This window comes from Ceratotherium simum, chromosome 33, assembly GCF_057802395.1.
Source record: "Ceratotherium simum simum isolate JZ-2026a chromosome 33, ASM5780239v1, whole genome shotgun sequence".
Lineage (NCBI taxonomy): Eukaryota > Metazoa > Chordata > Mammalia > Perissodactyla > Rhinocerotidae > Ceratotherium > Ceratotherium simum.
In genome coordinates, this window is record NC_141932.1 from 13,693,375 (window position 1) to 13,835,664 (window position 142,290).

Sequence of the window (142,290 nt, forward strand, 5' to 3'; positions counted from 1 at the left end):
GAGTGTCACCCACAGCAGATCCTGAATCTGGGGAAGGGGACACTCCTCACTATTCAACAGCCTGACTGTTGGCCATGTGCCGTGCACTGCTCTAGATTCTGGTGACAGAGCAGTGAACAAAAGAGGCAAAACTGCCTACCCTCTCCTGTGGCCCAGCGCAGAATAAACAAATAAAACATGAAGTACGGCAGATGAGTTGTCACTAGAACTAGTCTGAATGCAATGGTTTACATGAACACATCTTGTGCACCATCATTTAACATCAGCTGATATCCCACAGGTTTCTTTAAAACAAATTTGTAGACCCCAATTTTTCACTCAAACCCACTTCCATGGAGGAATTTAGATGAACGTGAGCTAGTAGACAACGTTTTCATTTACGCTAGTACAAATATACACGTTTTTAGGAAGACTAGCTTGACAGCAACAGTTTCATTAAAACCTGAGAAGTGAAGCAGGGAAAGGGGATAGCAAATGCCAGGGGTGGGGTGGGGATGCCACTTGAAGAGGGTGACCTGGGAGGGCTCACTGAAAGATGACATGGGAGCAGAGACCTGAAAGGTGGAAGGGGAGGAGGAGGCGAGGGAATCCTCATTTTTTCAAACGCCTCTCAAGACTGACAACCAGCATGACCACGCATCTACAGCTGCCTCCTGTTTGAGGCCCCAAAATAATGAACACATTTGTTGTGCAACTGCTCTGAATCCAGCACCATCTCTCGGAATCCCCGCAACAGGAAAGGTGGCATTTCACAGAAGGAGAAACTGAGGCTCAGGGCAGGGTGTCCCTGGGCCAAGTCACAAAGCCAGGAAGTGGCAGAGCTGGGAACCAAACCCACAGCTGCCAACTCCTGGGGTGGGGTTCGGGGTGCCCTCCTCTTCCTCCAGGACCTCAGGCTCCTCAGGGTGTATCTTCAGTTGAGATGGATCCAACCCTCGACAGTCTGGGGGGCCTTCAGCACCCACTTCTCCATCTCCCGCCTTCATAGGGAGGGGTCTGTCCCTGATCCGGTCACTGGGATCCGGATGCTGAGGTGACGGTGGGGTGGGGCTGCTGTTGGTCAGCTCCAGGCTGTGAGGAGGCAGAGGGGGCTGAGAGAGAGAGAAGGGGGGCCTCAGGCAACAGGGAGGGCTTTCTCCATGCTGCTGGTGTCTCCTCCCAGGTCTCATTTGCCCTGGGGGCCCAGGGAGGCCATCTCTCTCCAAAACCCTCCTCAGGGAGATGGCAGATATTCCCACGGCCTCAACCACCAACTGTACATGTCTCTTCATCCTCACAGCCTTGAACCCAGCTCATGCGTGTCCTCACCCAGCCTCCTTCCTGGCCTCTTTGCCTCCGGTCTCCCCTCTTCAGTTCATCCCCCACGTGGCCCTCGAGGAGTCTTTCTATCCTCCAGAGCTGCTCCTGCCTCTTCCCTGCTCACAATCCTCCCATGGCTCCCCAGCACCCCCAGTAGAAAAATGAGCTCCTCAGCCTGGTGTTCAAGGCCCTTCACAATATGGCTTCTTAAACCTAACCCTTGCCTTCCTCGTGTGACCTCCCTCTCCCCAGCTAGCTCAACCACGCTCACAGTACCAAAGACTGACAGCACGGGGACCTCCCTCCTGAGCCCCTTGGATGACCTGCAGGCCCCTCACACTCATGACATCCATGCTGACCTCAGAGTGTTCCTCCAAAGCCATTCCTCCTCCTGGGATCCCCATCTGTGGATAGCCTCCTTGTCCATCTAGTCACTCAGCCAGATCCCCCGGGAGGCTACGCCCCTCCCTTCTCCTCATTACCCCTTCCCCACCTGTCAGCCCCCAAGCCCCATCCCTCCTGCATTTTCTTTCTCCTTGTATCCTCACCTCTGTCCTCATGGCCCATGTCCCTGCTCAGGGCTCCTCCTCTCCCCCCGGATCATCACTCCAGACTCCTCTCTAGCCTCCCCGCCCCCAGTCTCCCCAGTCCAGTCCATCCCCCACACAGCCCCAGAGGGGTCTTTCTTTACCCAGAGCTGATCTTGCCCCTCTCCTGCTCACAGCCCTCCCATGGCTCCCCAGCACCCTGGGACAAGCATCAGGCCCCTCAGCCTGGCAGTTGATATGCCCCCTGCATACTCTCCAGCATCACTCTCACTGTATTTGCCTGTGGACCTCACATGCCAAAGGCAGCCCCTCCTGCTGCAAGTGGGTACCTAACTCTTCCAGCAAGACGCATTAGTACCTGTTGTTCCCCCACATCTGATACGCCCTCTCAGAGCTTCTGTCAGACTCCAACTCCTGCTTCAAGGCACAATTCACACCTGTTACCCACGCACACACTCACCCTGCCCCTCCCCATTCATACATGCAGAGGCCACCTCCAAGCACTGCCGGAACCCCCATACAAACAATGGTCTCTCCCAACCAATTCCATCCCCCTCACTCGGACACACAATGAACTCGCGCACCTCAACCTCCCACCTCCCCACCCAATGAACTCGCCCATCCAGAGGCTCCGCCTTCTTTTCCTTGCAAAGGTCTTCCAAGCCTCGCCCCACCCTTCAAAGAAGGGTCTCCTGAAGCCCTCTCCTCTTCCAACTGTTTGGACCCCTTTACTCCCCGCTACATTTCCCCCCGACCTCCGCGACAATGGTCTCGCCCGCTGAATGGTCCCTGCCGCACCAGGCCCACTACTGCTGCCCCTCTGCTGGAGACTTGGTATGTCCTGGAGGGGCAGAAGAGAACGGGAGTCGGGCGAGACCATTACCCGAGAGGGGGGTGAGGCATGAACAGAGTCCCTGTTCAACTGGGAACGGACCGAACCGCTGGCTCCCCCGGTGCCTTTTAGATTCGACCGGTGTCTCCCCAGACTTCGCCGCCTCCCTATCGCTCCCCCCACCCCACTTAGTGCCGTGCTCTGTACCTCCCTGTCCAGGTATACCTTGGGTTCACGGGAGTCTCGGTCCACGCTAGGACTCGGGCGCGCAGCGTATCCGGCCCCCCTGAATGCGCATGCGTAGTGAATTTCTGGACCAGTGCCCAGTATTTATCAGGGGGTTGACTTGGGGAGGTACTCCCCGTTCAGCGCCACCAAATTCCCTTCGAACATCAACCCACAGCTTCAGTCTCTCAAAAGAAAAGGGGAGGGCTGATATATAAGAACAACCAATTACTGATATGCTTGGCATGTACGAGACAGTATGAGCACATTATTTTCAATTCTCAAAACAGCCTTGGTGAGTTAATATTATCCCCATTTTCCACATGAAGAAACTGAGGCTCCGAGAGAATAAGCCTCAATAAGTGCATGACAGAGCCCTACTGGGAGCCGGTTAGTTGAGTGTGACTCTATGCAGGCTTTCTTTCTGCTAAAATGAGAGCCATTGAAAGTGCAGGGGTGGAGGTTGTGGGGGACCGACTCTCCTCTAATGTGTGTGTCCTTAGGCAAGTCACTGAACCTCTCTGATTTAATTTCCCCAGATGGAAAACGGGCACAATGCCCACCTCCTGGGTGTCTGGGGATCCCATAAGTGAAACCCCTGGCACGATGTAGTTCAGGGCTAATTAAATGTCAGCATGGGGTCAGGCATGGGCCTTTGATGAGAGAAGAGGGCTAGGTGGGGGCCTGTGAAGAGGGTTTTCTACCATCTACACAAAGAGTTACTGCTACCCATCTCCTGCCAACTGTTGCTACAAAGAACACAGGTCCAGGTGTTGCTAGAGAGTCTGAGGTGGCCTGCCTCAGCAGAGTGGATTTCAAACCATTTTTTGGAACCCCAGGATTCTTCCCAGGTGCAGTGAGGCCAAGTTGGGGAACTGGCTAAGGCAAGGAGGCAGGGCCCTGTGTACCCCAACTCCTGCTTTAACTTCAGTAATAATTTTGATGATGACAGGCAGTCTGCTAAACACATTCTATGTGTCACCTCAGTTAATTCTCAAACTTATGAAATGGATACTGTTATTATTCCCACTTTACAGATGAGGAAACTGAGGCACTGGGAGTTAATAATCCTGCAAATAACAACGAATTCCATAGAACATCCCAAGTCCTCCTCTCCCACCTCCTCATCTGTTTTCTAATGTCCTCCTTACCCCTGTGTCCCAATCCCTCCTTTATCACCCGAATTCCTGGTATCAATTCCTATGTACCCCCCAATAACACCCAATCTCCCCTGTAATATCACTGCTCTTGAATTCTGAATAGGTTCTATTCACTTAACATAATTTATGGAGTGTCTCTGTGCCAGGCATAATTCTAGGCACTGGAATGTTCCATGATGAACAGGATGAGATCTCCCCCTAGTGGGGAAGATGAACAATTAAAAGATAAATGATAAATGAACAAGATAATTTTAGATACTGATAAGTTTTCTGAAAGCAATAATACAGGAGGATATGATGGTTGCTGGCACTGGGAAGGGGGTGGTGGCTACTTGAAATAAGGTTGTCATGGGAATCTTCTCCCAAGAGGTGACATTTAAGCCTGAAGTGCAAAGAGCTGGATGGGTATTCCAGGCAGAGGGAACGGCAGGGGTTAAAATTGGATCAAGCTGGTCCTGTTTGGGGAACAGGGTGCAGCCTGCTGTAGGTGAGGCAGGAGGGCAGGTGATAAGAGATAAGGCTGGACAGTTAGGAACCGGGAAACTCCACACTCACTGTAACATCCCATTTCATCCTAAACATCAGCGCTGGCTGATAGAACTTTCTGCAATGATGGAAATGTTCTAAGACTTCACCATACAATACAATGGGGCCATTAAGTATTTGAAATGTGATGTGACTAAGGAACTGAATTTTTAATTGTATTAAATTATAATTAATTTAATTTAGCCACATGTGGCTACCTGCTACAGTACTGGACAACACAGCTATACAAATACCATTACACCTCAAAATACCACACTCTTCCTATAACTCCCTCACTCTCCCCAAACATCCCAGTGCCTCCTGCAAGCCTCCATTCACCCTTATAAGAACTCTCTAACAACTGCACATGCTTGAGCAGCCTGCTTCTCTCTCCTTTTACACCCTACCACCTTCTTGTTGCTTCCACAAGGTCCGCACACCCCCAACTCCCCGCCCCGCCCCCCCCCCCCGCAACACTTCCCAAAGAGGAGTTACGTGTTACATGGCAGACTCTGAGGCCAGACTGCCTGGTTCCAAATCCTGGTTCTGCCACTTCCGATGTGTGATTTTGGTCAAGTTATTTAACCTCTCTGTGCCTCAGTTTCCTCATCTGTAAAATGGTGGGATGATAGTAATGCTACCTCATAGGATTGTTGTGAGGCTTCAATATGGTGCTCATTTGAAGCAGAGATGGTGCAAGTAGCCTCATTACATCATCTGTTCTACTATTGTATAGGGTTGAAATTTCCTATGGTAAAGAGCTTTTCAAAACAAAAGCACTTAGCATAACCCCAGCCACACAGTAATGTTGGCTTCAACACTCCTCCTTTCCCTGACTATCCCCAGCTCCTCTTCCTACAACCCCATTACTCTGTAATGCTCCACATCCCCCAAAATAATACATTCTTCCCAAACACCTCAATTCCCTAAAATTAGGGTTGCCAGATAAAAATACACACTGCCTAATTAAATTTTACTTTCAGATAAACAACAAATAACTAAAATACTATGTGTTGTGAAATTTGAATTTAACTGGGCAGTGCTTTTCCCCCAAATCTGGCAACCCTATCCATAACACTAACTTTGCTCACTAAGGAATCCCCAGGGCTTCCCAGAGGCTGGTACTTAGTTGGTCTTCTAAAATAGTGCCAGAATTAATTTACATAATATCCCAATTCCAACTTTTTCTTATAGTCTAGGTCTTCCCAATTGCCTGTTTCTCCCATGGGGGACAACATCCTCCTTTTCCTGTAACTAACTCCTCCATAAAACTCCAAACCCCTCTATAGTCACGCACGTCCTGCTCACCACTGTATTCCCAAAATCTAGCCTGCCTGGCACACAATAGGAGCTCTACAGGTAATTTCTGAATGATTAGTGAGTTTAACATCCTAATTTTCCCTACTGCATTTCCACTTCCCCAAAAGCATCCCAGTTACCTATTAGCATACCGATTTCCCCAATGACCTCCCCAAATCCCCTTATTACATACGAATTCACCAAGACACTCCCACCTTTCAAAACACCCAATTCCCCTGGTATCACCCCAACTCCTCTTTTTTCAAACCAATTCCTCCATCACACTCTCCATTCCGCCAGGAGCACCCCAGTTCCCCAGCTGTTACTCTAACTCCTCCCATGGCATCCCTAAACCCCTTCCTCTCATCCCCGCCCCCTTCTGCTCCGGGGTTACCATGGCAACGCCCACCTTTGGAATCCCCTTCATCCCTCCCACTGCAATACCCTCCGCTTGCAGAGCCTGGCCCGTCACCATGGAAACTGGAGCGATCCCTTCCACCCTCCTCACGCCGAAATGGTGGTCCAGGGACCCAGATGCCTCGGACCGCGAGAGTGGGGAGAGACGAGGGCTCCACAATGCTCAGCGAGCACAGCGACCTACTCATTCCTCCGCCTCCCGCGACTAGGCGCCCTGCTGCCCGCACAAGCTCAGAGGGAGCGCCAGGACCGCCGATTCTACTGCGCAGGCGCTCACGCTTAGCTGGACAGCGCTGGTGGCCCTCAGCCTCCTGGGAGTTGTAGTTTTCTGGCTGCTACAGCCGGAGACACAGGTGAGCTGAACAGGAACAAGGTTACTGAAGCTGGGAATCTGTGGCCAGGCTCCATTGTCACCACAGCAATGATGAGGCATGATGAAGCACTAGCCTTACTAGCCAGTCTGCTGTTTTTATTCTTTCATCTTGCTTAGTGCTTACTTTGCACCAGGCGCGGTTCTAGGCATTGGAGATACAATGGGAAACAAAATAGAGCTTATATTTTGGTGGGGAGAGATTGACTGTTAATAACAACACGGCGAAAACAGATCACTAGAGAAAACAGTATGTTAATAGGTAATTGATAATGTTAACCTAAAATTAAAACAGTTATTTACCAGCAAAATGGGTTTATTCGAGAATAGCAGAGGAATTGCAATTCTGGACAAGCAAGCTATAGCAGAAGCCATAGGCAAGTCCAAACAGCAAAGGAGAGGAATTTATCTTATAGAGAAAAAGGAGGAAGTTGGGAAGGGTTGTTTTGAACAAAAGTCCATTGTTGGAAATCCAGAGTTCAGGGTGGTGACGGTTTCTCATTGGCTGCGTTGCTGGGGTAGTGGATTTCTTGTTGGGATGCAATGTACATCTCTTCCTGTTGGGGTCTGTTATTGACCATTCTTTCCTGTAACTGACACCGACGGGTTAGGGCGCCCCCTTCTGGCCTCCCATCTCCATTTTTTAAATGAGGTTTCTCCTTATTAATTTTCGCAAGATGCTTTGGGGGAAGTGGAAAAGCCGGCAATGTGAGAACATGCGTCACACGCTAATTCATCTATCTTCACAAAACCCTGTGAGGGCTGTTATTATCCCCAAACTGTAACCTAGCGAGATTAAGCAACACAAAGGCACATAGCAAGTACATAGTGGAGCTGGGATCTGAACAAAGAGAATCTGGCTTCATACTCCGTAAGCTTAACCACAGCGCTAAACTGAGCTATTGTGGCATAATTTCAGGTAAGGATAAGTGTTGTGAAGAATAAAGCAGAGAAAGGGGATGGAGCAACTCTTTAAACAGACTGTTCAGACTGGCCTTTAGGAGGAGGTGACATCTAAGCAGAGGCCTGAAGGGATTACGCTGGGCATGTGGGGCATAGAGGTTCAAGGGTCATGACCTTTGGGTTTTCTCTCACCTTCCTGAAGGGCAAAATACCCTGACACCTGCTGTTCCCTCTGCCAAGAATGCTCTTTCCCATTTTCTCTTCCTGGCAAACACATCATTCAAGACCCAGTTCTGTGAAGAACCTTTTGATCTGTCCTGTCTTGCTAACCATAAATCTCTTTGTCCTCTGGACTTGCATCCAATCCATTTGTCACAATAAAGCTGCCAGGGGTGGTTTTATTTTTGTACATCCAATCAAGCTATGTCCCTGCTTTAAAATTTTTGAATGGCTTCCCATTGCTCCCAGGATACAGACTCACCTCTTCCTGTACCTATAATGCCCTGCTGAGGTCACTATCCATCTCTCTGTCTCTCTTACACCGTGACCCACCTCCACTGGCCCTTCTTCAATTTATATTGTAGCCTGAGTTCTTTCCCTCCCCAGGACCCGCATCCAAGAATCTAATGATAGAAGAGTCAAGTGGAGAGGTTTTGGACATTAGTCTGAGCTGGACTGCTTTGGGTTTGCCTGGCCAGGATTCCTCCTGCCTCCTTTCTATAATGACCCTCCCTCCCCACTCTCTGCAATCCTGTACATTCTATCTGCCCTGTCAGCCTGCTACAGGAATGGGCATATGTCCAGGCTGCCTAAAAGAGCAATGATTCTCCAAGTGTGGTCTTTGAACCAGAAGCATCAGCATCATTTGGGAATTTACTAGACATGCAAATCCTCAGGCCCTGCCTTACACCTGCTCAATCAGAAACTCAGGGGATGGACACTCCCAATCTGTGTTTTAACAAGATCTCTAGGTAATCAATTTCCTGAGGTCCATTCAAGTTTGAACACATAATAAAAGACACATAAACAATAAATGCTTATTGCTAAATACCTTTGAATTGTTATGGTTGTTACACAGCATTCACTTAGTAAAGCCAATCAGCTTCTTCCTTGAGATTTGATATATGGATGCTGGTGGAGAGGTCTTTTTTTTTTTTTTTTTTGTGAGGAAGATCAGCCCTGAGCTAACATCCATGCTAATCCTCCTCTTTTTGCTGAGGAAGACTGGCTCTGAGCTAATTTCTATTGCCAATCCTCCTCCTTTTTTTCCCCAAAGCCCCAGTAGATAGTTGTATGTCATAGTTGCACATCCTTCTAGTTGCTGTATGTGGGGCGCGGCCTCAGCATGGCCGGAGAAGCAGTGCGTCAGTGCGCGCCCGGGATATGAACCCGGGCCGCCAGTAGCAGAGCGCGCGCACTTAACCGCTAAGCCACGGGGCTGGCCCTAGAGAGGTCTTTTTGTATCAAGATTTGAGGATATAAGATTGGAGCTTGAAGTGGCTATCTTTCTCAGCTAAAGAAGAAGGCCTTCTTTTGAAGGAGGCCATGATGCAAACAGCACACCCACAAGGTAGAGTTTGAGCTTCTGGACTCAGCTGTACCTGAAGCCTTTAATTTCCCAGTGACTTAAATCGCTGAACTACCTTTTACGTTAAGCTCCTTTGTTGCTACTCAAAGTGTGTTCCACATAGCAACTGCATCATCGGAGAGCTTTCTAGAATTTTAGGCCCCACTGCAGACTTGCTGATCCAACTCTGTTTTAACAAGGTGCTCAGGTGATTTGTATTCACATTAAAGTTTGAAAACCGCTGAGCTACTTTGACCTGGATTTCTGTCACCTGCAATAGATTTCAGCCCCCCTCATCAGTTGGGATAAGACCCCAACTCAAACTCCCTTAAGTCATTATAGTGTCTTTTTTTTTTTTTTTTGCTGAGGAAGATTGGCCCTGAGCTAACATCCATGCCCATCTTCCTCTATTTTGTATATGGGATGTTGCCACAGCATGGCTTGATGAGCGGAGTAGGTCCGCACCCACAATCCAAACCCGTGAACCCCAGGCTGCTGAAGCAGAGTGTGCAAACTTAACCACTATGCCACCGGGCTGGCCCCTATAATAGCTTTTATCTGACTTAGGAAGCCCCGCAGTAGGGCAGAGTCCACTAGGTTAAGCAAGGATGCAGATTTTCTCATCTCTTAGGTCTCATCCTCAGCGCTGGCTTCCTTCTCACACTCTATTAAGATGCTCGCAAGTAGGTCTAGTCCTGGCCATTTCATTCTGGGGCTTCTTCTTAGGCTTGAGAGCACCTTTATCAGAAGCCTCCTGCCCTGAGCAGACCCACTGACCAGGATTGGGTCACACACCCTTTCTTCAACCAATCTCTGACACACTGACCAAGATGGGCATGGACTAGTCACTTGAGGGTAGAATCCACGCGTGTTGGCAAGTTGCCACCATTGCATCCTGGTCCAAGTGAAGGACGACGAGGCCCGAGCTGCCAAGGAGATGGATTCATTCCTGTCCCCACCATTCCATCTAGCCCCAGCAGGCCTTGTTGAGAGAAAAAAATGGAGGAATGCTGGACCATCTCAATTTCCCTCTGGGTCTGGGCCTCCCATCCTCCCCCAGAAGCCAAGAACTCAGCACAGAAACCAAAATAATACTGTTTTATTCCAATCTTGAAGCACAGTAGTCCAGACGGTTCCCTCCCCTCGTGGAGAGCCTCCAGCCCATCCCACCAGACTCCCCAGCGCCCCCTTATTCTCCCCCCGTTATTCTGTCCTCCAGAAAGGACTAGAAGGCGAAGGGGATCTAAGCCTCCAGGCCTTAGAGAAATACCAAATCACCCCCTCTCCTTCCTTCTCTGCCCATCTCCCACACCTCTCCTTTGCTGTGTCTCCTTCCTTTCTTCCCTCTCCTCCACCAACTCCTCCTCCCCTTCCCATCACCTTCTCCTCTCCTGCCTCCCCCTGCTCGTCATCTCTCTTCTCCATTTCTGCCTCTTCTCTTGTCCTCTCTCCTCCAGTCTCCCCTGCTGTCTTCTCTCCCTCCCTCTCCTTCATTCGCCTCCTCACTTTCTCCCGTGCTTTATTCCCTTCCCCCCTTGCACTCTCGGGACTGACCAGCCTACTCCTGCCAGGCTGTCCCCATAGCCTGGTGTCCTCCCCTCCCCCAGCTTTGTCCCTTTCTTCCTTTCGCCCCAGCCTGACCCTGTCTACACCTCTCATCACACATTCCCTTTCCAGAGGAAAGCCCTCAGAATCCAGCCTGGTCACCACCGTCTTCCACAGCTGTGGCTCCAGGACCTCAGAGACCACACCGTCAGCTTCCCCTTGGACCCAGAGAGGCCAACTGCCAAGATGAGGTCCCTGGATGACCCAGGAGGTGGCTGGAGGGACTTGGGTGGCCTCCTTGGCCTCAGCCCTGTTATCTTTGGGATCGAAGAATGCCCTCCCGGCCTCACGGTGGAGGGTGGCGGGCAGGGGCCGGAAGGGTCAGGGCTCTGGGGCTCTCCCCCAGCAATCCCTGAGCAGGTCCATGTGGAATAAGGCTGCACCGGTGAGGAGGCGCGCGGCGAAGAGGTGGCGGCAGGGCAAACGTCGGGCGGCGTGGATGGAGCAGCTGCAGCGCGTCAGGGCCCCGTCCAGGAAGAAGTCCGAGGTGCCATCCTTAAGGGCAAAGCCAGCTCCTGTCCAATGGAAACCCCGGGTCCCGTGCTGCCTGGCGAAGGCCAGCTCCTCGGCCACCAAGTCCGCCAGCTCTGGCCCGCAAGCTGCTCGGAACTTGGCCAGGGGCTCCCAGTCCACCTCCTCCTCTCCGGAGGGGCAGCAAGGCCTCTTTGGTTCCCTTGGGCCTTCTCCTTCACCTCCTTCCTGCAGGCTCTCCCCCGCGGCCAGGTACACGCTCCTTGTCACTGCCCACTCTGGGTCACCCTCAAACACAGTCTCCACAGTGGTGCCGCACACAACTCCATTCCCCAGCCCTAGACACCTCCCTCCTGCGTCCCCACACTCCACTCCTTGCCCTCCTCTGCTCCTGGGGCGGCCAGACCGGGCTCCCCCTCCATCCCCATTCTCCAGGCCTGTCACCCTTGTGTCCCCCAGCTGGACTAGAACTACATCCTCGAGGTCCCTTCTTCTTTTCACCCCCAACTTCACTCCTCTCTCCTCTCTCATTTCCGGCCCTCTCTGCCTCTCATCTCTCCACTGGGACCCCCTTTGATCTCCATTCTCAGGGATCAATTCTAGGGGCTTCTCCCAATGGACTCCCCTCCAGTTTTGGAACTCCAGCCCCCTTTCCTTCTCTGCTTCCAACTGAGGCCCCTTCCAGTCTCTGGTTCTCAGTCCACTTGCCCTTTCCTCATGCAACTGGCCCCCCCTCCAGGTGCGCCCTTCAAGACCTCTGGCTTTCTCATAATCCAACAGGGTCCCCCTCCGGTCTGTGGTCTCCAGCACCCTAATCCTTCGATCCTCCAACTTGGCCATCCTCCAGGTATACCCTTCCAAACCTCTCAGCCCCTGGTCTTCCAACTGGGTCCCCCTCCAGACGTAACCTTCCAGTCCCCAGTCTTTGTCATCCTCCAATGGGGCCCCCCTCCAGTCTCTGATCTTTGGCCCGCTCAAGTGCTCCTTCTCCAACTGGGACCCTCTCGAGGCACTCCCTTCTAGCCCCCTCACCTTCTGGGTCTCCAACTGGACCCCTCTCCAATCTCGGATTTGCAATCCTCTCCCCTTCTCGCTTTCTAACCAAGCCCCTCCCCGGTCTCTGGTCTCCAGTTCTCTGACCCACTGCTTCTCCAAATGTGCTCCTCTCCAAATATTTCCTTCTTTCGGGGCCCCTCCCCAGTCGCCGCTCTCCATGCCCTTCACTCTCTCGTTCTCCACCTGGGCTCCTCTCCCCAGCTCGCCCTCCAGCCAAAGGCCCCCACCATCCGGGCCGTCGGGCGCCGCCTCCCCGACCGCGTCGGCCCACTGCATGGCCACCAGGTCGCGAAGGCACTGCGCCACGCTGCGCGAGGGGCTGAGGCGGCGCAGCAGGCGCCGGCGGTGGCCACGCACGAGGGCGCACGCGTCCAGGTCGCGGGCCGCCTCGAAGGCGCGGAAGCGCACCCACATGTCGCGGCGCGGCGCCCAGTTGCGCTCGAAGTAGTCGACAAAGGCGGCCGGGCCGTGGGCGCGCAGCTCGGCCAGCGCCTCGGCGTAGGCGGCGGGCGACGACGCACCGGCCAGGCGGCACAGGCGCGGCCACAGGCCCGGGTCCTCGCGGCCGGCGCCGCCCAGCTCCTGCGCCTTGCTGAAGAGCGTCTCGAGGCCCTGAGCGCGGCAGATCTGCACGCGCGCGCCCGGCAGGAGCTGGCGCACGGCGGGCAGCTGCGCCGCCACCTCGGGCCCGGCGGTGAGGCAGCGCACGCGGCCCTTGACGTCGGGCGCGCTCTGCAGCAGCGACGCCAGCGCGAAGCGCAGCAGGCTCGGCGTGCCCGGGCGCGCCACGCAGCAGGCGGCCTGGCGCGCGCGGCCCGCGCCGTCCACGCACAGCACCGCCAGCAGGTCCAGCGCGCCCTGCAGCCCGGGCAGCCGGTCCACCAGGAGCATGCGCGGGAAGCGCCGCAGCAGCGCCCGCGTGCGGGACGTCAGGAAGAACACGGTCTCCACCACCGCCTGGTCCTCCACGAACACCAGCTTCACCTGCAGGCGGGGGAGGGCGGCGGGGAAAGAGGTCAGAGGACGCCGAGGTCGCCCGCCTAGCTCCCGGACCTCGGTTTCCCTCTCTGGAGAAAGGAGAATCCATTCATGCATGCCTGCACGCATTGATTCTTTTGACCGGCAGGAGGCAGTGCAGGGGAATGGTTAAAAACGCGGACTCTGGAGGCGGATTGCCTGGGTTTGAGATCCCGGCACCGCCATCTAATAACTGTGTGAGTTTTGCACACCATACAGCCTCTCTGAGCCTCAGGTTACCTACTGGGAACTGGGTATTGATTCCTTCATGCGCTGAGAGTCTAGGACAAGGGTTCTCAAAGTGTGGGCCCTGGACCACCAGCATCAGCAATACCTGCTGAGACCTTGACAGAAATGTATATTCTCAGGCCCACCCCGGACCTGCTGAGTCAGAAACTCTGGAGGCGGGGCCCAGCAATCTGTTCTGACAAGCCCTCCAGGGGATTCCAACTCAGGCTCAAGTCTGAGAGCCACTGGTCTGGTAGTAAAGCACACGGATTGTGGAACCAGATTGCCCGGGGTTTGAGTCCAGGCCCCACCACGTCCTAACCTTGTGACTTAACCTCTCTGTGCCTCAGTTTCTTCCTTAACCTCCTTGTGCCCCAATTTCCCCTTCTGGGAACTGAATATTCCTTCATGCACGGAGAGTCAGGTCCGGCATAGCATCTGGAGCCAGACGGCCTGGGCTGAGACCCTGGAGTCCCCACTTCCTGGCTGTGTGGCTTCCAGCAACTTCCCTGATCTCCATCTCCTTTGTAAAATGATGATGTTGAGAGTATCTCTGTGACTGGATGGATGAAATGAATTAAAGCATTTAGAACATTGCCTGGCACAAATAATGTTACTATTATTCCACAATACTCATTCAACAAATAGTGAGTGCTCTCGAAGTGTTCATTATACTATAATTATCATCCCAGCTCAAACACCACGTCCTCATAAAGGGCTTCTCCAGCCATTCCATCTAAGCAGAGACCTCAGCTCTCTCTAGCTGCTTTGGGCCATGGCACTTACCCCCTGAAGCATGTCACATCTCTATTTGCTGATTTCCTTATTGCCTGTTTGTCCTCCCTAAGATGTAAGCCTCGCAAGGTCAGAGATATTTTTCTGCATCCCTGATTCTTTGAATGGCACCTGGCCCAGAGCAACAGCTCAATACATCCTGAATGAGTGACCGAACCAAGGTGTGAGTATGCAGTGATATCCACTAGTCACATCCCTGGAGTGGAGATCCAGGAAGGAGTCTAGTTTTGAATCCTGGCTTTGCCTCTGACTAGCTGTGGGACCCTGGGCAAGTCACTTCCCCTCACTGAGCCTCACTTTCTCTGTCTGCAAAATGGGGGTAGTAATGTCTATTTAACAGGGTCTTGGTGAGGCTAAAATGAGATCATTTGTATCCAAAGCTTGGAAGGACGACTGGTACATATCAAATCCTCGCTATTATTACTGTCTTACTTGAGCTCTCTGCAGCATTCCGTACATCGGCCCTGCCCCCTTGCTGGAACACGAGTCTCTCTTGGCTTCTCTCACCCTGAAAACTCCTGGCTTTCCTCCTTCCTCCCAGGCATCTCGTCTGCAGTCTCCTTTGCCTGCCTCTCCTCCTCTGCTCCGTGCTAAATGTTGCTGAGCTCCAGAGCCCGACCAGGCGCTCTCCTCTCCTCTTTCCTACCTCTAGGCTCTGCCAAGGTGATCTCATCCAGTCACATGGCCTTCATCATCCCGAAGCTCATAACTCCCAGTTCTGTATCTCCAGGCTCTAGACCCACCTACTTAGCTGCCTCTGCAGCAACAGGACCCCTTGGACGGCTCATGTATCCTTTGACACTAGCCCCCGGAGCCACACTTGATTCTCACTCCCCCCGACCTGCCCCTCCTCGGTCCCATCTACATCAGTGGCTCCACCATCCATTCCATAGCTCAGTTCCCAACACTCAGGGCTGAGCCTTGGCTTCTCTCTTTCTTCATTCTCCACATGCAATCCATCCCCGAGTCCTAGAAGCGACCTTCAAAATGAGTCCAGAATCTGACCACTTCTCCGCACTCCCATGGCCACCGTCCTGCTCAGAGCCACCACCGTCTCTCCCCTGGATTATTGTAACCACCTTCTCACTGGGCTCCCTGTCTCCACCTCGGCCCCCTGGTCTGTCCCCCGCACGCCTCCAGAGGGGCATTTTCAAAACTCTGATCAAATCACCCCCTCCTCTGCTTGAAAACCTTTCCCAGGACTTTCCCCCACACTTCAAGTAAAACCAAGAGTTCACACCTCGCCTTGGGCTGGGTGGTCAGGCTCTTGGACTTCATCTTCTATCCCTCTCGTCCACCTTGGCCTCAGCCACTCTGGCCTCATTATTACTGCACAAAAGCCACTTTAATAGGGCAGGGGGATGAGCAGCTATGAGCTAGGGCCCCCTCTGCCTGGCAGGCGGTCAGGGCTCCTTCCGCCAGTCCCCGTCAGAGCCGACCCGCAGCCACAGCACCGGGATTCAAATACACCGATCTCACCACAAACCGTTCTGCCATGATTCGACCTCATCCTACAAGACCAGTTAAAAAGCAATGCATAGTTCTCTCCTTTCAAGGAAAAAAAGAAAAAGGTCTAGAAGATTCCAAAGAAAACAAGGAAGTTGCTTTCCTACCCCTGAAATTATACATTCAGCATCTTATATGGTATTGGAATTCAATAAATTTAATGAAACAGCCTAGGAAGCTTACCGCTGAATTAGTTACTACACCACTGTAATTTTTTTCAACCATCATTAATTTTTACATTTATTATTACTTTATGATTTAATTTGTCTCAGCAGATGTTTCCATCTAGAACCGCTCTGTGCAATACGGTAGCCACTAGCCAGACGTAGCTATTTACATTTAAACTAAGATTTTAAAATATATAAAAGTTCAGTTCCTCGGTCACACTAGTCATAGTTCAAGTGCTCCGTAGCCACAGGAGGCTAGCAGCATAGATATACGGCATTTCCATCATCACAGAAAGTTCTATTTGACAGCGCTGGTCTAGAAACTAACATAAGGATAAAAGTTATAATAGGTATAATGGGTTAAAAAAAATTACATGTTTCGATAGTATTAGGCAAGTTCTTATCTTTCTCTCCTTGGGAGTCAAGAATAAGAGAAAAGCAAATACAGCAAAATGTATTTGCCTTAAGACTTTTCCAGAGCTGGCAAGTCCATACTTGACTAATAGGAAGCTGACTTCCGTTTTTAAAGGGACAACTCAGATTTCTGATCTTGATTCTTATCTTTTTTTGTGTGGAAATTAATACAGGAAACCTTAACTAAACTGGAGTCAGGAAGGCCTGTAGGGGGAGCTCTCATGCCCTATCACACATCGTCAGTTACACCAACAAGGAAGAGACAGCTGTTTGCATCTTGGACAGAAAGTAAAACTACTTTACTACTGAAGGAAGATTTCTGTCCCCACCTGGCAACAGCCCAGCCAATGAGAAACACTGCAGCTCAGCCAATGAGAAACGCCACAGCTCAGCCAATGAGAAATGCCCCAGCTCAGCCAATGAGAAATGCCGCAGGTCAGCCAATGAGAAATGCCCCAGCTCAGCCAGTGAGAAATGCCACAGCTCAGGCAATGAGAAATGCCCCAGCTCAGCCAGTGAGAAATGCCACAGCTCAGCCAATGAGAAACACTGTAGCTCAGCCAATGAGATGCTATTGCTGCCCTGAACTGTTACTTTCCCCCAGTGGACTTTCCTTTAGAACAGCCCCTCCCTATCCCCTCTTTTTCTCTATAATAGCAGTTCCCTTCCTTTGTTTTCTAGATTTGCCTATGGTTTGCCATAGCATGGACATCCTGAATTGCCATTTTTTTGGCAATTCTCAAATACTCATTTTGAGGCTTTTTAAGTCAATAGAGGGCACATCAGCTTGTCTTGCACAGCCGTTTGTTCATTAAATAGCACTTACTGAGCACTTTTTGTTTGCTGGGCACTGTGCTAGGCCTTGAGGAGAGAGCAGGGAGTGAGGCAGGCCCAAGTCCTGCCCTGCTGGACTGGCTGAGTCTCCATGAGCAATGGCACAACTAGTGTTGCTTTCAGCTGAGAGGCCCAATGACTGGACAGTCAAGAGTTCCTGGACCCTGGGGCCAGACTGTGGGGATCCAAACACAGGTTCTTCTACTTACTAGCTGTGTGAATTTACACACCAGCTGTGTGACGTAGGGAAAGTGTCTGAACTTCTCTGTGCCTCAGCTGTTCCCATCTGCAAAGGTGGGGAGCATAATTGCATCAACCTCGTAAAGTCACTATGAGGACTAAATGGGTTACTCTGCATGAAGCTTGTAGGACAGTGCCTGGCACGGGGTCAGTGTTTACTGAGTTTCAGCTGTTGTTATTATTATTATTACCTGAGCGTGGAGGGCATGCTAAAGAGAAAGGCTAATGGGACTGAGGTTGGTGTGGCCCTCTGATTGAGCGAGGGCCATGGCTGAGAGGGGGTTGAGATTATTTTCCTTATAATACAGATATGCAAACTGAGGCTGAAAGATTCCAGCTGTGCTGATGAAAATAATAAGAAGTTTTCACGTATTGAGGTATACGGGGAAGCCATATTTGGCCTAAAACTTGTTTTTTCGAGAGCAGCCTGACTTATGGCCCACCAAATATGCATTATAACTCTGCTTCAAACATTTTCCCAAAGCAAAGAATGCACTCTTTAAAGATAGGGATGAATGTCTCCCCGATCTCTGACACCAACACCAGTACTTCTTTGAAAATAAGCTTTTCTTCCCAGAAAACCAAGGTCAAGTTGACCTGCTATGTATGTGCTAAAGTGCGGCAAAACATCTCCTTGTGACTTTGAGAAAAAAAATTGTATTCCTGTCATGCTTGATATATGTTGTTTGTTCTGCAACAATATATAACCATGCTGTAAACCACGCTTCTCTGGAGTGCTTTCTTCCCTTGTGGAGATTGCACTTCTGTGCTAGTCCTCAGCTTGGCTCAATAAACATCACCTTATCTTCCTAATCTATAAATTGCTTATTTGCATCGACAGCATTAAAGGATTAACTCAGCAGGTCTGGGTTGTCCAAACCCTGCACACTCCAAAGAAAGGACTGGCTCTTGCCTGGCTCCTGGGAGACAGCCTCTAAGCCCTTGGCACGTCCTGCCTGATAAGAGTGTCTTAGCTGGAGGCCTCGGGCCATGCCAGATAGTCTATGCTAACAACATGATTTATAGTGGGGGTCTTGGGGCACTCATTGTCAGCTTGACCTCCAGAAGGGCTGGAGACTCAGGTCAGCTACTTAGGCAGTCAGTCATGTCTACGTGACCAAACTCTAATAAAAACCCAGATACCAAGGCTCAAGTGAGCTTCCCTGGTGGACAATACTCCATGCTTGTTGTCACAACTCGTTGCTGGGAGAATTAAGCGCTGTCTATATGACTCCACTGGGAGAGACAATTGGAAGCTCACACCTGGTCTCTCTGGACTCTGCCCCATGCACCTCTTCCCTGTGCTGATTTTAATCTGTATCCTTCCCCTGTAATAAACTGTAGCTATGAGTATAACAAATTTTCTGAGTTCTGTGAGTCCTCATTGAACCTGAGGGTGGTCTTATGGACCCTGACTATACCAGAGGAGTGACTTGCCCAAGGCTATGGTGCTAACAAGTAGCAGGGCTAGGATCCAAGTCTAGGTGATTAAGAATGGTTGGAAAAAAAGAAAAAAACAAAGAGTGAGGGAAGATGTATGGGTGACACTTAAGGGGTGCGGTGACATTTGATGAAGGTGGGGGATACGTAAATGAATGAATTTATCTACCAAATAGCCAGCTCTGGTGGTGTAGTGGTTAAGATTCGGTGCTCTCATAGCCACAGCCAGGCTTCGTCTCCCCATCAGGGAACCACACCACCCATCTGTCAGAGGGTTGTCAGACTGTGGCGGCTGCGTGTTACTATGATGCTGAAAGCCATGCCACTGGTATTTCAAACACCAGCAGGGTCAGCCATGGTGGACAGGCTTCAGCAGAGCTTCCAGACTAGACGGACTAGGAAGAAGGACCTGGCCACTCATGTCTGAAAAAATTGACCATGAAAACCCTGTGAATAGCAGCGGAGCGCTGTCTGATAGAGCACCAGAAGATGAGAGGACGGCACAAAAAGACTGCGCAGAGTTCCTTTCTACTCTACACAGAGTTGCTGGGAGTCAGAATCCCCTCAACAGGACTGACAAAAATCTACCAAATATTTACTGAGCAAATCTGATGTGCGACGTGCTGGTTCAGGCACTGAGGAGGGCCAGTAAGACACACCTAAGAGTGGGAAGAGACAGCTGGCAAACTGAAGATGAATAAATACACACCAGATGATTTCAGGTGTGTAAAGTGCTGAGGAGAAGTAACACCACTCATGAAGCAGTTCCTCTGTGCCAGGCACAGTTCCAAGGCAATGACTCTTTTAATCCTCACAACAGTCCTGTACAACAGGTACTATTATCATCATCCCCATTTTTCAGATGGGAAAACCGAGGCAAAGAGAGGTTCAGTGGCTTGCCCAGGGTCACACAGATAGTAAGCGGCAGAGCTGGAAATTTGAACCCGGGGAACTTGTCCCAGGGTCCGAGCCCCATGCCCCATGGCCTTTATAAAAGTCATGGCACAGGCCTGACTCAGAGGCTCCTGGCTTGCACAGGAGACGGAGCAGCCCAGAGAGGAGCAGATCTGAGGACCAGTGGGTGCGGGTGTCGTCTGAGACACATAAATCAGGGGCACCAGGATGCATCAAGCACAGATGGCAGATTACAGGGTATGGGCATCAGAAACCACGCCACTTAACACTGCCCATCCACGTCCCTTCCTATCTGTGAGTACACAGCCTCCTTCACGTGATCAGAACAATACTATTATCCAGCCTGCCTCAAAGAAAAAACTGAGGAAATAAAAACAACAGCTAAGTAGCTCAAACATCTAAGGCTTCCTACTTTCTGGGCACTGTTCTTTACACACACACACATCTGACCCTCACCCAGCAACCCTATGAATTAGTATCTATTATTATCTTCATTCTACAGACAAACAAATTAAGGCTCAGAGAAGATAAGTAACTTGTTGACAACAAGAATATACACAAAGCTTTTAGTGGATAGTAACATAAATAAAATCAAATTTCTAGCAGTTACTCTATCACCTGGAAAATGGCTAGTCTGAAATAAAAATAGGCTTTGTGGCATAGAGAAGATTCCCTTTAGGAGTGATGAAAGGATAGAAAGGCTGAGAGGCCTTCTCACCCCAAACAAGATGACTATGAGGCCCCAGACAATCGGTTTTTGGCAATGAACAACGGGATTCAAAGCTGACTGCTAACGGCCTACGGAGGAGATGCTCAGGCGAGGCATCCACTGGTCCCTTTGAATTCACTGTTCCTCTTGTTGTGACAGAGGGCCAGGGAAAAGTTCTGGAGTCTTTAAAACTCCCAGAAAGGACAGAGAGAAGTCAAGATGGTGGTGTAAGCAGACTCTGAACTCACCTCCTCCCCTGGACACAGCCAATTGACAACTACTCGTGGAAAAATTACCCCTGAGATAGAACTGAAAACTGGATAAGAGGAACTCCTGCAACAAAGGACAACCCTAATTGAGGTGGAAGAGGCAGAAACTCCCTTCTGGAGAGGAAAAACGCCACCTTCACAAGCTGCCAGCTTCACAGCCGCCCGGGAGCAGCCCACAGGTACGCAGCCTCCCTGGAGGCGCGGGGCGCTGAGCCTGGGAGCGCCACTGCTGGGGGCATTTTGTGGACCAGCACAATCAAGACGAGTGGCATAATACCTGACTTTGGCTGCTACTAAAACATTGGGGGGAACCCCCAGAAAAGCTGGTTCACAAAGAAATTAAAACCAGCTCTTAAAGGGTCCACGTGCAAACTCACCCGTTTCAGAAAGCAACCTAAAATCACCAGAAAGAAAGGTGCACAGTGCTTTGGTGAAAAGAGACTCACCTGATAGGCCCTGAGTGCATCTCGGTGAGAGGTGAGACCTCTCCAGGGACTGGGACATTGGCAGCAGCCATTTTTGTGGCCTGGTGTGGGTGTGCTGACACAGATGCCATTGGAGTTGTCCCTGGGGCCTGCTAGCCCAGGTCTGCCCCACCCACTAGAGCACTGATTTAATCCAGCTCAGCCAGGGCAGGCAGCCCACCCTAGAGACTGGCCCACCCAACAACAAGCCCTCAGGCAACTTGTGGGCCTGCATAGATTGGTGACTGGATTCTCTGCAGCCTGGCAACTGAGCCCACTTCAGAGGGGCAGGGCGTGCACAAGGAGTGGGTGGAGAGTGTGGGGCAGTGGTGGAGTGTGTGGGGCTCCTGCCGTGGAGAGACTGGGTCCACTTCAGGAGGTAGGGGCGCTCACACGGGGCAGGACTGTGTTGACTGTGTGTGGACCTGTGGGTGGCAGGGCTTGTCAGCTGCAGAAGACTTGTGCGTCTCAAAGACCCACATGGGGGTTTGCCCCACCTTCCAAAGCCTGAAACAATTGGGTGCTCCTGTGCCTGAGGCCAGCCCCACCCAGCTTCAATCCTCAGAGAGCTGACAAGAGACCTAAAGGCTGGAGGCTTATAGCAATTGTAAGCCCCTGAGCCTAACAACCTGCCACACTGGGGGCCTACTCACTTAAAAGAAATACTGCAACACAAAGGTGGTATTAGAACTTGCAGCCAACTGTGCTGGGGCTCCCCACACCTGATAAAGAGACTGAAGGGCCCACAACAACTATAAGCAGCTGAGCATTACAACAGCTGGCCAGGAGCATAACTCAGCCTCCCTGGGCGCCTACAGGGAGAGCAAATAGGCCACAACAGAAGGGCACACATAGCCCACGTAGGAGTCGCCCCTAGAACATTGAGAACTGAGGGAAGCACACGGCAGGCCTCCTAAGCCATCACTTGTATACGGTAACCTATCCAAGAGCAGGAGACGTAGCTGACCTACCTAATATGTAGTCACAAGCACAGGGAAAGAGGCAAAATGAGGAGGCAAAGGAATACATTCCAAGTAAGGAAACAGGACAAAACCCCAGAAAAGGAACTAAGTGAAACAGAAATGAGCAACCTACCCAACAGAGAGTTCAAACAAAGAGTGTTAAGGATGCTCACTGATCTGGGGAGAAGAATAGATGAACTCAGTGAGAATGTCAACAAAGAAATGGAAGATATAAAAAAGAACCAATCAAATGAAGAATACAATACCAGAAATGAAAAATTGACTAGAGGGACTTAAAAGCAGAGTAGAGGATACAGAAGAACGGATCTGTGAGCTGGACGAAAGACTAGAAGAAATTACCCAAGCTGAAAAGGTAAAAAAGAAAAGAATTTAAAAGAGTGAGGACAGTCTAAGGGACCTCTGGGACAACATCAAGCACACTAACATCCGTGTTATAGGTGTCCCGGAAGGAGAAGAGTAAGACAAAGGGGCAGAGAATCTATTTCAAGAAATAATAGATGAAAACTTTCCTAACCTAAGGAAGGAAACAGACATCCAGGTACAGGAAGTACAGAGAGCCCCAAACAAGATAAATCCAAAGAGGCCCACACCAAGACACATCATAATCAAAATGTCCAGAATTAAAGATAAAGAGAGAATCCTAAGCCGCAAGAGAAAGACAAGTTACATACAAAGGAAACTCCATAAGGCTATCAGCTGACCTCTCAGCAGAAACCTTACAGGCTAGAAGAGATTGGCACAATATATTTAAAGTGCTAAAAGGAAAAAACTTACAGCCAAGAATACTCTACCCAGCAAGGTTATCATTCAAAATGGAAGGAGAGAGCAAAAATTTCCCAGACAAGCAAAAATTAAAGGAGTTTGTTACGAAGAAACCAGTGCTACAAGAAATGTTAAAGGGACTTATTTAAGGGGAAAAGGGAAGACCACAAATAGGAAAAATTATCTATTTCCATGATAAGAGGGTAATAGATACAAATGCACAAAAAAGAGGTTAGATATGATATGAAAAACATAAAATGAGAGACGAGGGGAGTTAAAGAGTAGAGCTTTCAGACAGAGGTCAAACTAAAGAGACCATTAATTCTGTATAGAAGGAGAAAGGAACAGAGAAGGACTACTAAAACACTGAGAAAAAAAAAAGTTAAAAAATGGCAGTAAGTACATACTTATCAATAGCTACTTTAAACGTCAATGGACTAAATGCTCCAATTAAAAGGCATTGAGTGGCTGATTGGATAAAACAACAAGACCCATATATATGCTGCATACAAGAGAGACACTTGAGACTAAAGACACTCACAAAATGAAAGTGAAGGGATGGAAAAAGATACTCTATGCAAATGACAATGAAAAGAAAGCTGGGGTAGCAGTACTCATATGAGACAAAATAGACTTTAAAATAAAAACGGTAAAAAGAGACAAGGGCATTACATAATGATCAAGGGAACAAACCAACAAGAGGATATAACACTTGTAAATATCTACGCACCCAATGTAGGTGCACCTAAATATATAAAGCAATTATTAACAGACATAAAAAGAGAAATAGACAGTAACACAATAATAGTAGGGGACTTTAACACTCCACTTACACCAACGGATAGATCATCCAAACAGAAGATCAATAAGGAAACATTGGCCTTAAACGACACACTAGAACAGATGGACCTAGTAAATATATACAGAGCATTCCATCCAAAAACCGAAGAATACACGTGCTTTTCAAATGAACATGGAACATTCTCCAGGACTGATCACATGTTAGGCCACAAAACAAGTCTCCATAAATTTAAGAAGATTGAAATAATACCAAGCATCTTTTCTGACACAACAGTGTGAAACTAGGTATCAACTATAGGAAGAAAATCAGAAAAGCCACAAATACGTGGAGATTAAACAAAATGCTACCGAACAACGACTGGGTCAACGAAGAAATCAAAGAAGAAATCAAAAAATACCTGGAGACAAATGAAAATGAAAATACGACATGCCAGAATTTATGGGATACAGCAAAAGCGGTTCTAAGAGGGAAGTTTATAGCAATACAGGCCTATCTCAACAAACAAGAAATATCTCAATCTAACAATGCACCTAAAGGAAATGGAAAAAGAAGAACAAACAAAGCCCAAAATCAGTAGAAGAAGGGAAATAATAAAAATCAGAGCACAAATAAATGAAATAGAGACTAAAAAAACACTAGAAAAAATTAATAAAACCAAGAGCTGGTTCTTTGAGAAGATCAACAAAATTGACAAACCTTTAGCTAGACTCACCAAGAAAAAAAGAGAGAAGGCACAAACAAGTAAAATCAGAAATGAAAGAGGAGAAATTATGATGGACACCTCAGAAATACAAAAGATTATAAGAGAATACTATGAAAAGCTATATGCCAACCAATTCGACAATCTGGAAGAAATGGATAAATTCTTAGAATCATACAACCTTCCAAAACTGGATCAAGAAGAAGTAGAGAATTTGAATAGACCAATCACCAGTAAGGAGATCGAAACAGTAATCACAAACCTCCAGGACCAGATGGCTTCCCTGGTGAATTCTACCAAACATTCAAAGAAGACTTAATACCTATCCTTTTCAAACTCTTCCAAAAAATTGAGGAAGGGGAGGAAGCTCCCTAACTCATTCTATGAAGCCGACATTACCCTGATACCAAAACCAGACAAGGACAACACAAAAAAAGAAAATTATAGGCCAATATCACTGATGAACGTCGATGAAAAAATCCTCAACAAAATACTAGCAAATCGCATACAACAATACATTAAAAAGATTATACACCATGATCAAGTGGGATTTATTCCAGGTATGCAGGGATGGTTCAACATTCGCAAATCAATCAACGTAATGCACCACATTAATAAAATGAAGAATAAAAATCACATGATCATCTCAATAGATGCAGAGAAAGCATCTGACAAGATACAGCATTCATTTATGATAAAAACTCTGAATAAAATGAGGATAAAAGGAAAGTACCTCAACATAATAAAGGCCATATATGACAAACCCACAGCTAATATCATCCTCAATGGGGAAAACTGAAAGCTATCCCTCTAAGAACAGGAACCAGACAAGGATGCCCACTGTCACCACTCCTATTTAACATAGTACTGGAAGTCCTAGCCAGAGCAATCAGGCAAGAAAAAGAAATAAAAGGGATCCAAATTGGAAAGGAAGAAGTGAAACTGTCACTATTTGCAGATGACATGATTTTATATATAGAAAACTCTAAAGAATCCACCAGAAAACTTTTAGATGTAATAAACGAATATGGTAAAGTTGCAGGATACAAAATCAACATAAAAAAATCAGTTGCATTTCTATACACTAACAACGAAGTAGCAGAAAGAGAAATTAAGAATACCATTCCATTTACAATTGCAACAAAAAGAATATAATACCTAGGAATAAACTTAACCAAAGAGGTGAAAGATCTGTACACCAAAAAATATAAAACATTGCTGAAAGAAATTGAAGAAGACACAAAGAAATGGAAAGATATTCCGTGCTCTTGGATTGGAAGAATTAACATAGTTAAGATGTCCATACTTCCTAAAGCAATCTATAGATTCAATGCAATCCCGATCAAAGTTCCAACAACATTTTTCACAGAAATAGAACAAAGAATCCTAAAATTTATATGGAACAAGAAAAGACCACGAATTGCTAAAGGAATCCTGAGAAAAAAGAACAAAGCTGGAGGTATCACACTCCCTGATTTCAAAATATACTACAAAGCTATAGTAACCAAAACAGCATGGTACTGGCACAAAAACAGACACACAGATCAATGGAATAGAATCGAAAGCCCTGAAATAAACCCACACATCTATGGACAGCTAATCTTCGACAAAGGAGCCAAGAACATACAATGGGGAAAAGAAAGTCTCTTCAACAAATGGTGTTGGGAAAACTGGACAGCCATATGCAAAAAAATGAAAGTAGACCCTTACCTTACACCATATACAAAAATTAACTCCAAATGGATTAAACACTTGAATGTAAGACCTGAAACTTCTAGAAGAAAACATAGGCTGTACACTCTTTGACATTGGTCTTAGCAACATATTTTCAAGCAACATGTCTGACCGAGCAAGAGAAATAACAGAAAAAATAAACAAATGGGACTACATCAAACTAAAAAGCTTCTGCACAGTAAAGGAAACCATCAACAAAACGAAAAGACAACCTAACAATTGGGAGAAGATATTTGAAAACCACACATCTGATAAGGGCTTAATCTCCAAAATATATAAAGAACTCATGCATCTCAACAACAAAAAACTACCAACCAAATTAAAAAATGGGCAAAAGACCTGAACAGACATTTCTCCAAAGAAGATATACAGATGGCTAACAGACACATGAAAAGATGTTCAAAATCATTAACTATCAGGGAAATGCAAATCAAAACTACAATGAGATATCACCTCATGCCCGTCAGAATGGCTATAATTAACAAGACAGGAAACAACAAGTGTTGGAGAGGATGTGGAGAGAAGGGAACTCTCATACACTGCTGGTGGGAGTGCAAACTGGTGCAGCCACTATGGAAAACAGTATGGAGATTCCTCAAAAAATCAAGGATAGAACTACCATATGATCCAGCTATTCCACTGCTGGGTATTTATCCAAAGAACTTGAAAACACCAATTTGTAAAGATACATGCACCCCTGTGTTCCTTGCAGCGTTATTCACAATAGCCAAGTCTTGGAAGCAACCTAAGTGCCCATCAAGGGACGAATGGATAAAGAAGATGTGGTATATATACACAATGGAATACTACTCAGCCATAAGAAACGATGAAATCCAGCCATTTGTGACAACATGGATGGACACTTCGGGTATTATGCAAAGTCAGAGGGAGAAGGTCAAATACCGTAAGATTTCCTTCATTAAGTAGTAGATAATAACAACAATAAACAAACACATAGAGACAGAGATTGGATTGGTGGTTACCAGAGGGGAAGGGGGAAGGGTCGAGGGCGACAGGGATAGTTCGGCACATGTGTGTGGTGATGGGTTGTAATTAGTATTTTGGTGGTGAACATGATGTAATCTATGCAGAAATAGAAGTATAATGATGTACACCTGAAATTTATGCAATGTTATAAACCAATGTTACTGCAACAAACAAAAAATTAAAAAAAAAAAAAAAGCCTGAGACTGAGCTGTGAGAGGCCTGTGTGAGCTCAGAGCAGGAGACACAGGGGAAACAGGAGCCCAGGATTCGGGCCGGGTGTGGGGAGACGCTTGGGGAAACAGCCCTCTCTAAGCCTGTGGTCCTCTTCTGCTGTGTGCCAGGTAATCGCGGCTCCCCTGTCCCGGGCACGTGGCAGGACTGCACCTCTCTGCCCCCTGCAGTTACGCAGGCTCATGTGACTCGCTTTGTCCGATGACATGTGACTGCAAGTGACCTAACCTGGTGTGTCACTCGTGGGCAGAAGCCTTAACAGTCCTTCCTGACAGGTAGGGCCATGATGTCTGGCTGCATCCCCCACGTTCTTGGGTCCCTGAGTGACACAGATGAGCGGTACTTCCTCCAACAACTCGTGGTGGGCGTGACGCTCGAGCACCACGTCAACTGCCATGAGGTTAGTCACTGTGATTCGAGGGCTGGTTGTCACTGCAGCAAATCCCAAGCCATCCTGACTGACACAGTCTTAAGACACTCTCTCACTCACCGCCTAATGTTTCTTTTCTAGAGACAAACAGATCAGTGTAGCACATTGGGACTACTGTCTGTTTTCATCTTTTCTGTTTTTAAAATTTTTTTTGTTGAGGAAGATTGGCCCTGAGCTAACATCCATGCCCATCTTCCTCTATTTTGTATGTGGGACACTGCCACAGCATGGCTGGTGAGTGGTGTAGGTCCACGCCTGAGATCTGAACCTGCGAACCCGGGCCACTGAAGCAGAGCACATGGAACTCTAACCACTTGGCCACAGTGCCAGTCCTCATCTTCTCTCTCTCTCTCTTTTTTTTTTTGTGAGGAAGATCAGCCCTGAGCTAACATCCATGCTAATCCTCCTCTTTTTGCTGAGGAAGACCGGCCCTGAGCTAACATCTATTGCCAATCCTCCTCCTTTTGTTTTTTTTCCCCCAAAGCCCCAGTAGATAGCTGTATGTCATAGTTGCACGTCCTTCTAGTTGCTGTATGTGGGACGCGGCCTCAGCATGGCCGGAGAAGCCGTGCGTTGGTGCGCGCCCAGGATCCAAACCCAGGCTGCCAGCAGAGGAGCGCGCGCGCACTTAACTGCTAAGCCACAGGGCTGGCCCCTCATCTTCTCTTTTACAATGAATTATTTGAATGTGCAAAAATCCACAGCATCCAAAAGTCAAATAACATGAAGCTACACAGCACAATGTTTTCTTCCCACCTCTATATTCTACCCGCTCCATTCCATTAGCTATTCCTATGTTCATCCACTTTTCTTGGTATTCTAGAGTTTCTTGATGTGAATACAAGGAATTACACCTATAGAGTCTTTTCTCCATTTTATACATAAAACAGCACATTATGTACACTGTTTTGCATCTCGCTTTTTTTTTTTTAACTTAAAAATATATGTGGGGGCCAGCCTTGTGGTGTAGCAGTTAAGTTCATGCACTTTGCTTCGGCGACCCAGTTTTGGCAGGTTCAGATCCCAAGGGCAGACCTACACACTGCTCATCAAGTCATGCTGTGGCGGTGTCCCATATACAAAGTAGAGCAAGACTGGCACAGATGTTAGCTCAGGACCAATTTTCCTCACCAAAAAAAAAAAAAAAAGATGAGAGATCTGTTCAGATCAGTTCCTAGAATTGTTCTCATTCTTGTTCAAAGCTGCATAGTATTCCACAGATAGATTCCACAAGTTATGCAACTGTTACCCACTGGTGGAATTTTGGTTGTTTCCAATCTTTTGCTTTCACGAGCCACAATGATTAACCCTGTGCATAAGTCGTTCCATTCCAACTACGTCTGCAGGATAAATTCGCAGCAGTGGGAGAGAGGGTCAAAGGGTGAGTGCTCTGGACATTTTGATAGATAATGCCAAATCGTACTCCGTTGAGATTGTGCCAGTTTGTCATTTAGTATTCTTACAAGTAGCACTCTCAGATCACTGTTCACCTTGCTCAGAAGGCAAAGCACACACATAAGAGAAGGCTGCAGCCTTTCCCGGCAAGGTCCATCTCTGCCCAGAGAGCCAGCTTGCTTACAGGATACCCTAGAGCCTGCCACAAATGAGGTAATGGAGACATGATGGGACACCTCAGCCCGTCATCACTGCCTCAGGGGAGATTATACAAGGTCTCAACACCTCCCTGGTTGAAGCAGTCACTCAGTCTTGCCCACAAACTGCGGCTGTGGCTTGCGGGTACACTCTTCTTGTCTGATTCCCTCCCAAGACCAAGTGAGCCACCTCGACTCAGGGGGTCCCAGGCATTCAGCTCTTCAAAATAATCCCTCCTTCAGGAACGTGCTGGAAGCACAGAGAATAACATCTGATTGTTGCTTAGCCTGGTCTTGGGACGAGAATAAAGAATTCTCCTATATATTAATAATACAGAACTCTTTCAATATATCTTCTAAGTGAAAAAAGACAAGTGAAACTTCCATGTAAAGGTGATAGACTGAACACATCCCCCTAATTTCAGTCTTTCCTGAGCCTCAAGTATGTCTACAGAAAAGGGATTTTTTTGTGTGTGTGTGTGAGGAGATCAGCCCTGTGCTAACATCTGCCAATCCTCTTTTTTTGCTGAGGAAGACTGGCCCTGTGCTAACATCCGTGCCCTTCTTCCTCCACTTTATGGACGCCGCCACATCATGGCTTGCCAAGTGGTGCGTCGGTGCGCGCCCAGGATCCAAACAGGCGAACCCTGGGCTGCCGCAGCGGAGCGCGTGCACTTAACTGCTTGCGCCACCAGGCTGGCCCCAGGATTTTTTGTTTTTAAATACAGAGGCAGGGCCGGCCTCATGGCTTGGTGGTTAAGTGCACGCGCTCTGATGCTGGTGGCCCGGGGTTCAGATCCCGGGCGCGCACCGAGGCACCACTTCTCCGTCCATCCTGAGGCCGAGTCCCACATACAGCAACTAGAAGGATGTGCAGCTATGACATACAACTATCTACTGGGGCTTTGGGGGGAGAAAATAAATAAATAAAATCTTTTAAAAAAAAATAAATAAATACAGAGGCAATAGGAAAGGAAAAACCAGGGCCCACGATTCCCAAGCCAGCAATTGGGAAATGCTGAGGACAACAGCAGAGTCCTTAAAATGAACCGGCAGCACTGGGCAGTGTGGGGAGGTTAAAACAAAGATAGCTGAGGGCTGTTTAAGAAGCAGTTAGGTATCTCAAGCTCATGTTTCCTGTCACCCTCAGGGGGCTGGGGGTTTATTCTGTGAAGAGGGTCAAACAGAAAGGTTTGCTGGCCCAGGGTACACTGGGCCCATGTGATGAGGGAAAGGGGGTCCAGTGCATCTTGCTGACCAAATGCCAGCTCCCCAGCCCTCCCCTGCATTGTGGCTCCCAGAATCTGGCAGCCTGGCCTTTACCCACCAGCCAGCCAGGAGGCTGGAGTTTTCTCAGGGGGATTTGGCCGGTCCCAGCAGAAGAACAAAAGATGCTCACACCTGGCACGCCCCAATATAGAAAGCAAGATGCAAAAAAGTGTGTAGAATAGGCTACCTTGCTGGGGGAGGGGGCAAGGGGAAATAAGGTTAAAAATAAAGACACGCTAATTTATCTGTGTACATATAGAGCTGTGCTGTTCAATATAGAAGCCACGTGGGACTGTTTAAATTTCAGTTAATTAAAATGAACTAAAAATTCAGTTCCCTCAGTCATAGCAGCCACATTTCAAGCGCTTGATAGCCACATGAGCCCAGGGGCTACCATACTGGACAGCGCAGACATAGATCATTTTTATCCCCGCAGGAAGTTCCACTGGGCAGTAATGGTCTGTAAACAGAACGATACATAAGTTGGATGGGCACCTGATACTCTGGCGGCCTGAGGAGGGGACCTGAGGGACAGGAGGTGACAAGGGGACTTTTTACTACACACCCTTTTGCATCTTTTGAATTTAGAACCATGTGAATGTGTTACATATTCAAAAGGTCAATATTTAAATTTTTTTTTAAAAGGAGTAACCCTCTCACTGGTCTGTCTCTTGGTTTTCAAGAACTTCTTCCTCGTTTCTTTTAAAAGTGTTAAGGTGGCCAAGGGCCAGCCAGTGGCACAGTGGTTAAGTTCTCGTGCTCCGCTTCGGCTGCCTGGGTTTGTGGGTTCGGATCCCGGGCACGGACCTACACACCACTCGGCAACCATGCTGTGGTGGCGACCCACAAAATAGAGGAAGATTGGCACAGATGTTAGCTTAGAGCGAATCTTCCCAAGCAAAAACAAAAAAGTATTACGGTGGCCAAAACACAGACCCGGGCGCTGGCCTTGGTTTAAGTTAGATTCCATGACAGCCTCCAAACCAGAGTTACAAGGACGCTCCCTTGACATCAAAGGTTTTCCTTTATGACAAACTGCTTCTCACAGAGGTGACCCTACACGGGGTGCTTCCACAAGGAGTAGCTCAGCGAAGATCACTGGGGTGTGGAGCGCATACGTGTGTACCCCCACTTTACAGAGTGGCACGCTGACTTGGGTGGGGTTCTCAACCCCCCAGAGCCTAGAACTGACGGGGGGGGGGCCCGAGCCTCATTTTCAAACTGGGGAACAGCAGAGCAGTGAAGATCGGGGTCCCGGATCCAGACTGTGTGAGTCTGGAGTCCAGCTCTGTCATTAAGTACCTGTGTGCCCTCAGGCCAGTTACTTCACCTTTCTGTGCTTCAGTTTTCTCGTTTGTAAAATGGAGATGAGAACGGGGGACGCCCTCCTCATCGTGATCTGGTGAGATTTAAACGAATCACAAGATCTAAAACACTTAGGCTAGCGCCTTGCCCAGAGTGAGGGCTTGATAAACGTTAGCTAAAATCATTATCAATGTTGTGTGCGGACAGAGGCCTGGGTTTGGGTTGGTGGCTTGAAAGAGGGCTGGTTACTGGGCATGAGATGGAGATGGGGAGAGTGCTGTGGGCCTGATTCTGGAGAGTGGGTTCACTCCTCATCTGCACCCTGAGTTGGCACCTTTTCCATGCACGAAAAAAAACCACAGAAACCAGTTTCTTTCCTCCCTCCCTCCCTCCCTTCCTTCCTTCTCCACCTGGGCCCTGAAGTTGGACCAGAGCAGCAGAAAGATTCCCTACAGAGGCAGCATTCTCACTGCTCCTCCAAACCACAGAGCTTGCTGCAGCCTCTGAGCCTTTGCATCGGCTGTTCCCTCTGCCTGATGGACCTCGCTTCCCTCTGAAGACAGAATGGGGGTCCCCTCCCTCCTTTCTGTCCCCTCTGGTTCACCATCATTTCCTCAGAGAGGCCTTCCCTGGCCACTCAAATGAAAACAGCACCCTTACTCGTGTCTCTCCCCCCGCCCCTCACCTATCCTCCTTTACCAGGCTGCTCGCTCCATCACATTACAGAGCACCCTCCCTTCTCATTCTTGATCTGGGGGATGGGTCCCGGCGTGTTTTCACTTCGTGAACACTCATCGAATGCTACACTTATCATTTGTGCATTTTCTACATGTGTAGCTCAGTTTTTAAAAATGTTCTGTTTCTTTCTTTTTTTTAAATAGCACCTCCACCACCTTGAATCCCCTCCTTCCCAGCCCCAACCCTACTGAGTTTATGTCCTATTTGGATGTGTCTGTCTACCGTCGGCTTCTCCCACCACAACTGCAAGGCGGCAGCAGCCCATAGCCACAAGCAGCTATTTAAATTTCAATTCGTTAAAATGAAATAAAATTTAAAAATCCCGTCGCTCGGTCCTACTGGCCACATTTCGAGCGCTCAGTAGCCACGTGTGGCTGGGGGCTACCACGGGGGCAGCGCAGAATCACAGAGCATTTCCTCCAGGACAGAAAGTTCTGGTGGTCAGGGCTGCACTAGAGGGCGAGGTCTCCGAGCGCAGGGACGTGCGTCTGGTTGGCTGCTCCCTCCCCAGTGCTCAGTAAGTACTTATGAATGGATGCACGGAGAATGAATGAAGGGGCGAACGGATGAGTGGGTGGGCGCATGAATGAATGAATGAATGACCCACAAGCAGTCTTGGGCCTGGCTCTCCCCCGCCCCCTGCTGCCCCTCCCGAGACCCGCCCCCACCTTGGCCTCGGGGTCGGTGCGGAAGAGCCCCTCCAGCACGTGCAGGGCGTCCAGCACGCCGTGGTCGCGGCCCTTGCAGTAGGAGAGCAGGCGGCGCACGTCGGCGGGGGCCACGAACTGCTTGGAGATCTTGTTGGTGGTGCGCACGGGCAGGCAGGCGTTGGCCAGCAGGTGCCCCGGCCGGAAGTAGTAGGCGAACTCCAGCGGGCAGGCCGGGTGCGAGTGGGTCAGCTGGCACTCGGTCACCACCAGGCGGTCCCGCAGCGGGCTCAGCTTGACGATGATGAAGGCCGGGCAGCCGGGCTGGGGGGGCCTGCGGGAGGAACGACCACGGCCGCCGTCACGACCCCCTGCCGCCCTCTTCCCCCTCCTCTCTCCTTTTCACTATTATTTTTTAAAATTAAGATTATTTGCAGCATAGAGAAGAGGAGAGGGCCTAAAGCATATGCCAGCTGTGTGACCTCGGGCAAGTCACTTACAGTCTCTGTGCCTCAGTTTCCTCCTACGTTAAAAGGGAGGTCATACTCATAACACGCTTCTCATAGGGTTGTTGTGAGGATTAAGAGAGTTGATATGTGGAAAGCACTTAAAAACGGCGTCCGGAACGTGGTGAGCGCTGTTTGCTGGAATTCTGTACACACCACCCCCAGCTCTATCAGTGAATGAATGTTTTATTATATTTACCCAAATTTAAGAAAATAAAACATTTCAGATACTCCTGTATCCACTTCTGATGGTGCAAGTTGAGGCCCTCTGGGAGCCCTGCCCCAACAAATTCCCCTCCTTCCCTCTGTCCCCAAAGGTAGCCACGACCCAAATTAGGTATTTAGCATTCCTGCACGTTTTTATGCACCCATAAACAATGGAAGGCAGGTTCCTATGTTTTTTTTTTTTTTATGAGGAAAATTAGCCCTGAGCTAACATCTGTTGCCAATTCTCCTCTTTTTGCTGAGAAAGATGGGCCCTGGGCTAACATCCGTGCCCATCTTCCTCTACTTTATATGGGACGCCACCACAGCACGGCTTGACGAGCAGTGAGTAGGTCCGCGCCCCGGATCCGAACCTGCGAACCCTCGGGCCGCCGAAGCGGAGTGCGTGAACTTAACCACTACACCACCGGGCCAGCCCCTAGGTTCCTACGTTTTAAAACTTTGCATACAAGAAAAGGTGCCCAAACTCATTAGTCATCAAGGGAATACAAATGAAAACCCCAAGGAAATGCCACTGCACCATGAGGATGACCAAAAAAAGAGACTGATAACATCAAGTGTTGATGACGACGTGGAGCAACCAGAACTCTCGTTCATCAATGATGGGAGTGTGGCATGGTACGATCACTTTTGGAAACTGCGTGGCCATACCTAGTAGAGCTCATCATGTGCCTCCCCTGAGAACGGCGATTCCACTCAAGATAAACCTGCCTATGGGCACCAGAAGACGTGTACTAGAATGTTCCTAGCAGCACCATTCACATTAGCCAAACACTTGAAACAACCCACATATCCTGCGATAGAGTAGGAGAATAAGTTGTGATATGTTCCTAAAATAAAATACTAATCAACAATAAGAATGAACCATTACTATCCACAGCAACATGGATCTTACAAACCTGCTGTATGAAGGAAGCCAAACAAAAGAGGCCACACCACATGATTCCCGTTTGTAGAAAGTTCAACAGCAGGAAAAGCTAACATCTGCTGTCAAGAGACTGGATAGTGGTTAGCCTTGAGTGGTTAATTCTACGGTGGGGGGCACGTGGGGACTTCTTGGCACTGTACACGTTCTGTCTCTTGTTCCCGGTGCTGGTTACACATGCGTTTTACTTTGGGAAAATTCACCAAGTTGCACACGTATGATGTGCGCACTTTTCTGAACGTGGTTACATTTTTTAAAAGTTTACTTAGGAAACTTTTGCTTTCTAGCATGTGGTAGGCAAACCAACATCCCCGCCTTCCCAAAGATGTTCACATCCTAGTTGCTAGAGGTGTGCAAATGTTACCATCCATGGCAAAAGGGACTTGGCAGATGTGATTAAATCAAGGATCTTGAGATGAGGAGATGATGCTTGATCATCTAGGTGGGCCCAATGCAATCTCAAGGGTCCTTACAAGGGGAAGAGGGGAATCAGAGAGAGAAACTGAAAGATGCTAGGCTGCTGGCTTTGAAGATGGAGGAAGAGGCTGCAAGCTAAGGAACGTGGGTGGCTTCTAGAAGCTGGAAAGGGCAAGGAGACAGTTTCTCCTCTAGAGCCTCCAGAAGGAACACAGCCCTGCAGACACCTTGATTTTAGCCCAGTGAGACCCATGTTGGACTTCTGACCTCAGAGCTGTAAGGTAACACACTTGTGTTGTTTTCAGCCACTATGTTAGCAGTAATTTGTTACAGCAGCAACAGGAAACTAATACAGTACAAGCATCACATTCTATATATCCTTTTGCCACTTGCTTTTTCACTCATCAGCTTTTCAAGAGTTTTCTGTTTCATTCCTTTTATCTGCTGCCTAATATTCCACTCCATGACTCTGCCAACTGTTATGTTGTCTCCAGTTCTCCCTCGCTACAAACAGTGCTTCAATGAACATTCTTATATCTCTCTCTGTGAGTAAGAGAGTGTCTACATCAGTGGTTCTCAAACTGTGGGGCATAGCCCATTACCTGAAATCAATTAAGCAAGTTACATCCAGCACTGTAAAAAATGAAAGAGAATACAGGGGGAGGAAATCAAAGTGTATTTCCGTGATAATATTTAAATTGACATCTGCTTTCTGAAAGGGAAAGGGGTGATATCAGCATTTTTTGTAGGAGGTTTTATGCTTATAGAGCAGGGATCAGCAAACATTTTCTGCACAGGGCAAGACAGTAGATATATTCTGTTGCTGTACTGTGAACACAGCCACAGACGATATGAAAACGAATGGACATGGCTGTGTTCCAATAAAACTTTATTTACAAACTGGGCTGCTGGTTGGATTTGGCCCAAGGGCCTCCCAGTTTGCTGACCCTTTTCTAAGAGACTGTCCAGCGGAGATCCTTGACACACCCTTTTCTCTGCCATGCAGGAGGTAAAGTAAAACCCAGGAGGCTGCTAGATTTTAAAAATCTATATAAAGAGTTTGAGACTTTTTGCCTTATTTAAAGTAACAAAAATAATGCAAATTTAGAAAAATTGTAAGTGTACAAATCATTATAAGTAAAATACAACCATATAGCCACCATGGTGGTATCAGGTGGAACTAAAAGAAATTTCCAACATGCAGCAATTTTTTTTTTTTTTTTTTGGTGAGGAAGATTAGCCCTGAGCTAACATCCGATGCCAATCCTCCTCTTTTTGCCGAGGAAGATTGGCCCTGGGCTAACATCTGTGCCCATCTTCCTCTACTTTATATGGGATGCTGCCACAGCATGGCCTGATAAGTGGCACGCAGGTCTGTGCCTGGGATCCGAACCTGCGAACCCCGGGCCTCCAAAGCAGAGTGTGCAAACTTAACTACGCCACCAGGCCAGCCCCTATGCAGCCATTTTTGATCTACCAACACGGCAAGTTCGCCAGGTTCTACCCGACACATTTCCCTAGAATAACTCACAGGCTTTTGTGAAACTCTCTGGTCTGGCTTCTTTTAACTTGAGTGTTTCAGCCCCTAGAACAAGCCTCCACTCGGGGGACGTCACCTCTTCTGTGAAGCCCTCCATCTTGCCAGAGAACAGCACGTCCCCACCGTGGGATCCCAGTGTCTCACATAACTGTCTATTGCCGCCTCAACACCCCATTTTTGCAACCTCTCTCCACCTAGCTGGGGGAAAATGCCACCCACCTGTAAGTGTCAACTCCAAGTGGCCAGGAATTTTTGCTGTTTTGCTTACTGGTGTATCCCCAGCACTTAGAACAGCCCCTGGCCCCTGGGAGGTGCTGGGTAAATATATGACGAGTGAATGGCTGAATCCCACTTGTACGTACCCCAGGAACTCCGCTCACCCCATCAAAACCACCCATCACCAAGTCCTGCCCACCATGCCTTCTAAACTCTCCAAAGCATCCACTCTTTTCCATTCCTACTGCCGCCATCCTACTATAAGTTCTTTCCTTCTTCATGAAACATCCTTCTCCCTTCTTTTCACCTAATTCACTCCTACTCATCCTTCACAACTCAGAGCCAGTGCCACTTCCTCCAGGAAGCCTTCCCTGATCATCTCCAGGCTAGAGCAGATCTCCTCACACATTGGGGTAGTAATTTGATTGATGCCCATCTGTAACATATGCTCCTCACCGAATGGGGCACTCCCCCATTGAAACCTCAGCATCTAAAACACATTTGCCCTGCACACAGAAGGTGCTCGCAACAAACCTCTTGGATGAAGGGACAAACAGCATGGCACCTAGAACCAAAAAAATCTTTAGGGTGCTGGCACATTCGACTCTCATATTAATAATCCACGATTGAAATAAAGATGAGAGGAAGGAGAGGAGAGAGAGAGGAGGAGGAGACAGGGTGGTAATTAAAAGGGGCTTTGTGATCAGGGCTTTGTGATCAACCTGTGTGGATCCAAATCCTGGTTCCCCCTCTTGGTAGCTGTGTTATCTCGGGAAAGTCCCTTAACCTCTCTGTGCCTCAGTTTTCTCATCTGGAAATTGGAGCTGATAATACTGACCTCACAGATTTGTTGAGAGGACGAAACAAGAGGATTAAATGATGTAAAGTGGTCAGAAAAGGGGCTGGTGCAGCGTAAACAGTTAATAAAAAGTTGCCGCTATTTCCAAAACATCTTTTTTCTTCCAAAAGTGCCATCGCTTTGACTTGTGTTGCATTCTACTCGCCCATTTCTTCTTGATCTTTTATATTCTCAAGATCTTTGTGTTTTCAAAGGCTGGTGGGTACTGGGAAAGGTTGAGCAATCCTGTTCTAGAAAGGGACGTGCTGAGAGAGAGGCTCAGGGGATGGAGTGGGAGAGAAAGCGGAGCTGGAGAGGCAAAGGTGCAGGGATGGTGACTAGGAGGAGGTCACTGTGCAACCTCAGGAAAGGGGGAAGGCATGGGCAGGAAGAAAGCCCGTATGTGTGTTCTCTGGACCCTCAGCTGCAGCCTCCTCCCTGGCCTCTTGTCCCTCTCCTCCAGTCCATCCCCCACGCAGCCCGAGGGATCTTCCTACATCCCGAGCTGACCCTGCTCACAGCCCTCCCAGGGCTCCCCAGTGCCCCCAGGATAAAGTCCCAGCCCCTGGACCAGCCCTGCAGGTCCAGACCTCGACGCCATGGCAGCCACATTTCCCACCTTTTCTCACACACTACACTCCAGCCTAGGACCTTGGCCATGGGCCGTGCCTGGGCTGTGACACTGGAGAGGCCCTGCCTGAGCAGCTGGGGGGACTGAGGGCTCAGAATGATGGGCCCCAAGTCATCATCCCTGAGCCAGCTCATCAGCCACCCCCCATTCCTGGGCTCCCCATCAAGCAACCATTTCACTGTTTCCCCAGTCACCAGGCCGGAGCCCAAGGGCATCATGCTCGTCCCCTCCACAGCCCGTCAATCCCCAGCCCCATCCCTCCTGTCCCCTGGCTCCCTGATATTTGTAGAGCACTTGGGACAGTGCCTGCACAAAGCTAGTGCCACGTGTTTAAGTCCAATACTGTACATACAAAAATATACAGACAAAATCCTTCAAGAATCTGCTCACTGGTCACCTAGTCCAGGAAGCCTTCCAGAACCACCCGGTAAGCTCTCAGGTGGAGCTGACCACTTTCTTCTCCTCCTCCATCTCCTTTCTTAACCTCTCTCTCACTACTGTGGGCCACTATTTCCATTTTTCTTTTTTTGTCTTTGTCTCCTCTGTCAGGTTCTGAGCAGCTCAATGGCAGAGAGGAGCTCTGGGTTTCAAACACCCAGTGAAGTGCATGCACACAGCAGGTGCTCAATAAGTGTTACCTTGACTTGGCTTCTGTTAACAAAGAGGGATTCCAGATTGGGCCTAAGCTTCCTGCAAGCTCTTCTGTTCTAGACTTCTCTGTGATGATGTATGTTTGACACTGTTCTGCTTCCAGATCTCCAAGTCTCTGTTTCTAGAACAAGCAGTGAGTAAATTACCAAGAACAGTAATCTCACCACAAATGTTTAAATAACTACAGGTGAGAGTCGCTGTAGCGAGCGCTCGCTCCGTGCTGGATGCTCTTCCGAACGACTTGCATGGATTAGTTCATTTAATCCTCACAAAACCTAAGAGATAGATACTACGACTTCTCCCATTTTCCAAGTGAGGACACTGAGGCCCAGAAAGGTGAAGCCACTTGCTCAACGTCACCGGATCATCAGCAGCAGAGCCGTGGTTTGCACCCAGGCTGCTGGCTCCCGAGTCTGTGCTCTTCACTCCTGTCACAGCTGTCATTTACCCAGCCACCCCGGGTTCCAGGCATCAGGTAAGCGCCTTCCTGTGCATGGTCTCACGGTAACCTCACAACAGCCCCACGAGGCAGGTACTGCGATAACCCCATTTCAGAGAAGAGAAAACCAAGGCTTGGAGATGTGAAGTCCGTTGCCCAAAGACACCCACCCAGGAAGCGGCAGAGCCTATCTCAAGTAGCCTGAGGGCAAAGCCTGTGTTCTTAAGTACTTTGCTCTCCCCTTTGTCTCAAACTTACGCACCTCAGGGGGCCAGGCAAAACAAGGAAGTAGCAGTACTAAGTATGAGGTGGCAGAGACTGGTGGGGTCTGGGGCACACCGGAGTGCCAAGGCCTGGTCTCAATGGGGTGGCTGTCTGCCACACAGGGAACGTGGCCTCAGCCTTGTTTATGTTCCCAGTTTAAAATTGGGGTCAGTTAAAACACCCCTGGTCACCTGGGTGTGTTTCTTAGCTCTCTTTTGGATGTCTCACTTATCCCCTCATTTTATCATTCGAGTTGGAGGGAACTATTTGTGAGCTTGTTCATATAACCTCAGTCTTCTGTCCAGTCTGAAAGTTCCAGAAAGGCAGGGAATTTGTCTGTCTTTCTCAAAGACACCCTCACACCCGGCCCCCAGTGAAATATCCCTAGCCCCCAGCATGGGACTTGGCCCTGCATTTACTGAATGGATCTTTTTCTCTTTGTTCTGTGGCCTTCTCTGCAGCTCAGTCTCTATCTCTGATCTCACCTGGTTTTCTGGCTCAGTCTGGTGTCTCTGGCTCCATGTCTCCACGTTTCTGGAATTTTCTTTTTTGGTCTCTCGGGGATGTGTGTCTCTCATCTCACTCTTTGCCTCTCTCTGAGTCTCTATTAAGTCTGTAAGGGGATCCCCTCCTGTCACTCACTGTGTATGCACCTCTGTCCCTCCAGCTCCCTGGCTCTGTCTCCCTCTCTCAGTAAGCTTCCCTCCTTGACTCTCACGGCCTCTCTGCAAGGTGTGTTTAGCTGCTTAGCGTGCATCTCGCCCTCCCAGTCTCTGGGGCTCTCTGCCGCCCCCTCCCCCGTGGTGTGCCCCCCACCCCCAGTACCCAGCAGGGCAGCGGCTCAGCTCACGCACCCCACGGCGGGCCGGCTGGGCGCGCGCACGTCCTTGCACACCAGCCGCACGTAGCTGTACTTGAGCACGTCGATGAGCGTGTAGAGCGGGGGCGCGCTGGCCCAGCGGCAACGCGCCAGGTGCATGGAGCTCTTGACGAAGAAGAGCGCCAGCCGTTGCTGGCACCACGCATCGAAGAAGCGACTGAACTCGGCCCACGAGAAGAAGGCCCGCTCCCGCAGCTCCTGCTCCTCCTGCCCCGCCGCCGTGCCGGGTGGGGGCTCCATCCTGGGGCGCCTGAGTGGAAGCAGTGGGGGACACGTGGATATCAGACCCAACCCCACCAGAGGTATCCCACTTCCTCCATTCTTGGCCTGCCTCTTTGGTGCTGGTGCCTTTATCCAAGTGGGGCCCGGGGTGGGATGCACCCGTTCATCTCTAGATAGGTGCTTCAACCCCATCTTTGGCCTCCTCCCACGCCCTGCATTATTCCTGGGACACTTGGAGCCTGATATCCTGATCCCTAATTCCAACTCTGGTCTCCTCCTCCACAGATGTGACCCTTAGGTACAGCTGGGGTCCCTCTCTCAAAATACGACCCTTAAGCTCAGTTGTGGACACTTCAAGTGTGTCCCCAACTTCCAGCTAAGGCTTCCTCCCCCCAGACGTGTCTCCTACAGTTGGCAGTAACCTCTAGTGCCCCCATTCATCTGGAACTTCTCCTTCCATGTGCCTACACTTGGCTGTAACCCACATCCAGCTGCGCCCCCCTCTAAAGATGTTCTATATCCAGGTGTGCTCCCCACATCCAGTCATGGACACCTCATCCCCAGTTATATTCTTCATGCACCTGTGGCTCCCTCCTACCCAGATGTGTCTCCGATATGCAGCTGTTACCCATCCCCCAGATGTGACCCCTATGGGTCGCCACATCCAGCTGTGGCCCCTTCTTCCCAGAGATGCTCCCCTACCCAGACGTCCTCCCCAAATCCAGTAGGGCCCCTTCACCTATAGGTGTGTGCCCCCTTCACTTGTGCCCAATTCTCAGAAGTGTCACCAATGTTCATCTGTGGCCCCCTCCTGCCCAGACGCGCCCCCCAGTCCAGCTGTGGCCCCCTCCTCCCGTCTACAGCGATCATCCTTCCCAGATGTACGTTCTCGTCCTAGACATGGCCCCTCGTCCTCAGATCGGCTTCCTCACCCCAGATGCTCCCCCACGTCCAGCTGCGCCTCCCCCCTCCTCCAGCCCCTCTCAGCCGGCTCCCGCCTCCCCAACCCCTCCCAACCCTGACCGCCGCGGCCCCTCCCATCCCCGCTGTCCCACCCAGCTGTGCCTCTCCCCTCCCCCAGATGTGCACCCTTCCCGCCCCTCCCCACTCACCTACCCGCCCCGGAGCGGCGTCCACCTCCCACAATGCCCCGCGCCGAGGCCCAGCCCGGCCCTTGCTCCCGGGATGCCCCGCGCGGTCTCCCGCCTCTCTTCCCGCCGTGCCTCGCGCAGCGGCTTCCACCGAATCTCCCTCTTTCCTTGCCAGTCGCTCTTCAGACCCGCAGCCACGCCCGCTCAACCAGAGCGAAGGAAGGCTCGGGACCGTTTCCCAGCGTGCTCTGCGGGAGGGCTCGCCCCACTTCACCCTCTTTCCAGGCAGCCTCCCGAGGGGGAGACTACAACTCCCAGCGTCCTCCGTGCGGCGGCGCCGGCGGCGCGGACGTCGCCCGGGCCCCGCCCTCGGCTCGGCCCCGGCCCCGCCCGCCGAAGTCTGCGCGCGAATTCCGTGGCGCGAATTTGGGGTTGCAGTCGAGCGCCGAGCAGTTCCGGGTGTGGCGCCCAGGACAGCGGCGCGCGGGGCCAGCGCGAGGCAAGTGGGGGCGCCTGCGCGGGGCTGGCGGGGCTGGGGGGCGGCGCGCGTGTCGTACGCTCGGGGCCCATTGCTTCGCCGGGGCGGTCGGCTGCAGAGAAACGGACGTGGGGAAAGCTGAGGCGGCCGAGAGCGCGGTGAGGAGGAGAGAGCGCCGGCAGCAGGCCGCTGGAGGGGGCGAGGGGCGTCCGCCGGAGGGAGAGGGCCAGGTAGAGCGTAGACGACGGCCGAAGCCGGTAGGAGCCGACAGGGTTTGAGGAGAGGCCTGGAGAGGCGGGGCCACCCTGGAGGGGGCGTGGCCATGGAGGGATGAGGGGCGGGGTCAGGGAAAGGCCGTGGGTGGGCGGGGCTATCCGGACATTGGATGGGCTGGGGGAGGCGGGACCACCTGGAAGGGGCACGGCCATAGAGGGGTGAGGGGCGGGGTCAGGGAAAGGCCGTGGGTGGGCGGGGCTATCCGGACATTGGATGGGCTGGGGGAGGCGGGGCCCCCTGGAAAGGGTGGGACCAGGGGAAAATTTAATAGTGGGCGGGACCAGGGAAAAGGTTGAAGGTGACGCTGGGTCAGCTTTAAGAGGTGGGCCAGGCTGAACTTAGTCGGGGCCAGGGAGAGGTCAATAGTAAGGTCCAGGTCTAGGCAAAATCTGGAATCTTTTGGATAAGGTGAAGTCTGGCCTTGTGTATGCCTGATGAGGGGGCGGAGCCAAGGAAAGGGATTAAGGGGCGGGTTGGACAGCAAGAAGGGGCCAAGGCCTGGGAAGGGATCGGGCCACAGAAGAGGTTTGAGGGGGTGGGGCCGAGGAGAGGGTAGTTGAAAGGTCTGGGTTTATTGTTGCCCAAGGAGGTGGAGGGAGGGCCAGAGGAGCTTGGGGAGAGAAGAGAGAAGATCTTGATGTCTTTAGGTGAGGGGGAAGTTTGAAGGGTAACGGGGAGGGCACTTGGGGGGAAGAAGAGAGGGGCATTTGAAAAGGGGAGCTGGCATCTGAAAGCTGAGAGGGATCGGCGAGGGGAGACAGCAGAAAACGGGATTAAGGACGCCACTCCGTGGCCTCCATCCCCATTTCAGCCCGTTTGAATCTCTGACTTATTAGGGGGCCTGAGAAGGAGGCACGAGGGAGAGGCAGGAAGGAGTCGTCTCAGACAGACCTCCTTAATTTCATCTTATGTTAGGATCCCCTGGGAGCTCGCTAGGCCTGTGATTTCCCTGTCCATTCCCTGAGATTCTGATTCAGTAGGTCTGGGAGTGGGCTGGGGATGTTTTAAACAGGAGTCCCAGGTGGTTCTCAGAACCGGCATGCTCTGTTTCTAGTACCCGTCGTTGACCAGCTGTGTGGCCCTGGGCAAGGCCCTGTCCCTGTCGTGTCTCAGCTTCCTCGGTTTGAGGGGTGCTGAGCTGTTTTAAGCCTCGGAGGATGAGGGAGAGTAGCATATTTAGGGGAAACGTGTAAGGTATTTCCCAGGGGTGAGGTGTGCCTAGGGGACCAGACAGGTCAGGAAATGTGAGTTTTTAGTAACTAGAAGAAATGCAGACTTGGGCCTTCTGGCCTCTTGTCCTCAAACTGTTCACCACTAAAGCCCCTTTACATCGTTCCTCGTCACCATGGCCTCCAGGTTTTGAAAGATCCAGCTTGTGAACCCTAAATTCTTTAGTCATGATGTTTTGTTACCCCAATTTTTAGTAATCAAAGGCGTCTGTATGGGCCAGCGCGTTCAGTACCAGGCACTGTTTTAGGTCTTGTGGCCATATTCCTGAACAAAATAGACAAAATCCCTATCTTTGTGGAACTTAACAGTTTAGCCCTGCACTGCTTAATACAATAGCCACTAGTCATGTGTAGGTATTGAAATTTAAATTAATTGTAAAGAAATGAAAAACTCAGCTCCTCAGTTGAATTAGCTGCATTTCAAATGCCCGGAAGCCATATGTGGCTAGAGCTGCATTTTTGGACAGTGCAGAGACAGATCATTTCTATCTTGCGGAAAGTTCTGTTAGAAGCACTGCTCGAGAGGGTGAGACAAATTCTAATTTGTAAGGTCAGGTTCTGCAAAATGCTGTGAAGAAAAAGAGTGAGGGGATAGTACAGCAGACCAAGGGTGTTGGTAGCCAGCCCCGAGCTCGCAGCACTGGGGTGGTGAGAGGTGGTTGACTGTAGGTTATCTTTTGGAGGGCGTGCCAATGGGATTTATTGGTAGATGAATTTGGGGAGTGAGAGAAAGAGATGAATCAGTGGTAACTCCAAGGTTTTTTCTTTATTATTATTTTAAAAAATGTTGCATAGAGTAAAATTTACTCTTTTGGGTGTATAGCTCTGTAAATTTTGAACCACGAGTAGAGTTATGTAACTACCACCACAATCAAAATACGGAAAAGTTCCATCACCCCTAAAAATGATTCTTGTGCTCCGTTGTTGTAGTCAGTCCTTCCCCCTGGCAACCGTTGATCCCTCTCCATCCCAGTACTGTATCAGTAGATCACTCCTTTTTATTGCTAAGTACAAACTTTAGTACATCCTACAATGGAATACTGTTCAGCGATGAAAAGCATTGTATGATGTACCACAGTTTGTTTATCCCTTCACCCGTGGAAGGACATGTGGGTTGTTTATAGTTTTTGGTGATTATGAACAGACCTGCTGCTATAAACGTTTGTTTACAGGTTGTTGTGTGGACACAGAATTTCACACATAGGGTAAATACCTAGGAGTGGGATTGCTGAGTCTTATGCTACATGTATGAGAACTCCCAGACTTTTCCAAAAGTGACGGTACCATTTTGCGTTCCCACCAGAAATGCGTGAGTTCCAGCTGCTCCACGTCCTCACCAGCACTTGGTATTGTCAGTTTTGTTTTTCAATAGTTAAATAGTAGGTACGTAGTGAACTCCAAAGTTTTTGACCTGAGCAATTGGGTAAAAAAAGCTACCAATGCTGAGATGGGGACTGTTAGAGGAGGAATAAAAATCTGTGTGTGTATGTGTGTGATCTAAGAGTTTGGTTTTGGTCCCGTTGAGTTTGAGATGTTGGTTAGACATCCAGATGGAGATATCAGCATAGACATTTTGGGGTCATCACAGAGTATGTTTAAGCCAAACTGGACGAGATCTCCAAGGGAGTGGGTGTAAATAGGACAGCGAGGAGGCCTAAGGATTGGGCCTTGGGCACTGTAACAGTTAAAAAGTGAGTTGCTATATTAGTTTTCTGTGGCTGCTGTAACAAATTACCACAAACTGAGGGACTTCAGGCAGCACAGATTTTATTCTCATAAAGTTCTGGAGGCCGGAAGTCTAAAATTGGTTTCACAGGGCTAAAATTAAGGTGTTGGCAGGGCTGCATACCTTCTGGCGGCTCTGGGGGAGAATCGTTTCCTTGCTTTTTCCAGCTTTTAGAGGCCACTCATATTCCTTGGCGCATAGCCCCTTCCTCCATCTTCAAAGCCAGCATCTTCAAATCTCTGGCTCGGACCTCCTCCTTCCACGTACAAGGATTCCTTATCATCACTTATAAGTGACTATGTTGCACCCACCTGAATAATCCAGGGTACTCTCCCCATCGCAAAATCCTTAACTTAATCACATCTGCAAAGTTTCCTTTTGTCGTGTAAAGTAACATAGTCACAGGTCCAGGATCAGGACGTGGACATCTTTGGGGGCCGTTATGCTGCTCACCACAGTTCCTGTGGACGAACCATCAAAGGAATCCAGGAAATAGCGGACACTGAGGTGGGAGGGAAACCGTGAGAGTGTGGTATGAAGAAAGAATTTCAAGGGATCAAGGACTCAGATGTTTCACATGCTACTGATGGGCCAGGTAAGATGAGGAACAAGAAATGACTTGGATTCAGCAACCGGGAGTTCCTCGATCACCTTGATGAGCGGGGTCAGCAGAGTGATATGGGAAAACTTGAACGGGAGGGTTCCAGAGGGGATGGGAGGAGAGAGACTGGAGACGGTGCCTTATGACAGTTCTTTCTATGACTTCTCTGAAGAGGGGAGCAGGGAAATGGGGCAGTAGCTGCAGGAGCATGTGGGGTCAAGAGAGGTTGTTTGTTTTCTTAAGATGGGAGAAATTACAGCAGATTTGTAAACGGATGGAAATGATCAAGTAGAGAAGTTGATGCAGGAGAGAAAGAGGCTTTGGGTTTGAGGAGGTGAGGGGGCATGAGATCTGGCGTGCAGGCAAGGGGGCCAGCCTTAAACGGGAGCACAAATGGGTGGGCCGCAGGAACCGGCGGTGGGAAGTCAGAGCACATGGGTGCAGGCGCAGTTGTGTAAGTAGATGCGGCGAGAGCTTGTCTTTCTCCTGACTGCTTCCATTTCCTCAGCTGAGAGCGAGGGTGGAGGCGATGTTGGTGGTTTGAGAAGCAGGTGTGAAATAAGGTCTGGGAGACCGGGAGAGTCGAATGGTCTAGAGAAATGGAGCAGCTTGTCTGGTAGCACGAGGGTCCTGTGGGGACCAGACACCCTCAGCCTGGGGGTGCAGGCACAGCGTAGGTGGAGAGTTGGGTTTAATCAGCACTGGGTTTTGCTGGGGGAGAGATGAAGTGGGGGAGGCAGGAACAAGAGGGAGATCCCAGATTATAATGGTGCACCAGAACCTAAACTGAGTGAAGGAAGGGAGGGAGGATGTGATGGGGACAGGGATAGTGAAAAGAGGGAGGACTTACCATTGGGCTTGTAGACCCAGGAAGGACTGAGGAACGTTTGGGGTTGGGTTCCTAGAGGAAGTCGGCTGGAAAAGTAGGGGTGGTGGTTGGAGAATGGGCTGTTTGAAATTGAGATATAAATGTAGGAATCATCAGCGCGTAAATGGGATTTAACGCCAGGGCACTGAGCCCTGAGCTTCGAATACAGAGGTTGGGTTTTAGGCAAGTTCCTTGACTGGTTTATTTGTTCCTTCTTTCATTTATTCCCCTCTCCCTGTGTCTCTCCTTGGTTGGAGCACTGAGTCCTATTTTATCCTTATTTTCTTTTTCTATTTTTTTAAAATTTTTATTTATTTATTTTTCCCCCAAAGCCCCAGTAGATAGTTGTATGTCATAGCTGCACATCCTTCTAGTTGCTGTATGTGGGACGCCGCCTCAGCATGGCCGGAGAAGCAGTGCGTTGGTGTACGCCCGGGATCCGAACCCAGGCCGCCAGTAGCGGAGCGCGCGCACTTAACCGCTAAGCCACGGGGCCGGCCCTATCCTTATTTTCTTTGCACATCTGCAAGAGCAGGACCCATGAGCTTCTTCAAGAGCAGGGACGGGGTTTGCTTTTCTCTTTGTCCCCAGAGACCAAAGGTCTTGGGAGACATGAGTTCAGTGAATTCTGTGCGAGGCTCTGTTCTTCCGTGTGTGGAGATGAATCCGGGGGCTCCCTGACTGGTTGGGAAGAAAAGATCCCAACTTTTACAAATAATTCACGTACAGGATAGGTTAGAACTTTCTAAGGTGAGAGATTCTTACCAAGCTTGAGGTTTTTGAGGGAGAGAGGGGCTGGGTCATCCACTAGGTTATTGATTTTCCTGAATTCTGAGCTTTATACTGAAATTATATATTTTTTTCTTAATTTAGGTTATGTTTTCTTCTTTGATGCCTATAAAAATTTTCAGACTTACAGAAAAGTAAAGCAGCTAGGATAACAATATGCCATCACCTTGATTTTACGCCTATTAACATTTTGCTGTGTTTGCATCAGCTAATTTTCCGAAAAATAATTTAATGTTTATTATAGAAGTTTCAAACATACACAGAAGTAGAGAGAGTAGTATGAATCCCTAATCACCCATTACCCAGCCCCAGGAATTATCAAAATATGTCCATTCTTTTTTTTTTTTTGCTGAGGAAGACTGACCCTGGGCTAACATCTGTGCCCAGCTTCCTCTACTTTATATGTGGGATGCCGCCACAGCATGGCTTGACAAGCGGTGTGTAGGTCCACACCCGAAATTCGAACCTTCAAACCCTGGGCCACCAAAGTAGAGCGTGCGAACTTAACCACTACACCACCAGGCTGGCCCCAAAATATGTCCATTCTTATCTCATCTGCATTCTCTTTCCTTCCCCCTCAAAAAAAAAAAAAACCCTGAATTATTTTAAAGCAAATTTCAGGCATTTGCTGAAATATTTTAAGTAATTTACAGACATCATGACATTTTGTCCCTATTTATTTCAGCGTGCTTCTTGAGGCAATAAAGGTATTTTCTGATATGTGTTTCACACCTAACAAAATTAACAATTACTTAGGGAAATTTGAGGTGGTGTATGGATATGACGTTAAATGGCGCTATAATCCCTTTGCATTCTCTTCCATTTTGCTTTGAGGAGAAAGGCTCAGCTTGGTGCCGGGGTGTCTCCCACACATCTCCAGCACTTGGTTGACTTTGAACAGAGGGCAGCCGGCCTAGGCTCAGAGTCCTCAGCAGCCAGCACTTTTTAACTAGAATTTAATAATCTGGCTTTGTTCGTTTTACTTATTTTTTGCGCCTGTCTCCGACTTCTGATGAGCGATGCTATTCTTCTGTCTATGCGAGGGCAGAGTGCCTGGAATCTGGATTTGAATCCCCCTCCTCTGCTTATGAGCTCTGTGATTCAGGGGAGTGATTTCACCTGTCTGTGCCTCAGTTTCCTCGTCGGTGAAATGGGGCTAAAAATTGAAAATGCTTCATCGGGTTGTTGGGAGGCATGGGGTAACAATACCATTATTACACTTGTCTTTATCTCAACAGCCCCAAGAGCTGGGGGCCACCTCCGTCTTCCTCAGTCCCGGTACAGAGGGTACCCTACCTTCCACACCTTCGGAGTAGTTAGTGGTTAAGGACATGCATTCTGGAGCCAGACACCTGGCTTCAGATCCTGACTGCAACCCATTAGGCTGTGTGATCTTGAGCAAATTACGTGATCTCTCTGTGCCTCCCTGGCCTCACTTGTCAAGTCGGGCCAATAATGAATTGTAATACGTTATATGTAAATTAATTCACATAAAGCGCTTGGAATAGTACCTGGCACCTAGTAAGCACTCCAGTTAATAAAAAAATTGAATCTTTTACAGAAAAAAAAATGCAAGCCTTACATAGATATGGTAGAAATTGCAAAGGTGGTATGAAGAATGTCTGAAGTTTGTGAAACAATTTTTGGAGGAGATGGAGGTGAATCAGGCACAGCCCAGTCGCTCCAGAGCTCCACATCTGGTTGGAAAGATAAACTCTGACTGTAGTCACAAGAGCACACGTTGACATTATAAGTGTGACGAGAGAAGTACTGATTCATCACCAGGAGAGGTCGGGGAAGTGAGCCGTCTCTTACAGCAGGAAGCTTCCTGGCGTTCTGTCCAATGCTCAGAGCTAGGCAGACAGGGACTGGCTGTGGGGGTATTCAGGGCATTCCCCAGAGGGAAGAGCCTGGAGGAAGTGGGAGGCTGGGAAATAAAATCAGAAAAGCTATGTGGGTCCTAGATTTACCATTTTTAAGAAAATTGAACAATAATAAATATGCATGGTTCAAAATAAAATCAGGATGGAGGTATACAGTGACAGGTGTGGCTCACACTTGTCGTCTTGTCTGCCCCCAGCCGCTTTTGTTGGTTTCTTGATTATCCTTCTAGATCTTCTTTTTGCAAATACAAGCAATACTAGTGAATACACGTGTTCTTATCTCCCGTGTCTTACAAAATCAGAAGTATGTTATACGCACCATTCTGCCTCCTTTATTATTATTTAAAATTCTACTTAATGTGTCTGTAAGTTCTTTCCATATCAGTACGTAGAGCTTCTTCATTATTTTGTTTTTAACTTTTTATTTTGAAATAATTATAGATTGATGGGCAGTTGTGAAAATAGTACATAGAGTCCTATGACTCTTGCACCATCTTCCCCCAGTGGTGACATCTTGTGACTGTGGTCCAATATCAAAACCAGGAAATTAACACTGGACAATACTGTTAACTAGACTGCAAAGCTTGTTCAGTGTTTACCTGCACTCGTGTGTGTGTGTGTGTCTTATTTGATCCCGTGTACAGGTCTGTGTAGCCACCGTCACAGTTGGGACGTGGAAACGTTCCGTCTGCACTCCCTGTGCTGTCCCTTTATGGTCTCCTCCCTCCCTTTTGTCTCTCACCCCTGGCAATCGCTAGTCACTTCTCCCTCTCGAGCTTTGCCGTGTGGAGAACATTATGAAAATGGAATCGTGCGGTGTGTAACCTGTTGAGGTTGGTGTGCTCTCCGCGATGTTCTGCCGTTTGTTTCAGTTAACGCTGTACCTTAGAGACCGCTTAGCAGCTGATTTATGTAGACCAGTGGGTATAATTTCATGAACTGCCATGTTTCACGGTTGTTGTAGGATATGACATAGTCACCTAAAAACAATTTTTCACTACCCTTAAAACTTCAAAAAAAAAACAAACAAAATTGAAAAAAACCTTCAGGACTTCAGTGTGTCCTTTGTATTAGATGAAAAGCAGGCTCCGTATGGTAAAGGAGGCTTCTTGTTCTCTGCCTTGGAACTCTTTGTTCACTAATAAATCTCACGAGCAAATCATTTTGGTCCAGAAAAATGGGAGTTTCTTCTTGACAGGGAACCTCAGGTTTCTGATCTTGTGGGTTTTTTTCTTCCCACGAGGAGGAGGTGTATGTGCTTTGGGCTCTGCACGACCGGTATCCTCACCAGGTATTTGGATGTCTGTTTCAGGAGCAGCTGACGGCCGACGAGGAGGAGCAGAGGGGAAGGGAGAATTCTGACGCCATCATGCAGCGAAGTATCATGTAAGGACCCGCCCTCCCGTCTTACACTCTCCGAGTTCTCTGCTTCTCTCTAACTCTGTGCCTTTTTTTTAGAAGAACTCAAGTTGGTCCTCAAGTTGGAATTTCCAGGAGTTGAGCAGTGCGGAAAATGGGGAGTGGGATATGGAAGATGGGTGGTCTATTAACCGAAAGGTTTTAGTTGCAAGGTTCAGAAGCCCTAGGCCACTGGTTCTCAGCGCAGTTTTGCTTCCCAGGGAACATCTGGCAGTGTCTGGAGACGTGTCACAGCTAGGGGGAGGGGGCGTCTGCCGTTAGCATCTGGTGGTTAAAGGCCAGGCATGCTGCTAAACATCCTAGAATGCACAGGACAGCCCCCCACGGCAAAGAATGATCTGGCCTAAAAAAATCAGTATTATCTAGCTTGAGAAACCTCATACTAACACAAGCTGGCTTCAGGAAAAAAGAAAGAGAATTACTTGGCTTGTGTAGTTGGAACCTTCCTGAGATAATGGCCTCAGGCTTGCTTGGATCCAGGTGCCAAAACTTTGTCACTGGGAACTGTCTCTCCATCATTCAGGTCTACTTTCTTCGACGTTGTCCCTACTCCAGCAGGCTCTCTTCCTTGAGCTTGTGGCACCCTAGAGTTAGCAATCACGGTGGAAGAGGGGGGGTCTCTCTCCCAGCTGTCCCAACAACGTCTAGGGTCAGTTTCATTGACCCATTTTGGCCACATGCCTGTCCCCGAACCAGCCACCGTAGCCACAGGGAGGCGCTGCTCTAATGGGCCGGGTCTGGGGCACGTGCCCACCCCGCTTATGGGTGGTAGGGCAGGCCCACGCAAATCATAGGCACGCAGAGAATTTGGGGGAAAGGGCATCCCAAGAGGAAGGTGGAAGGCTGTTCTTAGAAGGAGGGAGTGGATTCTAGACAGACCCCGACCGGGACATCCACCCCAGAGACCCGGGACATGGTGGCTCACACAGATCCCAGCCTGTGTTTTTCTTGTGTGATAAGAAATCTGGGGATAGTCTGTTCTGGGCTGTTGCACCTTTGATGGCTTTCTGCCTCTTGCTTTGCTTAATACTTTTTCAATACCACTACGGCCCCATGGCATAGTGGTTAAGTTCATGTGCTCTGCTTTGGTGGCCCGGGTTCACGTGTTAGGATCCCGGGCGTGGACCTACATCACGCATCAGCCATGCTGTGGCAACATCCCATGAACAAAAGAGAGGAAGATTGGCACAGATAGTAGCTCAGGGCCAGTCTTCCTCAAGCAAAAAAAAAAAAAGGAGGAAGATTGGCAACAGTTGTTAGCTCAGGGCGAATCATCCTCACCAAAAAACAAAACAAAAAGATCAAATAAACTTTTTATTTTGGAGTAATGTTAGATGTACAAAAAAGTTGCAGTTAGTACAGAGAGTTCCAGGATCCCCCTCACCCCGTTTCCTTACATTACCGTGGTCGCTTTGTCACAAGAAGTTACCAACGTTGGGGCGTTACTGTTAACTAAGCTCCCCACTTTATTCAGATTTCACCAGTGTGTGTATTAATGTCCTTTTCTGATCCAGGATCCACTCCAGGACACCATGTTGCGTGTAGTTGTCACGTCTCCTCAGTCTCCTCTCGGTGACAGTGTCTCAGATGTTCTTTGTTTTTTATGGCCTTGACAGTCTTGAGGAGTCCTGGCTGGGGATCCTGGAGACTGACCCCCAATTCAATTTGTCTGATGTTGTTCTCATAATTAGACTGGGGTTGTGGGCAACGAGGTGAAGTCGCCTCTCACTGCCTTGTGTTAGGGGTGACAGCCCAGGACGTCACAGGCGCTGCTGACCTCCCTCACTTGGTCAGGGGGAGTGGCCAGGTCTGTCCGCCATCAAGTTCCTGTTTCTCCCTCTCAGTACTCAGTTCTCTGGAAGCAAGCCACTCGTCTGGCCAGTCTCAAGTGGAGGGAAGGCACTTTGCTTTCTGTATCTTTTTCAGAGCACTTAATGCCTTCTGTCATTTTATATTTAGTTACTTAATATTTGCCTCCTCCACTGGAGTGTCAGCCCCTCACGGGGGACATCGTGTGTCTGGGTCTCTCCCTAGGGCCCAGGACAGGCCCTGGCACTTAGTAAGTGCTTAGTTAATACTTGTTGAATGAAAATTGGGGTGTGTCCTCTCTCTCAGGTCTGAGTCCTGGTGGAAAAATAAGAGTGTGTTGCCTCCTCTGTCTGAGCCTCACTTCTGTTATCAGTCGAAGGGGGTTGTTTGAAATCCTCTGTTACGTGCTGGGATGGGAATGGGCGTCGGAGCTGTAGGGTGTGGCACAGATCAGAGGGGTTATTGGTGCTGTCGTCATTCCCTATTTTTTCCCCCTTCCTCTGCTTCTCCAGGTCATTTTTCCACCCCAAGAAGGAGGGCAAAGCAAAGAAGCCAGAGAAGGAGACATCCAACAGCATCAGAGAGACGGAGCGCCCTCCAAAGTACGTAACGGGCTAGGATGTGGTGAATCTGTCCCTTTATTAATCAGGACTCCCTTGGCTGTAAGTGTTACAAGCCCAGCTCAGAATGTCTCGGGGCCCCAAAGGGAATTTTTGACTCCAGTAACTGGTGAGTCCAAAAGTAGTCCAGCTTCAGGCACAGCTGGATCCAGGGTTTCAGACTTGTTTTCAGGGCTCTGTTCCACATGTGTTGGCTTTGTTCTAGAGCAGACGTTCTCCGGGAGGCAGAGAAGCTGGCCACTGGCTGCATTTTGATGCCGACTCAGATAAGTGGAAATGAGCATTGTTCTCTCCTCCAGCATCCACATCACAAGTTCCCAGCAAGACCCTAGTTGGGTCATGTGATCACCCTGGATCAATCAGCTTGCCAGAGCCTGGACTTAACCTAGATTTAGTTCTCATCCCCAATTTGAGACCCGGGGCAATTAACTTCACTTCCTGTGTCCCAGCTTCCTCGTGTGTAACAGGGTATCATAATCTATATCAGGTTTCTGTGTGGGTTTGGTGAATTGACACACTTAGAACTTGCAGAACAGTGCCTGGTTCATAAAAGGCACTCATTATGTGGTAAGAATCAAGTCAGGATTTTTTTCCAACCCTCTTGATTTTCACATCTACCCCTTTTGTGTATACATTGCTATATGTACATGCATATGTAGTTTGGTTTTCTGACATTGTAATGTTTTTAAAATATGGATCATACTCTATATATCGTGCCTCAGCTTGCTTTCTTCAGCAACATAATGACTTAGAGATTTTTTTCCATTCTTGAACACAGAGGACTATGATCCCTTTTACTTTCTGCCTTGTGTTCCATTTTAGGTTTGTACTATAGAAATTATTTAACGTTCCCCTCCTGATGGATATTTAGGTTGCTTCCAATTTGTGGCTGAAACAATCTGTGCTGCAATAAATAGTCTATATGTGTGTCTCCTTCGGCACATGCGCAGATATTTTTTTCATAACACAGATACCGTACGTAGATTTATACATGGTAATTGTTAATACATCAACTGAGAGAAGTAGGCAAAGTAGAAATTTCAAGTCATCCCAGTATTCACTTCCCAGGGGAACTACTTTTACCAGTTTGGAGTATATCCTTCCACACCTTTTTTCTATGCCTGTATGCATACATGTACCTAACCCAGTTATTGACACAAAGTAGGTGCTCAGTAAATATTTGTTGACTGAGTAAGTGTTTCCCATACTTATGTACTGGATAGCAGGAACTCTCATTTTGGACTCTCTATTCTATCCCAAGTAGCTGGCACATGCCTGACATATAGCAGATACTCAATAACACAGACCTTTAATTTATCTTTAAATAACAAAAGCAGGATTATTATATATGCAAGTTGCATATATAGGCAAACATATATTTTTTTCCGTTCATTGAGTCATACTGTACATACTCAATTATTCAGCAGCCCTCTGTGGAGCATGTTCTGTGTGCAGGCACTGTTCTAGACCCCGGGGATTTAGCAGTGAACAAAATCAACAGCAGCTTGTCTCGTAGAGTTGACAGCCTACTGCTTTTTTTCCTCCTCAAAAGATCTCAGAGCCATGATACTTCGTTTAAACCCATTTTTTTCTTTGTAATGATGTTCCGTAACGTGAGTGTACCTTGTTGACCTGATGAGGGAGTTTTCTCTATACCTGTTGGTCTCTTTGTCCAGACGGTGACCTCTGTGAGTGCAGAAACCCTTAGGAATCAGTGTGTCCTCAGCACCTTAAGTGACCTCCATCAGCGCTCATACTGCACTGTATTTTGATGGTCTGTGTTCCTCACCAGATTGGAAACTCCTCCTCAGCTATGTCAGGGGAGTAGTAGGGCTGCTTTAACAGCAACCAAAGTCACAGTGACTTAGTTAAGATAAAAATTGCCTTTGTCTCGTAAGATTCGGAGCTGTTTAGGCAGTTTAGGGCAGGTAGGAGGCTCTACCACTGGGTTGTCCTGAGACCCAGGTTCCCTTCCCACCCCTTCCCGCCCAGGCTCTGCCATGCCCTCGGCTGCATCATCAAAATGAGTCAGCAAGTCCAAGTTACAGGGGTAAGACAACGTGAGGGCAAGCGATCGGAAGCAAGTTGCATGTGTCAGTCATGGCCGCTTACATTCTATTGGTCAGAACCCATCACATGACCATACCTTGCTGCAGGGGACGCTGGGAAGTCCCCAGCCCAGGGCCACGTACCTAGCTAAAATAAAACTCAGGGGCTTGTATGACTAAAAGAAAGAGGGTCTTCAAATAGATGTTGGAGTCCAGTTTCTGCCCTAAGTAGGGATTCCACTTGTTTCTCAGCATCGCCCATCGCCATGTGGGCACTTTGGAGGCCTCCAGAGATGTAGGATGGATGGATGGATGATTAAGAGTATATGCCAAGGAGGACCTTAGAGCGTGTTCATTGATTGCTTAAAAGGAAAGGAAGAGAGTGGAACATAGTGAAGAAGCTGGATTGTTAGGGGCAGTGCCCCCACTCTTCCTACTGGAACACCCCTATGTTCCCACCTTCCAGGGTGGCGCTGAAGGAGCGGAATGGAGTGGTGCCCGAGGGTGACTCTCCGGTGAAGAGGCCGGGGAGGAAGGCAGCCCGGGTCCTGGGCAGCGAAGGGGAGGAGGAGGATGAAGCCCTCACGCCCCCCAAAGACCAGGTAGGTCCCCATCAGCCTGCGCATTTTTACTGGAAGAAACCATAATTCCCATTAGCCTCTGGAACTGAGTCCAGCAGCTGCTCAAGAGAGCTCTGGAGACGAGCCCCGGGAGGCGGCAGAGTTCAGTGGTTGTGCCCCGGGGCCAGTGGACAGCCTGATCTATGTGGTCATAGCTCCACCGCTGCCCTGAGGTCTGGGGCAGGCTCCTGGGCCTCGGTGTGCTTCCCTGGCTCACCCGTAACGTGCAGCTCCCCGGAGCACCCGCCTCACAGGGTGGCTGTGAAGATGAAAGGGGTCAGTTCTCACGCAGATCTGAGAATGATGCCTGATACAGAACAGGGGCTCAAAAACATGTCCAGCCTGTCCTGTCATCAGAGGGCTTTTCATCTTCTCCAGTACATGGGCTCACTTCCTCCTGTTGTTTAAAAGTCATTTAATGCCCGTCCATTGCTCTGTGGATAACGTCCAAAGTGCAGCACTGCTCAGCCTGGCGGTGGTGAAGTTAGGTCCTGTCTCTCCGCTGCTCCACCCCCCCGTGTTGCAGCTCGGGCCAGGGCCGGTCCCTGCGGAGACCTACAAGGTCCCTCACGAGCTGCTGCTTCCACCTCACCTGTGACTGTTCCTCGGCCCCCTCTGCCCCAGTGTCGCACACATGCCAGGTGGGCCTCCTGCTCCTTTCCCTGCCTGAACCTCTTTCCCCAGGGCACACACATGGCCCAACCCCTCGCCTTCTTCAGGGCTTTGCTCAGACGCCACCTCAGGGAAGCCTCCCCCGACTGCTTGTATTAGTTTCCCATTTGCTGCTTTAATGATTCACCATAAACTTAGGGGCTTAAAACAACATAAGCTTGTTATCTTATAGTTCGGGAGGTCGGGAGTCTGGCACGGGCCTCGCGGGGCTGAATCGAGGTGTTGGCAGGGCTGTGGTCCTTCCTGGAGGCTCGGGGGGAGAGTCCATTTCCCTGCCTTTTCCAGCTTCTAGAGGCCCCCTTTTCTCCATTTTCAAGGCTGGTGACTCCGTGCCTTTCTTCTGTACTCACATCTCACTCTCTCTCCTCCTGCCGTTGAGGCCCCTGTGATTGCATTGGGCCCACCTAGATAATCCAGGATCATCACCTATCTTAAGGGCAGCTGATTAGCAATCTTGATCCCCCTTCAGCGTTTATTTTCCTCTGCTTTGTAGCTGAGCATGTTCACAAGTGCCGGGATTAGGACGCGGACAGCTTTAGGAGCTGGGACTTGGCCCTGAGGCTCCTAGGGAGCCATGGAAGGCTTTTGAGCAGGAGAGGGCCAGGTAGCCTTGGGTCCTGGGCAGCCTTCGAAACATCCCTTTGGGGCCTGTATCCATTAGGGTCCAAATAGGAGACAGAAACCACATGAGTGATTTGAACGTAGAGAACTTAGTGTGAAGAGTTGTCAGCTAGGTCTGCAGTTCTGAACTAGGTGACTGAAGGGATAGAAAGAGGACACCCAGGCATCACAGAGGTAGCAGCTGCAGGGTGCAGCTGCCACCCCAGGGCTGTGGAGCTGACATTCAGACCACGGTGGAGATGCGGCTGGCGTGTGCTGGGGTCTCTGAGCTTGGAGGTGCCTGTGGGCCTGGGACTCAGATCTTGGAGGAAGGGGCACTGGGCAGAGGGTGCCGGTGTTGCTGGTGTCTGGTGGCACACCACGTAGCACCCTCAAGTGCTGGAAATACTGTAAATGGGATCCAGCTCGCACGGTCCCCTCCAGCGCCCCATGTTGGCGCTGCCTGACAGAGCTGGCCGCCAGAGCAGGAAGGGGTTTGCAGGGTCCCAGCATGACAAGAGAGGGTGGACAGCGTGGGCTTGGAGCTGAGGGGCAATCACTTAATAATGGGCACAAGGCCCTGCGAGGTTAGTTAGCAGTTGAAACAAAGACACAAATAACAATGGCTTAAGTGAGGTAGGAATTTATTTCTGTCTCTAATGAGTGTAAAAGTCCAGGATAAGTGTGGTATCTTGTGGTGTCGGAGAGCCAGCTGCTTCTCTACCGTTCCTTGCTATTCTAGATGCCCTTGTCCACGTGAGTGTCCACATTCAGCCAGTGGGAAGAGGAGGGCACTCCACTCGCCTTCGAGTGGATTATTTGAACCAAGGGAAGTATGCGTCCTTTCCCCTTACATGGCATCATGGAGAAGTGAGGCTCACGGCCACGCCTTCCTGCAAGGGAGGCTGGGAAGTGTCATCTTTAGTGGGGCCATCATATGCCTAGCTAGAAATCAAAGATTCTGTTACTTTAGAAAAAAGAGAGTTGTTATTGGTGTCCATGATGGGGAGAGTCTGGGACCATGAAACTACACAGGACGCGGGTGATGGCCCGGGTAAGAGGGGACAAGGCCTGAGCTGGGGCCGAGTGCCTCTTTATTCTCAGCTGTTTGGGAAACGAGGTACTTGGGTGCTCCCTCCTTCCTCCCCTCACTCTATAATTGCTCTTTCTTTCCCCTTCCAGAAGCCTGCCCCGGACTCTCCGAAAGTCTCTCCTCCCAGTCCTGTCACACTTCCTGAGAGCAACCCTTCCCTCTCCAGCACGTCTCCTGTGCACACCTCCCCATCAGGGATCCCGAAGCGTCGCACAGGTAAGGACACGCGGGCCCCTGCCCTTCAGTTGCCTGTCTTTGTGCACACTTGGATTTCTGCATCATTTGGCCATCCTCGTGACTGCTCTCATCTTAGCATTGTGGTGAAGAGCTTGGCCTCACCATCCACTGGCTGTGTGACCTTGGGCAAATGACTTACCTTCTCTGAGCTTTGGTTGCTTTATCTGTAAAACAGAGATGATAATAATGACAGTGCCTAACACAAAGAGATGTTGGGAGGATTAAAAGTGAATACATGTAAAGTGCTTAGAACAGGGCCCAGCCCATAGTAAGGGTTGGTTATTGTAATTGTGGTTACGTGAAGTAATGGAGGCAGCGTGGTGCACTGTGGAAGCACAGGGGAGGGGCCACAACTCAAGGGAAGCTTCTAGAAGAGAGGTTAACCAAGCTGAGCCCTGAAGGACACAGAAGAGTGAGCAGGGAATAAAGAGGAAAGAGAGTTCTAGGCAAGGGGAGAGTATGAGTTGAGAAGGCCCTCTGGGGCCACTAATGGCTTGGTGTGCTGGTGCTCAGAGTGCAGGGTTGGGGACAACGAGCAATGAGACCGGAGAAGGTCTGTGAAAAGCCAGCCTAAGGAGCGGCACCTCTGTCCCCAGGGGGATTGGGAAGGGTTTGTATAGGAGAGTGACAGGTGGGAGACCCACACGTAACCCAGGGTGATAGGGCCTGAGAAGCACCGGAAACGTGGCGGGTGTGACTGAGGAACTGGAATTCCATCCCCCCGCCCCCGGGGAAGATTCACCCTGAGCTAATGTCTGTTGCCAGTCCTCCTCTATTTTGTACGTGGGTCGCTGCCACAGCATGGCTGAGGAGTGGTGTAGATCTGCACCCAGGATCCAAACCTGCAAACCCGGGCCGCTGAAGTGGAGTGTGTGGAACTTAACTGCTACACCATGGGGCCGGCCCTGGAACTGAATTGTTAATATTACGTCTTTTTTTTTTTTTTTTTTTTGGTGAGGAAGATCAGCCCTGAGCTAACATCCATGCCAATCCTCCTCTTTTTGCTGAGGAAGACCGGCTCTGAGCTAACATCTATTGCCAATCTTCCCCCCCGCTTTTTTTTTCCCCTTTTTCTCCACAAAGCCCTAGTAGATAGTTGTATGTCATAGTTGCACATCCTGCTAGTTGCTGTATGTGGGACGCCGCCTCAGCATGGCCGGACACTTGGTGCGTGGGTGCGCGCCTGGGATCTAAACCCGGACCGCCAGTAGCGGAGTGCGTGCACTTAACCACTAAGCCACGGAGCCAGCCCCCGACATCATTTTTATTAAATTTAAATTTGAAAGCTGACGCTGGATTCACTTACTGAAGACTTTCAGATATATTTGGAACAATTTAGATATGTGAATCTACTTTTTCAGTGGTAAATTTTATGAAATCCAAACACAGATTGAGTATTTCTGTTGGAAATCTAGTGCCCAATTGATATGTGCTGTAAGTGCATTGGATTTTGAAGACTTAGCATGGAAAAAAGAAGGTTAATAATTTATTTTAATATTGAAAACATGTTGGAATCAGAATATTTTGGATATATTGGGTTAAGTAAACTATGTTTTAACACTAAGTTCACTTGTTTTTTTTCCTTTTCTCCATGTAGCTACTAGAAAGTTTAAGGTTACGTGTGTGGCTCGATTACGTGTGTGGCTCACGTATACAGGTTTCACTCACTATCGGAAAGTACAGCGTTCCCATGAAACCTAAAAATAAACCTACCAAATCATATCAAATAACACGTAAACCAAAATAACACTAACAGATAGTAAAAGCAGAATGATGTGATAAATACACAGCGTATATAAAGTAGAAATAATGTGTGCAGAGTGTAGTGTCACTCACCAGAATTGGGAAGACAGTGAGCGCACGGGAAGGCTGAGAGGTGGTGGTGGTGGTGATGGTGTTAGGGGAGTTGTGGGAGGCTGGGGTGGTGGGAGGTGCAGGAGACTGGGGTGGAGGAGAGAGAGGAAGAGGGTCATCTGATAACATCTCATCGTCGTCTGAATCCATCAGAGCAGGCAGGTCCCTAATGTCTACACTTTCTGTGTCTGCCTGCCTCGATGTCAAAGGTTGAGGTTCGTTGTCTGCGTTGGCTACTGTGGAAGGCTGTAAATAAGACAGTATGCCTGCCTGCTTAGCTTCTGTAACAGCTCGCTGCAAAACAAACGCTGAACACTATTTTTGCTTTTCACCTTTTTCCATAAAAGCAAAAATCCTTGGATTTCTTTAGTTTAGTGAATGTAGGTCTTTCGTAAAAGTGAAGTGGTGTAATGTGAACTTTTGGATAGCAGGGGAAGCCTGTGTTTCCTTTGGCTGGTGCTGGTGTAAGAAATAATAGTGGTAACGCAGGGCGCTGTGGGGCCTCAGAATTGAGCCAGCCCAGAGGAGGTGACGTTGGAGCTGAGTCTTGGGAAGTGGGTTCGAGTTGGCTGTGGTGAGAAAGGATGGATGAGAAGTGTTGCAACCAAGAACAGCATGTGGAAAGGCCTCGAGGTAGGAACAGCATGGTGTGTTTGGGGAATCCCCTACGCTTCAGTGTTTCTGGAGAGTAAAATACGATTTGGGGAGTAGGGAGAGTTTGAGGATAGTGTACAGTGAGAGATGAGCTAGAGGGGAGCGTGGGAGCGGCCTCGCAAAGGGCCTTGCTCACTAGATAAAGAGCCGAGGTTTTCCCTGGGGAGCTGTGGGAGGGCTGTGTGCTGGAAGGGCTGGCTCATACCTGCAGCAGAGGTGGTCATGATGAAGTAACTGAGTGGCTCAGGGCGTGCTGGCCACTCAGGACTGGCGCTAAGATTGGCCCTGGGGGCGTGTCAGGGAATTCTTCTTAGAGGAAGTGACATCTGAGCCGTGTCCCAAAGGGCCACTAAACAGCATGTGCAAAGAGGTGTAACAGCGTGGTGTGCTGAGAACAACAGCAATTCAGCAATGTTGGAAAATAAAGTGGATTGTGTCGCTTGGGAAGAGTTAGAATTAGAATGTCCAGTACAGAGAGATCAGGTGGCACAGGTGGATATCAAATGACTTTATCCTAGAGTGGGGGCTGGGAAAATGTGGAAGGCTTTTGAGCGGGAGGTTCAGTGCCAGCCACGGCTGATAGGAGATCCCTCTGGGCCATGACAAGGAGCCACTGGGGGCCGGGAGACCAGGGAGAAGGTGATAGATGACGATGAAAATGATTACAGCTGCCTGTTAGTGAATTCCTCGCCATGTGTTAGTATCTCCGTTTGGAGTCTTCTGGAAGCTGGCTCTGAAGTTCTGAAATAAGGGTTCAAGTGCAGGTTGTTTCTTTGGGAGGTGCGGAGAACACCATGCTCAGGGAAGGGGAGGCAGCCAATAACAGGTGAGTTCTCAGGCCGGCTACTGCAGTGGGCAGCTGGAGTCAGATTCTCTGGGGATCGGTGTAAGTGCGTGCCTCAGGATTGTCTACCTGAGGTGCGAGGACCTGGGTGTTTATACATCAGCCCCCATCAGTCACTGGGTGAGGGCTGCTCCCCGGGCCTGTTGGCGCCCTGTCACTTCCAGACTTCTGAGTATCCAGAAAAGCTGTCCGGGACACACGTTCATGGTAAGGTCTTAGGGATGCAGGAGTGGCACCGAGAGCGTCTGCTCGAGTCGGGTATGGGGCCGAGCACGTTTCATCGTAGCTTACTTTTGAGGATTGTTTCCATTCTGCGGATGTGGGAGAGTGAGGCACAGAGAGCTTAAATAACCTTCTCTCGGTCACACAGCCAGGAAGCAGCAGAGCGTGGAGGATGAGGCCCGCCTTGGGGCAGAAGAGGAGGGGGCCCAGGGCCTTCTCAGGGGCCCCATCGTCCGTGGGCCTGAGCTCTCCGGGGTGGGGGCAGACGGGCCAGCCAGTCAGCCACATCGAGACCTTTGCCTTCCCAGCTCGGAAGCAGCTTCCCAAACGGGCAATTCAGGATGCCCTGGAAGAGGAGAGCGAGGACAAGGATAGAGAAGCCAAGAGGAGGAAGGAGGAAGAAGGTGACGCACCAGGAGGAGAGAAGTGGCGGGGGTGGGGGGATCTGGGAGGGTGGGGGCCTGTCTGAGAGGACAGGGTGTTAGGACCCCACTGGTCTGATGCTTGTGTCCATGAATCGGGTCATGTCCATCAGAATCCCACACACCAACACAGGAATTTTTGTTATGAAAGCATTGGGGAATACATTCTTTTAGCATCTTAATTCAGTAATAATTCATACTCATTTTCCCATGTTTGTCTTCTGTTTTTGCATTTATTTTAAGGAATGATTTCTTTTTCCCTATGAATTCCCAAACTTGCACAGCACCCTGTTCCGTGCTGGTTTACGTGCAATACTTGGTTTTGGTCACAGACACCAATGAAAACCCAGCTTTGCAGAAATATAGCATCAGAAATTGCAAGGAATGTGATCTAATACTGAAAACTAAAATACCTTGAGCTAGTAGTTCATACAGTGTCCGACAGATGTCACCGGTTTTCTTTGAAAAATGTAAAATATCCCGCAGGGCCCCTGTGAGTTCCCTGCATCCTGGTGCACACGTGATCTGCCTCATTGATGGCTTGGGGCCTGTATGAGAACATAACACTTGCAGCCTTTGCCACTGTCAGTTTGTTTGTTGCATAAAAAGTCCTCATTAGGCTCAGCTTTCCCAGGGCAGATTTGAATTTGGTCGAGATGTGATTTCCTGTTGGCGATTTTTAGTCAGTAACAAATTTTACTGTAAATCATGCCATTTTAGCCATTGTCGGTGTCTGGGGGCCTGGGGGTGGGTGGCTTCTTTCTACTAAGGCAGATTTTTCCCAATTAGTTTATATAGTTTGAGGTGTGATTTTTTTTCAGTCTGTTTAAAAAATTTTTTATTTTTTATCTATAATGTTATCGTTTGCATTTTGAACCCTTTCCAATTCTATTTTGCGATGAATAATTAAAAAATAATAGTTCATAAGAAGAGACAGGCCGTTTGTATCTGTTTCTCAGCTGCACTGGTGAGCGGTGGGGTTGGGTTCCCTCAGAGGTCCTGCTTGCTCAGGGTTGACCAGAGCAGTTCTCACACCTCCCATCACTTTATGGACGTGCTTGATTGGCACAGGAAAGATCAAATGGGGGCAGAATGTCTTGGGAGTTGAAATGTCCTTGGGAGTCAAAGTGATGTTTTGCCATCTGCCTTTTCTGTCATCAGAAGCAGAGACCCCGCCAGAAAGCCTCACAGAGCCTGACGTGGCCGACAAGAAGGAAACAGAAGAGGAGGACCAGCCCACAACACCCCCTGAGCCCCTAAATGCCCCCAGTGAGTTCCTGATCCTCTTCCTCCCCGTGGCCCCATCTTTCTGGTTTTGGGGTCCGATGTCGTTGGAGGACAGTTAATTTAAATAAGATGTAGATTCTCAAATGAGTTGTTTAAATGCAAATTCTAGGGGAATCCTAGGTTTTTTGATTGTTGTTTTTATTATTATTTTCCTCCATGCATGTGGGGAAAAAAGAAAGAGCCAGTCATCCTCCAACAAAATGTTTATATCTTTCAGAAATCACAGGTACTAGGTGTTATTCATTGAGCAGTAATTTATTAGTTAGACAACCAGGCTGAGTTATGGGCTTTTAGAGGTTCAAGTTACCCTCACAGGCCATAGAACAACCCGTGCAGTCCGGGTATCCATGAGACTCCTGTGTCAGAAACAACACTGTGGGGACATTTTTAGGATGCAGAATCGCATCTGATTTTCTGCAGCTGCAGGAGAATGGGAACATTTTCTTCTAATCATGCTGCTGAAATTTCTTTTTAGCACTATTGGCAAGTCTCCAATTTCAGGCCAAATGCTGGAATTGCATTAGTCAGTACTGACGAAAAAGCATTAGGCTTGAGAGGCTCAAAACCTACAGAAAGGAGAAGGGCAGAATTGGTTATGTTTTCCTTCTGTAGGGTCAGAATGACCTTGGGGTTAAAAATAAAGTTTCAGGGGCGAAACGGTTTGCATCCCCATCTGACGTCTCTTGCTTTAGAAGCAGAGCCCCCGACAGACCGCGTTTCAGAGCCTGAGGGGGCTGTGAAGCAGGAACCACAGGAGGACCAGACTCAGCCTCCCCCCCGAACTCCCAAGACACTCAGTGGCTTCTTCAGTGAGTTTCTCCTCACCCCTCATCCCCCCAGGTTGTGCAGGGAAAGGGGAGTGGGTCTTTCTCAGAAAGTGCTGCAGATCTCTCTGGCCTTCCCACTGCTTAGAAGGTCTGACTCATCTCCCTGGCTTGTCCCCCATCTCCCCGAGCATCGGGGCCCTGCTGGGGGGAGGGTGGGTGGCAGGTGGGGGCTGTCAGAAGGAGAAAAGACCCACAACTTCCCGGCTTCCTTCCCAGGCCCCCGGAAGCCGGCAGTCAAAAGAGATGTGGAGGAAGAAGAGGGATCTGATGCTCCAAGAAAGGAGGAGACCAAGGGGTGAGTCCGTGTTGACTGTTAGGTAGAGAGGAAGGACGGGGGATAAAGAAAGAAGAATGCAGTGAGTCCAGAATCTCTCTGATTTTATTTTAGGCCTCCAAAAGTGAGATAGATAATCACAAAAAATTCTTTCAGCTTTAAAATTCTGTGATTAAGGTTTAATTATTCTAATAAAAATGTTTTGGGGATTCTTAACCTCAATTTCATACCCCAGTTGAGACTTTATTAGTGAGATTAAGTGGCACCGTTTCAGCGTGTGACTGCTGAACAGTCAACTCCTTTTCTTGAACACCTACTATGTGTCAGGTACGGTGCTAAAGGTTCCTTCTATGCTGTTTTACTTCATCTCTGCGGTAGTCTTGTGGAGAAAGCAGGCATTTTAGCCGTTTCACAGACAGGTAGCCCAGAGAGGTTAGGTCGGCTTCTCCGGGTCACACAGGGAGACGGAGGTAGGGCCAAGCCTGGGACCCTGGTTCCCCTCATTCCTAAACCTGGGCTGTTTCTTCACCACTGCCCCATCTGGCCTCCTGGGTACGTGTCTGTGCTTATATATTGATAAATAAGTTTCTCTAACAGAATCCATCCTACTGTCTGTATCTAAAGTTTTATATCCTGCTTTTTATTTTGTGTGATACCATGACCATTTTTCTTATACCATTCCCAGCCTGATCACTTGTCCCTCTGCTGCCTGCCTCCAGCTGACTGTTAACTGTGTTCCAGGCACTAGGCAGTGTCTCTTCCATATCCTAACGCATCGGATCCTCCCAGCACCCTTGTGCGTAGATTTGCTGGTACCCCCATTTCACAGACGAGACAAGTGAGGCATGGAAGCAGGACCGTGTTGTGGCGTGGTTAGAAATCCCTGCTCCAGCTGCGTGACCTTGGGGAAGTGACTCAGCCTTTCTGTGCCCGTTTCCCCCTGAGGGTCTGAAGCATTTAGACTAGGGTCTGGCTGTCCCCAAGCTCAGCAAGTTGCAGCAGCTGTTATTATTATTATTATTATTATTTGATTTTAGTGCTTTGCTGAGGTCGCAGATGGGGAGTGCGGCAGCGTTGGGATTTGACCCAGGCAGTCTGGCCGTGGAATTTCTTACCCATCGTGCTCTGCTTCCTCTTTTAGTAATGATAGAAGCAACCTTGTTGAGCTGCGTGTTAAAACACTGAGTCCACACAACTCACTGTGCACAGCCCTGCACTCACTCTGCCCCGCTCAGCCGTCCGCAGCCCTGTCTGTGCATCAGAATCAGCTGAAGAGCTGAATACAACTCCTACGTCCTCTCCTCCACCTTTTTGTCCCCCCCAGTTTGGTATAGATACAGGCCTGAGGCTGCGGAGTCAGTGTTGTTTTAAAAATGCTCCCCACAAAATGCACCAAGGACTGGGGACCCTCACCGTAATTTCTTACTTAACCCTCACAACAGCGTGTCACTGTCGGACTCCTGGTGGCTCCACTGTACAGATGGAGACAGCGTTCAGAGAGGGGAGCCCGCATCCTCAGGGTGACACAGCTGGCGGGTGATGGAGCAGGGATTTGAACCCAGATGAGTCCGACTGCAGAGTCTGGGCCGTGGTGGCTCTAACAGGGTCGGGGGAGGCATTTCTAGAGGCATTTATGATGGAGAGGTTTAGAACACAGTCTCTGGAGTGCTGCTTACTCACTGTGTGACTGTGGGTGAGCTTCTTAGCCACTCTGTGCCCCAGTTTCCTTATCTGGAAAACAGGGTTAGAAGACCTGTAGGTCTTATTGCTAACTGATGTAGTGCTCTTAGCACAGTGCCTGGCACTTGGTGGCACCCAGTGATTGTACCCTTCCCCTGCTGTTCCACCCAGAATGAAGGAGGGAGGGAGACTGAGAGGCCCAGAGGGGTCCTTGGCTGTTACAGCGGGCTCTAAAAAACATTCAGATCATGCTACTTCACTCCAGCTGCACTGACCCCTTTTCTGCTCTTCAAACGTGTCAAGTGTGTCTCTGCCTCAGGGCCTTTGCGCTTGCTGTTCCCCCTGCCCAGAGTGGAATGCTCTTCACCCCAATACCCACTCTTTTTCCCTCTTTCCCTGCTTTTTCCCTGTACTTGGTTTCATTTTGTTTTCCAAAATATTTTTTAATATCTAAAATTATTTATTTGTTTATGTGTTTTGTTTTTTCCCTGATTCTCACACTAGAATGTGAGCTCCAGGTTAGCCGACTTTGTTTTCATTCACTTCTGTGGCCCTGGGCCTAGAACAGTGCCTGGCACACAGTAGGTGCTCAGTAAGTTGGAGGAATGACTTCTCTTTGACCCAGGCGTCTACCTGATTTAATCTCCCTTCACCTCCACAGACCCCTGGACCCTCCCAGCTACAATCCCACCAAGAACAACTACCACCCTGTTGAAGATGCCTGCTGGAAGCCAGGCCAGAAGTGAGGCTTCTCCTTCCCCGGACTGTCTCCCTCCAGTCCCTCTCCCTGTGGGAGGCCCTCTTACCGGAGGCCTCAGTTGGAGGACACTGTTGCTTCTCTCCCTCCGTGTTTTGGGGACACAGTCGGTGGCAGCATTGAAGGGGATGGAGAGAAAACCCCTGGCAGGGAGTAGGGTTGCACGCGTGCATTTGGGTCTCAGCAAGGCTGACCCCAGGGAGGTGGATGGAGGGACGGCATGGGTTGTACATTCTGCTCTTGTCTGTCCTCGTTCCCCCAGGGTCCCCTACCTGGCTGTGGCCCGGACATTTGAGAAGATTGAGGAGGTGTCTGCTCGGTAATTGGTGAGGCCGGCCTGGGCGGTGGGGGGCAGGCGGGGTGGGTGCTGTTCCTGCTCTGTGCCTTGCCTGGCAGTCGCTGTGCCTCGGGCTGCCTGATCCTTTCAGCCTCTCCTCTTTCAACCTCACCCTCACGCATGTGAGCACGGACCGTGGGCACGGCCACGAGAGTGGCCGCAGGTTCTCTCCAGGCCTGGAAGGCCCACACCATCATTTCTGCCTCGTTCTGTTGGTCAAAGCGAGACACGAGGGTGACACCTGATGGCAGGAACTTAACCTACCCTAAGTAATTGGAAGTAACCGCAGCCTGGATGACGTTTCTCAGTGTCAGTGAAAGGAAATCTGGGTCTTGGTTACAGCGAGAATCCCTCCCGTCTCGTCTCAGCACTTTCCCCTCAGAGCCCTGCACTCCTGGACGCACGGGACTGGCCCCCGGTGCACAGGGCTGCCCGGACCCGGTCCTCGCCCCACCACCCCTTCCCCACTCCTGTTCTCGCCCTCCCCACCCCAGCTCTCACCCCTGGGGCTTGAGTTTATGTCATCGTTATTGAGGGGCCCACCTCATTCTGCCGCCTTCTTCTACTGTCAGCATTGTTTCCAGATCTCTCCACATTGGTTTAAGTAGATCTTAGCTCATTTCAACTGGTCCATAGTAGTCCTTCATTTTTACGTATGTCATTTTTCAGTTCCCCAACATTAGTGGAGCATTTAGGCTCTTCCCAATGTTTTTCTTATAAATGCTTGTCTTTGTGAACATGGGAGGAATCTCCTCTGGGGCGCAAACCCCACAATGGAATCGCAGGTCACAGAGGGCACAGGAAGGGCCTTGAATGCCAGGCTGAGGGGCTTGGAGGCCAGCCTGTGGGCAGCTGCAGAGTGAGGGCCGGATTATCTTAAAGCCCTGCCCCGGGGACAGACAGGTCTGGGAGTGGGCCCAGCTCTGCTGCTTCCTGGCTGCGTGACTGGACGGTGGCCTGACCCCTCTGAACTTCCGTCGCTGATGAGTGCAGTGAGGATCATACATCTCATGTTTGCTGTGAGAACAGTGAGATGAAAACGTAGTACAGCTGGATGCTTAGTTTCAGGAGAAACTGTTCCCTTGAACGCTTAATTCAAGAGAACTGCAGGTGACTATCCAAACCCTATAATCTAACAATTGGGAGAGTTTTACAATTTTTAAAAGTTTTTTGGAAATAATTTTAGACTTAGGGAAAAATTGCAGAAATAGTACAGAGAGTTCTCATATACCCTTGACTAGCTTCCCCTAATGTTAACATCTTACACCAGCACAGGAAAGTTAACCAAAACCCGGACATTGACGTGAGCGCATACTCTTAAGTAATCTGCAGACTTCATTTGCATTTTGCCAGTTTTCCCACTTGTGTCCTTTCCTCGAGGCCAAGATCCATCTAGGATGGATCCTGGGTGCCCCCACCCAGGGCACCTAGTCGTCCTGTCTCCTTCATCTCCTTCCTCCCGGACACTTCCTCAGTCTCTCTTTGTCCTTCCTTCACCTCCAGACTGTTGAAGATTCCAGTGATTTTGTAGAACATCTCTCAGTTTGGGTTTGTCTGATGCTCCCTCAGGAATTGATTCAGGTGCTGCGTCTTCCCTCAGGAAGGGCGCAGAGGTGATGCTTTCTCACCGCATCCCGCGGGGGGCACATTCTGCCTCCCTCTGACTCCTGGTTGTATGGCTGCGGGGCCGTCGACCAGGCGTCTCCCCTGCACGGTTGCTGCTTTTCTCTTTGCGATTAATAGGCATCTTGTGGGGCTTCTCTTTGAGTCTCTGCAAGGCTCCTGTTTCTCCTCAGACTTTCGCCCGCTCATTTTAGCATCTGTGTTAGTGTCCTAGGGCTGCCCAAACAAATAACTACAAACTTGGTGGCTGAAAACAACAGAAATGTTTTCTTGCACGTTTCAGGAGGCCAGAAGTCCAAAATCAAGGTGTGGGCAGGATTGGTTCCTTCTGGAGGCTCTGAGGGAAAGTCTGACCCATGCCTCTCTCCTGGCTTCTGTTGGGTGCCAGCATTCCTGGGCACTTGGCTTGTGGACACGTCGCTCCAGTCTCTGCCTCCATATTCCCATCGCCTTCTTCTCTGTGTCTCTCTGTGTGTCTTTTTCTGTACAGTCATGCTTCACATAATGACATTTCGGTCAACAACAGACTGCATGTAGGACGGTGGTCCCATAAGATTAGTACCACATAGCCGAGGTGTGTAGAAGGCTATATATACTGTCTATGTTTGCGCAGGTACACTCTGACGTTTGCACAACAGAGTTGCCTCACAATGCATTTCTCAGAGCATATCGCCGTCATTAGTCCAGGCATGGCTGTATTTTATAAGGACATGCTTATTGTATTTAGGACCCACTCTAATCTGGGATGATCCCATCTTGGTTGTTACCTTAATTACACCTGCTAAGACCCTATTTCCAAGTAAGGCCACCTTCTCAGGCTCCAGGTGGACTTGAACTTTGGGGAGATGCTGTTCCACCCACTATAGCGTCCAGTGGTGGGTGCTGCCTGTGACAGTTCCGCCTGTGTGTCTGCCCACTGGTGGTTTTGTATTTCTTTCATTCCTTCTCCTTTTGTTAATTGGGCTGCTTCTGTAAGAAAGACCGCTTCTCTTTTCAGTTCGGCCCTCTGAATCTGAGTTTGCCAACAGCAAACCAGATGTTTTCACAGTTTTCTCTGACATAGACAGAAACATTATTTTATTTTTAGAGGCAGCACAGCTTAGTGGCTGGGAGCCCGGATCCTTGAGCAGACGGCCTTGGTTCATATCTCAGCTCGATACTTACAGCTCTGTGACCTTGGGCAAGTTACATAATCTTTCTGTGCCTGAGTTTCTTCATCAGTAAAATGGGAATAGTGTTAGTATCGAGCTCATAGGGGAGCTATGAGAATTCAGTGAGTTAAAACACGCAGAGTGCTTAAAATCAGCACCTAGCACCCAGAAAATGCTTCGTATGCTGTTACTTCTCTGTGGCGGATCGTCTCCACCCTCTTCCATCATTACTGTCCAACCTAGTTAGTCTCCCACCAGCAGTCTGTGATTGTGCCTGTGGCTCAGGTCACACACCTGGAACTGAGCTCTTCTCTCTCCTGCTTCCCTGGTTCCTTTGATCCCCACCCCCAGCTTTGACCCTGAAGTACCAGGTGGTCACTCCCCTGTCCCCTCCTCCAGGCTCCGGATGGTGGAGACGCTGAGCAACTTGCTGCGCTCCGTGGTGGCCCTGTCACCCCCAGACCTCCTCCCCATCCTTTACCTCAGCCTCAACCGCCTTGGGCCGCCCCAGCAGGGCCTCGAGCTTGGCATCGGTGACGGCATCCTTCTCAAGGCAGTGGCCCAGGCCACAGGTAGGAAGGGGCCATCGTGGGAGTTCCAATGAGAGGGGAGCTTAGAGGGAGCAAGTGGAGAGGTCGGGAGGATCTGAGAGATGGTGGAGAGGGACTCGGAAGGAGAGTGGGGGAGAGAGGCCGACGAGGGAAGAGGGCCTGGTGGGGCAGATTGGCGGGGCGGTTCAGGTGAGGGAGGACCGGGCCTGGGTTGAGACTGGCCCTGGATGGAGAGGAGGGACTGGGGAAAGATGCCGCAGGCAGAGAGCGGGGTTTGGGGGCTGCGTTTAGGGGTCGGGCATAGCAGAGGTCCTACAGGACTTTGACCAGTAGAGCCGGGAGGGGCTGAGGGGGGATGAGGAAAGAACAGGATGGGGGCAGGGCCAGCGGCCTACAGGGCCTAAGTCCCAGTGCTTACAGAGAGCTGGTGATGTGGGCGGGGTCTGCCGAGGGCCTTGAATACTCAGTGTTTATTGTGAGGGTGTTGGGGAGCCATGGAAGGATCGTGAGCAGCGGAGGAGCAGGTCAGTTCTGGACCCGTGTGGAAGACAGACAGGAAGCCAGGAGTCCAGGAAGGAAGCTGGGGCAAAGGTCAGGGGGAAGAGGAGCTGGGGCCAGGGCTGTAGGGAGCAGAGGAGAGGGCAGGAGGGATCTGCCGGCTCTGGGGGTCGGGGGACAGAGGAGGTGCAAAGAATGCCCCGAGATCTCATTTGGTGACTCGGGGGATGATGGAACCACCACCAGGACAGGACACTGGTGAGGGGCGGGCACATTCAGGGGAAGTTAATAATTTCAGCTTGGGACCAGGTGTGAGCAACCTGTATCTGGGGGCCATCCACGAAGTTGGGAAGTACGTGGGTCTGAAGCTCGGTGGATCGGATCAGAGACCAAGATCTGGGAGCCCTCAGCTCAGGAGGGATGATCAGTGCGCTGGCGAGCTCTCGTTTGCCCAGAGAGAGGGTGGTCAGGGAGGGTGGGGGGTGCTAAGAGTCGAACTGTGGGGAACACCAGCATTTAAGGATGCAGGGTTTTGAGGGTTTTGTGAATGGACAGAGTGACTGAGAAAGATTGACTGGGAGATAGAAGAGTTGTGGGGCCATCGGAGCCAGAGAAGATGGGACTCAGAATCTCCCGCTCCCTCACTCGATACACTCATTAGGCTCTGACATCGTACCAGACCCACTGCAAACTGTGTCCATTAGGAATACTTGCCGCTGCAAGTAACAAAACCCCACTACACTGGCTTGAACAGGGAAGGGTTTCTTTTTCTCACATACTAAGAGGCTGAGAGTAGGCGGCTGCTGATGCTGGTTTCCCTGCCCAACAAGAGGCTGACGCTGAGGCCATTTCTGCCCTTTGCGCTGATGGTCAACGGTGCCCACAGGACCATGAGTAAGGCCAGGTCACATCCAACGTGTTTAAATTGGTGACTTGAAAAAGACTAACAAAAAAACAAGCAAAGGCCTATTGGTCACTGCAGGAGGGTGTTAGTGACCGGCTAGGGGTCAGGCAGGGGTCTCTTGGCTAGCTTCTCTGTCTACACTGGTTCCCCTGGTGATCTCATCCCACACCATGGCTTTAAATCCTGTCTACACACTGACAGCACCACCGCCAACATCTCACCTAGTGTAGACGTGTTCATCTCGCTGCTTACTTACTCCATGTGAATGTCTGGTAGGCCTCTCACACCTCTCGTGAGGGGAGGCAGGTATTTAACGAGCCATTTCAGCCAGTGGGTGAGCACCAGGAAAGGACAAGGCAGGGGCTCGCCTGGAGCACACGTAGCTGGAGAAAACGCATCCAGGCCAGGTGGGAGCCATGCAGCCACACTCCTCCTCACCCTCACCACCCCGCTCTCTCCACCCCCACAAGGTCGGCAGCTCGAGTCCGTCCGGGCTGAGGCCGCCGAGAAGGGCGACGTAGGGCTGGTGGCTGAGAACAGCCGCAGCACACAGAGGCTCATGCTGCCCCCGCCCGCTCTCACTGCCTCTGGGGTCTTCACCAAGTTCCGGGACATCGCCCGGCTCACCGGGAGTGCCGTGAGTGGGGCAAGGGGCTCACCCCAGGGGCCCAGACCAGCTGCTCCACGTCTGGGGGCCCAAAGCCACACAGAGCGAGAAGGCTTCTGGTTAGACTGTTTGGGGCTGATCATTTCAGTCCTGCTTGTGGTTCCAGAGCTTCCTTTCTTTCTTCCTACTCTCAAAGGGGGGGTGGGGGGGGTTCCAAGGGTGGCAGCTCCTGGGTGGCTGGGGTGGCCGGGAGGAGGTGCGGCCCCTCCCTTCACCCCCAGGCACCGACTGCTCTCCCCCTGCTCTTCAGTCCACAGCCAAAAAGATGGACATCATCAAAGGCCTCTTTGTGGCCTGCCGCCACTCAGAAGCCCGATTCATCGCCAGGTGAGGGTGGGCCCGTGAGGGTGGGGAGAGGGGAAAGTAGGGAGGGCCTGGCAGCTGGAATCAGTCCTGGTCCCCTGACCACCCTCAGATGAGGACAGCATTGGCAAGGGGCCCTCGCCCCGAGGGGGTGGGAAGGGAGCACAGGTTTCCTTTCGTGGGCCAGCTCCTCTCCTTGGCAGCGCTGCCTGGAGGAGGGTCCTGGGGTAGTGAGTGCCGTGATTGGTGAGTGATGTCTGCCCTGGCCTGAGCCTGGTGGTGCAGCTCACGAGCCAGGTGGTTGCCATGACAGTGAAAGCAAAATCATTGACAGCCCACATCATGGAGCATTTCTTGGGTACCCTGCCCCCTGCCCCGTGCTTTATCCCATCAGTTCCGCCCTGCAGCTCTGCGAGGTAGGCCCTGTCAGCCTCACCCCGGTTTACGGAATGGGAGATGGAAGCATAGGAAGGTTAAGCCTCGTGCCTGTGGTCGCTGGCTCAAAGCAAGGCCAGTGCGAGGGGCGGGTTCTTGATCATTACACCACTGGGGCAGCTGCATTCAGGTTCCAGCTCTGGCTCTGCCCCGGCCTTGCCCTCCACGGCTCGCTGTCTTCTCAGAGGGTAGCTGGGATGAGAGGTGAAGACACCTGTGAGGCATCTAGATCTGCTGCCAGGAAATGCCTACAGTTGTGATTGTTATTGGCTGGCCTCAGTTTTCTCATCTGTTTAGTGGGTGTGTGTGATCTCTTGGATCCCTTCCGACTCTGGAGGTTGTTCTGGTTTTGAGGAGAGGGTCTGCGGAGGTTGGGGGTGGGGGAGACTGGAGGAGGCAGGAGCAAGGTATAGAGGACAAGATAGGGCAGGTGCAGACAAGCCCACTCCGCCTCACCTGCTCTCTCTCCAGAGCCCTGAGTGGACGGCTGCGCCTCGGGCTGGCAGAGCAGTCGGTGCTGGCCGCCCTCGCCCAGGCTGTGAGCCTCACACCCCCGGGCCAAGGTGAGCCCCCACGGCCGGTCCCCGTGCTGCCCTTCTCCTTTTCAGAAGTCCAGGCCCACCCCTCCCCCACGTGGTTCCTGCCTCTGCTGTCACTCCAGGCTGCTCTCCCCTGAGGAAAGTGTTCCCAGCAGCGGAGTTCACAACACACCACCCGCTGTGGACCCTGGGCTCGCTGAGGGGAGTTGGGCCCGTCCCAAAGCCTCTTCTGGTGGGTCTTGTCCTAGAACTCCCCCCGGTCGTGGTGGATGCTGGGAAGAGCAAGACAGCAGAGGCCAGAAAAACGTGGCTGGAGCAGCAAGGCATGATCCTGAAGCAGACGTTCTGGTGAGACCCAGGGGCCCTGGGCAGAGCGAGAGGGGCGGGGGGGCCCAGGGGCGCAGATGATGTGGGTGGGGCAGGGGGTGGGCCCTGAGGGGTCATGGGTGCTGTGGGAGGGGCCCGCGGCTGACAAGCATGCCTGACTGTCATGGGGCCAGTGACAGGGCACAGGGTGGTGGTCTAGACAAGATCGGTGCTGAGCACGAGGATGGGGACAGAGATTGGGGAGGGGGCAAACAGTGAAGAGTCAGTGACGCAGGGACGGGGAGAGGCAAGGAGACACTGACAGCAGGTGAGAGCAGCAGGCATGGAGAGGTTCCTAAGTTCCAGATAGGAGTGCACGTGTGGAAAGGCCTTAGGAGACCCGGAGAGGGGCTGGTGGCTGACGCACTGTGAGGGGGTGTGAAGTCGTGGAGAGAGCATCCATGGAGTGACGGTGAGGGCTCCAGAGAGCCACGTGGAGGGACCTGGCCAGCGACCAGCCCAGGGCTGGCCGCAGCAGGACGCTGACGGCCCAGAGAGAGCATCAGCGGCAGGAGGGCCTGTGAGCAATTCCACAGATGCCCACAGAGCACCTGCTCTGGGCTGCGGCCGCCCTGGGTGCTGGGCGCACGGCAGTGAGGAGGTCCCTCAGAGCCCCTTGGTCAGGGCAGCAGCCTCAGCGGCCCCCTCTCTGCCTGCGAGACGGGATCTATAAACTATCGCTCTCAGGCCCGCCCCAGACCAGTAACATCAGAATCTTTGGAGGTGGGGCCTGGCCTTGAAGAAAGACTTCTTTAACACGTCCTTGTGCAGGTCTAACGTGTGGCCCAGGTGGAGAATCGCTGGTCTCATGATGGCAGGTGGGGGGTGATGGCAGGCCCAGACCAAGGGAGACAGTCAGAGTGATATATAGTGACGCTGAGGGAGGATCGTGGCGGAGACAGCTGGAGACAGGGTGACAAGAGGAGGCAGGGATGGGCAGGAGCAGAGCGGGGGACGAGGTGACAGACAGGCAGAGGCGGATCTTGCGGCAGAGAGCAGAGTCCTGGAAGGACACCTCCCACCTTGCTCTTGCCCCCTCCCCGCCCCAGCGAGGTGCCCGACCTGGACCGGATCGTCCCCGTGCTGCTGGAGCATGGCCTGGAACGACTCCCGGAGCACTGCAAGCTGAGCCCAGGTACAGGCCCCCCGTGGGCCCCTCGAGAGTGACCACAGCCTCCCCCTGGCAGGCTGGCTCCTGGGCCATGGGGGCCAAGGGCTGGCCCTCCTCCAGGCTCCACTCTCTCCTCCAGGGCAGCTGTGAGGGTGCCCACTACTAGGCGAGCACCCCTCTAAGAACCCGCAGAATCCTCTCCACCAAAACTGAGTCCTGTTCCCTGTGCTAAAAGCCATTCCTCTTCCCCTTGGAGTTCCCTTCTGTATTAGACAGGATGTAGGGGAAGCTGCTGTAACAAAGATACCCCCAAAGGCAGTGGGTCAGGCCAGACAGAATCTCTGTCTCTCTCGCACGTAAGAGTGCAGAGGAAGGCAGGCAGTTAGGGAGGATGCACAGCCACACTCCAGGGATCCCCAGGGACCCAAGTGCCTTCTGTCTCATCACTTTGTCATCCTGAGGTTGTCACCCCAATGAGCATGATCAGAGGTGGCTCACGTCTCTGTCCTACGTTGTGAGAAGAGGGAAAGAGAGACGAGGCGGCCCGCTTCCTAGTGATGATGAGACCCAGACACTGCGCACGTCACTTCTGTGGGCAGTTAGAAGTCTGCACAGTTAGCCGTCCCCCCCACACTCCCTCTTGAATTGATTGCCTCCCCTCTGCCCCCAGTCCACCTAACTCACTCTCCTCTCCTCCCCCCAGGAGTCCCCCTGAAACCAATGTTGGCCCACCCCACCCGCGGCGTCAGCGAGGTCCTGAAACGCTTTGAGGAGGCAGCTTTCACCTGCGAGTACAAATATGACGGGCAGAGGGCACAGGTACGGGGGGTGGACACATCCCTTCAGCAGAAAGGAACGTGCCAGAGAGCAGGGGTGTGGGGTCGGTCAGACGGACCTTTTGCCACAGACTGTCCGTATGACCTTGCACATCTCTTGGGGTTTTAGTCCCCGCCTCTGTGCAAGGAGTGCTGTAATAACCACCTCACTGGCTTATCTGAAGATCGATCTTATTTGATAAAATCATCCAAATTCCCGACCCACAGCAGCAGGAGCTCAAGAAATGTCGGCCCTGCTGCTGCCCTGCTGGTGGGTGTGTTAGTTGCAACAGGCGCCTGTGTGACCCTCGGTGCAGTTAGGTGAGCACCTGTCCCGTGACCCAGGGCTATAGACGCCTCGGGCGGGTCTGTGACGATGCTAGTCGTGGTTCTTCTGTCCTGGCGGGGAGGTGGGGCTGTCTCCGTGTTCATTGCCCACGGATGGATAAGCGAGTGCGATGGGGGCCACCATATGGTGCTTTGAGGCAGTGACAAGCAGTGGATTCAATGGACACTTAGCGTCGTAGGTGGACTTTGAATATATGGTGCTGAGAAAACAATGATAGATAAAATGATTTACAATAGCGACAGTGACTTAAATATATATATATTTTAAGTCGTGTATGTTGTATCATAGACACACAACTTTCTTGAGATAACGTAGTGTAAGATGGCATATATGTAGCTCTACTCAAGGGCTCTGACCAAACTGTATTAAAATACATAAATTAGCAATGAAAACCAGAATGATAGTTACCACAAGAGAACACCCAGACAAATCAACATGTACACACATAGCAAGACACTTGTGTTTACAGGGCGAGAGGAGTGGGAACTGGGATGATGAATAAGAAGATGGCGAGAGCCTCCACAGACTAGGGTGGGAGGTGCTGTTGGAACCAAGGACATGATTCACTCAAGTCCCCACGCCGGTTCCTCCTCCAGATCTTCTGGAACCTTCTGCCAGTGAAAGTGGGGTCAGAAGAGAAAGGAGGGGCCGCCTGGGGTGGACTGAGCTCTGATTTCTCTCCCCTCCCGCTGTGGCAGATCCATGTTCTGGAAGGCGGGGAGGTGAAGATCTTCAGCAGGAATCAGGAGGACAATACCGGAAAGTACCCCGACGTTATCAGCCGCATCCCCAAGGTGGGCATCTGCCACCCTTCACTCTGCGGGGGCGGCAGTGACGGGTGCAGAGAACCAAGGCCCGTCCAGGCCGGCTCGCTGCAGGGGGTTTATGGGAAGGAGATCGGAATGAGTTTGGCTGCAAGTAGCAGAACACTTGGCTCACAGCGCCTTGAACCGATGTTGTTTTTTCTCAAAGGAACCTGGAAGCAGGCGCCCCAAGGCTGGCTCAGCTGTGCACTCATGCCCTGACCCGGCTCATTTCTGTCTCTGTCTCTGCAGTCCTTGGCTGGGTGGCTTTTCATCCCAATGCTTGTCACTGATAGTCCTCCGTAGCTGCCACACTTCTGGGTAGAAAGACAGGTGGGAAAGGGTTCCAGCTTCTGTCCCCTCCCATGAGGACAGTTAGCGCTTTCTCAGATATCTCCCAGCATCCCCAGCCGACTGCAGTTTGGGGTCACCGTTCAGCGCTGGGCGCCACGGCCACCCTAGTGCAGCAGAGGCCGGGAAAGCCAGCGTCTCACTCTCCAGCGGGGAGGAGGGGGTGGGACGAGGGTGGAGGGAGCCAGCCTGCAGATCGGCCCCACAGCTGAAATAGGGCTGGGCCTCCAGCGCCCTGGAGCCGGGGGCGTCTCTGCTTCTGCCGTAGGGAGAAGAGCCCTTCCCCTGCCTGCCCTGATTCATTAGGAAATTGGCTGTCCCCTAGATCAGCGAGCACAGAAGTGACAGGACAGTGCGGGCATTAGTGGAGCTCCTGTTAGGTGCCGCACACTGTTTTTCTTTAATTAATTTAGTGGAGGTGTAATTTCCGTAAAAGGTGCTGATTTTAAGTGTCGAGTGTGCAGTTTGATGAGTTTTGACAGGTTAATGCGCCCATGTAATCAGAGTATAAAAGATTTCCGTATTCTCATCGCTCTAAAATATTTCCTCGGGCCGCTTGCCAAGCAAGTCCCCCTCCGTGGCACCCCCCATCCATCTCCCAGAGACAGCAGCCAATGACCTGCTCTTCTGTAGCCACGGGTTCGTTTGCCTGTTCTAGATCTTCACGTAAGTGCTGTCATACAATACAGAGTCTTTTGCATCTGGCTTCTTTCGCTCATTCATTCAACAAGTATTTATCGCACGTCTGCTCTGTGCTAAGCCCTGTGCCGGAGGCTGGGGTTGTAACACAGCAGGGCAGGCAGATCTTCATCAGAGAGTCCCGCCACTGCCTCTGTAATTGTACATGGAGATCAGGGCTCCGAAGAAAAGGACCAATGTTCTATGAGCCTTTGTAACAGTCAGACTTGACGTGGACTTGGTGCCAGGGAAGCAGGGCCGTCACCGTGCACAGCCCCAGGATACAGTATGAGTGGTGCCCCCTGGAGTTGTGCAGCAGCGTTCCTTTGAGGGAGGAGAAGTCTTTCTAGTGGAGGCGAACGACAGGGACAGGCACTCCAGCGTGAAGAGCATGTGCAAAGGCCCAGTGGTTGGACGAGCATAGCCCATTCAAGAAACAGGCTAGTGTGTTGGGGTGCAGAGAGCAAATCTGAGGGGGCCAGTTGAGGCGAGCGAAGGCCAAGGGTTGCCCAGGGAGAGCCCCACAGCCTTGGGGGCTTTGGGATGGTTTCTAGCAGGAATGTACCGGATCAGGTTTGGGGTTTGCAGAGAGCACGCTGACTGCTGTGAGGAGAGTGTGTTAGACGGGGTCCGTGCAGGAGGGCGACCAGTAGGATGATGTGGCTTAGGCTGGACTGGGCTCAGTGAGGTGGTGGCAAGTGGACGGCTTAGAGAGATTCCGGATGGGAAATCAACAAGTTCACTGGGGAATTGAGTGTGAACTGGGAGGAAGAGGAAGATGACAAAGGCCTCTGGGTTTCCAGCTTGTGGGACCAAATAGTGAGTCCTCAGAAAAGTTAGTTTTTACTTTCTGTCAGTGGGGAATAAGAGAAGAGGATCCGTGTTCATGTGTGTCTTTGAGGTTGGCATCAGTCCGTCAGTGGATCTTGAGAGCTGCAGAAGGAAAAGGAAATTTGTCTCCCTGTGTCTGTCTTTTGGCCTCATCCTCCACCTCTCACCAGCCCTGGGTCTCCCCCTTTACCTTTCAGATTAAACTCCCGTCAGTCACATCCTGCATCCTGGACACTGAAGCCGTGGCTTGGGACCGGGAAAAGAAGCAGATCCAGCCCTTCCAAGTGCTCACCACCCGCAAACGCAAGGTAGCCAGCCTTAGCCCTCTTCCACCACTTACCATGGTCCCACACTCATTCATCGTCCTCCCAGTCCTGCCCAACCCTCAGAAGGACAGAGTGTCTGTGGGGATGCTGTTCTCTCAGCCTTTTGCAATGTGGCTGCCACAGCTCCATCCATTGCGTTCTCATCCCAGCATGCCAAGTAGGAAGAGGGGGAGAACCCTCTTCCTATGTCTCTATGTTTTATTATGAAAGATCTATTCCAGGTGCCCCCACAACCTGCACCCCAGCAAACTTCTGTACTCTCATCTGCCAGATTTGTGTCATGTCACCACCATTAGCTGCAAGGGAAGTTGGGAGAGCAAATCTCTGGCAGAGGGGAGTGAGGTTGTTGGCATTAGCTGAGAGCCACCACAGTTCAGTGCCCGGGGCCAGCAGCATTGCCACCCTCACAGGTGTGCGACCTGTTAGCTAGGGCCAAGGGGAGAAGGGTAGGTGACAACAATCATGCCTCAGGCATGATGGGAGGGGACCCAGCTGGGCCCCGTCTCACCTTCCCCGACTCCTGAGTCTCCCTTCTGCCCCAACCAGGAGGTGGATGCAGCGGAGATCCAGGTGCAGGTGTGTTTGTACGCCTTCGACCTCATCTACCTCAACGGAGAGGTGAGTTCCGGCCTCATGTCTGGGGAGCCGAGGGATCATGGGGGTGGTGTGTGAGCCTGGGAGCCAGGGGTCTGAGGGTCATTGCTGACTGCCAGTCACTGAGCTGGGAGGCCACACATGGGCAGCAGTTCTCCAAGTGTGATCCAAGGACCCCTGTGGGTCCCTAAGACTATTTCAGGGGGTCTCTGAGGCCCTTTCTTTTCCATCTCCACGTCTGTGTGAGGCGAGTTTTCTCCATGCACTGCAGCCAGAGCAACATCTTGCAGCGTTTGAATGCAGAAGCAGACACGAGAATCCCGCCCCTGTTAAGCCAGACATTAAAGAGTTTGAAAAATATAAAATAATGCCCTTCTTCTCACTAGTTTTTTTTTAAAGATAGGCATATTTCATACAAATACGTTGTTGGAGGGGCCGGCCCGGTGGCATAGTGGTTAAGTTCGAGCACTCTGCTTCGGCGGCCCGGGGTTCACAGGTTCGGATCCCGGGCGCGCACCAACGCACTGCTTGTCAAGCCATGCTGTGGCGGCGTCCCATATAAGGTAGAGGAAGATGGGCACAGATGTTAGCTCAGGGCTGGTCTTCCTCAGCAAAAAAGAGGCGGATTGGCGACAGATGTTCGCTCAGGGCTGATCTTCCTCACAAAAAAAAAAAAATGTTGTTGTGTTAACATACTGGATTTATTATTTTTAAGTGAATTAATGAATGTTTTTAAGCTTTCTCACTTTTGATCTGGTCACTATTAATAAGTGATACAGTAGTTAATACTACACCACTAATGTGGTAAACATCGAGAGATGTAACCCACATACAGAGAAGCTCTTAGGAGTGAGTCCTCAGTCAATTTCAAGAGTGGGAAAGGGTGCTGAGACTGAGCAGTTTGAGCCCCGCTGCTCCAGGGACCGGGTTCAGAATCTGGAGGCACGCCGCCTGTTTTCACGTCCCAGCTCTCCCTTGCTAGCTGTGTGGCTGCTGACGAGTGACTCCACCTCTCTGAGTCTCAGTTTCCTTGTCTGTATTAAAGAGCCAACAGCAGCACCTGCTCCGTCTCCTGGGCAGATGAGGTGGATCATGGTGGGCATGGAGCACGGTCGCCGGCACATAGGAGCACTCGATAAAATTAGCCGCCATCGTCGTCATCCTAGATGATGAATTTGTGATGATCTGGTAGCTGAGCGGCGACCACTTGCACGTCACACTCTCTAATGGAGCAGTGTCTTTTCAGACTTGTGGGCCACGTGTGTTGTTCAGTGACCTGCCCTCTTGTGACTTGTACTTGTGACTTGTCCGGTGGGTTCTTATTAGTGTCTTTCTGGTCTGGAAAGTTCCTCCTCCAGGAGGCTGGTTAGTCCTTTGCCAGGACAGATGAAGCCGGTTGTGGTCCTTGTGCCAAAACTCGTCCAGCGCCCGAACCACCCACTTTATGACGCAAATGATAAGTCGAGTTTGACCTCGTAAATTAACTGCAGGGAGAGAAGTAGAATTCTGACTTTGTTCCGCACAATTGTGGGGAGGAAATGTCAAATATCAGCTGCTTTGTGGTTTTTCTTCATGTTTTGGTTGTCTGCTCTGCTGGTTCCTTTGCGTCACGAGCGTTTCAAGTGTTTCTTCCTCTTTGGTGTTTGCCTTTCAACTTGTTTTTAACTATTATTTTTTATGTAGTCAGATCTATCATTTTTATCCCCCTTAATGCATCCTCATCCCAAAGATTAAAAAAATAAAGAAATAAAAGTCATCCTTTCCCTAGGATTCTAAAAGTTTTCACTTAGCTTTTCTTCTAGTATCTTTACAGCTTTTTTACTTTGAAGTTGAAATTTGCACATGAGTGTGTGTCAGGCAGAAAGTGGGCGATCTGACTTTTTTTTTTTTAACAAATAACAAGTCGCTTGTCTCCATATACTGTTTATTGACTGAATCCATCTTTCTCCCGCCGTTCGAATTACCTTTCTGTGTTATCTGCTCAGTCCCCATCTGTACACGGTGTTCCTGGTCTCTCTCCTGTTGCCCAGCAGGCACTTCTTAGACTAATTCTTTGCCGGTTAGTGATTTTAAATTTTTAAAGCACTTCCACTGCTTGCCCTCCAGATGGACATTTGGGCTTTTTCCATCAATGGTTTTTTTCCGTCATGAAATCTTCCCAGTGACCTGGACAGAAAGATGAGGGGGCAGCTGTAATGGTTAAGCGTGCAGACTCCGCAATCGGACCACCTTGGCTTTGTATCCCAGCCACACGCTTCCCAGCTGGTGACTTTGGGCAACTGACTTCACCTCTCTGAGCCTCAACTCTCTCCTCTGTAAAATGGGGTAGCAGCTACCTCTGAGCGTGTCAGAAAAGCCCACTGAGCCTGGGCCCAGGGCGGCAGCTGAGCGCTTGCACTGTAGCAGGTCCGGGCTGAGGTGTGCTGTCAGGGAAAAACACGCTGAACTCTGAAGACGTAGGCCATGAAAAGATCAGGTAACACACCTTATTAGTAATTGTTTATATTGATCACATGGTGAAATGGTAGTATTTTAGACATTGAGTTAAATAAAATACATTATTAAGGTTAATAATATACTTCACTTATTTCTTTTTACTTTAACGTGGCTCCAGAAACTCTAAAATGGTAAATGTGGTTGCCTCGTGTTTCTGAGCGCTGGGTTGAGCTCATCTCCCAGCAGAGCAGGCGGTCCAGACATTCAGCCGCTCCTCCTTCCCTGCTACCATTATCATCTTTATTTCAGAATCTTCCCTCAGGATAGTCTGGGAGGGGATCTAGACGCAGAGGGAATGAATGAGTTCAGGGCCACTGAGACACTGCCACATTCTGTCACCTTGCAGAGATGGAACAGGCCACCGCGGGAGGAGTGAGCTCCCCGTCTCAGGAAGCATCCCACCTCGGCCTGGTAGAGGGGAGCCAAAGGGGCGTGATGAGGCAGGGCCGAGCTAGGTGACCTCTTTCCTCTTCTCCTTCCCCCACCTGCCCAGCCTGCTTGATGGTTTGCAGGAACAAGGCTTCCTGCCAAATTCAGCTTTAAATCTGCTGTAGTGGTTTCCTACAGGCCGTGCCTGGCCGCCAGGAGAACTTACAGCATATGAAAGGGTGGGGTTAATTCAGTCAAGGCTAGTAAGATCGTGGAGAGTAGGGTAATGTCCGCAAGGTGGGTGGGTTCATTTTACAGCATAAGCAAGCAGTGCTTGCCCGTGAACAGATTCAGTCTAACTCACGGCTGGGCAAACTGCAGCGTGTAGGCCAATCCGTCCGCCACGTCCCTTTGCAGATGAGGTCTTGTTGGAGTGCCCACCCACCCATCTGCGGCTGTGTTTGCCCTGCAACAGCAGAGTCGTTGTGACAAAGACCAAGTAGCCCACAGAGCCGAGAATATTTACCATCTGGTTCTTCGTGGGAAAAGGTTGCCGACCCCCGGATTAACATAGAAAATATTCCCAGAGATGTTTATGTTATAAACGTGTGGTCATCGGCTTCTGTTTGCCTTTATTCAGCCAGTGTTAAAAAAGGAACCCTAGTCGTAATCAAAGAGACCGAGAAAAGACCACTCAAGCTTGAGCGGGTCTGAGGCTCCCCCGTCTTATGCTGCTGAGGCCCCCAGACTGTAAATGGTCTCCAGCCCCATACTTTAAATTCTCAGAATCCGTACGTCGGCGTGGTTCTTCCCTCGTGAGGATTTCTGTATCTGCATTGAGCCCCGCACACCTCCGGCTTCTCCCGAGGTCAGGTTTACTCTCTGCGTGTCCACAGTGACCCCGTCCTCTCTCGCCCCCAGTCCCTGGTACGGGAGCCTCTTTCCCGACGCCGGCAGCTGCTCCGGGAGAATTTCGTGGAGACGGAGGGCGAGTTTGTCTTCGCCACGTCTCTGGACACCCAGGACACGGACCAGATCGCCGAGTTCTTGGAGCAGTCGGTGAAAGGTGAGGGTGTCTGCTTTCTCTCCGCCAAGGTCTGGCTCCCCGCGGTCTGCACTCACCCCGGCCACACCCCGGGCGGTTTGACGGGAATTCTGTGTCTCCTTCAGACTCCTGCGAGGGGCTGATGGTGAAAACCCTGGACGTCGACGCCACCTATGAGATCGCCAAGAGGTCGCACAACTGGCTCAAGGTGACTCCTGCTCCCCAACCCAGCCGTCCTGCTGAGCTCTGGGGCGGGAAGTCTATCCTCAGTGGGCGGCCGATTTCCTGTCTCCTCACTTCACCCTGAGTGAGCTCAGGAGCCCTTTTCTCAGTTCCTCATGCCTCCCATTGCAGCCAGACTCAGGTCTTCTCCCGTCCACAGTCCTTGTCAGTGAATTCAAGGATTAGGCCCGGCTCAGCGCCCCGAATGCAGTGGTGAGAAAGCCAGATGAGATTTCTGTTCTCCCTGAGCTTGGCTTCCACATCGGGCGAGGCTGACGGGAGGGGAGTCAGCCAGGACATGAACAAGAGAAAGTCTGTGAAGAAAGCAAGTCAACTCAGGGCCCGTGAGGTCCTGGCAGTACTCTGGGTGATGGGGAAACGCCTCTCCAGAGGCGATGTTTGGGTGGAGACACAGACAACAGAAAGAGGTCGGCCACCTGAAGATGGGGGCAGAGCATCTAGGCAGGGGAGTAGCAAGTGCAAAGGCCCTGAGGTAAGAACAAGCTCGGTGTGTGCAGGGAGTGAGGCGATCGAGTGTGCAGTGAGGTCGGGGTGGAGAGCAGGTCCCAGTCACACAGCGCACTGGGGGCCATGGTGAAGTAAACTGGATTTTCCTCTCAGGCTTTCAGGAAGCCAGTGGAGGTTTTAGGCAGAAAGTCACATGGTCTGGTTGTCATTTCGCACAGGTCCTCTGGCTGCTCTGTGGGTGGTGGACGGGTGTGGGGGGGTGCTGGGCAGAACCGGAAACAAATGGGCAGGAGGCTGTCTGGTAAGAGATCCAGAGGCTTGAGTGGAGAGAGAGCAGCGAGGAGGCGGCATGAGGAAGGAGGCGGGAGATGGTCTGGAGGGGAGCTGGCCGGCCTGCTGACGGGGTTTCCCTGTGCATCACTGGTTGTCTGTGGTCTGTCTCCCCTCCTAGACTGTAAGCAGCTGCGAGGGTGCCAACCTTTCCTGTGCTGGGAGATACTCACTGTTGTATCCCCAAGGCTCGGCTCCTGCCTGGCACACAGTCGGCACTTAATTAATGTTTCTGGAGTTAGATAAATGTTCTCTGCCTGAAGGAGTGCGTGCAACGTTCTTCTGTACTGAGGGAAAGGGGGAATCCAGGTGACCCCCGAGTTTCCCCATCTGACCCGTCCCCTCAGGCCCACCTGTTCTTCCCATTTTGGTCGCCTCTTTCCCACTCACTTGTTGAGCCTAGAAGCCCAGTCCATGTCCAGTCTCCTCCCAGTGGCCGTCCTCGGTCTTCTTTATGGGGTTCTGCTCAGGGTCACCCAGTCCCTCTTCACCCCACTGATTGGTGACCCCAGTAGTGAGGTCCTCACCTCGGCGTCCCCCGCATCTCCTGCCTTCCCTCCTCCCAGCTGAAGAAGGACTACCTCGACGGCGTGGGTGACACCCTGGACCTCGTGGTGATCGGCGCCTACCTGGGCCGGGGGAAGCGGGCCGGCCGCTATGGGGGCTTCCTGCTGGCCTGCTACGACGAGGAGAGTGAGGAGCTACAGGCCATCTGCAAGGTGCTGGGAGCTGGGGGTGACCGCAGAAGCAGGTGGGAAGTAGATCTGACTCAACCCGGGGAGGGCCTGCACCAAAAGGCTCCCACATCCTTCATGCAAAGGATTATTTTTTTTTTTTTTCAGTTTTTGTTTACTTTTTCTGATCCTGTAAGTAACTCGTGCTTCACATAGAGAAATGAAGGTTAGATTAGGAAGCTGTGTCAGTTAGGAATTGAGTTCAGCTGCAGATAATGTTAGGTTAAGTGAGAAAAGGATTTATTTTTATCTCACATAATGGGAGGTCTGGAGCATGGCAGACAGCTCTCCGATGTCGTTAGGGACCCAGGGTCCTCTTGCCCCACAGTGGTTTTTGTCATGTGCTTCTGGCTTCATGTTCTTAGTGTGGCTGCAGGAGCTCCAGCCATCATGATCATGCACGCTCCAAGCAGCAGAAGGAGGAAGGCCAGTGGGCCACCTGAGACAGCCTCAGCCAGTGAACAACTTCTGCTTAAGTTGCATTGGTCAGAACTTTGCTCTATGGCCCACCCCCATCTACAAGGGAGCTTGGGAAGTGCAGTGGTTTTTGTTTTTGTTTTTAGCTATGCCCATTGTTGATCCAACAAATTTGGGGCGTGTGCCACAGAAACAGAATAAAATATTACACAAAATTCTACTGCCCAGAGGCAAACACTAGTAACGTTTGAGGGAATGTTTTATTTTTATTTTTACAAAGTTGTGATTCTTCTATATGAGTAATTTTCTGTGTTTTACCCTATAAATACTGTATTTTAAATGCTGTCAGATGGATTTAAGTAATACAGTGGTAAGAAATGTCAGAGTGTTTTCACTTGCCACTCGGGACTTTTGTAAACATGACTTGAATGGGTGCAGAGAAGTTCTCACATAGACATGCCCCAATTTTCCGAACAAGCTCCCCGTAGTCAGGAGGCTACGTTGTTGTCAGCTGTGTTCTTATGACTAAGTCGGCACTGCACAGACACTAACCCACGTAATCCAGGATAGAAGTGATTTTACAGTTCACACATATCTCTGGGCTCCAGTCTGTGGCCCTTTTACGTTATTTATTTAGGGTAGATTTTTAAAAGAGCTATTGCCAGGACAAAAGGCGAGAAAAATTTTAAGCCTCTCAATACAAAAAGAGCATTCCGGTTGGAATTTTGTATCAAGAGTTTGCGGATGCCCATCTTGTGACGTGTTGGCAGGTGAGGAGTGTTTTTTAGCCTTGACTTTTTGGTGGGTGGAAGAAAACTCTTGGGTTGAGATTGGAGATGATGCCAGTTGTGGGGCAGGTAGGATGTGGGGGAGCCCTAGGGAGCGACTTCCTGGACCAGGGAGACACGGAGCAGAAGGGCCAGGGGAGCACAGCGGGGAGAGTTGTTCCCCATCCTGGTCGTCGGCTAGATGCTCGCTGGCTGGACGCTCCTGCACTGGCTGGATGCTCAGCAATCCCTGGCCCTGCCTCTGCGGCTAGTGAGGCCGCAGGAGGGTGCTGGCCGCCGGTGTATACAGACTGAGGTCCTTAGGAGCAGGGAGGAGGTGCCGAGCTGCTGACCTCCCTTGTTCTCCTGCAGCTTGGAACTGGCTTCAGCGACGAGGAGCTGGAGGAGCACCACCAGAGCCTGCAGGTGAGCGGTGGCCGCCCGGCCGCGCCTCGGCCCCTCTGCCCCTAACAGCACACTCTGTGTGCGCAGCTGTCAGCCACCGCCGTCCTGGGGCTCAGGGTGCTGACGGGACGGCAGCAGGCAGAGAGCTGGCTTTGGAGCCCAGCACATCCAGGTTCAAGTCCCAGCTCTGCCGGCCGCTAGCCGGTGACACTGGTTGGGGAGCCTGATCTCCCCGAGCTCAGGGCCTTGCTGCACGGGGCTTGGGGGAGTCACAGGGCAGGGCACTATTGCAGGGTTCCCTGAGTTCATCCCTGGTGCTAGGTGAGCCCCCAGTGGTTGGGAGTGTCTGTCGTCACGGTCACAGGGGTTTTGGGATCTATCTTTCCTGTGTGTTGGTGTCTCTGGGTCTCGTCTCCACCTCTGTCCGTTCTTCAGTTCTCTCTCTCCAGGTCTCTGTCTCCACCTCTCTCTCGGTCTCTCTCTGTCTCTCTACCTCTTTTTATCTCTAATTTCTTGTCTCAGCTCTCAGGGTCTCTATCTTGCATTTCTTCCCTCCTCCCATTTTCCCTCAACCCCCCCCAGCTTTTTACTTTAAGGAGTGTCTGTGTCTGTCTATCTCCTCCCCCCATTCCCCCCTCTCCTCACCCCCTAGCCCCCTAACCCCCAGCTTTGACTTTGAGACCCAAGACCTCTCTTCCTCATGCCCGCCACTCCCTGCAGGCCCTGGTGCTGCCCACCCCGCGCTCCTACGTCCGGGCGGACGGAGCCGTGGCCCCCGACCACTGGCTGGACCCCAGCACCGTGTGGGAGGTGAAGTGTGCCGACCTGTCCCTCTCCCCCATCTACCCCGCGGCCCGCGGCATGGTGAGTAACTGGAGGACTGCGAGTCCCGGGTGGGAGGAGGGACCGGGGTGGACCCTCCAAAGGAATTCCAGATGGGAGAGTGGGGTGCAGAGCGGGAGGCATCTTGGAGCCCACGTCTGCTCTTCCTGGCTAATGGTTAGGAAAACTTCAGCTTGCGTTTCATTTGGGTGTCAGATAATGGGGCTAAGAGTCTCATTTTTTTTTTTTTTTTAAAGAAATTCCCCGGGAGTAGGAAGAACACAGTGAAATTGCTCCCTTTACTATCATAATTCACATTAAGCTCTTAAGCAGTTTTTGGAAACAGTTCTTGTGAGTAGAAGCTTAGGGCACTTCTGGCTGGGCTTTTGCAAGTTCTGCAGTTTCTTTCTCAACTGTAATTGGTTTTCATGCTACCACGGTGTACAATTCCTTGGCTACCTTCCCTCACTAGTGGTTCTGTGAAGGGATCCATGTGCCCGGGGAAGACACTGCCTGACACCAGCCCTGGGACAGCTCTCAGCCTCCTCCTTCAGCAGAACAGCCAGTCTCCCATTAAAAATGTCCCTTTCTTTGAGATTTCTGTTGACCCTTCCAGATCTAGCTACCATGCACTTTTCTGACTAGAAGAGGACTTCCATTTCAAGAAGAAACTCATGTATATTTTTTTTTTTCTGAGAAAGATTCACCTTGAGCTAATATCTGTTGCCAATCTTCCTCTCTTTTGTGTCTTCCACAAAGCCCCAGCACATAGTTGTATATCCTAGTTGTAAGTCCTTCTAGTTCTTCTCTGTGAGCTGCCACCACAGCATGGCTACTGACAGATGAGTGGTGTGGCTCTGCACCCGGGAAACGAACCCCGGGCCACCAAAGCAGAGAGCGCTGAGCTTTAACCGCGAGGCCGTCAGGGCTGGCTCATGGAACTCATATTTTTGATCTGATTTTTTTTTAATTTCTCACTCATGCTCCACATTACAAAGTCAGGGTCCCCCGGTGACAGGTGATAGGAGCAGCTTTTACCGAGCAGCTGTGTCAAGTGGGCATTGTGCGTGTCACTCATAAACACTCGTTTCATCCTCACAAGACCCTGAGCATCCCCATTTTACAGATGAGGAAATAGAGCCCCAGAGCTTAGGTATCTGGCCCAGGGTCACACGGTGACTGGGAGTTGGGAGCTGGGATTTGGACCCCGCAGTCTGGTTCTAGAATCCGTGCCCTGACTGTGTGCTCTTCTGACTCTCGGCCCTAATAATAATAATGACAACAGGAATAACAGCTACGGCAGCCGGCATTTCTTAAGCGCTTATTTTGCACCAGGTACGGGCCCGAGCACTTTCTTATCTTATTTAATCTGACAACAAACCATTGCTTAGCCCCATTGTATGGATCAGGAAACTGAGGCCAGAGGTGCAGGAGGGGGGATAGGCTTTGGAGAGGGAATTGCTGCAACTTGCAGACCTCAGGCTAGACCACAAGACAGTTTCCATCGTCCCCCTGCCTCCCCCAGCTGGACGGTGTGAAGGGGATCTCCCTTCGCTTCCCTCGGTTTATTCGCGTCCGGGAAGACAAGAAGCCAGAGGAGGCCACCACCAGCGCCCAGGTGAGGCCCTGGCAAGAGGGCTGGGACACACGGTGGGGGCTTGCCTGGCCGGACCCGCTTCTTGGAGGGTTGGACCTGGCCTGGAAGGGCATGGGAGGGAGTGAGGCAGCCCCGGGCCCCTGACCTCCCCGCCTCTCACCCTGTCTGTTCAGGTGGCCCGTCTGTACTGGAAGCAAAGTCAGATTCAGAACCAGCAAGGCACAGACTTAGACTCCGACCTGGAGGATTTCTACTAGGCTCCGCCCTGCTGGGGCCCGGGGCCGGGGCGGCGGTGGAGGGGACCCAGCGTACTGCCTCTTGTTAAGCAAATCTGGTGTTGCTGTCTGGGCAGGTTTGCAAGTCAAGGGTGTGTGTGTGTGTGTGTGTGTGAGTGAGTGAGGAGGTGGTTTAGGCTGGGGTCTGGGGTTCATACTTATCAAGTTCAAATAAAATGTTTAGGGCAAAATAATATTTGATTAGGTGCTAAATATTGTGTATCTGGGAATCTCCATGTCTGTCTGGCTCTGTGTGGAGCCCCATGGTTCCCTTAGGTGTGGACCTGAGTCTCCCTGAGGAAAGCCAGGCCAAGAACACACTCTTCCTCTCCACGCCCCTGCAGGGCCCCTGTGAACACACCGCCTGCAAGCATCCATGTCCCCATGTCCCTCTGCCAGGGCTGGGCAGGGATGTCCTCAGTCACCAATGACCCTCATGACAACCCCGCTATCCCCATTTAACAGATGAGGACACTGAGGCACAAGGATGTGAGTTAACTTCCCCTAGGTCCCCTCTCGAGGAAACCTTATTCCCAGGGGCAGGGAAGTGACGTGGTAAGGTCTGGAGTGAAAAGATCATGCTGATGGCTGGAGTATGCGCACACTGAAGAGATGAGCCTGGGGTTGGGGGGCAGCGGAGACCACCTTGCCCCTGGTGAAATCCTGTTCTTCTAAAAACTGTTGAAACCCATCAAGAAGAGATGGTGCCCAGAGCTGGGCTCTGGGAAAAGTATGCAGCAGGAGAGGTTGCAGGAGCAATAATTCATAATTACACAGGAGTCGAAATGCATGATTTCGGTTTGTCACATTACTGATGATTGTCATTTTTATCGTTTGATTAAGGTAGTGTCTGCCAGGTTTCACTACCATCAAGTGACTTTCCTTTGAAATTAATATTTTGTAAGGAGATACTTTGAGCTATGTAAATATTACCAAACTTTCCACTTATCTTTTGACTTATGTCTGTATGGACTCCTGGTTTCCTATGTTCTCCTATATAATTTGTTATTATTTGTTTTGATTTTCAAGTTGCCCCTGCTATGGCGTGAGGAGCTTCTTCACGCTGATCCCTGTTCTTCTGACCTGTCCCCATAACTCTTTGAGCACAGTCTTGCTTTACCGCACAAGATGGGTTAGGCCCCTCTTCTACTTGTCCTGCTCCAGACGTGCATTCAGCCCTTTCTCCTAGGAGTCTTCGTTCCTTTTAGTGGAGAGTGGTATTTAGAAGCCAAGATCTGGATGCTAGAGGTGCTCACTAATATCAGGGCATCACTGCTTCTGGGTCGTCTTCGAGAGCTGGAGAATATATGCTCATGTCCCCAGACGGTGACGTGTTTATTTGTATATCCCTCTCTGTACAGCAAAACCCACGAGCACATACCGCTGCCTCCAGTTCCAACCCAACACCACAGGACTCATTCTACTTGCCGCTTGTGTATTAGTAACTCCCTTTTCCAACAACGTGAGAAACCTGATTCCCATTACCCTTAATATAATCCCCGTGTGTAACCAGTCTCGCTTCTCCATTGCCATCCCAGCCCTGTGGGGACGCCTTTCTCGCCTTGATCTGGTGTTGACATCTGCACCAGGCTCTCTCCATGAGTGCACATGCTCAGCACAAACCCCCACTCTAGGCGATGCAATTCCTGTGCGTAGATACACCCACTCCACCTGGCTCATGCTCCAACCTTCCACACCAGGCTGCTCTGTCACGAGTTCATCCTCACCTTCCCAGGCCTCAGCGCTCTGGGCCGTGCTGCCCCTCTGTGGGGATTCCCCCTCACTCCACCACCCTATTTGAACTCTGGCTCCCCACACTGATGGCCCCCAGTCCCCTCCCATCCAGTGCAGACACCCACATTGTCTCCCTGGGCTCTGACACCATCATGACTTTTCACCCTCCCTGACCCCCACACCAGTGTGGACGCCCACCTTGCTCCTCGCCCCTGAGTTACTCAGGAAGAAAGGAACAGATGAGCAGAGGAAAAGCAAACCCCACCCTCTTCATCACTGTGTGCACCTACTTCCTGAAGTTAGCTTGTCGTGCAATTCTTGCATCTTGCTCATTGGCACACATTCCTGACCTACTGGAAAGCTCCTTGAGGCCAGGGGCCATGCCCTCTCCATCGTCACGTGCCCAAGGGCCAGCAGAGGCCAGGCTTAGAGTGAGCGCTCAACACGCTTGTTGGAACATTGAATGAACGGATGCCCTCTGCTCTAATCCTCATTTTGGAGACTATCTTTCCAATTTTATTCTGGGGATAAAAGGTCAGAGCCTGGGACTGGCTCCCCCTCCCGTCTCCCTGGAGCCAGATGGGGAGGCAGGAACAGATCTGATCCCTCCCAACCCAAGTAGAGATTTCTGACCCAGCTGTCACAGCTCTAAGACACAGGGACCGAGGGTGAGGCCAAGAGAGGCAGGAAGAGTTGGCAAAGGCACGATAGAGAAGATAAGGAGGCTGAGGCACCGAGCAGGACGGGAAGGAGGGGGAGCCGTCTTGAGGTCTGTGCCCGGTGAGCCCTGCCCTGCCCCCTCCATGCAGCTTCCCATGGGCCCCGCCTGCATCTTCTTGAGAAAAGGCATCGCTGAGAAACACCGGGTGAGGTGGGGGACACTGGGGAGGGACAGCGGGCGGGGCAAAGGGAGCTGGGACGTGGGGAAAAGAGGGGGCATGCTGGGTGCAATGGACCGAGGAGGGTGGGGGGAGGATGAACTGAGAGGGCAGAAGAATTCCAGAGAGCGGGCGGGGACATGTGGGTCACTGAAATGGCTGAGGGTGGAATCAGACATCAGGGGCAAAAGCGGGGAGATTAAGGAGGAGAAAATAAAAGGGGACCAGGGATGACGTCATTATTGATGGCATCATCGTTCTTTTCTATGGACACCCGTAGTGATGACGAGGATGATGAGGATGGTGACAATAGCTGCCACTTACTAAGTCATTGCTGTGTGCTCAGCCTTGTGCAAAGGGCTTTGCTTTCCTGATGTCATTTAATCCTCAGAACGACTTGTGAGGTCGGAAATACTTTCATGTCCATTTTACAGATGAGGAAACTGAGGCTCTGAGTCATGAAGTCCTTTGCTGTAAGCTTATACAATTAGTAAGAGGCAGGGCAGGTCTGTTATATTGCAATGAAATGCTTTTAATTGTTAGGGTTTAAGATGACCAAAAAAAAAAAAAGAGAGAATTTGGGGAGAAAGTGAATATAAGAAAGAGAAGCTGGGGGAAAGGCTCCAAGGATAAAGAGAGATAAAGGGGTAAAAGAGACTGGCAGTTGGTGGAATTGCCCAGGTGGTGTGCCAGGTGTCCCAGCCTGACCCTTCAGGTGTGTCCAGAAGTGGGTGGCGACAGCAATGACTGGAAGTTCTTAGAGGTTTTGGGAATTGGCCATGTGGGCAGCGATCATCTGCCTGGACGCCACTGAGCACTGGTCCCACGTGAAGGGATTCTACCCTTGGGAGAAAGGGTGGAGGCGAGTGGAGAAAGAATCAATGGAGTGCGGTGGGAAAAATTCTGACCTGGGAGTCAGGAGCCCTGAATTCATATCCCGGTGCTGCACCTGACTTGCTGCACGACCTCGAGGGGGTGATTTAATGTCTGCCTTGGGAGGAGATCTGCCACTTAAGAGCTGTGTGACCCCAGGCAGATTCCTTAACCTCTCTGTCCCTCAGCATCCTCTTAAATAACATGGGAGTGATATTTGGCTCTACCTCATGGAACGGTTTTGAGGTTGCAATGAAATGATTGTGGAAGCTGCCTGGCACAGAGTCAGCACTCTGAACACGTTAGCTGGGCGTCTGAGTCTCGCTTTCTTCCTCTGGAGAGGGAGGGGATTGGCTTCCATGGCCTCTAAGATCCCTTTTGGCACAATGGGATGGATGTCTATTTGGGAAAGGCAGAAGGAGAGACATCATGATTCAAGGATGGGAGAGAGGAAGTGAGAAGGAGTGGGGAAGAGGGCGGGAAGAACATAGCCATGGAGTGGGCATCAGGGGACGGGAGGAGGAAGATGAGAGGGGTAGAGAGGAGCAAGACTGGGAAGAGAAATAGGGAAAGGTGAGGAGTAGCTTGGGAGAGTGAGGGGACATGTCTGAAGAAGTGGATGATGGATCCCTGACCCTCCCTCCAAATTCCCTCTCCCCTGCATTCCTTTCCAGGAAAGACCCCTGGGACAAGACGAGATTGAAGGTAACACCCCTCCCTCAAATGCCCGCACATTGCCGTTCACCCCACTTCCCTGCTTTCTGTCTCTTTGTGCCTTTCAGTGTAAATCCCTTCGCGTGAAAAATTTACGTCCCTCTCTCTTTCCACTCAACTGTAATTTTGTGAACTCTTTCTCATGGCAGTTGAAATGCCTCCCCAAGTATTTAGAAGGTACACCCATCCCCAAGTGTCTCAGAGACCCAGGAGTGACACATGAGTTTTAAGATGAGTCAAAAATTGTCGTTTATTCTTTTCGTACTTTTGAAGTTTCCCATAACTTCACCAACAAATTTGAAGGACTTCAGGGCTATCGTTTAGCAGTCTCGGGCATCATTCCTCTCGCTAACACATTTCATACATCACTGCTTTTTGAAATTTTGGTTTTTTAAAATGTATTCTTCTTTGAAGAGTCTCTGGTTGGTGCCTCATTGGTGGTTTCGAGGGATGCCACTCTTCCCCACTGACTGTTTCAAGTTTCCCCAAAGGTCTTTTTTCTGAACTTTCAGAGCTCCGGGAAGCATTTCTTGAGTTCGACAAGGATCGAGACGGGTTCATCTCTTGTAAGGATTTGGGGAATCTCATGAGGACGATGGGTTACATGCCCACGGAGATGGAACTGACTGAGCTGGGCCAGCAAATCCGCATGAACTGTGAGGGCTGGGGGCGGGAGGAATGACTGGGTTGAGGGGACAGCTGAGGGTGGAATGGGGAAGGATATGGAGGCTGAGAATAGAGTTGGAGATAGGGAGGAGGGCAAGAGGGGGTAGAAGTCTGGAAGGAAACAGTTCAGACTGTACTTAGGAGTCACATTTGAAGTAGTTAAAAGGGTAGCTTTTAGAGAGAGATCTGGATTCAGGTCCCTGACCTATTATTTACTAATTGTGGTCATTTTGAAAAGTGGGGTTAACCCCTACTCTTGAGTCTCAGTTTTCCCATCTGTCCAGTGAAGATGATATCACTCCTTATCTAGTGGATTGTGAGAAAGAAGGGATAAAGATGCTAATGGAGGTAGAGGCGTAGCCTCCAGTGAATGCCTATTAAATGTAGGTTATTACTATTACTGCTGAGATTCGTTTGTGGAGCGCAGGATTGGAACTGTATTTGATGCTGGAAACAAACTTGGAGCTGATATTGAGGAATAGCGTTGGAAAAAGGATAGATTTTTGGATGGCGACCAGAGATGATTTTGAGATGGAAGCTGGGATTAAGTTGCTATTAGGTTTGCTTCTGAGCATGTTACTTAGTAAACCAGGTTGAATTCAAGGACATGATAGTATTCATATCTGGAAGAGATTTGGTGCTCATTTAATTCATACTCTCCCTTTGACAGATCTACAGATGAGGGAACATAGACCTGAGCCAATTAAGAGATTTGCTCTGAGTCACATGGACAGTTAGTTACTCCCACCATACCACACTCCGTCCACCCCTGTTCAGATTAGCGGGACCCTACGGCTTGAGTTGGCTTAGAGAAAAAGTTCTTAGAAGGCGGATAGATTGGAGCAGATCTATTTCTTGAACAGACTTGAAGGGGAAAGTGGGGTAATGGAGGGTTGGGCACGTGGAACCTCACTAGACCTGAATCTTCTGTCCTCAGTGGGTGGCCGTGTAGACTTTGATGACTTTGTGGAGCTGATGACCCCCAAACTACTTGCAGAAACAGCTGGGATGATCGGCGTCCAGGAGATGCGAGATGCCTTCAAGGAAGTGAGTTAACAGTTTCATAATATTGGAGATGGTTGAAGGACACCACAGAGGTCTTTGATTACTCTTTAACCATGGACAGAACCCACTCAAACCAATTATTTTCTGACTATGGTGGGATTTGTAGGGGAGGAAAATAACATATTCCAAGCACTTGCAATGGACGAGGCCCTCTGCATATTTTATCTAATTTAATCCTCACAAATAACATTAGGAGGAAGTAGTCATTTATCCCAATCATACGTATGAGGAAACTGAGGTTCATGGAAATTACAAATCTTATCCAAGATCCTGCAATCTCCAAAACACACATTAGGACCTCTACTCTTCATGCCTGTCATAGGAAGAAGGAATCCAAGAGTTTGAGATCCCAGAAAGGAACTCAAAGAGATCATCTGGTTTGACCCACTTGTAGAGATGCTTAACGATGAGAACGAGGCAAGGAAAAGGCTTGCTGAAATTCACTTGTATCTCCTGATAAAATGCTTTCCTCACTCAGAGAGCTTTTAACTATGTGAGAGAAAAATAAAGAATAAGATAGTGTCTGGAAGGAAAGACTTTGGAGCCAGGCAAACAGGGGTCCAAATCTCCAGCTACTAGCTGTGTGAAATTCTCTCCCAGTTTCATATAAAAATCTAGAGCTGCATCATCCAGTGGAACTTTCTGTGATTACGAAAATGCTCCATCCAAGATGGTAGCCACTGGCCACTTATGGCTATTGAGCCCTTGCAATATGGCGAGTGTGACCGAGGAACCAAATTTGTAATTTTATCTAATTTTGATTAATTTCAATTCAATTATTTAATTTCTATTTATATTCAATTGAACGGAAATTCAATTCATTTAAATTACGAATATGCCGTTCAATTATTGGAAAACATTCATTTGGAAAGACTTGGGTATGTGAAACTAACTTTTCAACTATAAATTTTATGAAACCTAAACACAAATCAAGTATTTCTGATGAAATTTAGTGTCTGAATTGAGAAGAGCTATGAGATATACCTGAGATAAAGATTTAATACCCTTAATGTAGGTTTCCATATATGCTGAGCATGCTAACAAACCATGTTAAGTACATGCCAAGTAAGGACTTAGTATGGCAGTATGCTAAGTCTCATGAAATCCAGTGTGCTTGAAAAGAATGCAACATAGCTCATTCATAATTTTTAAGTTGATGACACGCCGAAATGATAATATTTTGGAAATATTGGGTTAAATAAAATCAGTTATTAAAAATTTAATTTCACTTGTTCCTTTTAACTTTTTCTTTTAATGGGGCTACTTGAAAATTTAACATCCGCCATGAGGCTCGCACTATATTTCTTTTGGACTGTGCGGGTCCGGGGGAATCCCATTCCAGGCTGAGGAAGCAGCAGGTACAAACACTGGAAGGCAGGAAGGTGTATCTGAGGAAGAGCAAGAAGCCTGGAGTTTCGTGAAGTGGTCCGAGCTGGAGAGAGAGGGGCATGAAATAAACAAGGTCTCAGAGTCGCCAAAGGCAGAGCCCAGTCACATAGGAGTTTGCGTGTCGTGGAGCGGTGTGGGGATTTCATTCTGGGCGGGACAGGAAGCCACTGGAGGACTTTAGGCAAGGGAGTGACGAGATCTGATTTATGTTTTAAATGAACATGAAGGTGAGGTCCTGATGTGTGGACAACAGACCATATGGGATCAGGAGGGAGCCAGAAGACCAATCAGGGGGTGGTGACCAAAATCTAGGCAAGAGGTAATTGTGGTTTGCGCAAGGTTAGCATCAGTGTAGCTAGAGAAGGACACTTGGCTCCCCGATATGTTTTGGAGATAGAATGTACGAGACTTTCTGGTAGACTGGTTAAGGGTGTGCAGGGTAGAGGTTTGGAGATAGTTCATTGATTCAACAAATATTTATCCAGTGCCTACGTGTGGGAGGCACTTTTTTAGGACTGAGCACGGAGCAGTGAACAAGAGGGTCAGAATTCCCAGTCTCCAAGGAGCTGACATTCTAGCGGATAGTGTGCAAAAGCTCTTAGCTTAGTTCTTGACTCACAGTAAGTGATCAATAAACACTGCTATCATTATTATTATTGTCATCGTCATTGTTGTTGCCAATATCATCCCCTTCTGCTCCTATTCAGTTTGACGCCAACGGCGACGGGGAGATCACCCTGGGGGAGCTGCAGCAGGCCCTGCAGAGACTTCTGGGAGAGAAGCTCACCCCCCGGGAGATCTCCGAGGTTGTCCAGGAAGCCGATGTTAATGGAGATGGCACCGTCGACTTTGAAGGTGACATGTATAGGGGCGGGCCCTGTGGGAATCCACCTCCAACTGCCCCCTGTGAATTTCTAAGTCAGCCATTTCTTCTCACTCTTCCCCTAGTTTGAGGTTGGGGGGCAGAGTGGCAGATTTTGGAAATGTTTTTTCTATCCCTCTCTGCCCATGTCATTTCAAAGAGCTCAGTGTCTCTCACCTCTCTTTCTTGTTGCACCTGGCTCCCCCCGGGAACACCTCGTCCAGTAGCCAGTAGACAGGACTCACTTCTGCCTCTCCCATCCCTTCCTTGTTCACGGGGCATCTTTGTCATAGGAACAAAATGTCCCATCAGAAGGACAGTGGGCTTGTTAGTAGCTGGCCTCTGGGGTCACATTCAAGGAGTTCAAATTCAGAATCATCTCTTAAAAGCTATGTGGGCTTATCCTAGTTACTTACTCACTTTAAGTGTCAGTTTTCACATCTGCAAAATGGGGATAATGATGACGCCTTTCTCCCAAAGTTTTAGAGAAAACTAAAAGAAACCATGCACTAATCGCCCCCTGCCCCTGTCATTGCTCATGTCAGTCTTCCCGTCTGAAACACCCTTTCCTCTTCCGCTGGCTAACTCTTAATTATGCTCCTGGAAGGTGCCCCCGGCCTCTCCTGCCAGGCTCTGCTTCCCTCCTCTGTGCACTCATAATACACATGCATGGCTCCGAGGTAATACTGGTCCATGACATCACAATAGCTTGTGATAGTTCATTGCCTGTTTCCTTCTGAGGCCGTGGACTAAGCCTCTCATCACCGTATCCCCGATTCCTAGGGCAGAGCTCAGCACGTGTGTATTGAGTAATCAGATAAATGAAAAAGACCAGAGTCCTGTGAGGATGGGAGTGGAGATCATTTTTGTGGGAGCCATAAATAGGGCACATCAAATGTGACGCTCTCTGGTTCAAAAATCGCAGCATCTAACTGCCGCCTAGAGGCAAAAGTCCAAAATTCTCAGTCTGACATCCAAGTGCGTCCAGGAACCAACCCCACGTCCCCACCCCCGCCCCCAATCCAGCCATATCCTCTATAACCTCTCTTTGGATTTTTATGCTCTGGTGCACACTTGGTACCTGTTCTGTGTCTCCAACTTCTGTTCCTTTCTCCCTGATATTCCGTCGGCTTATCACACCTTCCCCATGTCATCAATGCCTTCCTAAATCTCATCCATCCCTCGGGAATTGACGCCAATGCAACCTCTGCTAAGAGGCTTCCCTTCATCCTTCGCTGGGTGCGTTACTCCCAGGTCTGAAGTCTTACAGAAGTTTTTCTGTTCCCCTCCAAAGGAAGTTATCCCTGTAGACCTGTCTGTGTGGAGTTGTGTTTGTCTCCTAGTCTGTGAAATCCTGGGCGGGGCAGTGAGGGATCTTTGCTAAACCATCTCTGCTGGGGTTTAGTAACTGGATAAATGAAAAAACCATCTTTACTGGATTCCCAGTATGGAAACTTGGTAGATGTTTGTTGCACGGCTGCAACTTAGCAAATGTTTGCCGGATCTAGCCAGGCTCGGGTGTACAATGGGCATCAGTGACTATCTGGAAGAGGTAGGAGACAGGTCTTTGGGGAGACACATCCTCAGGCCAAGCACAGGCAAGGGAAGGACAGATTGACCTCAAGACTTGGGTAGGGCCAGTAAGTTCCTCTGGCAGTGAGTCAAAGCAAAGTCAGGTACAGCCTGTGTTTGTTCCAGGATTCACCACTTACCATCCGCGTGACCTCACGTCAACCTCGCTGGCCTCAGTTTGCTTACCTGTAAAATGGTATTTACCCCTCTGGGATTGGTTGGTAATATGAAATAAGATACTCATAGTTGCTATTTAGTTAACACTGTGTCTTAGAAGCATTATACTGTTTAACCATCTTAAAAACCATATACGGTAAGTAGCCATCCTCTGATTCCCATTTTGTAGACGAAGCAATCGGGGCATAGAGGGCTCAAGTAGTTTCCCAGAGATCACCAGCAGTTCCCGACATGAAGTAAGGGCTCAAGAAAAATGTCAGCTGCTGCTCTTACCAATAGGTACCTCACCGGGGACTTTCCTTTGCAGAGTTTGTGAGGATGATGTCTCGCTGAGGAGCTTCTGGAAACCTCCGTCACTCTCCACCTGGTCAACATACATCCAGCACTTCTGGAGGGCCAAATCCCCAGAGCCCCTTAAAGGAGAGAGGGTGGGGGGTGGTGTGGAGACCCGCCTTGCAGTGCTGTGGGTTGAGGTTAGACTGAAAGTAAGAGCTTTGCCCAGACTGGGGGGGGGGGGTACATTTCTAGAACTGGATGAAGAAGAAAGTCTATGTATGGAAATGTGAAAGGCACCAGGGTCCAGTTGCCGCTCCAAAAATTCCAAAGGTTAATGACATCTTTCGGCTTCACGTCATCCTGAATCCCTCCGGCCTGCCAGAGTCTCTTCCCCAACTTTCTCTTTCACCTTTTCTGCTGTCAGACTGTCAAAAAGTTCAGCACATAGTCTACCCTTCAACCTTCCTACTCCAACTGCTTCAAATCCACTCAGTTTCTTTCTCTTGGTGAGAAGGAGAAGGATGCCAACCACGGGGCTAGAAACAGGGTTCTTGACAAGGCTGGGAGTGGAAATGGTTGATGAAAGAGACATCAGATGGGCTTATCCGCTTTTCTTGATTTCCTGGAAGCACAGAGTGTTTTTTCCCTCTGGCCTCCTACTTCCTTCTCCTTGTGTGAGATACTCAGACCACTGAATTAAATCACAAATCTGGATTATCAAGGTTTAGGGCTAGCTGATCCCCAGGGAATTAATCCCCTGAAAAATGTCATCATGCAGAGAGACAGAGGACAGGATGTTTCAAATCCTCAGCTCAGCCGGTTGCCGCGGAGCCCTTCCCGGACGCCCCCCGCCTCTGCGTGGGTCTGCCCTGGGCTGCTCAGGGAGATTCCCTCTGTTCGATGGGAAGTCGATTCCGTCCCTCACATCCTGACACTGACCTGTGCTGTGAAACTGCAAAGATACATTCCTCCTCACCCCTCCTGCGACCAGGACAGTTCAGTCATGCAAAGGTCCTCAAAATAAAGAATTCGTTCCATGCCTTCCTCCAGGTTTTTTTCACTTTTGAAGTTCATCGAGAAGATGTATAGAATGGGTCATCTGATTCAGTAACTTCGTTTCATAAAATTAAATTCTAAATTTAAAAATGTGGGACCGGAATAATGTGTTTCCTAACCTCTTACTGTGGCCACTCCCTTTGTGCCATCCTGCGCTGCCCCGAGACCATTTTGTTTTTAGGCTTCATACCCTTCATTCCTTCCTTCCCTTCCTTCTCTCCCCTCCTTTCACCCCTCATTTCTTCAGCAGCAATGTATAGAGTGCTTGCTATGTGTAAGGCACTATTCTAAGCATGGGGCTATAGAGGTGAATAAAAGAGACCCAAACCCCAGACCCCAGGAGCTTACATTATACTGGGAGGAGAAAGACATGAAACAAAATAAATAGATAAGTATAATCATGTTTAGAATATTAGAAGATGATAAGAGATATGAAGAAAAATGGAGCAAGAAAGGAGGAAAGGGGTTTAAAGGGTTCTAGGAATGAAGGAGTTGCCATTCTACGTAGAGACATCAGGGAGTTTATTGAGCACCAGGGGCATACCTGGGGAAGAGCATTCCAGACACAATGTAGGGTGGATGCAAAGCCCCTGAGGCAGGAAGGTACCTGGAGCGTTGGAGGAATAGCAAGGAGACCAGAATGGCTGAGAGGGGTAAGGGGTCAGGGTGGATCAGGGGTGAAATCATACAGGCGTGTTCTTAGAGGCCATTTTGAGGACCATGGAGGGTTTTAAGCAGAGGAGTGACACAATCCAGATCACCCTTTAAAAGAAGACTTCAGCCTCCTCTCTCAACTCCATCCCATCCCATCCATATGCTCACCTACCCACCCATCCACTATTCACTCACCTACCCACCCATCCACTATTCACTCACCTACCCACCCATCCACTATTCACTCACTACCCACCCATCCACTATTCACTCAACTACCCACCCATCCACTATTCACTCACTACCCACCCATCCACTATTCACTCAACTACCCACCCATCCACTATTCACTCACTACCCACCCATCCACTATTCACTCAACTACCCACCCATCCACTATTCACTCACTACCCACCCATCCACTATTCACTCAACTACCCACCCATCCACTATTCACTCACTACCCACCCATCCACTATTCACTCAACTACCCACCCATCCACTATTCACTCACTACCCACCCATCCACTATTCACTCAACTACCCACCCATCCACTATTCACTCACTACCCACCCATCCACTATTCACTCAACTACCCACCCATCCACTATTCACTCACCTTTTCAATATACTATTGGCTGAATCCCTACTATATGCCTGGCATTGTTCCAGATGATGGAAATAGAGCAATAATAAGATACTTGACCTCAAGGAGCTTATATTCTAGAACCATGCAATCCAATAGGATCTTCTGCAATGATGGAAATGTTCTAGATCTGCACCATCCATTATGGCAGCCACTAGCCACACGTGACTGGCTATTGAGTATTAAGCGTGGTGAGGGAGGCTGAGAAACTGAATTTTCTTTTATTTTTATTTTATTAAGCCAATGATGTATTATTAATAAATGATTAATTTTATGAATTACTTAAGTTAAATTTAAATTGAAATAGCCCCATGTGGCTAGTGGCTACTGTATTGGACAACACAGGTTTGTGCTATGAGCCTGGGATTATTCTGGGTCCTGGAGACAGCCCAGCGATAAGGTCTTTGCTTTCTTGGAGATTACAGTCCAGTGTGAGGGGAGGAGAAAAAAAATAATCACTTAAGAGAAGCTCAAGTTGGGGTGACTACTTTGAGGAAGAGAAAGTGGGGTGATTGGATACCAGGAGAATTAGGGGAAGGGGCAAGGGTGGCTGAATTAGCCAGAATGGTCAGAAAGGGCATTTCTTAAAGACGGGCTGTCTCAGGTTGGGTTCCCAGGGTTCCTCCTCTGAGAGTACAGAGGAGCGTGCAGGAGGGTTATCAAAGAGTGTCCTTGGGATCAATGCTGGGGGAAGGAACTAGGATTGGGCAGAGGGAAAAGCTGAAGGCCGTGCAAGCTTAACAACCTCAATAGAACCCACAAGAGCTCTTGACATATCTCTTCTGAGTTATCTCACTTTGGTTTACGTGGCCAGGTCTTTAAACCCACTGTTGGTAAGTCCTTGCATATGGACTGCTCTGGGAAGGGCATGATCTTGGGCGAGGGAGGCCACTCTGCAGCTGAGGACCTCTCTGATTTGGGGCTGACCACTGAAGGCTGCCTGCAGACAGCACTCTCCAGAGCAGGGCAAGTCCTTTGTGGAAGGGAGATCTGGTGGCACATCTCCATCTCCATCACAGGGCACTTCAGCAGGGACTGAAGGAAGGGAGGAGGAGACCCACAGCAGGACAAGGAGGAGGACAACTCCAGCCCAACAAGGCGCAGAGGCTGGAGTGAGCTTGGGGAGCTCAAGGAACAGAGCGGCGACTTGAGCGTAATGAGTGTGTGGGGGGGTGGGCCGAAGTAGAAAATGAGATGAGGGAAGGCTCTAAACAAGGGAAGGCCATGTGGGATCTGGGAATGGGAGAACTATGCTTCCTAGGCGTTTTTGTACGTGATTAAGCGGGGATGTCTCCTCTGGTTGTTCATGAGCTAAAGTGGAAAAGATCTACCATGAAATCTTCAGCCTGCTCACATGTCTAGGCAACATCATTTTAATTTGACAATCAGATTGGTCCTGACTGAGGCTGAACAGCTAAAATCTATCCTGGATGTCTGAGGGATAGTGGTAGCAGGTGCTCGGTGTTTTATCTAGAAGGAGGAGGAAGAGGAAAAAGAAGAGGAGGAGGAGGAGGAAAGGGAGAAGGGGAACGACAATATGATGTTGCATCTGGGTTCACAGGGAAACAGATTCTGTAATCAATTATTGATGTCTGTCATGGGCATAGGGAAGGAATAGTTGAGGCAGTCTTGCAATGAATTTTCTACCCTCCATTTACTTACTAATTTATTTATTAATGATTTAATAAGTATCTACAAATGCTCCACCCAAGTCTGTGATTTCCCAGAAAGAGATAGGAGGCTGCAATTACTTCCAAGCATCGCTAGGCTGAGAATTTGATCTCCCCACCATGAGACTCCCCAGCCCAATCACCAACCCAATCACCAACATTTCCTTTACTAGACATTCAGATCCCTCAGATCTCTCATTCTAGGAAGCAGGAAAGACAGCCGCAGAGTTAGTTTTGGGCTCCTTTATTGGTGGTTATGCCACATTTTCCCTCTGTTCTTCACAAAGAACCAACTGACTAAGCAAGATAGTGGACAGGGTATTTCTAAAGGTGATTATCAGAGCTCGAAAGATGTGATGAAAAAGATGAAGCAGGTTCCAGACTCAATATGTCAGTCTTCCTCTGAAGATGTTTCTCCTCCCTTTGAAAACAGAATCAAAAGCCAAGCTTTCAGGTAATAGGTATGCATTGACTCAAAATATAATGTGAATTAAAAAAAGAGACTTTGTATTGATTTTCAAGACTCAAAAGTAAGATGAAGCAGCTGAGCCAAGAGCAGACACCCCTGCCCCTCACCTGGCTCGTGGGAGCAAGTAAGTCAAGGACCAGTAAGTATTTCAACCTCACCTCTATTGTAGTAGGTTTGGTGGGAAAGGGACCTGCCAGAAGATAGTTCTGCTCCGATGGATAGAAGTTGGAGGCTGGGCACTAAAAATGTTCTTAGTCCTAGCCTCAGACTGGGGACCACTGTGGGTGTTTTATAATATCCACCCTCTTAAGAAGGTAGCCACAGTCCCAAACCTACTTCTGTTCAGGGAAAATAATTTTCCCTGGCATTTTTCACTGCCAAGCCAAATTTCAGGAAGAGTCACTAATTTTCGCATCATCCATAAGCCACGGGCATCATAAGGGCAAATATTGCTAAAGCCACCAGAGTTGTCCACACATCTGATGAAAGGGTTTCTGTTTACTTCTAAATTGCGGAATTACAGAGTGCCTAGGTCAGTTGATCCATACAGGAGGTCTAGAGAGAATTTCTATAGGATTTAGAATACTGAAGCCAGAAGGAAAAGACTAGAAAAAAGGAAGGATGAAGTTGGTCCTGTGGAGATAGTTGACTTATGCCCTGAGGTGGGGGAGGGGGCCCAAATGATGAGGAAGAGAAGTGAACCCCACCTTTTCCTTGGTTAGCCACTCAGTGATGGGGTAATGGATCAACAACATGGTGCCATGGCTTCTGGGGACCAGAGAAGTGTCGGTTATCCCCCTTTGAGGTTGTCTTTTCATCTCATGCTCCAGTTTCCGAAATTCCGCTTTCCTAATCTTTCATACCCAAAGCCTCCCAGACTTAAGACTTGGAATGATACCTTTCTGGGTCTGAAAAAGTTCACCCACCTCCTCCCACTGCTCTCCTGTTTGACAGAGCCATCCCAATTTCTTCCAGCCTTCTAATTTGGAAAGTTGTGCCCATATTCCCCTCAGCTCCACCTTATCTCTGGGAAATGGAGCTCACCTTGCTGGGAACCTCAGCGAATCAGACATGCTAGAAGGAACAGATCTTAACTGCACATCAGCCATGCCCCCAGGTGTGGTCCCTGCTCTCACCTTCGCATCAGCAATACACCCAGGTGTGGTCCCGGTCATAGTTGTAAGAGGTTGCACACCATAAAAGGTTCTCCTTTGATCCTTTGTTAGTGCAGTTAAAATAACTCTTGTTTTTATAGGTGAATGGGAAGTGGCAAGGATAGCCAGGAACCAATGAGGAAATTCCTAGAGAGAAGAAGGGATACGATGGCGGTTACTCCTGTGCCTTTACACTAGAGTGAAGGCTTAGGCTTCAGACCCCACTGTAAAACCAAAACTGGGTCAATATTGCATATGATTGTGCTGTTTGGGCACTGCTCAGAGGCTCCCCTTGGAGGGGTGAAAGTCTGACCTAAACCTAAATGTCAGAGGAATTTTCTTCCTTCAGAAGCTATTTGAGTTTAGGACTTGGGAAAGCGTGGGGGATAGGAGGGGGAGTGGGCGTTGGGAGACTCAAAATTTTCACCACTCTGCATGTCCACAAATGACCACAGAAGCTGGGCCAAGAAAAATTTGAGTCACCCAACACCTATATCACCCACATTCCTCACTGAAGTCCAATAGGGCAACACTCTGCCCTCTCATTTCAGCTCCCATATTGTAAACAAGTGCTCTTGTTGTGGCCTATGTGGTCCCTCCTTTTTTGCACTTTTGTGCTTTTTGTTGGTGATTTCACTACTTAAAATGGTCCCACGCATAGTGCTGGCTAAGTGTTCCTCAGCACAGGAAGGCTGTGATATTATGGAGAAAATACGTGCATTGAATGAGCTTCATTCAGGCATGAGTTATAGTGCTGGTGGCTGTGATTTCAATGTGAAAGAATCAGTAATATATATTAAATAAGGTGTTTTTTAAACAGAAACACGCAAAAAACAAGGTGATGTATTGGTTTATTGATGAAATGTTGTGACCAGAGGTGTGCAGGAACCTAATTTCCACTACAGGCAATGGGTCGTTATTCGCCAATTCGGTGTTGGAGGTGACTTTATAGAGCATAACTACCTCCAGTAAGGAGAATGGGCTGTATCTTCCAGTGTGAACCACTCCTGCTTCTCACTGACTCATCGCTGTGGACAACATTCCATCAACAGCCCCAGATACATGGAAGACCCTGAACAGAAGTTGGAGACTTGGATAACTCATAAGGAGATGGAGACGTGAGGTGAGAGCCTTGTCCCTGGACAAAATGGCACCAAGACAGGATCTACTGACCATTCTCCAAGAGCAGAATGGAGAAGACACTGCCAGGATTATATTTTCCTTCATCGAGGGCTTCTTCCCTGATCACCCACCAAATCTACGTTTGCTATCCTTTGTTAACAAAAATTATCCAAAACTTGAAATGGGTCCCAAAGATTGCCACATGACATTTTAATGTCATCTTAGACTGTTGTCTGTTAGACAATGTTAAGCCCCTAAGGGTCACCTGATTCTCTAGCTCAGTGTCAGCAAACTTTTTCTGTAAATGGCCCAGTAGTTGAAATTTTTGGCTTTGTGCATTATGGTTTCTGTCGCTCTACTTGACTCTGCCAGTGTAGCCAGAAGGAAACTACAGACAATCCATAAATGGAGGGGCATCGCTGTGTTCCAATAAAACTTTGTATATGGACTCTGAATTTTAAATTTCGTATAACTTGCACCTCTTACAATATATTATTCTTCTTTTGATTTTTTTCAACCATATAAAAATGTAGAAACTATTCTTAGATTGCGGGCTGCACAAAAAGAAGGCACATAGGCGGGATGGAGTTTGCAGACCCCTGCTCCAGGGAAATAGAACTTTGACTTAGTATCTGCTACCAGTTGGAGGCCCCAACTCTGCAACAATTAGACATAACCTGTAGAAGATGGACTTGTGGTTGTTACCACTGGCAAGTCGATTCTGACTCCTATCAACCCTGCGGACAGCAAAGTGGAACCCTGCCCGGTCTTTTTGTGTCATCCTCTCACCTTCTGGCACTCTATCAGACAATGCTCTGCTGCTGTTCATTGGGTTTTCATGGCCCATTTTTTCAGAGGTGGGCGACCAGGTCCTTCTGAAGATTGATACATTGTGAATAACTTTTGTGCAATGGAGATACAAATAATTTCTGTCTGGTAGACAAGATAATGCCAAAGGTTTGATTGCCCTTTAGCTGTTAACAGTTTTTGTATCTAATTTAGCAAGATGCTTCAGCTCAGAATTCTTTTCTTCACTGACTATATATATATATTTCTTGTAACGTCCTTTGAATTAGTTTTACTATCCTTCTAGTTTCCTTATTAATAGATTTTTAAAAACCTTAGCATGTACCTACTCTATATTTGTATGAGTGTTAAATGTTTAACATTTTGAAAATTTTCTATGGGCCCCTTTCTCTTGGATCTTAAGCAGGTTGTATTTTGCCTGTCGCAGTATTGCACTGTTTATGCTATTTGTTCATCAGATCCACCAGGGCAGGACTCTGTCTTATTCACCACCCTATCCTCAGTGCCCAGCACAGTGGTGCACGGTAGGGCTGGAGTAAATGAATGAAGGAATCCACCCACACCCAGCCATCCCCTGCCCCAGATTACTGATGTCGGCACAGAGACTCCACTTTCCATCCTTATCCATGTTCTCTGTGGTTGGGCACCAGAGCTTGTTGCTGTCATCGTCAATGCATTTAGAGATCACATTATTTCTGTAGATGGACGGGAAGATGCACGGCTTGCTGAAAGAATTTCCCCCATACTCTGAAAATGATCGCGGAAAGATTACAGGTCAAGAGAGAGAATGAAAAGGGCTTCCATTTATCACACACGATGTGCCATGCTTTATCGCGTGAAAGGCAATATGGTGAGAACAAAAACCAACAATACCCACACAGTTTACTGTCTACATAAACAAGACTCTACTGTTCCATGGGCTTCGTCAACAGGTCTCTACTAATTTGGGAAAATCCTGCCCAGGAACGTGAAAGATGCAAATGACTTTATTGTTCATCTCAGGAATTTCCTGAAAAATCATTTAAATAAACATCAGATCTTTTAACTTTTCAATAGATTGCATCAGAAGACCGTTTACTCTTCAAGACTCTTTGAATCCTTCTCAGAAATTTCACCTTGCCAGGACCACAAATTCTAAACTTATTATATTCTTATTATATTTATAATTCTAAAATTATATTATGATCGTTACCCAGTCCTAATCACATTCCACATTGAAAGACCCCAAGACCTCATTAATATCCCAACGTTGCCCTCCTCCCTCCGAGATGCTATTAAGACTGTGTCAAGGTAGTAATCTCCCTTACTTTGGTAGGCAATAAATTCAGCATTACTTAATTAAATAAGCTGCTTTGATGGTGTTTTAGGAGGAGTTAGAATTTGACAAAGGGGGTGAGGGTTTAGAGGCAGTACCGACCAGTGATTAAGAGCACGATTTCTAAAGATTAGACTTCCTGGGATCAAATCACAGTTCTGCCCTTTAGCAACTGAATCTCTATGAGCCTCAGTTTTCCCGTCTGTAAAATGGAGCTAATAATCAGATTTACCTCATAGGGGTTGTTGTGAATGGTAAATGAGTTATTGCATGTGAAGCTCTTACACCCATGCCTGGCACTTAGCAAATGCTTACTAAAAGTCCACTATATTATGGTCTTTATCATTTGAGCCCAGTCTCACAGCTGTTAAATGGCAACAGCAGAATTCTAACTCAGGTCTAACTTCAAAGCCCATGTTTTGATTCCTGGATCAGCTGATAGGGAAGAAGGAGAGCTCACATTTCTTAGGCACGCGGAATGTTCAAGACATGATAGATCTTTTATGAAAGTGAACTCTAATCTTTACAAAACCCTTGAAGTCAGTCCTCATTTTGCAGGTAAGAGAACTGACCAAGAGATTTAATAACTCTCCCATTGTAGTGAGGGAAACCAGAGCTAATGGGGCCCTTTTCTTCCAGTACCTTTTCCTGGGCATCTGTTTGGTGATTTATACAAATTCTAATCTGTCAGCCCATCAGAATTGGGTCTGAGGAGCTTGGATAGCATGAAGGATAAACAGAAGTTTAGATATTAAGGTTAGGGTTAAGTTACAATAAGATTTGAGATGGATTTAGAACTATACACAGTGTTATGATATTATCATAAAATTGATATCTTAATCCATCTATTTCGTTTAGGATTTTTAAATGCCTAAGATTGTATGTGTGTTCATAGAATTTAGAGTTGAGTGGAGACGGAGGAAGAGTTGGACTTGGATGAAAAATTAGGTTGAGCAATGGGACAGAGTTATGGTGAGATTTAAGGATAAATTTGGTTTAGGGTTAAGGACGCAAGTGGTGGATGGCTAGGGCTAGGGATAAAATTAAGGTTTTACATGGCATGAGGATTTTTTGAGTGCTAAGGGAAGAACATAATTAGGATTTTATACAGGAATAGGAATGTTCATGGATAGGTGCCTTGCACGTATTTTCATTTCTATGGAGGCAACAACACTTGGAGAGAAAGCATGGGCTTTGAGCCATTTGGACTTGAGTTCAAATTCTAACTCTTGACACTACTTAGGAATGTGACCTTGGGCAGGACTTAATTTTACTGGGACCATTTACTGAATGGGGAAAAAGTAACATCTCATAGAGCTTCCATGGAAAGATTCAATGGGATATTGTATATAGAGCTTCTGGATCAGAGTCTAATACAGACAGAGCATTAGAATGAATGGAGATCATTATCAAGAGTAGGCATAGAATTAAGGTTAGATGTTAAGCTGCGTTGAAATGCACTTAGGGTTTGGCATTGGGTGAATCTGGTTATTGTCAATTCTAGAAACAGAAATACTCGAAAACCAATATCAGGACTACAGCCTATGGTTTCAGTTCTCAGGACAACGGGTTTTTCATGCTGGCTTTGGGGACTTGGGGGAACACGGCCTCAGGGCATTCTTGTCTCTTGTGGATGTCATAGTGTGCTCTGAGAAGACACTTGGTCCCTAGAAGTATTTCTCCTGGTTGCTCTGCTCTCCACCCTGCCACCATTCTCTCATGAGGATCATTGCCATCCACCTTCCTCCCCACTAAACACCCCATCCTTGGTCCAATGCCTCACCATTTATTTCACAGTATTTCCACTGCTGCTTCTCATCAAAGCTGGAGGTGACAGAGCACCACAGTTTTCCAAGCAAGCTGCCTTCCGTGATGCAGTTGTAATGGGACCTTCCTCGATAGACGAAGGGGAAGATGCAGCGTGGGTAATCTGTACAGAACGGAGTCCATGAGGGGTTTGACTTTCTCTAGTCATTCACAGGACATTTAATTGTCAACCAGTCAATCAATCAACCAGGACAAACATCAGGTTTGGAAGAGACTTTGTATATTCATTTCATCAAGCATTTAGTGGGAAAGCCTATACCATGTATTTTCATTCTCAAAGCTTCTCCAATAGGTTCCCAGTCTCAACCTATGGTGCCCCCACCTGTTGTACACACTTGACATACTTCATATAATGTCTTAAAAACAAATCTACTATAAGCACCAAAAGATCTGTAGGAACAAAGTCAAGACAAAAAATTTTGATGGTTTATGACCAACAGATGATGTCAAGATCTTGATATACAAAGAAAAGATGTTGAGATTACAGAAAAAATGTCTAACGTGAGTGAAGTCAAATATAGTCAAGTTAGCATCTGGGTGCTGGTGCCTTGTTGCAGCTTCCATAAATAGACTGAATTTCTCACTGCAAATGTAATACAATAAATATAGTTTCTGACATTATGTTTACAGTGGGTGCATTTACTCGCATGCAATGAAGGAATCAGGGTCATTCGGGAGTGATGGAGGGGCTGTCATAGGTGGAGGGGTGAGGGAAGATTTCCTTGAGTAGGTGACATTTGAGAAGACACCCACACGCTGTGGAGAAGCATGATATGCAAAAATCTGGGGGGAGTGAGTTCCAAGTAGAGGGAATAAAAATGTAAAGAGATCCAAGACAGGAAGGAGTTTAGAATATTCGAGAAGCATAGCGACCACTGGAGCTGGAGCTCAGTGGGCAAGGACGGGAGTGGTAGTAGATGAGAACAGAGAAGAGTGACGTCATGCAGAGCTTTGCAGACCAAGATGAAGGGATTTCTTTTTCTTTTTTTTTTTTTTCTATTGAGTTGTATGAGTTCTTTATGTATTTTGGATACTAACCCCTTCTCAGATATACTCTTTGCAAATATCTTCTCCCATCCCGTAGGTCGCCTTTACATTTTGTTGATGGTTTCCTTTGCTGTGCAGAAGCTTTTTAGTTTGATGTAGCCCCACTTGTTTATTTTTGTTTTTGTTGCCTTTGCTTTTGGTGTCAAATCCAAACAATCATCACCAAGACCTAGGTCAAGGACCTCTATGTTTTCTTCTGGGAGTTTTATGGTTTCAGGACTCATATTCAAGTCTTTAATCATTTTGGGTTGATTTTTATGTACGGTGTAAGATAGGGGTCCGGTTTCATTCTTTTGCATGTGGCTGTCCAGTTTTCCCAACATCATTTATTGAAGAAACTGTCCTTTCTCCACTGTATATTCTTGGCTCCTTTGTCATAAATTAATTGACCATATTTGTGTGGGTCTATTTCTGGGCTCTCTGTTCTGTTCCACTGATCTGTCTGTTTTTACGCCAGTAACGTACTGTTTTGATTATTACACATTTGTAACATAGTTTGAAATCAGGAAGTGTGATGCCTCCATCTTTGTTTGTCTTTCTCAAGATGGCTTTGGCTATTTGGGGGTGAGGGTATTCTTCTAAGTGTGGTGGTGAGCCATGGAGGGGCATGAGCAGGGGAGAGGCATTACCTGACTTCACATTCTAAATAGGTTACTTTGGCTGATATGTGGGGAATAGATTGGAGGGAAGTGAGGGGATTTGGGGAGAACAGTTAGCAAATTTTTCAGGCAAAGAGTTGATGGTGATTTGGAGAAGGGTGTAAGCAGTGGAAAGACAGGAAGAGGCTGAAGTTTGGGTCTATTTTGAAGGCAGAGCTAATAGGCTGGTTGGTGGCTTAGATGTGGGGTGAGAGGGAAAGAAGAACAAGAAGGGATGACTACTTTTCTTGTTTGTGCAGCGGTGGCCTCTCGTCCTTACTGACGAAGCCTGCAGATTAGCAAAAAAGCCTCTGCATCGCTGTATATTTCCAGTTATATAAATTATCTTAAACTAGTGCCTCTGGGGATAGTCATATAGATGCCTGTTTTCGATTTCACTATTCTGTTCATGAGGTAAGACTGAGGAGGAACATCCTACAAGGCAATATTTGGGAATGCCCATGCAACACCACTTACCCACTGTTGTGGTGTAAGGCTAAGATGTTACAGCTGTTCAGAGGTAGTGAGGAAGCTGCCAGTTAGGAGTCCAAAGAGCAGTACTTGGTTCAGAAACCAGAGCCAAAGGAAGAGACTCAAAAGGCAAACCTTCATCTAAACAGGAGCCCTAGATGATTTGGCTGAAAGAGGTTTAATTGAAAGCAGGTTGTTGAACTCTTTTTGTTCAGAGCAATGATATAGTGGAAATAAATATCATGACTGTGTCTGTATATACACTTTCGGCCGAGTTTTGCTCCCTTTTGTATGTCTTAAGCATGTTTGAGGACTCTTTTCCAGAATCAAAAAAACAAAATGTCTATTTCTAATTTTCTAATTCAATTTCAACCAGTTGATCTTGATTTGCACTGTTTGAACTGGAGGGGAATTTTCAACAGAGGTAGTATTTTTTTTTTTTTAAATGTGAAAGTGTTTATTTATTTATTTATTTATTTTTTAAATTTTTTGTTTGTTGCAGAGGTAGTATTGCTTCCAGCTTTGGTTTTGTTTCCTTCAGTGTATGGGGGTTTATTTCATAGGCATTTTCAGCTCTTGTAATCAAAGAGATTCTGCCTAGAGGTACAGGCCTCTAGCTACTTTTTAATGTCTTTTAGGTTAGTTATGGTCATGCATGCTTATTACTTTATTATCAATTTCTTTCATTTTATTTATGTCTTATATTGCAGTTGAGAAACTATGTTGATTTATTTTGAAATTATGAATGCAGATAAGTAAGTTATTTATAAATTTCATTTCAGGATAGTAAAAGGGATGTTATATTATATTTATTATAAAAGGAGGGCCTTTGATCAAAGACAGTCAAGAACATTGATACCAGGGAAAAGTAAATTCTAAATATTCAAAAACTGGATACTAGTAGGAATAATTTAAATGTCTAACAATAGGATATTGTTTAAAACAAATTAAATGTCTCTTGTCCTCTGCACAAAAAATAGAAATCATATAATTGTCAAAAATGTCTTGGGCTTTGAGAAAAGAAAATACATTTTCTTTTATACTTTGTTTCTTTTTTCCTTATTAATTTAGGAAATTTAGAAATAGGGGCCAGCCTGGTGGCATAGCGGTTAAGTTTGCGCCTTCTGCTTCGGTGGCCCAGGGTTCTCTGATTTGGATCCTGGGCGCAGACCTACTCACCACTCATCAAGCCATGCTGAGACAGTGTGCCACATAGAAGAGCTACAATTCTACAACTATGATATACAACTATGTACTGGGGCTTTGGGCAGAAAAAAGAAAAAGAGGAAGATTGGAAAGAGATGTTAGTGCAGGGCAAATCTTCCTCAAAAAAAAAAAAGAAGAGAAAAAGTGAAAGTCTTAGGAATATTAATTGTTAAAAAAAAAAGAAAGAGAGAAAGAATACAATGGTTCCCTCTGGTTGACTGGTCTCACAATACCTTCATTCAGAGAGCACCATTTTTAACACCATCATTGTTAACATTATTATCTGTTATTAACATTTGGTGTTTGGCCTCCCTGAGCATTTTCCATGCACACATACACATTATAACTTGCCTGCAAAAATATGATCACATTATACACATTCACACATTCTCTTTTGTAATCCATCCTTTCAAGAAACCTGCTGATGGGACAATGTGGCACCACTCACCTTCTGTCACGCAAGTCTTCCATTGTCCATCATAAACTGCTCTAGTTGCACACCAAGGGGAGAAGCTATTGGTTCTGGTGCAAGAGAAGTAAGTAGACCCCTTGTAGATGAAAGGAAAGATGCAGGCATCTTTCTTATCTGAAGGGCAGAAGGACAAAACAGGAGAGGATTAGTCACAACAAATAAGCCCAGGACGAGTCTTGGTTTGGTTCTCGTGGTGGTCTGAAGGCTACACATGTAGTCTTAGCATCCAACTTCCTTATGGCACATAATGTCGAATCTAGTTTATGTTTGGACCAAGAATATTCGGGGGAGAAATTCATAAACAATGAAGGCATCCAAGATATACTGTTCCTCCAGACCACAGTTTGTCAGAGTAGAACCACTAATGCCACACGAGATACATTTGGTGGATCACAAGCTCACATTACGTTATGTAGGGACACATATTAAATAGTTTTGAAACACAGACTGAAAAACAATATCCTTTTTCAATGCTTTTTTTAATCCCTCTGATTACACAAAAGAGAAAGCTTCAATTGAATGCTAGTATTTCTCTACCATATCTCCAATAATAATCTCCCTTTTAAACAAAAAAGAGGGCAGGACTCAGGCCCAAACCTGATTTGGACAATAGAATCTAGTAGAATTTAAAAATAGGATTTCATTTTCATAGTGTTTATTTTTATTTGCACTTCCTACTTATGGCAAGCAGTAGTGCTTTTATAGATTACAGAGCTGATGTGAACCATTCTTTTAAAATAAATGTATTAAAGTGAAGAAAAGTGAGCACATTTAAAGAAATATGTTGAGTGCTGGTGGCATGCAGATGTGGCAAAGACTGAGAGAGTGGTACTTGGATGAGTCAAGTTTAGGAAACACAACCCTTAATCTTTTTATTCTTCTGTATCAGGTCAGGGACTTTGTCTTTTACGCACTGTATCCTTGGAACCTAGAATAATGACTTGCTCATAGCAGATGCTAAAGAAATAACTGACAGAATAAAATAAGTTTGGAAAATGCCATGTGAAATAAAGTTAAACAGGTTTCTTTAAGAAAGGACTCATCAGAAGGGTCAATATGCAAATAAGAATTGAATTAGAAAGTGTGGTATAGAGTATATTAAATTGTTCCTTTTTTTCCCACTACTCAATAGCACTAGAGACTAATGGTCCCTGAAACACATCTTAAGAAATGCTGTTCTAGCCTGATTCTTCATTTTGTGGAGAAGGAAACGAAGATCCACGTAAGACAAGGAAACGGTTTGGGAGCAGAATTAGGTGAAAGCTTGGATTTTTCATCTACTAGTCCAGGATCACAGCTTCTCTCCTTGTTTTCATCTTGCTATCTCCTGCCTATTCCTCCTTTCCTCACCCACTCCTTCCCTCAAAAATATAACGATGGACTATTATGAGTAAAATACTCTGATAGGTTGTTTGTGTGTGAGCACGTGTGTGTACATACTTATCTTCATACATGTATGTACATGTGTGTGCCCATGTGTTTGCTCATGTACAAAGATGGTGAGGCAAAGCTTCCGTGTACTCACCAAACCCAGCTTCCTTTTCTTTCTGGGCTCATAGCTAGAATGCACTTTCAGCCTCTCTCATAGTTAGGTGGGGCCATGTGACTAATTTAGGACTCATAGAACGTTGGTGGATATGATGTTCACCATTTCCTGGCTTGAGAAAAAGTCCCAAGCAATCCTCCATGCTCCTTTCTTCCTCTGTCTGCCAATTGGATATAGAGGAGTGGTTCTCATTGGAGAAGAAGGGGCAACTATGATCCCCCAGGGCACATTAGACAATGTTTGGAGACATTTTGGTTGTTACAACTGGGAGGCAGGAAGTGTTAGCTGTGCTACTGGTAGCTACTGGAGAGAGGCCAAGGATGTTGCTAAACATCTTCCCTGTGCCCTCCAGAACAAAGAGTCATCCAGCCTCAGGTGCCAAGGTTGAGAAATTCTGGTAAAGGGGACCCTACAGAGAATGCTGAGGCCCTAGGGGATGGGGAAGCCACAAAACAGAAGGATCCTGTGTCTCTTAATCACAAGAAAAGAAAGAGGCTTCCCGTCAAACATCCACACTGAAGTGTTTGACGAATTTGACATGAACCTCTGTTGAGTTTAGCCACTGACATTTGGGAGTTGTTTGTTACAACAGATCATCCATTACTAACATAGATGGACAAGACACGGTCTCTGTGTTCAAGGCCTAGGACCTAGTAGCTCCATTGTTGTTCTGGATCAGATTCTTACCCTGTAAATCTATCAAAGGCTATGACAGAGATGAGAGATGGGTTGGGAGAGGGTGAAAAAGGCAGACCTCCATCTTTGGGCCTCACCAAAGGGTTGATGCCATTAGGCATCCTTAAGTAACATTGCATTTTCCACCTCTGGGTCTCAGAACAGTTTGGTCTTGGTTTTGTAAAGTTTAAACCAGTTAATAGCTGGAAAGTGCTTAGAAGGGAACCTGGAGCCTGGCTGCTACTCAACGAACGTTAGCTATCATCATCACCATCATCATCATCATCATCACCATCATCATCATCATCACCATCATCATCATCAGCAGCAGCAGCATCAATGATTCTCCTCAGTCATGGACACCATTGAGTACATGGGATGTTGGTGGTGAGGGGGAGGGCAGGCAGATGCTCCCTGTCCATAGAATTAAGGTTATCCGTGGGAGTCGTTAGTAAGAATCAACACATAATAGATACTATTAGCCATCTGCAAAGTAATCCAGCAGATGGTCTAAGCTTCTTAACTGGGTTAAAATCCTCCATAATCGGTGCCCTGCTGACCTCTCTGTTCTCACTGCCTGATTAACATTTCCTTGACCTTACTCCACGTTCTTTCTTGTCTTTGGGGTTTTGCTGGTGGCCTTCATCCTGTCCCCGAAGCCTTTGCTCTCTTCCTAGCTTTACCCCCGGCTACTCATCCATGAAGACTTGGATCAGTCTGGATTCATACTCTTCTTCACACATATAATACTCTGAGCTGATCTCTATAAATGTACTTACTAATGTTTTAAAGAATATAATTATCTTTTTACGTATCTATCACTCCCATTCACTGTGAGGTCTCTGAGTGTCGGGACTGGGTTTCATTTATTGTTGTTTCTGGCCCATAGCACAGTGCCTGGCGCTTAGGAATCACTCAATAAGTGTGTATTGAATAAACCTGTCTGTAAATATGTGTGGAGGGGACTTGGAGACACCCAGTTTCACCACAGGAATGTGGGTGTGGTCTAAGGCAGATGTGATCAGAATGAAACAAGAACTAGAAGAGTTGATGCTCAGTCAAGTACATTATTCCCTGTCTGATAAACTGTGGGTTCTTAACCTGCTAGGAACTTGTCAGTTGTTTTGAGTACCCAGATCTTCTTTCTAGGAAAATGCTTGTTTACCTTTGTGGTAGAGACAGCTGTGTGTCCACCAAAGCCGGCTTCATTTTCCTCCCAAACACACTGCTAAACTACATTACCCAGGCTCCCTTGCAGTTAAGCATCATATGAGTTCTGGCCAGTGGAAGTGGGAGGAAGTGATGTATGTCACTTCCTGGCCTGACCGAAAAACTCTCCTCCAAGATCCTCCAGACTCTCTTGATCCTTGTCTATTAGCTAAAAGCAAAGAATTCACAGAGCACTCTGAAGCCCCAGGGGAGCATGGAGCTGCATGATGGAAGGAGCTGGAGTTCCTCCTGACCAGGTGCATCCTCACTGGACTTTGTAGGACCAAGAAATAAAATGTTATTGTGTTAAACTGATGGTAGTTTGGAGTTTGTAACAGTAGTTATTCTCACTATCCTGATAAATACACACCTTTTTATTTATTTATTTATTTAATTTTTATTTATTTATTTATTTTTTGAAGCCATGCTATATTTTTATTCCTAAAACAACAACTTAACTTGGTGTAGTCTTTTGAAGTTTACAAATACTCTTTCCGTGTATTATCTCATTAATTAACCTGTGAAAGATAAAGGGCAGATATCTTTATTAAGTTCAAGTCTAAGTTTGCTCACTTACTTCCTGCATAACTTTGGGGAACCTGTCTCAGGCTCAGTTACTCCATCTCTCTCTTCCAAAGCTAAAGCTTGTGTTCTGTTCAATACATCTCACCGATGATCCTAATCTTATTGAGGATCTGTAAACTCCCATTGTAGGGCTCCTGTAACCCCATATATTCCATGGGACAGCAATGCTTTGTGCCCAGATGGGTCTGGGCCTACCCTGATGTTACTTATGGTGGAAATTCCAACATCTCAGTGGATTTGTGCAACTGGATTACAATAAAAGCCATACTAGGGAAATATAAATCCATAATTGGAAGACACTCAATGGGAAAGAGGCACAGAATCCCAGAAATCAATCCAGGAACAGGCTTTCCTCCCTGCTCTCACATAATCCTTCTTTTTTTTTTTTTTAATTTTTTGTTTATTGCAGTAACATTGGTTTATAACATTGTATAACACTTTTTTAATACCAATCCAGGGTTTCATGGACTCTGGGGCATGCCCAGTGACCCCAAGTTAGGAATTTCTGGAATATAGAACATGACCATTGAAAACGGACTTCATGAAATCAAAGTTCATGAATATGGAAGTGTTTCTTGAGCCTTTTACCCAAGGGTAAAAGGCTTGACAGGCAGAAAAGGATTCTAATTGTGGAGAATGTTTCGCCATAGCTTGAGTGAACTACGTATAATCAAGGTCTCTCTTTGTTTTGCTTCCATGCTCACCATACAATCTTTGGATGGTAAATTTAGATTCCTAGATACATCAAGAATGTGACCTCTCACCCACTAGAACGGCTACTGTGAAAAAAAGCAGGAAATAACAAGTGTTGGCAAGGATGTGGAGAAATTGGAGTTCTCGTGCACTGTTGATGGGAATGTAAAATGGTATAGCTTCTATGGAAAATGGTATGCCAGTTTCCCAAAAAATTAAAAATAGAATTACCATATGATCCAGCAATTCGACTTCTGGTGATACACCCAAAAGAATTGAAAACAGACTCTCAAAGAGATATTTGTAACATCCGTGTTCATGACAGCCTTATTCACAATAGCCAAAATGTGGAAACAATCCAAGTGTCCTCAGATGGATGAATGGGTAAACAAAATGTGGTATATCCGTACGAGGGAATGTTATTCAGCCTTAAAATGGAGGAAAATTCTGACACGTGGTGGAACATGGGTGAACCCGGAGGACATTATGCTAAGTGAAATAAGCCAGTGACAAAAAGACAAATACTGTATGATTCCACTTGTATGAGGCATCTAAAGTAGCAAAATTCATAGAAACCGGAAGTAGAATGGTGGATGCTGGGAGCTAGAGGGAGGGGGGAATGAGAGTGGTTTAATGGATACAGAGTTTTAGTTTTACAAAATGAAAAGAGTGCTGGTTATTGGTTGCACAACAATGTGAATGTATTTAACACTACCGAACTGTACACTTAAAAATGGTTAAGACAGTAAATTTTACGTTGTGTGTATTTTACCACAATTTAAAAAAAAAGAGTGTAAAGGGAGTGTCCAAGTTGGGGGTTTGAGGGTTCAGTCTATTGGAATTATAGAGCCGCCCCTTTTTAATTGACATATTCCCACCCCCCCCCACCATGTGCTGAGCATTATGACAGAAGCTCATGTCCATTATTTCATTTAATTTTCAAAATAGCCCCATGAGGTAAACGCCATTATTCCTCTTTCGCGGGTTGAGAATTGACTCAGAGAGGCTACATGGCTTGACTAAGATCACACAGAGAAAAAGTGACAGATTCAGGGTCCAAACCCCAACTCCATCTGAGATTTCTACTAAGCCGTCTCCTCCATACTTGGATCCAGGAATATTTACTTCAGCTTATTCGTTCTTTCCCGTTTCCAAATCCTCCCCATCATTTTCCAGTATACTCACTTCCACTTGTCTCATAGGAGTAGAGGAAGAAGGTCATCCATCCCAACAGGCAACTGGACCATTGGTTCATCTTGGCTGGCCTCTTCTTTCTGGACCAAAGGAAGACAAAAATTTTGTTTCAGAGGGTCCCCTTCCTCTTCCACTAACTCCCACGTTTGATGCCATGCATGCCATTTTTCTTTCTATCCCTAGAAAGAAAAAGAATAACTTATTCTTGCATTAAAAAAAAAATATATATATATATACTGTCATTGTGGAGGGGAATGTGTGATGGAAAGGAGAGATGTAGCATTTGTCGAGCACTTACTATATTGCAGGCCAGACACTAAGATGCCACATAGTTCTCACAAATCAAGTGATAGATATTTTTAATCCCCATTTTATGGATGAGGAAATTGAGGCTCAGCGAAGCCAGGTAATCCACCTAAGTTGGTTACACAGGGAAATGGCAGGATTCTAACCCACATAAATGGCTCCAAAGGCTCTACTCATCATGGGAACCTTACCTATGGCCTAAAACCCTCCTCATGGATCACACCCATCTCCTTGGCTGGATATTAAAATACCTTAACAATCAGCATCTACTATCCTCATCAACCATAATTTCTAGGCGCTCTATTTGCCTTCATGCCACTTCCTTAATGACACCTACATACACCTTCTCAGCAGGAACAACAACTCAGTGTTTGGAATTGGTGATCTGGGTTTGACTTGAGACTCAGCCACTATTACCACTTCTACTACTGGCTACCAGTTTTTGAGCACCTACTGTATGCCGGGTAGTCTAAATTTTTTTTTTATTTTTTTATTTTTTGTGAGGAGGATCAGCCCTGTGCTGACATCTGCCAATCCTCCTCTTTTTTTGCTGAGGAAGACTGGCCCTGGGCTAACATCTGTGCCTATCTTCCTCCACTTTATATGGGACGCTGCCACAGCATGGCTTGACAAACGGTGCATCGGTGCGCGCCCGGGATCCGAACCGGCAAATCCCGGGCCGCTGCAGCAGAGCGCGCGCACCTAACTGCTTGCGCCACCGGGCCGGCCCCTAAATTTTTTATCCACAATCCGATTAACTCTTTCCAACAACCTAACGAGCAGGCATGATCATCCCCATTCTACAGAAGAGGGAAACTGAGATCTGGGAGGTTAAGTAATTTACCCAAGGACCACAGGTGGTAAGTGACAGATCTCAGATTCAACTGCAGACCTGTCTATACCTGTGTCAGTGTTCTTAAGCTCCATGAACCACTTCCCCTTTACGGACCTTTGTTTCCTCACCTGCAGAGTGTAGGCTAATAATTCCTGCCTCTCAGGGTGGCCATGACGGTCCAATTGGATCCCGATGTGAGAGTGCTTTTCAATTGTAAATTGTTAGTTGTGTTTATGAATAATTAGGGCAACAGGCAGGGCAGCTCAGGGGCGATATCAGATGGCACCAACTCTTAGATAATCATCCCAATCCAGGTAATGGGCTGGGAATCAAAATCCCAAGGCCATTGATTCAGATCCTCCAAGAGGTAGGTGGTGCCACTGAGCACCTGAGTGGCAGAAATAGACCTTTCAGTGCTTGGCTCTCCTGCCACATATGGCAGCATCCTTCTGATTTCTCTTGTTTTCTTAACCACAGCACCATGCCTCAGACATGCTTTTCCTGAGTGATGTCTCATTCTCTGCCTACCTGCATTGGACTCTAACTCTGGCTGGTGGTTCAGACTCTGGAGTTGGACCCACATTTGACTGTGGAGGCTGGGTGGTCTGGGTTCAAATCTTGGCTCCACCATTGACCACCTGGGTGACCTTGGGGAAGTTACTTAAATTCTCCAAACCTCAGCTGCATCATCTGAAAAAAAAAAATGAGGATACTAACCCTATCAACCATTTAGGCTTGTTGTGGTGATTAACTGAGATCATAAAAAATAACAAATATTCATTGAGTGCAACACATTATTATTCTAAGTTCATTATAATCCTGATAGTAGCCCAAAGTGGTAGGTACTATTATTACCCCCATTGCACAGATGGGGAACCTGAGGCACAGAAAGCTTAGGCACCTTGCTGGGGATCGCAAACCTTGTAAGTGGGTGAGCTCCTAGCTGAACCTGGACAATCTAACTTTAGAAACTGGCTCTTAGCTGCTGTACTATCCTGCCTCTAGGCTTAGCATGGGACCTAAGGTGTGCTAAGTCCTCCATAAATAGGACCTAAAAGAGCATCATTGTTCATAACAAACATCTCCATCCAAACTTCACTTCTGAGTGTCAGAATTGTATTTTCAACTGCCTCCTGGACTGTCCGTCTAGATGCCCCTTAGACACCTCAAATTCCAAGCTTTGGCTTTTGATGTGCATCCCAGAATATCCTATTTTTCTCCCCCTCTACACACACATTACTTAATTTAATTGTACTTTCCTGTGGTCTGAATGTTTGTGTCCCCTCAAAATCCATGTGCTGAAATCCTAACCCTGCAAGGTGATGGCATTGGGAGCTGGAGCATTGGAGAGGTGATTAGGTCATGAGGGTAGAGCTCTCCTGAATGGGATTAGTGCCCTTGTAAAAGGGACCCCCTGGAGCTCCCTTGCCCCTTCCATCATGTGAGGACACAGTGAGATGATGACAGTCTGTGAGGAAGCGGGTCCTTACCAGACACTTAATCTGCTGGCACTGTGATCCTGGACTTCCCATCCTCCAGAACCATGAGAAATAAATTTCTGCTATTTATAAGCCACCCAGTCTGTGGTATTTTTGTTATAGCAGCCCAAAAGGACGAAGACAATGTTCTTCCCAATCTCTTAAGTTATCACCCCAAGAGCAAAGCTTTGCTCCCCCGTCTCCTCCCTGTACCCTATCAGTCGTCAAATCCAGTTGATTCTACTTTCTGAATGGCTCTTGCATCCAGTCCTTTGTCTTTGCTATTAATGACAAAATCAAGCTTTTTGCATTTGTTGCGTGCCCCTCATGGATATCCTGGCCTGCAGTCTCTCCCTGTCCAGTCTATTCTCACAAGGCTGCTGAGAGGATCTCTCCTGAATGCTTTTATGCATTCATTCAGAACCAAATATTTCTTGAGCACTTACAACGTGTGGGGTGCAGGGCTAGATGATGAGCGTTCAGCATTGTGTGAAACAGGCGTGGTCCCTGCCATCATAGGGCTGACAGTCTAAGAAGAAGACAGACACAATGTGAATAAACCAGAGACAAGGATATAACTCTTAGTTGTGATCATTGCCATGAAGGAGGAGAACAGAGGCTGTTCTGACTGGGCAAGGTGGCTTTTGATGGGGAGGCTCCTCTGAGAAAATGACGGGTGAACTGAGACCTGGAGGAAGAGAAGGATGAGTAGAGATGAGGGGAACTGCGGTGTGTGGAGCTCATCCAGGCAGAAGAAGTGGATATGAGAAGGGCTCGAGTTGGAAAAGAGCTAGATGTGTCCGAGAACAAGTGGAACCAGCATGTCCGGGACTATGAGCAAGGAGGAGTGAGACCAGAGAGATACGTGGTGAGATGGATGGGGCTGAACCATGCAGAGCCTGTCCTATATTCTAAATGCAACTGGAAACCATTCGAGGGATTAAAGTGGGGGAGAAGTGGCATTCATTAATTCAAAATTCTCTATCACGCTTATAATAAAATCCATAGTCCATACCATGCCCTTCCCCTCGAAGCTCATTCCTCATCGCTCTTCCCCTCCCTTGATCTGCCCCAGCTACACTAGCCTTTCTAATGTTTCTTGCACAAACCAAGCTTGGTTACACCTCAGGGCCTTTGCATGTGCTCCTTTCTCCACCTGGGATGCTCCCCGTCCCACCCAGATGTTTTCATGGCTTGCTTCTTTGTGCCATAAAGGATTCTGTGAAATCCCAAGGAGTTGATATGAACTGGGATTCTGTCTTTCTTTCTTTCTTTTTTTTTTTTTTTTGTGAGGAAGATCAACCCTGAGCTAACATCTGCCAATCCTCCTCTTTTTGCTGAGGAAGACTGGCCCTGGGCTAACATCTGTGCCTATCTTCCTCCACTTTATATGGGACGCCGCCACAGCATGGCCTGACAAGCGGTGCCTCAGTGAGCGCCTGGGATCCGAACCCGGGCCGCCAACAGCAGAGCGTGTGCACTTAACCGCTACGCCACGGGGCCGGCCCCTGAACTGGGATTCTGGAATGTTAATGAGTCTACATGGATCAAGCCATGGATATTAATAGAAAATATTTTGGGGGTGGCTCAAGACAATGATTGAACTTAAAGTGAGCCTTAATAACCAGACACCTACGTCTGGAACATTCAGGTTAGGGTCAAGTTATTCCTTGAGCACTGGCACATTCAAATGCTTTGGAGGACCTTTTGTCCTGGGCCGTGGGGGTAGTTGGGGCTGGCATCCTGCCACGGTCACCATATCGTTGGCTGGTAAGAAAGAGGGATGCCTTGATTTTGGAGTCAACTCACACTCAGATGTGGGTGCAGTTTTCCCAGCCATCAAATAATGGAGAATAAAAACCTCTCAAGATCTTATTATTAATGAAACAGATGCTGGAAAGTACATTGCAAATGGCAGAGGGCCTGCAAGCCAGATATTAGTGACTATTCATGGAGATGAAAGAGAGACACATTTTGCCACTTCCCCTAAATTCTTTATGGCCTGCAGTTTCATGCTTATATCCCCACCTCACCAAAAACCCCAATATCTACACCTTAGTTACTTCATTAACCTCAAACATTCATTTCTAATCCTCTTCCCAGGATTCAAATTCAATTAATAATTTTTTGCCTATATACTAAGATCCCAAAAGGCAGAATATTGTAACGATTAAAAGTGCTTGAACTGGGTTTGAATACTTTGCCTCTTACTAGCTTTATGACCTCAAGAAAGTTACTCCATGTTCTGGGTCTCAGTTCTTCATCTGTAAAATGGAGGTGGTGATGATAATTGCTGCTGCCCCAGAAAGTGTGAGGTAGTTAGTAGATGCTGTAGTAGGCAGAAGAATACTCATCACCACTGAAAAGATAGTCGTGTCCTAATCCCCAGAACCTGTGAATATTATATTACATGGTAAAGGGATTTTGATTAAGTTAAGGATTTTGGGATGGGGAGATTACCCTGGATTATCTGGGTGGGCTCAATGTAATCACAAGAGTCCTTCTAAGAGGGAGGCAGGAGGATCAGAAAATCAGATGTAACCGTGGAAGCATAGGTTGCAGTGATGAAAGGAAGGGGCCACAAGCTAAGGAATGTAGGTGGTCTTTAGAAGCTGAGAAGCTGGGAAATGGATTCTCTCCTAGAGCCTCCGGAAGGAACCAGCCCTGTTGACCCCTTTGACTGTAGCCCAGTGAGTCTTCTGAACTACAGAGTGTAAGAGAATACATTTGTGTTATTTTCAGCCAGTTAAGCATGTGGTAATTTGTGAAAGCAGCCCTAGGAAACTAGTATAGCCCCAAAGGGCTTAGAACCTATCAAATGAGCTTAATAAATTTAGTCATTATTGTTTTTATTATCACTGCCTCTGTTTGAGTCAGCCATCCTGGAAGATGTCCAGAAAAGATTGTTTCAAATCCTAGACCCCCTCTCAAGCTAGCTGTGTGGCTCTAAGCAAGATATTTCACCGCTCAGATTCTCCATTTTCACAACTATTAAATATATTGGTGGTTGTGGCTTTGGCAAAGGATGGTCCAGACGTGAATTCCAGCTCATCCAGGTGACTTGAGCATGTTACGGAATGTGTTTGACTCTCAATTACTTTGTCTATATATGGGGCTACTGAAATCTATCCCACAGGATTTATTTAAGGATTAAGTGAGACCATCCAAGGAGAATTCTTGGTATATGGTGGTTATTCAATATATAATAATGGTTAACATTTACTGAGCGCTTGCTATGTGCAAGGAACAACTTCGAGCATTTTGTGTAATTAGCACTTTGTTATCACAAAACCCTATGAGGCAGGAACTATTATGAGCCCATGTTATAGAAAAATGAGGACTGGATAGGCGAAGTAACAGCCCATAAATGTAGACACATAACTCAAACCAGGCAGCATAAAGAACCGATGCTCTCAATCATTACACCAAACCTCTACATGGCTGTGGGGACACATTTCTACAGAGCAAGCTTCTTGAGAGAACTAAATGAGACCACAGACTTTAAGACTCTCTTAAGTATAAAATACCATACCTGTGATTGTTACTAACCACACCACCTTCAGCCGAGAAGTATTGCCCAGCTTTGACATGAAATGAACTGAGTATGAGAATGGGGCATCTGCTTTAGGTTGGTTGAAGAAGTAAGGATAAATAGAAGTGATCACTCTAACTTTGATGACTTTCTCTGTGCACTTCAAAGTCTGACTTCAAAGCTGATATTTCAATCACATGTTGAACCATTTGTCATTAGTCTTCACCTTGCTTCCTCTAACATCCTTTTATCACACGCAGCCTTATCAACTGTCATAACAACACACCTCAAACATTTAAAGATTGTCGGCTCCCTCAACCTCACCACCCCCAACAATTCCCTTGTGCCTCTGGCTCTCCCCTCTGAAACAAGGGTCGCATCTCATTAAGTTTTCTAAATTACAAGAGACCACAATGTACAAAATAGCTGGACAAGGGTGTTTATAATAGCAGCAACTGGAAACAAACTCAATGGTGACCATCGGAGAATTGGTACAAAAGGTCTGGTTCACCCACATGAGCCAACAGCATGATGCCTTTAAACAGAATGAGTTAGATGTGTGTGTTCTGCTATAAAAATACAGATAGTATTAAGTGAAAAATCCAGGTTCTAGAAGAGAAAGTATAGTTGATTTCGGTTGTATGTAAAAATATCTACATCTATTTTGGATTCAGTAAAATATCCTTTCGCTCATTTGCTAAATATTTGTATACCTCGTATGTGGTGCTGTCAGTGATCTGGGCAGGTGGAATTCATCCTCATAGGAAGCTAATATTTTCCTGTGGTGGGGAAGACAGAGAAAAGAAATAGGGATTCCATCTGGGGTGGTGGAAAGGTCCTGGAACTAGATAGAGGTAGTGGTTACATAACATTGTGAATGTACTTAATGTCACTGAATTGTACACTTTAAAATGGTACAATTTAGGTTATGTGTTTTTTATCATAACAAAAAGATAATAAAAATGATTTCAGAATGTGATAAGTGTGATGCAGGAAATAAACAGGGTGATGTGGTAGAAAGGTGCCTGAGAAGTGTCTCCCTTAGGTGGTCAGGGAAGTCTCTGGGCAGGTGAGGTTTGAGCCCAAACCAAGAGTCAGCCACACAAAGTCTGGGGAACGAGCATTCCAGGCAGAGGGAACAGTGAGGGAAAATCCCAGAGATGGACAACAGGGTGTGATATCCGGAGGAACAGAAGGGAGGTCCACGGAACTGGGCCATGGTGAGTGCCAGGGAAGGAGAAGACCGTAGGATCGGGGCATCTAGGTCACTGACAGCCTTGGAGTTCGTGATGAGACACTGCAATTGTATTCTACGTGTGCACGCACAGAAAATTTTCCTGAGTGGACACGTGAAAAGCACTTAATATTGGTCACCTCTGAGAAGTGGAAATGAGCAACCAAAGGCCACCATGAGGCTCTTTCCATTTAATGTTTTTTTTACCATAGATGTATATGACTTTCACCATTAAAAACAATAATTACGTATGTGTACTATGCACATATATAATGTGTGTATATATGTATGCATGCACATACATGCATACATTACAGATGTATCTACATACACATATACAAAAACATGCACATGGTATATATGCATATATATAGATATATGCATGCACACACACACAAACATGCAAATAGTTAATATTTGAAAAGAAAAAATAGAAGCAGTATGAGGTAAATTTAAAAACAATATGCGGCAATTTAAAATTACAAAGTTGAAAATCTACACAGATGGCTGGCTTAGAAGTGGATTATTTTTATGAAATAGCTATTAGGTATCAAATTTATCGAATAGAGCAAAGCACAGTGCTGGAGGCTCGCCCCTGGCCGGTGAGCATTTCATAGCAGTTAAGAGCCTGTGTGGATGCTTCACCGGTCCCTAGCAGAGTGACACTGAGCAAGGTCACTTAACAGCTTACGCATCTATAAAATGGGAATGTTAATAATCACACCTACTTCACAGAGTTGTTGGAAAGATTAAATTAGATGAAAGATATAAAACACTTAGCATAGTATCTGCTATAGAGGAAATTCACAATAAATGTTGGCCATTAATGATAATGATGATGATACCATCCAGTCATCTCTTCACCTTGCTAGGCCTGCAGTAATTAATTAATTAAGCAAACTTATTTCAGAATGTTGTATGATTTTCTTCTCTCTTTTACTTTTTGTTATTTATTGTCTTCCAAAATTTCCTGAAAATGTTACCTCCTAGGAAATGGTTTCCCTGCTTAATGATATTCTTTCTTGCTAATATCCATCCATCCATCATCCATCCATCCTTTCATCCATCCTTCCATCCATCCATACATCCATCTACCCATCCACCCATCTATCCGTCCTTCCCTCCATCCATCCATCCATCTATCCTTCCATCATTCATCTTTTTATCCATCCACCCAATAAGTATTCCAGAACCCTACCATCCATATGGAATTGTGACAACTACCAAGAGGAACTGGACACAATTTATGACCTCAACAGTCAGAGATAAGACGTGGGCATCAATATCTATCACTCAATGTGGAAGGTGAGAACATGTACACCAGTTAGTTAAGGTGTTGAGAGGGTGAGCAGGGAGCAGCCTGGTCTACAGACTCTGCTCTCTGATTCTCTTAAACCAAAAATGTCACAGTGGTGCAGTAAGAAGAGAATGGCACCCAACCAACTAGAGTTCAAAGCCCACCTCTCCCATTTATCTACTGAGTGGCCCTGGGAAGGTCATTTCACCTCTCTGACCTCCAGTTTTCAATGCTCTCATCTGTTAAGTGGAGATAATAATCCAACTATGGAAGATATTGTGAGAATTACAGGAACTCATGGGCATAAGGTCACTGGAGTATAGTGTGTCTTCAAAATACTGAGTCCTTCTGCTCCTCAGCAGCAAATGACTCCATGTCTGAAACAAAACCCCAGTGTAAGACTCCCTTACACACACACACACACACACACACACCTCTTCTATTGTGTATTTAGACTGCCTTTGGAGGGAGAAGTGACAGGACTCCATGAAGATCTCTTTGAATCTCATCTCTTTCCTTCATAAAACAGGGACAGTGAGCCTTACCTTAAAGGAATGGTGAAAAGATTCATGGAACCATAAAGATATTAGTCCACTATCAGGAACTTAAATTTGTCCAGGCTAGTTCCCTTTTCTTCCATCTCTTTCCCCAAACTTGGGATACAGGCAGCCTTCCTTAGCATTGCATTTCTCACATAGTCTAGCTTCACCCACTCCTTTGAGTTTCTTAACTCAAAGAATCACCCCCCAAGACTCTTTTCTCCACTTTTCCTGGCTTTTCCTTCCTAGACCTCTAGAGGTCTGTTGTCCAATATGGCGGCCACTAGCCACTTATGGCACTTGAGCACTTGAAATGCGGTGAGTTCTAATTGCCACAAGTTGTAGTGCAAAATACTTACTGGACTCTGAAGGTAAAGTATGAAAAAAAAAAGAATGTAAATATTTCAATAACTTTTTGAGGTTGGTTACACGTTAAAATGATAATTTTTTTGGATATCATGATTCAACAAAATATATTGTTAAAACAAATTGCACCTGTTTCTTCTTACTTTTTTAAAAGTAGCTACTATAAAACTTACAATTATATATATGACTCATGTTATATTTCATCTAGTGGACAGTGCATCTCTAGACCCTCCTTCCTTGCTATGGGAGCCCCAAGGCCCCACTTCTCACACCCTGCCAGGTTTCCAGGTTGAGGTGTACCTTTGAGAGAGTCCTTCTGGACCCTAGTGGTCTCCACGAGCCCTCTTTAAGGTTCTGCTCCCAAGATCTCTGGATTATCTGGGGATTGGCTGACTGCTTTGGCCCCAACCTGTTTGTAGGACGAGACTGCAGCTCTCCAAAGGAGGGTTTCCTGTAAGTGGTTACAAATAAGGGCAGTTTGGATGGGATAGCCCCATGGCTAATGGCGTCCCAAAATGAGTTCATGCATATCCATGAGGCCCATAAAATTCAATCATGTGTATATTAATGGGGCCTTGCAGGGGCTGGGGTCATGGGCAAGAATATTAATGAACAGAGGAGAAACACTCCTGGATATTCAGCTACGAGGAAGTGGACAGGTTTCAGTTGAATAATGAAAGACCAAGAGCCCTAGAATTTTCTAGTGAGAAGGGAAGCACAGGAGAATTGAAAGTAGCTCTCTAAAAAGCATCATCTGATTTTTCCTAATTCTTAAATTATATTCTACTCTTCTGGAATTTTTTGAAGACGTCCGTAAACCCTCCCTTGGTATCTTTCAAGACTGACACCATAGAGATTTACCAAATGTTACGGTTGATCCCAAATAGGACTCCTTGGTTTTACAGATGAGGAAATTGAGGCACAGATGTGCCTAGGGACTTGCCAAAAGCCATACAGCAAATTGGTGGGGAAAGTGGGACTTGAGGCAGTGCATTTGGGGTCTCATTTCATTGTCACTTTGGTGCCATGGTCTCATTCCACAGGCTTGGGTGTGTTTTTTTGTGAGGAAGATCAGCCCTGAGCTAACACCCATGCTAATCCTCCTCTTTTTGCTGAGGAAGACCGGCTCTGAGCTAACATCTATTGCCAGTCCTCCTCCTTTTTTCCCCCAAAGCCCCAGTAGATAGTTGTATGTCATAGTTGCACATCCTTCTAGTTGCTGTATGTGGGACGCGGGCTCAGCATGGCCAGAGAAGCGGTGTGTCGGTGCGCGCCCCAGGCTTGGGTGTTTTTAAACAAGAGGTTTTAGTTTTCTCAAATGGCAGCCTCTTTTTCCCTGTCTTCTTGGTCTCTGTCATTGTTTCTGCCTCTGTAACTTTCTCTGTATCTTAGTGATTCACTCTCTCAGTCTCTCTTCCACCATCTTTCTTCTCCCATCTCCCTTTTTCTCTCTGTCTCGTCTCCTTTTCCCTCCTTTTTTTTTTGTTTAAAGATTTTATTTATTTTATTTTTTCCCCCCAAAGCCCCAGTAGATAGTTGTATGTCATAGCTGCACATCCTTCTAGTTGCTGTATGTGGGACTCGGCCTCAGGATGGACGGAGAAGTGGTGCCTCGATGCACACCCGGGATCCGAACCCGGGCCACCAGCATTGCAGCGCGCGCACTTAACCATCAAGCCACAGGGCCGGCCCTCCCTCCTTTTTATATCTTTTTCCCTGTCTCTGGGCTTTGTTCAATCTTTCTCAGTGTCTCCTTCTGACTTGAACATCTCACTACGTATATACACACGTATGTATATATAAATATCTATACGTACATACGTGTGTATATGTATGTGTATATATACACACACTTAACGTACATAAATATATGTATATGCTTCTGTCTCTCTCTTCCACTCTTTTTCTCTCTCTTAGTCCATCAACCTGCCTCTCTCTTTCTTTCTCACTCCTTATTTTAAAACAGGAATATATATTGAAATCACTGGAGAGCTTTTAAGAATACAGACTCCATACCAGACTTATTGTCATTTTTTATTTTTTTAAGCAGCCTTATTGAGGTATAACTGGACATGTTTACTGTATACATTTTGATGAGTTTGGAGACATCCATACACCCGTGAAACCATCACCACAATCAAGGTAATAAACATATCCATCACCTCCAAAAATTTCCTCCTGTCCATTTGTTTTTGTTTTTGTTGTGTGCATGTGTGTGTGTTAAGAATATGCAACATGAGATCTCTCCTCTTAACAAATTTTCAAGTGTAGAATACAGTATTGTTAACTACAGGCGCTATGTTGTACAGCAGATCTCTAGAATTTATTCATCTTGTGTGACTAAAACTTTGTACACGTTGAGCAACAACTTCAGAGCCCTCACCTCTGCATCAGGACAACAGCTGTAAAGGGGGCAAGAAGTCATCCTGGGGGGATCTCCCCCAGCACCATGCTTTTACACACAGACACAGCAAGCTTCCATCCTCTAGAACCAAAACAGGGCTCTCTACCCCAAAACACCTTTCCTGATACCATCCATTGCTGCTTGGGGTGGAACCTTCATGAGGACATGGGCTGGCTCTCTTGTCCTCGAGTTTCCCATACGCTGAGAGATGACAGGGCTGTCTGAGTAATGATGTGCTTGACACTCTGGTGGGGGCACCGGTGGATGCCACTGGCACATCTAAGGCAAGACAGAGGACTTGTGGGGTCGAAAGGAGGGAGAGGCAAAATGCCTTCCCTGAAAAGTTTCCTGCCTCCTTCAGTGGTAATAGAATTTTCCTAAATGCCTTGTCTTGTGTGGTACAGAGGAAAAGACACTGACCCGGTACCTAGCCAGTGCTTCCTCCACTATAACTCATTTAATCTCCCCAACAAGCCTTATAAGGTAGACACTATTTCTATTTTAGAGAAGAAGAAGTTAGGGTTCAGAGAGTGTAGCGACTTGTCCAAGCTCACACAGCTGGTAATTGACAGAGCTGAGATGTAAGCCTGGACGTTCTGACTTCAATGCCAGCCCCCATCTCCCTGACCAGGAGTGAGAAGATAGATGCTCTGAGGTTCAGAGAGGAGCAGGTGTTTGCAATATCCAAAACTGACTTGGCACTGATACTTAGAATAATCGAGGAATTGCTGCAAATTGCAAGAAAAAGGCAAAGAACCCAGTAGAAACACAGGCAAAGGAAGTGAGCAGATGGTGAATGCTGAGTGGCTTAATTTAACAAGAGAAGAAATGCTCAGTTGCATTAGTGTTTGGATAAATGCAAATTTAACCAAAGGGGAGGTTTTGGTCTTGTTGTTTGACTAAAATCTGTATTCAACTTTGACCAGGAAGGCCAATTGTCTCATTCAATATCTTTCTTGGAATCCTCAAACTCTTGTTTGATCAATGATTTTTGTGATCATCTAGCTGTTTTCATTTTTAATATGCATCAAATACATTTTAATATGCACTTTAATATGCATAGCAACATTAGTAATGCTAATAAGGCATGTTTTAAAATTCATTTTAATATGTTAACGGTCACCTTTAAATACGAGTATGCATTTTTAAATATAACTGGCAAGTGAATCTCCTTATGTCTTTTATATGTAGAAATTATGTCAGTGAGACTAGATGTCTAATTTGTTAATACAAAAGCAAAATGCAACAATAATAAATGCTATTGTGAAAGCTATTAATTTCATTTGGAAAAAAATCAGTTATTAAGAACTTCCAAGCAGATATGTAGAATAAGGGAATTTATTCATATGAAACTTATTAAAGTTAATTATCTGGTTAACTTTCAGAAGAACATTATATCCCTTTAGGGTAAAATATTGGTATGATTTAAATTATAAACAAGGCAGAATAGTAGAGATTACGTGTTTACGTATATCTGCATCTATATCTACCTAATTGTTTGGTATTCCAGATTCATGTTATTAAACAAAATCTTTAGGAATCATTTTTGTTCCATTTAGGCCACAAGTCTTCAAAAAAATACTATTTCAGAATTCTTCCAATAGTGTGAGCATAAATTAAAGGCATAATGACAATTTTGCCACTCTTAACGTTAGCTAAGTGGAACCGTCTTTTTTTCTAGATATAATAAAAAATATAAAGCACACAAGAAAAAGAAGAATGTGGCAGAGAAAAATGAGACACTCTAATACATGTCGTTCTCATGAATCAACCCTCAAAACACCAGATTTTACAAAAATATTTTGAGAAAAACATTCCTTCGAGTCTATGGAAGCTAGGAATTTAAACAATTTTAAAAATTATTCCTATAAATGATCAACAGATTTTAGTAGTTGAAGATTTTTTTTGTTCAAGAGAATTTATAAATTTGTTCTCATAAATACACAAAGAAAACATAACATCAATCAAGATAATACCTATCCTGTGACATAGGTATTTTGAAAATGCCGTTTTGCATACAAGAAAAGCAAAATTACACCCAAGTGATCTTCTCTGAGACAATTTATTTTTATCTACCACCAAAAGCATTTTTATTAAGCTCTTATTTGTTTATGAATTAGAAACAATTAGAATCTATTATCTTAAAATAAATCATGACTGCACTTTAAATTCTTCTGACTGATTCTCAAATATAAGACACAGTCTAGAAATTACCATTCCATCTAGGTTCAGCCTGACTTGTTTTGTGGGGCATCTTCTTCCCCCAATATCCACGTTAATTGCATCCCCCTCTATTAGATTCAGGTGAAGATAGAAAAGATGCTATCTGCCCTGGCAAGTCATAGAGTTGGGGAGGGGGTAAAAATGAAGTAAATATTTCATTGTTCGTTAAAGATTTTGGAGTAGTTGAAGATTTTTGAGATTTGCTCAAGCAAATCCTAGACACAGTGTTCTAGAAAATATATGATTCAAAAACTTCTCTCTGAATTAGACTCTGCTGTGCATACAAAAAATTTATTGGTAGTATCAGCTGTGCTAATTCTTAGCCCATTCATCAATACTCAGGCATGCAGAAATAATAGAAAAGAAATTATAAATTGACGGAATGATGGAGTAATGAGAAATTCAACTCTCTTCTATTTTATTCACTTTCTAAGGGGTTCTTGGATCTCATACAGTTCATAACAAAGTGAATCGGATTGAGGAAATATTTACATAATGGGAACTTTGTGACAAACCTTACAATTGTGATTGATGTGGAACAAAGATGGTGAAGGCAAAGATGAGTGATTTAGGAGTTGCAAGTGTTTGATGTCTTAACAAGGTTTGTTTTGTGTTCAAAAAGTATCAATTAAAATAGCAAAAAGAAAGTGAGCCAAAGACCAACTGTTACATTGTAGAATATATTCTAGAACTGCCTGATCTTTGGTGAAAGATCTTCAAACAAGAAGGGAAAGTAACTATTATATGTTCAAAGGCTGCTTGAACAACAAAGATACTGAATATGGCATCTCCCGGCTCACTGGATCACCAAGGAAAGACTTCCCAGACCTGCCCCTGTCTTACAAAGAGAGTAGTTTGTGATCAGACGTGTTGAAGAAGCAATGAAACTCTGTGCTCTGACAATGGAAGTATTTCTTACTTCCCTTGCTGCAAAGGTTCAACGCCGGGGAAGAAGTTGAAATGGGTCACAAGAAATGGATGCTGAGATGCTGATAGGAATCCCCAAATGACTTTGTTACCTTTGTTACCCTATTATTGGCACTTCTGTAGATCCAAGATTTAGGGACAAACTTTATCAAGTGATTGTAGGGAGCGGTACATGCATGCAGAAATGTTAGACATAAGTGAAGGCAATAACTATCTCCAATTACTTGGTTTCCCCAGAGGTAGGCTACCTCCTTAAAATTCTTGATCAGGCTTTTATTTCATTAAAAAAAATCTATTGTGCAAGAGCAGCAGAAGTCATGTAGTTGAAAGCGTCTGATTTGAGAGCTGTTGGCATTTTGACAGTTGTAATTTGGGGTCAAGGCTTTCTTTGGCCATTATTTCCAAAGGAAATTCTCATCTTACTGATAAAAATAATGGGGAAAAGTGATAAACATCCTTTCAACTTTAAGAATATTGAGAATACAATAGGGTATGTTTCAGAATTCACAGTTAATCTTACGTTTCAGGGTTGTGAAATGTAAGGGACCATCAACGTTGCATTGCTTTTTCCTCAGAACTGCAGAGCCACCTGCCGCCCATTAGGCAAATCACCAAGAGCCGACGAGAAGGTTCACGGAGCATACACAAAGATGCTTGTATCAGGGAAGCCAATCGCCTTCCCCAAGAAGACTTCCTGAGCATCTCCAGGGGACTCTTCAGTCCTGGCTTTCAAAGACCAGTAAGGTCCAAGACACGGATAAATCTAGGACTGCTCATGGAGCCTTGATGATTGTCGTTGTGCAAACAACTCGAAATTCCTCATCCTAACCCTTCTAACGCTTGTGTGTATTTAATGCCAGTTAATTAGGTATTTCTTTTTCTGTATTTCTTCCTGTGTGAGGCAAGTGGTCTAGCACTGGGGCAGAGACAGAGGGAGGAGGGATGAAGGAGGAGAGGGAAGGAGGAGGAGGAGACAGAGATGGAGGAAGAGAGGAGAAGAGAGAGGTGGAGGAGGCGGAGGAGAAGGGGGATGAGAAAGAGAAGGGATCTTAGAAGTAGAAAGGGGAGGGGAGAAGGAGGAGACTGGGGAATATGGAGAAAACGAGAGGGAGGAGGAAGAGGAGGGAGTGAAGCGGAATAAGGAGGGAGGAGGAGACAGGGAGGAGGGGCCAGGGAGGAGGCAGTGGTTGTGGCTATAAAATGCTGAGGATGAGCCAGTGGACCATCAGTCCCTGTAAGGAGGAGCATGGCCCTGCACGTGGGGCTTCTGTTGGTTTGGGTCTGCCAGCTTCACTGTGTGGTTGGTCATCAATATGAAGGTGAGGAGCAGAGTGACAGTGTCTGGGGTTGGACATTTAAAAACTGAATTTTGCACATCTCCTGCCATATGTAATCAAATTTGAGATGCTGTGGAGGGTAAGAGTCACTCTTATTTCATGTGCCCTAAGGAAAAAAGATATTCTCTGTATTCTTCAAGTATTTCTACTTAATAGACATGATCCACTGATAGGCTTTGAAAAAAATAAGAAGATTCAACTAATAAAAATGAAAAAATAAGAATGTGAATCGGAAAATTCTATTGACAGAAGTCATGTTACTTGATAACCATGTGTCTCCCTTCACTCTAGTATATTTTAAATGCCTTATGTAGACATTTTGAAAATGAAACTAATTTTTGGAAAGCCTATTGTATTCCTTTACCAAAATCATGTTGCTTTCAACAAGTATAAAGTGACAGTATAAGAAGGGATTTCATTATGGATGCATTTCTTATATATTTGATGAGGATCACACATAGTCATGAAAACAATTTTTTATGGAATGGCAAAAAACAATGCTATTTCTAAGTATTCTTAGTGCTATACTATAAAATAATACTATACATAAAAACAGTACTGTTCTAGTTTCTAAGTATTGCACGTGCTACTACTAAGTATTCTTCAGGCCATCTTTGCATTAAAAAGTAAATCAAATGCAGTGCTGATAAATGTTTTTTAAAAAAGAAAAAGATGCTCTCAGTGTAACTATGACCAGTGCTTTCTTATCAGCTAGAAGTTTTATTTTATACTTAATGAAAAATAATACTTTTTGACTTGGACACAGATTTTTTTAAATGAGATATCACTTTTGTACATACATAAAAAAGGAAATATACGTGAAGGAAGCTAGTTATGGTGGTCCTAAAACTTCTCCACTTTCAGTCTGGCCTCCTGAACTATCAACGTCACGTGTTTCCACATAACATTATCTCGGTGCTGTCCAGAGTCTTCGTGATAGCAGCATTTCTCGAAACGATGCATAAAAGAGTTAAAACCCATTGGTCCTGGGCACGTTAGCCGGTCCTTACAACTATGTGGTGCTCGCCTACTTTTGAGTCTTCGGAACTATTGTTTATTCTCTATCTCCCTCTTCTCTCACAAGCATGTGCTTCCCGGAGGTTAAGAGGGTCCCGTTGTTGTCTCGGGAAGTTTCTTTGGAGCCTCTGATGTGCATAGTACAGGTTTTAATGCTGGCCTTTTGAACATCGTCATATTCAATACAGGCAGTAATGACCATGTCCTCACAGCAACCCAGCTTGCAGATAATAAGATGAAGAGTAAGGGACACTCTGACTTTGGAGACATTAGAATATGAAAAGAATTGCATTTTAGCATTTCAGAAGTAAGATGGTAGGTTTTGATCCTGCCAGGCGCACAGGATGCAGAGATTAAAAGCCATGAGTATCTCCACTCAGCGAGTTCACAGGCTAGTGGGAAGACAGAAGAGGAAACAGACAATGAGGGTGCGTGCTAAATCGTCTATAGGCCTGGCCTGGAGACGGAGGCAAGATTGACCTGGCAAAACTTCACAGACGGCTCAGCCGAGTGATCTCGTTCCAGGACTGGAAATGTGCCATGCACAAAATGTAATTTCTCTACTATCACAAGGCTACTGGGGCGTCCTCGGGGAATACGTGACAGTGGGGTCCCTTGCAGGGAGGACGATCCAGGTTGGCAGACCCTAAGATGCAGTGTGAACCCAGAGTTCTGGGGTTGTCTTCTGTTGCCTGTTACCATTTCAGGCTCCTGTGGGATGGGACTGCCCATCAGCCAATGGTTAAATTTCAGCAAACGATTGTGCAAACATGTGAATCTTGCATTGCAAGAGTCTTTATTATTTTATGTGGGCAAGGAGAGGGAACGATAGCCCAGAGCTCTTGTGCATCCCCACCTGCCAAGGGCTGAGGACTCTCCTTTCCTCCCCTGTCCCACCTCCCTCCAGGCAAGGGCCCAGAAGTCCAGCTCCCCCTCGGGCCCCTCAGCCACTCTCTCAGCTCCAACACCAGCTTCATCTGTGACCTCAGGCAAAACTCTGGGCTTCAGATGCTCTGAGTTCCCAGACCTGAAACAGGAGGAGAATATTTCTTGCTGCCCCCCAGGGCTGCTGGGAGGATTACGTTGGTCAGCGTGCGTGAAGTTCAGAACAGGGCTGCCATCATCATGTCATTTCTATTTCTAGCATTGAATAGCACATACTGTTAAAGGTACTATTACAGTTATTAGAGAGGCAGGATACAGGTTTGCGTTCAGTAGTTAAATTCACAGAATGAGTCTATTTTAGGTACCTCATATAAGGTGAAATCATGCAGTTTTTGTCCTGTGTCTGACTTATTTCACTTAGGATAATGTCGTCCGGGTTCATCTGTGTTGTCGCCTAACGCAGGATTTCCTTCTCCTTTAAGGCTGAATACTATTCCATTGCATGCATACACCACATTTTCTTTATCCATTCATCCATCGATGGACATTTAGGTTGTTTCCGTATCTTGGCTACTGCGAATAATGCTACAACGAACAGGGGGGGTGTGGATATTTCTTTGAGATCCTGATTTCAATGCTTTTGAATATATACCCAGAAGTGGAATTGCTCGATCACATGGCAGTTCTATTTTTAATTTTTTGAGGAGCCTCCATCCTGTTTTCCACAGTGGCTGGACCATTTTACATTCCTGCCACGAGCACTCCTTAATTCTTTGCTATTATGATTAGGTCAGGTTTTCTTTCAAAAATGTTTAAAAATAAGTGGTGGGGAGGTAAATATTACAGGCGTAGTGGCTCGTAAAGGAAAAATGGTTGAGAAGAGCTGCTTTAAGGAAAAAAGTAAAGCCATCAGGCAGTTTCTGCCATTCCGTGAATATTAAAATATTCGAACTGGGAAGGTCTTGATATCCTAAGGTTTTCTCCCCATTTTACAGCTCAGCAAACTGAGGGCAGATGATTGGTAAGTGTTTGAGCCTGTGCTGGGGTTCGGGCCATTGTATTCCACTGAAACTTCTCCTCCAAGGGGTGCTCAAGTTGAATTGCCAGGTTCACACAGTAATATTACAGAGCTTAGTTAACTCTTCCGAATTTTAGTTCTCTTGTCTGTAAGATGATGGAAATAACGCTGGCCTCACAAAGTTGTTCTGATAGATTAAATAAAACACAGTGCCCAGTATATAGAAGATGCTCAACGCATTTGCATTCCCTACACACCCAGTGGTATCATCTTTATTTTTCTTTCCTAGAGAAAGGGATTTCCATTTGGAAAGTGGCCACTGCAAAGGCATGAATTTCTAATAGTAGAATTCGGGATGAGTGAGAAGTGATGACAAAAATTAAAAACGTAGGGTGTTCCCTATCAGAAACACCATTAAGACTGGTCTAAATCTTACGAATGATGGACAGTAGTGATGAAATGATGTGATGGTGATGGTGGTGATGAAGATGTTGATGATATTTCAATAGTTATAACATTGTTGATAACAATAGCAGCTATAAGCTATTAAGTGCTTTCTTTGTTCCAAGCACTGCTCTAAGTACTTTATATGCATAATACACCTGTTCTTCATTACAATCCCATGAGGTAGGTACAATTATTGCTCTCATTTTGTACAACAGAATCTAAAGCACAGAGGGGCTGAGTCATGCACCCCAAATCACACAGCTAGCTAGTGACAACTGGGATTTAAGATAAATATTCTGAGAAATCAAATTTCCCTAGCCATATTTCTGCACTGCCAATTTATATCCTGAATATATCCTCCTACTGGAATCCTTCTTCTTTTTTTTTTTTTTTTGCTGAGGAAGATTGGCTCTGGGCTAACATTCGTGCCCATCTTCCTCCACTTTATATGGGACGCCGCCACAGCACGACTTGACAAGCGGTGCGTCGGTGCGCACCTGGGATCCGAACCGGC

At 47.9% G+C, this 142,290-nt stretch overlaps 4 protein-coding genes across 8 annotated transcripts in view; 3 read left to right on the forward strand and 1 right to left on the reverse strand.

Moving 5' to 3' along the window:
- Positions 1-10,337: 10,337 nt before the first annotated feature.
- On the reverse strand, positions 10,338-42,410 carry ZSWIM9 (zinc finger SWIM-type containing 9). 2 transcript variants are annotated; one of them, XM_087421440.1, is made up of 4 exons: positions 42,322-42,410; positions 40,962-41,237; positions 33,477-33,789; positions 10,338-13,261 (listed from the first exon to the last, which is right to left on the reverse strand). In XM_087421440.1, exons 2-4 carry the CDS (start codon positions 41,225-41,227, stop codon positions 11,072-11,074), a joined length of 2,769 nt encoding a protein of 922 aa, XP_087277566.1. In that variant the 5' UTR covers positions 41,228-41,237; positions 42,322-42,410; the 3' UTR covers positions 10,338-11,071. The 2 variants fall into 2 exon arrangements, with proteins under 2 accessions (XP_087277566.1, XP_087277565.1); XM_087421439.1 differs by lacking the exon at positions 42,322-42,410 and having other exon boundaries at positions 40,962-41,913.
- An 84-nt stretch (positions 42,411-42,494) lies between these two features.
- LIG1 (DNA ligase 1) lies at positions 42,495-91,445 on the forward strand. 2 transcript variants are annotated; one of them, XM_087421441.1, is made up of 28 exons: positions 42,495-42,799; positions 51,463-51,536; positions 53,891-53,980; positions 56,513-56,648; positions 59,121-59,247; positions 63,151-63,246; positions 64,426-64,533; positions 65,244-65,360; positions 65,595-65,673; positions 67,994-68,074; positions 68,352-68,408; positions 71,600-71,772; positions 73,624-73,790; positions 74,071-74,147; positions 75,030-75,121; positions 75,346-75,445; positions 76,513-76,598; positions 77,278-77,393; positions 78,437-78,532; positions 80,599-80,709; positions 81,274-81,345; positions 85,108-85,252; positions 85,357-85,439; positions 86,818-86,970; positions 88,542-88,595; positions 89,295-89,438; positions 90,922-91,014; positions 91,167-91,445. In XM_087421441.1, the coding sequence occupies exons 2-28, from the start codon at positions 51,520-51,522 to the stop codon at positions 91,248-91,250; spliced, it is 2,754 nt and encodes a 917-aa protein (XP_087277567.1). In that variant the 5' UTR covers positions 42,495-42,799; positions 51,463-51,519; the 3' UTR covers positions 91,251-91,445. The 2 variants fall into 2 exon arrangements, with proteins under 2 accessions (XP_087277567.1, XP_014650743.2); XM_014795257.2 differs by lacking the exon at positions 42,495-42,799 and adding an exon at positions 43,683-43,701.
- Positions 91,446-91,623: 178 nt separating this feature from the next.
- On the forward strand, positions 91,624-101,696 carry CABP5 (calcium binding protein 5). 3 transcript variants are annotated; one of them, XM_004440210.3, is made up of 6 exons: positions 91,624-93,868; positions 95,428-95,458; positions 95,980-96,123; positions 97,071-97,180; positions 99,295-99,442; positions 101,506-101,696. In XM_004440210.3, the coding sequence occupies exons 1-6, from the start codon at positions 93,806-93,808 to the stop codon at positions 101,529-101,531; spliced, it is 522 nt and encodes a 173-aa protein (XP_004440267.1). In that variant the 5' UTR covers positions 91,624-93,805; the 3' UTR covers positions 101,532-101,696. The 3 variants fall into 3 exon arrangements, with proteins under 3 accessions (XP_004440267.1, XP_087277569.1, XP_087277570.1); XM_087421443.1 differs by having other exon boundaries at positions 99,295-101,696; XM_087421444.1 differs by having other exon boundaries at positions 95,980-96,033; positions 99,295-101,696.
- Positions 101,697-138,318: 36,622 nt separating this feature from the next.
- LOC101397116 (binder of sperm protein homolog 1) overlaps positions 138,319-142,290 on the forward strand; it is an 8,865-nt gene continuing 4,893 nt past the window's right edge. Inside the window, exon 1 of the mRNA XM_087422276.1 lies at positions 138,319-138,391. Within this exon, the coding sequence (XP_087278402.1) occupies positions 138,319-138,391 (73 nt within the window). The remainder of the gene's footprint in view (positions 138,392-142,290) is intronic.

Bases quoted from the DNA above. Each gene is read 5' to 3' on its own strand.
- ZSWIM9 (XM_087421439.1), bottom strand. From the start codon at position 41,401: ATGGGGTTGAAGCACCTATCTAGAGATGAACGGGTGCATCCCACCCCG. The intron at 33,790-40,961 runs GTGCGTGAGCTG...TTCCTCCCGCAG, and splicing joins CCCAGCCGGCCCGCCGTGGG to GCCCCCCCAGCCCGGCTGCC. The intron at 13,262-33,476 runs GTGGGGGCGGGT...CCCCGCCTGCAG, and splicing joins GCACCGACCCCGAGGCCAAG to GTGAAGCTGGTGTTCGTGGA.
- LIG1 (XM_087421441.1), top strand. The intron at 78,533-80,598 runs GTGGGCATCTGC...TTTACCTTTCAG, and splicing joins TTATCAGCCGCATCCCCAAG to ATTAAACTCCCGTCAGTCAC. The intron at 89,439-90,921 runs GTGAGTAACTGG...TGCCTCCCCCAG, and splicing joins ACCCCGCGGCCCGCGGCATG to CTGGACGGTGTGAAGGGGAT.
- CABP5 (XM_087421443.1), top strand. From the start codon at position 93,806: ATGCAGCTTCCCATGGGCCCCGCCTGCATCTTCTTGAGAAAAGGCATC. The intron at 93,869-95,427 runs GTGAGGTGGGGG...ATTCCTTTCCAG, and splicing joins GCATCGCTGAGAAACACCGG to GAAAGACCCCTGGGACAAGA. The intron at 95,459-95,979 runs GTAACACCCCTC...CTGAACTTTCAG, and splicing joins GGGACAAGACGAGATTGAAG to AGCTCCGGGAAGCATTTCTT.